The sequence below is a fragment of the Kogia breviceps genome, chromosome X (assembly GCF_026419965.1).
Source record: "Kogia breviceps isolate mKogBre1 chromosome X, mKogBre1 haplotype 1, whole genome shotgun sequence".
Taxonomy (NCBI): Eukaryota; Metazoa; Chordata; class Mammalia; order Artiodactyla; family Physeteridae; genus Kogia; species Kogia breviceps.
Window position 1 is genome coordinate 19,405,897 of NC_081330.1, and position 132,641 is coordinate 19,538,537.

The 132,641-nt window shown below is 52.2% G+C and overlaps 2 protein-coding genes across 14 annotated transcripts; one reads left to right on the forward strand and one right to left on the reverse strand.

Annotated features, from left to right (window-relative positions):
* The first annotated feature begins 1,269 nt into the window (after nt 1-1,269).
* On the forward strand, nt 1,270-41,548 carry ELF4 (E74 like ETS transcription factor 4). Of its 3 annotated transcripts, XM_067023781.1 has the most exons (11): nt 1,313-1,589; nt 27,579-27,700; nt 27,800-27,853; nt 31,763-31,934; nt 32,349-32,441; nt 33,793-33,969; nt 34,733-34,816; nt 34,901-35,093; nt 35,709-36,086; nt 36,950-37,508; nt 38,126-41,548. In XM_067023781.1, exons 3-11 carry the CDS (start codon nt 27,836-27,838, stop codon nt 38,573-38,575), a joined length of 2,124 nt encoding a protein of 707 aa, XP_066879882.1. In that variant the 5' UTR covers nt 1,313-1,589; nt 27,579-27,700; nt 27,800-27,835; the 3' UTR covers nt 38,576-41,548. The 3 variants fall into 3 exon arrangements, with proteins under 3 accessions (XP_058906934.1, XP_066879882.1, XP_066879883.1); XM_059050951.2 differs by having other exon boundaries at nt 1,270-1,589; nt 27,579-27,853; nt 36,950-41,548; XM_067023782.1 differs by lacking the exons at nt 1,313-1,589; nt 27,579-27,700; nt 27,800-27,853 and having other exon boundaries at nt 31,851-32,035; nt 36,950-41,548.
* A 3,649-nt stretch (nt 41,549-45,197) lies between these two features.
* On the reverse strand, nt 45,198-108,461 carry BCORL1 (BCL6 corepressor like 1). 11 transcript variants are annotated; one of them, XM_059050916.2, is made up of 15 exons: nt 108,181-108,461; nt 106,807-106,886; nt 88,104-88,233; nt 83,406-83,493; nt 79,855-83,127; nt 74,743-74,908; nt 73,430-73,510; nt 70,930-71,319; nt 67,330-67,553; nt 62,969-63,190; nt 60,679-60,845; nt 59,723-59,868; nt 52,486-52,563; nt 50,702-50,855; nt 45,198-47,390 (listed from the first exon to the last, which is right to left on the reverse strand). In XM_059050916.2, the coding sequence occupies exons 3-15, from the start codon at nt 88,187-88,189 to the stop codon at nt 47,108-47,110; spliced, it is 5,358 nt and encodes a 1,785-aa protein (XP_058906899.1). In that variant the 5' UTR covers nt 88,190-88,233; nt 106,807-106,886; nt 108,181-108,461; the 3' UTR covers nt 45,198-47,107. The 11 variants fall into 11 exon arrangements, with proteins under 11 accessions (XP_058906899.1, XP_066879337.1, XP_066879338.1 ...); XM_067023236.1 differs by having other exon boundaries at nt 106,775-106,886; XM_067023237.1 differs by having other exon boundaries at nt 106,771-106,886.
* Between the last annotated feature and the right edge of the window lie 24,180 nt (nt 108,462-132,641).

Here is a 132,641-nt window from a genome sequence, read left to right on the forward strand (position 1 = left end):
CTTAACTTTAGGTGGCCAAGAGGTCTCAAGGTGCCCCCATGCCCCAGTCCAGCCCCTAGGTCTTCCCCCAGAAACCTGTAATCTGCAGCTGTCTTCGCCACCATCATCCACCACCAGTCCTGCTCCCCAGTCCTGTGCCAGGGATTCTCCTTTCCCGAGGCTGGGGAAGCAGACAGATGCTGGTGGCTGAGCAGGTCCCTGAACCTCAGGCCCTTGGCCCACCCCCACCCCCCAGAGAGCCCTCCTCCCCTGGGGCCCTTTCCGCTTTGCTGCTTTCTGCCGGGGAGGTAGATGCCGGGCTGAGGCCTGGCTGGGCCCCTCCTCCAGACCATACAGAGCCATAAGGGAGAATTCCCAGCCAACTCCCTCCTAGAACCTCCTAGCTGTGGGACGGAGGAGGGTGTGGGCTGGTATGGATGCTGGGGCAGGTCAGAGTAGAGGGTAAGGAGGAGACAGAATGGGAGACTGGGGTTCAAGTAGATGCCTCAAGCAGAGCAGCCTGGCTCTGGACAGAAAGGGGCATGAGCTTTTTCCCAGCACCCCAACTCTGGCTACCTTTGCACCTGCTGCACCAGCCCCTCTCCCCCCAATCCTTCCCCGGATTCATATCCTCCTGGCCTCCCCCACCCGGAGCCCTAAGCTCGACTTCCCTAAGAAATCCCCAAAACTCTCCAGTCGCGCCAAGTGCACGAGCATTTGGCCAGGGATTCCGCGGCATCTGGCATATCATTCCCGAATTGTATCCTCTGGGCATCTCCTGGCCTCACCCACCCGCTCGGCCCGCCCTCACGCCAGGTCCTCCACACAGCAGGCGCTCAGTAATAATCTGGAGCGCAGGGCTGGGGCCAAAGGCGTCAAGCGAGTGGAGCGCGCAGGCCAAGGGGGCCGGACATAGCCATCCAGAGTCCCCGGGGAATGGAGCGGCTTTCTCTACGAGGCATTGTGTAGGGGCTTCCCGGCCGGAGCTGCGGGCCCCGGAACGCGCCAGGTGGGGGGTGGGGCGCTGGGAGCGCGAAGTGGGCTTCGCGGGAGTCCAGCTCTCGCGGTTCCCCGGGGGCGAGCGAGCCGGGAGGGGAAGGAGAGGCCGCGCGGGCCCCTGGCACGGCTCCCCCTGCCGTGCTGGCGACCGCGGCGGGCCGGGGGTGGAGGGGCGCTGTTTCCACCAAGACGCCTCGTCCCTCCCTCGCGCCCTCCCCCACCCCGCCCGCCCGTGGTCCCTCCCGTCGGTCCCTCCCTCCGGCTCTTCCCTCCCTCCCGCCCTGCCTCCTTCGCGCCCGCCCCAGCCGCCGCCTGCGGGGACGTGTGTGCCTCTAGTGCAATTTCCCCTTTCGCTCGGTTGTCTGAGTGCAGGTCTCCGCTGGCTCGCGCCCCCTCCCCGGGCGCCCCCGCCGCCCCCTCCCTCAGCCTGACCCTTCCTGGCGTCCACCCGGCTCCCCCCGCACTCCACCCCACCCCCCGGAGTCGTTTTATCAGGGGCGCCGCCGTCTCACCTGGTATTTGCATCTCGCCCTCCAACTTGCCATTGGCGGCGCGACGTGTGGGAGAGCCCTGCGCCTCGCCCGCCCGGACCAGCCTGCCCCGGCGCCGAGGTGAGTCACGGGCGCGGGGCCGCGGGGGCAGGCGGGCAGGGAGGAGAGGAGGGAGGGAGGGGGACGGTGGCCCCGGCGGGCGCGGGGACCGACCGGGCGCCGCGCTCAACTTCCACTTCTCCTTTCGCCGGCGCCGAGGTATCGGCGCCACTCGCCCGGCCCGGCTTCCGAGGGGAGAAAGCAGGCTGGCCGGGCTGGGGACCCGCGTCTTGGCCCTCAGAGCGGGGAGGGGACCGCGGCGATCGACCCCGGCCCCGCTACCGAGCCCCTTCGGCGGCAGGTACGTCGATGGCGCCGGTTTTCTGAGCCTTCGGGGACCTCGGAAAGTTTGCCTGAGGGCGTGATAGGGGACGCCTGGGCCCCGGAGCGTAGGGGTTGGGGGCCCAGGAAAGGGTGGGAGAGCGGCGGCGTGTTGCGTCCCGCCCTTGCCTCGCCCCACCGCGTGTGCGTTGTGGAACCCGGACTACGTATCCTGGGTTAGAAGCTGAGTCGATTTCCCGAGTCGGGGTGGGGGCCGGTTTGCCCTCTCCCCAGGCAGCCCGGGGTCCGTGACTGGGCCTATCGTGACAGCCCGCCCCAAAAGCTCGGTGCCCGAGGGCAGGAGGTTGGGCCTCACTGGCGGGGCTGCTAGATTGATCTGGCGGCCTCTAGGGCTTCTGGGACCAGGCGCCTTAGGGTAACACACTCACACACACACACTCTCTCTTTCTCTCCCTCTCTCCACACACGCACACGCACACGCGCGCGCGCACACATACACCTATGAACCTATGACTTGGATAATTGGGTCGCCAAAATCGAGACCTCTCTCGTCAGGGGCCGGAGTTTCCGTGTGAGCCGGCCGCCAGCCTTCCCGCTCCCGCGTTCCCGCTCTCCCGGGCTCTCCCGCCTCTCTGTTCCCTCCTCTGCTGCCGGCACGGGGACTCAGCAGCCGCGCAGCGCGGGGTCCCCTGCCGACAGCGCCTTGCTTTTGGAGACTGCTGAGGCGGCGGCTTTATGGATTCCCGGTCCCTCCGTCGCAGCCGAAGTCTGCCGCCCTTCCCTCACTACAGGGCCTTCCTGACCAGAGTCACCTCCTGACCCCACTGGCTCCGCGCCTCGGCCAGGTTCGCCCCGGCTGCCCACCCCCCACACACCAGCCATGGGATGTGATGGCCGTTTCATTCCTGCCCCTCATCCTTCTGCCAGAGATAGAGGCCTGTCTGGTCCTGCAGCTTCTTCTGGTTAATGTTTGGCGGTTCATTGTGGCTAATCATTTTAATTAGCCCTTAAAGTGGGGAGGATCAGTTAACCTTGAACTTCTCGATTTTGGCCTGGTGGGGCCTCATATGGGAGGAGTGCTGGGGAGGTAGGAGCGGAAGTGAGGTCACCACCCCAGGGCCGGAGCCACCACTGCTTGGCCCCAACAGCTGGTGGGCACACCCATCAGGGACTCACCCACTGCGAGCTGACCCCTGGCCTGAGTGCCAGGTTGGAGGGGGGAGGTGAAGGGATCAGATCTAACTCTCTCCTCTGGGGAGACAGGACACTTTGGCACTGAAAATGCTCAGGGTCACGTTTGCACGGCAAGAATGCAGATTCCTCCTCGCAGTGAGTTATGTAGGGTTTTACCGGTTATAAGGCACTTTCTCAACCATTAATTCAGTAGACCCACAGCACTAACAGATAACGGGGAGCTATCTTGAGTTAAGTGGAGGAATTAACTATCCTGGAGGACTTCCTATCCTGGCCAGTGTGGGGAAGAGGCTGCCTTGCAAGTGGTTGGTTGTCTCTGGGTTCAAAGCCTGGAAGGTGTGAGTTGCAGGGGTGGGGGTCGTTGAGCAGGCTCCACGTTGCCACCCTCACCCAGCCTCTAGCTGTGAGCCGAAGGAGTGGCTTGTTTGCAACTATGTCTGGCATTCCTCCCACTGCTGCACTGTTTGCTCGGTGGTTGCTCAGGAACTGGCGCCCACCCCTGGACAAACTGGAGGCCTGAAAGCAGCCCTCCCCCTGCCTTGAGCTAAGTGGTGGGACAGCAGCTTCTGTCTCCTCTGTCCTATATGGGAATCTAAAAATGAGGGTGCTGTGGTCTGTCATTCAGGGGCCTGATTAATAGGATGTCGAAAATATCCCTAGCCTGCAAAATTCAGGGCCTCCCTGAGAGGCCCAGCCAGACACAGGCTGAGGGGATTGCTTTCCCAGGGAAAGCCCTGCGCTGAAGTTTGGCCTTGGTCCTTGCGAGCCTCACCCCTCACCTCTCAACTTTTTCATTTTCCCTCCCATCCCTGGAGCCAGACTGTCTGGGTCTGTATCCCAGCTCTGTTATTTACTAACTGTGTGATCCCAGTCAATTGTGTGCCTCAGTTTCCTCATTTGTCAAATCAGACCTACCTCATAAAGTTTTGCCACGGATCAAATACATCAGTACACATAAGCTGCTTATTAGAACAGTGCACGGCACATGGTAAGCGCAAGGGAGTCTTATGGTATTGTCTTACACGGTGTCTAAAATTCAGATTCAACTCAGCGAACATTTGCTGAGAACCAGTCCCAGTACTAGGCATCAGCGAAGGGGCAGTGAGAGAAATACAGAGGTGAAGAAGACGCTGCCAGTCTTCCGGGACTGTGTGTACCTTCTGGCATGGGCCAGAGTCAGAGTGGGGAATGTGGGAGGGGGCCAGAGAGGGTGGCTAGGTCATCTATATAAATAACCATAATTCGAAGCCGGGCTCGAATCCCTACTTCAAAGCCAGTGTGGGGAGCCAGGTACCCCAGACTTGGAGGCTTCTCCTTGTCTGGGGACACTGGCTGGGCTCTGGTCAGGACGCCACCCCTGGACAGAGGCCTGCCCTGGGATTTGGGTGAATGAGAGGGAGGGGGAGACCCAATTCCTGTGTGGGCTGCAGGTGGCAAGCATTCAGTGGTGTGATTGGTTGGTTTGCAGGACAGGACGGTGTTACTTAGGGCCACCCCCAGACGCCCCAGACGCCCCTCTGCCTGCCATCCCCCCAGCACCTCCCGGAGGTCCCCCACCAAGCTTGGAAGGGCCTTGGGCAGCCTTCTCCCCTCAGGCTTGGGCCTGACCCCAATGCAGGCTTGGTTCTCTCTCCAGGATTTCTAAGCTGCAAAGAGGTTTCTGGCTTCACTGCCAATTTATTCCCTTTGTGGTTCTCAGACTGAAAACTAGTTCTGCAGGGGAGAGAGGAAACTCATCCGAGGTACCCAGAATCCCATGGGCGCTTTCCTAGGGGTCAGGGGCTTTTCTCATCAACACCAACCTGCCTGCAAATCTCTGGCCGCTGAGTCTTGCGTGGCCTGTAATAGCGGCCGCACCGCTAATGCCCTATAGCTCGGACCCCAGCGCTGGTTGCCAAGGAACTGCCGGTCGGGGTGCTTATGACAGTTCTGACCTCACAGGGGCCGCTGAGTTTCAATTGAATGGGCATTTATTAACACCTACTGTGTGCCCAACCTGTGCTAGGTGGTGTAGGGGAGATGAGCGAAGGGGGTGGGGTGGGAGAGGTGACTGAGACACTGAGACAAGCAGACGCGAGGACAAGCAGCCAGGCCAGCGGCCGCCCAGGTGCTAATTGTGCTCCTTGGAGCAGGGGCCAGAGGCGGCCGGGGCTCTGAGGTCAGCAGCAGTCGGCGGAGGGAGGGAAGGCTTTGTGAGGGCCTCGGCTCTGAGCTAGACCTTGAAGGGGGCAGGGTGGCGCGGGGGAGATTGGGCTAGGCAGAAAAGGGAGAGAAGACGCCTTTCTCTCTCTTCCCTGGCCACAGGCTGACCTTCAAAGCCTCGATAATTGTTTGGCGAATGCATGTCACATAAAAGACCGGGTCAGCCCGTGTGGGTGGCTCGGTGCAAACCCCAGTCTCCATCCCGGGAGATGCAAAGTGGATGGCCCAGGTGGGGAGCCCAGCGCCCCCAGGACGGATTGATAAGACACAAAGGTTGGCCAGGCTTTTCCCGCCCCACAAGCTGAGGGGATTTCATGTTGATCTCCCGCCTCCCCCGTCCCCTCCACTGCCCATGCAGAGGCCCTGGAGGGGAGAGAGGGGGAAAGAGAGGCAGCGGGCACCGAAGGGACAGGAAAACTGCCCCGCCACGGGTGTTCACTGCAGGGACGGGCTGCTTGAGTCCCATCTTTCCCCAGGGTCCTGGGGTTGCTCTGGAAGCCCAGAGGTTCAGATAGAGGATAGAGATTTTCATTTTCTCAGCCAGCCGAGAACTAAAATGTCCCACATGTTTCTGTCCAGACCCCCTGGGGAAGGGCGAGGACTAGCCATGTATTTGTTCTGCGACTTTTGCATCTCCCATGCCTGGATGTGGAGGGGTACTTGGTCCTTGTTGGATTTAATTGGATAAAAACACCTGGACACACACATACCGCCCCCGCCATGCATCAGTTTTCCTCTCTCACTGCCCTCTTGCCCTACACCCTCCCCAGCACATTGCAAAACCACAGAGACACACCAGAGTGCCCTGACTTCTCGGCCCGGGAAATTGTGTCCTAACGTGAGTTCCTTGGCAAAGAGACCCCTCCCAGCCTTCTCCTGAGGTGATGAGGAGGCTCAGGCAGAGCAGGGAGGGGTGTTTCATGCGGGAGGATCTGCGAGGGAAAGTGCCAGAACATTTCTCAGCGAAACCAACAAGAAGCAAGAGGTTAAACAGCTTGCCCACATTGAGGAAACTTTGCCCTAGGTTCCCATCTTATCGAGGGACCATTTTCTTGTCCCAGTGCTGCCACTTCCCACTTCGCATTCCACCTGCCCTTCCCGAAGCTCCCTTCCTCTTCCAGTCTAACCCAGTATTCTTCTCGAGACGGGTACTGTCCAGAGGAGGAAGAGCACAGGCTCTCTGCATTCATATCCCTGACCTATCACTTACTGGCTGTGTGACTATGGACTAGTCACATAACCACTCTGAGTCTCAGAACCCACTTCCCAGGGTTTGAGTGAGGATTGAATGAGATAATGCCTGTAAAGCAGTCAGCATGGTGCCTGGCACATGGTAACCACCCAGTAAGTGTTAGCTGCTATTATTCTGTGGCTCTTACTATTATTGTTGTTGTTGTTCTTATCATTTCCTCCTCCCACACCCTTGACTTTGCCAGGCTCCAGGGATCAACTGCTTCTCTGGCAGGGCTGGCAGGGCACGCGATGCCCATTCATAAAACCAACAGGGAGATTTTCCACATCTTTCTGCTAACTTTTTGTTAACTCTGCTGTCACACAGGATAAGGAAGAGATGTGGAAGAAGATTGTGTGTGTGTGTGTGTGTGTGTGTGTGTGTGTGTTAAAATCTTTCTGAGTGGCAGGCAGTGCTGTAGTGAAGAGTAAAAATCAAGTCTTTAACATTTTTATTAACATTGCCATCTTTATCTCTTCACCACTTCATCTCAAGGTTCATTCTCTGTAGGAATACGAGTGAGTTAGTTCCTTTGAGAGAAGGCTTCATGTTCCATCCCTGGCAAGTATTTAGCAATCATCAGTTTGTTGTTATTACCCTACTGAGTGTAGAATTCTGGGAGCCGACCAGCCAACCACTGCTCACTTTCTGCCTCCTTTCACTCATGCCCAGAGGCCTTGGGTTGGGGCTAGGACACCACTGCCTTTGCCCAGAAGAGTTCCTGGGGGGCTGGGGGCCACTCCCATTCCAAAGGCCTCCCAGAAAGTAACTTGGAGGTTCCATCTGCTAGCAAGTGGATTTTGTTTGCTTGAGAAGCCTGTGACCACCCACAAGGGCAGGAGGCCCTGGACCACCCTTGGACCACCCCTGAGCCACTTCACTCAGTCCCTTGGTCCCCACCCATAGGCCTTGGGGGATGGGATGGGATGGGGGATGGGAGAGTGGGCAATTAGTCTTAACCTCCCCAAATTCCTGATGACCTGATAACAAGGAGATACTTAAGACATAGATTTAGGAGATAATCTGTCTTTTTCCCATAATGCCCCCAGAGGATAAGAGAGGCTAGTTCAGCTCTGCTGATTCTGTGAGAATCCATGCACAGAAAACACCTGTCTCATTAGGTGACCACTTTCTTGGCGCCACCCTGATCCTAAAAAAAAAAAAAAAAAAAAAAACACAGCAGGCCCAGGCCCCTGCTCTGAAGAATCTGAACCCAATTCTGGAGCTCTAGTAATACACATGCACTTAGCCTCACAGCGGGCGGGAGCTGAAGTGCCAACCAGCCTGTGGCACTTAAGGTTTGTAGATTAGGTGATGGTGGGTTCGAGGAGGGCTTACCTAGAGGAAGATCATTCTTCTCCCTCATTAACTCAATTGGGGAAGGTCTCCTGGAAGTGAGAGGGCGGATGGCCTTTCAAAAGAGGAAAGAGAGCACATTGGCTGTGCTCTAGGGGCCTTCCAGGCTCTGTGGGACAATAACATCGGCAGGAGCATGAGCAAAAGATAAAACAACAAAACACATTCGAGTCAGCACACTCAGTAAGTTCCGGGCTTCAGAATTTGTCTCCACTGGTGGCATCAAGGAATGTGTTTTCTAGGAGAGCATGCATGTTCTTGCCTCTTTTGTCTTCACTGCTCTCGTATAGTGATACTATTGCATAGTTAAATTACGCAGTAATATTACTTGCTAAAATTACATAGTAGATGCTGCTGCTGTTATTTTACCCAACCTGGGGAGCTTTTTCTTTCTTCTTATTTGAAAGTTTTATTGAGGCAATATTGACATACAACGAACTGCACATATTTAAAGTGTTCAATTTGATAATATTTGACATATGTATATACTCGTGAAACTAGTCACCCCCGAAAGTTTCCTTGTGCCCCTTGGCGATCCCTCCTTCTCATCCTGAGCAACCACTTATCTGCTTTCTGTGACTGTCAGTTAGTATTCATTTTTTTATTGAAATGTACAAATCTTCATTGACTTATGATGAGGTTACATCCTGATAAACCCATCGGAAGTTGAAACTATCTTAAGTTGAAAATACATCAATTACACCTAACCTACTGAGCACCATAGCTTAGCCTAGCCTACCTTAAACATGCTCAGAACACTTACATTAGCATACAGTTGGACAAAATCATCTAACACAAAGTCTATTTTATGATAAAGTGTTGCATATCTCATGTAATTTATTGAATAATGTACTGAAAGTGAAAAACAGAATGGTTGTCTGCATACAGAATGGTTGTAAGTCTATCGGTTGTTTACCCTCGTGATTGCATGGCTGACTGGGCGATGTGGTGGCTGCCACTGCCCAGCATCACGTATCGCTAGCCCGGGAAAAGATCAAAGTTCAAAATTTGAAGTACAGTTTCTACTGAATGTGTATCGTTTTCACACCGTCGTAAAGTTGGAAACTCATAAGTTGAACCATCATTAAGTTGGGGACCACCTGTATTTGACATATAACATTGTGTAAAGTTAAGGTGTGCACCATGGTAATTTGATATGTTTATATATTGTAATGTGGTTGCCATTGTAGTGATAATTAGCACCTCTATCATGTTGCATAATTATCCTTTCTATTTAGTGATTGGAATAATTAAGTTCTAGTCTCTTAGCAAGTTTGATGGTTGTTAATACAATATTGTTGTCTACATTCCCTACACTGTGCATTAGAGTTCTAGGGCTTATTCACTACTCATTGTAATAGTTTGCATTTTCTAGAGTTTTATATACGTGGAATCATATAGGATGTACTCTCTCCTTGTATGGCTTCTTTCATTCAGCATATTTATTTTAAGATCCATCCATGTTGTTTTATATATCAGTATTTCACTCCTTTTTATTGCTAAGTAGAATTCCGTTGAATGGATATATCATATATTGTTGATCTATTCATCGCTTGGGGGACATCTGGTGGTTTTGATTTTTTCTACTTTTTGGCTATTACAAAAAAAGCTGCAGTGAGCATCTTTGTACAAATCTTTCTATAACTATATGTGTCTTTTTCTATTGGTCAAATACCTAGGAGTGGAATGGCTGGATCATTCAGTAGTTGTAGGTTCAACTTTTTAAGAAACTGTCAATCTGTTTTCCAAAGTCATTGTACCATTTTACATTCCCACCAGCTGTATGTTAGAGTTTCAGTTGCTCCACATCCTTGTCAACACTTGGTGTGGGCAGTCTTAAAATTTTAGCCATTCTAATGGGTGTGCAGTGGTATCTCACTGTGGTTTTAATTTGTATTGCCCTAATGACTGATGAATTGAACATCTTTTCATGTACTTATTTGTCACCAATATATCTACTTTGGTGAGGTGTCTGTTCAAATCTTTGGCCCATTTTTAAAATGACTTGTTTGTTTTCTTGTAGTTGAGTTTTGAGAATTCTTTATATATTCTAGATGTAAGACCTTTATCAGATACATGCTTTGCAAAGATTTTGTCTGAGTATGTGCGTTATTGTTTTATTAGTTTAGACATGCCTTCAGAGTCATAGTGTCTTTTTTTTTAAGGATATTACTACTACATTTATTTATTTATTTGTTTGTTTACTTTTGGCTGCATTGGGTGTTCGTTGCCGCGGGCTTTCTCTAGTTGTGATGAGCGGGGGCTACTCTCCGTTGCGGTGCACGGGCTTCTCATTGTGGTAGCTTCTCTTGTTGCGGAGCACGGGCTCTAGGCGCACAGGCTTCAGTAGCTGTGGCACATTGGCTCTAGAGCACAGGCTCAGTAGTTGTGGCTCACGGGCTTAGTTGCTCCACGGCATGTGGTATCTTCCCAGACCAGGGCTCAAACCCGTGTCCCCTGCATTGGCAGGTGGATTCTTAACCACTGCGCCACCAGGGAGGTCCCATAGTGTCTTTTGAAGAGCAGAAGTTTTCAATTTCGTTGAATTCTAACCAATCAGTTTTTACTTTTATGGATCCTGCTTTTGGTGTTGTATCTTAGAATGCTTCACCTAGCCTCAGGTCACAGATATTTTGTCTAATGGTTTCTTTTAGAAGTTTTGTAGTTTTAGGTTTTACATTTTGGTCTGCAATCAATTTCAAGTTAATTTTTCTCTATGATGAGTGGTCCAAATCCAAATTCATTTTTTTCTTTTTACATATGGATATCCAGTTATTCCAGCACCACTTGTTGAAAAAGTTATCGTTAGTCTGTTACAGTTGTCCTTATATATAGGTTTTTTCCTGGACTCTATATTCTGTTCTGTTGATTGATCTATTTGTTTATCTTTATGCTAATACCAATTGTTTTGATTACTGTGGCTTTATAATCATTCTTAAAATCAGGTAGTATTAGCCCTCCAACTTTGTTCTTTCTTTCTTTTTTTTTTTTTTTTTTGCGGTACTTGGGCCTCTCACTGTTGTGGCCTCTCCCGTTGAGGAGCACAGGCTCAGCGGCCATGGCTCACGGGCTCAGCCGCTCCGCGGCATGTGGGATCCTCCCGGACCGGGGCATGAACCCGTGTCCCCTGCATTGGCAGGCGGACTCTCAACCACTGCGCCACCAGGGAAGCCCCAACTTTGTTCTTTATCAAAGTTGTTCTTGCCTATTTTAAGTCGTTTGCAATTCCATGTAAATTTTAGAATCAGACTGTCAGTATGATTTTTTAATTGACATATAGTTGATTTACAAATTTACAATGATTTACAATATCAAACTATTTACAATAGTTTCAGGTGTACAACATAGTGATTCACAATTTTTAAAGGTTATACCCTATTTAGAGTTATTATAAAATGTTGGCTATATTCCCTGTGCTGTACAATATATCCTTATGGCTTATTTATAATATCATCTTTTTTTAATACTTGCATTTATTCTATTTACATTAACTGTTATAGCAGATATGTTTGGCTGTGCTTTTGTGATCTTATTTGATAATCATGGATGACCCTAATGTTACTGTCATTTTAGAAGATGCTTAATCTCTTCATTGATATTCTTTTTAAAAAAATTTTGTGTGTGTGTGTGGTGTGTGCTGTACGCGGGCCTCTCACTCTTGCGGCCTTTCCCGTTGCGGAGCGCAGGCTCCGGACGCGCAGGCTCAGCGGCCATGGCTCACGGGCCCAACTGCTCCGCGGCATGTGGGATCTTCCCGGACCGGGGCACGAACCCGCATCCTCTGCATCGGCAGGCGGACTCTCAACCACTGCGCCACCAGGGAAGCCCCCTTTTTTAAAAATTTATTTATTTTTGGCTGTGTTGGGTCTTCATTGCTGCGCACAGGCTTTCTCTAATTGTGGCGAGCGGGGGCTACTCTTCATTGCAGTATGCAGGCTTATCATTGCAGTGACTTCTCTTGTTGTGGAGCACAGGCTCTAAGTGCACGGGCTCAGTAGTTGTGGCCCATGGGCTTAGTTGCTCCGCGGCATGTGGGATCTTCCCGGAACAAGGGTTGAACCCCTGTTCCCTGCATTGGCAGACGGATTCATTTATCTATTTATGGCTGTGTTGGGTCTTCGTTTCTGTGTGAGGGCTTTCTCTAGTTGTGGCAAGCGGGGGCCACCCTTCATCGTGGTGCACGGGCCTCTCTTGTTGCGGAGCACAGGCTCCAGACACGCAGGCTCAGTAATTGTGGCTCACGGGCCCAGTTGCTCCACAGCATGTGGGATCTTCCTGGACCAGGGCTTGAACCCATGTCCTCTGCATTGGCAGGCAGATTCTCAACCACTGCACCACCAGGGAAGCCCCTCTTTTTTTTAAACTCATTCTTTTTTAAAAATATTTATTTATTTATTTTTGGCCGTCTCGGGTCTTGGTTGCAGCATGCGGGATCTTCGTTGTGGCACGCTGGCTTCTCTGTAGCTGTGGCTCACGGGCTCAGAGCACATGGGCTGCGTAGTTTGTGGCACACTGGCTCTCTAGTTGAGGTATGTGGGTTCAGTAGTTTCGGCACGTGGACTTAGTTGCCCGGCGACATGTGGGATCTTAGTTCCCCAACCAGGAATCAAACCCATGTCCCCTGCATTGGAAGGCGGATTCTTAACCACTGGACTACCAGGGGAGTCCCTCATTGATATTCTTCAGTAAAGAGTTTCTTGACTTTACTATGTGCTTGCAAAGTAGAACTATTTATTATTTGCCCTTTGTTTATAACCCATTTTTGGTGCAGGGTTCCATGATTATCTGCTCCATACATCATTTTCTAGATGACAGTCATATCCCTTTTCAACCTTGTCTATCTAGCCAACAAAAGACCTCTTTAAAAAAAAAAGTCATCCTCACACCGCATTCTCTTGAAGCAGTTTAGCTCTTAGAACTGATCCAGCGTCATGAAGTCTTTCCCAAGGGTCCAGTGATCAGACCAGCACCCAATATTCACCAGGTAGAAACACTGTGGTTTTGTACAAAGAGAGAATGCTTTGATGATGACCCGATTGATCATCAACCGCCTTCTTGATGCTGTTTGGAATAAGTGACTCTAGCTGGTATGTGTTTCCCTTAGTAGAGGCCTGGAGCCAGAGAAGATGAGTAATGTTTGAGCCTGGAGACCTTTGCCCCCTAATTCTATCCCTATCCCCACCCCTAGACTGTAGCCCTCAGAGCTGTCAGGATTCGGGGTCTCTTTTCTAGAGATCTCACTTGGGCTGAGAATTTACGTGGACTTAGTTCATGAATGCCCAGACCTGTGTTTGTTAGAGTCAGGAGAAGATTACATAGACCTTGATCCCATGGATTTTACCACCTGTTGGGGAAATAAGACGTACACATGAAATAAAGAGCAATTCAAGTTTGCGTGGGATTAAGAGATCTTGTGGTCAAATTTAAGGGCTATGGGAGTTTAGAAGGGGGCTCCATTGGTGTGGACTCTCATTATCAGGGCACAACCAGCTCCATGGATCTGGGGAACTTGGTTGGGACCTTGCTGGATGGGCACTATTTGATTAACCAAAACGGAGCAGCAAGGGCCTGGCAGGCCTGAGAAACTCCGTGAATGAGCCTGGAATGTTCCCTCAGGGGACCATGAGGAGACCACTGGGCTTGAAGCCCAGGCTTGAGTTGGGAAATCATGGGAAACAAGGCTGAGTAGGTAGGGTGGGGTCAGACTGTGAAAGACCTTTGGAAAGCAAGCAGATGAGTTTGGAGTGTAAAGCTCTGCCGAGTACGGCTGGTGTGGCCACAGCCATAGATGTACATGTGTGCCCTGGAGTAGGAGCAGGCGCCAGCTCAGAGGCTGGGGGAGGGGCTAGGCAGAGGCAGGGCCCTGACTGGGACTTACTGTTCCTCCTGCCCAGTCAACTGGGCTTTCTGCTGCACCAGGCCTGGTTAGCTTTTCAAAGACTTTCACATCCCCTCTCTACAGCTTCCCAACGGAGACCACAGGCGTGGGGAGTAGATGGGGAAGGCCGGCGCGCGCTCCAGGACTAATGTTGTCAGCAAGAAACACTCCCTGGCTCACTGGCACCCCTATTAACCCCGGAGCCACTCCTTAGGTTAAAGCAGGGTAGCTCCGGATGGCCTTTTAAAATGAAAATGTGCTGAGGAGAGAGGTGACACATTAACCCAGTATCACCCATTAACACGTTAACACTAAATGGTTTATGATTTTTCTGAGTGGTGGGAAGTTATTCCTGGGGAGGTGGGGTGGCCTGCGGAGCCCTGACTGCTCCTAGGGTCAGTAAGCTTGTGAGAAGCTCTGAGTAGCATGAAATCTCTGATGGAGGGGGGCGGGGGAAGCCCGAGGCTGTGAGAGCCATGTGACATGGCATGCCTGTGGTTACATAGCCCATTAATGGCAAAATTGCCTGAGCAGAGTTTTTCCAAACTTTCCCACCCAAGCGCCCCAAACGATTGAATTGTATCTTGGAGACCTAGAAAGACACAGCGGCATAAAATGTCTTTGAAGTATGGCATTTTATCTGTAGTGTCAATGCCGCAATCTACTGCCTGAGCATATTTTAATTGATTTCTCAGTGAACAAAATGGAAGCCCCTGGAAGACGAGCAGGTTTGGACTGTGGCTTTGATTCCTGCTCTGGGGATTGGTCAGCTTTAGCAAGCAAGCCCTGTCCCTGTGGGACCCGCCTCGGAACAGGTCAGAACGTGAACTTTCAAGGTTTTAGCCCAAAGTGCTGGAAGGGAAACTCCATCACCTCCTGCATGTTTATTTGCCCACTGTCCGCATCCCTGTCCCTTTCCTTAGTTCAAACTCATTTGATGGAAAAATCTAAGCTGTTGTGCTCTGAGGGGACGTCATCGAACTTGCTCAGTGGTTGGCTCTGGCCTCATCCTAGCCTTTGGGTGGGTGACCGGATCCCAAGGTGCGATGGAGACAGCGTGGGACCCAGGAAGCTCTGAGGTCTGGGCTCTGAAGGCTGTGCCCACGGATTCCCCAGCCTTCCCTCTCCACCACACTCAGTCTGCAGCCCCTCATTCCACCCCACCTGTAGCGTGAAGTGTTTACAATACTCTGCAGTTAAAAAAAAAAAAAAACAACCAACTGTCTGTACACTCGGAGTCTTTCCAGCCTACTGCTGCGCCCCCAGCCCCCCCGCTCACCTCTTGGTGGCTGAGAACAGAAGAGCCGTCGAGGCTCTCCAGGCTAAAGTTAGCCTCCTCAGCAGCCCGAGCACCTCATTTCTGTCCCCAGAGCCTGCAGATAGAGACAGTGACAATGTAGAAAGAGGGCATATCCTCCCCCAGCTTGGACATGGTGGATGACGTGCTATGAATATTCAGCTCTCACTCTGGCAGGCAGCAAGCCCTCATCCACACCCCCTGCCTGCTGGGGGTGTAGGGGTGCCTGCCTGGAGTGACGAAACCACAGCAGGTAGGGCCCTGGGCAGGCTGGCTGTGCTGGGCGGGGCAGGGCAGCCGACTGGGTGAGGCCCAGATTCCCCAGGCTGATAAGGCAGCCTGTAAACACCAGCAAGGGGAGGGGGCAGAGGGCAGGCAACCAGATGGCAGGAGAAGGGGGAAACCGGAGCCCAGGCCTAGCTGCAGGAAGTGGGGCTTGATGTGGAAACATCCTGTCCAGTGGGGACTAGACTGGTGGCCATCAGCAATCATTCCCTCCACCACAGAGGCAAGCTCAGCACGCGGTGGGGCTGCCTAGGGGCCAGGCCGAGAACCTGGTTCCTGACATCTCCAAAGGACATGATCAATGGGTCTCTATTATGGGTTATTCTACCACCTAGCACTGCTGGTGGGCAGGCGTGGTGGGGGGGAGTGAAGTCAGGACCAGCTCCCCACCCCCCCCGCATAGAGAAACTCAGCAGTGGATCCTCTGAGAGCATCTGACTCTCACGGGAAAGTCCTGGTCGTCACTCTGCATGAGGAGCATCAGTTGGACCACCGAATCGTGTCCAGGCCCCTGCAGCGCTCCAAGAAGAACCCCGTGTCCGACATGCCAGTCTCTTCCATCCTGCAGGGCTTTATAATGAGAACTGCAGACGGTCAGAGCTGGTGGAGCCTTTTGCAAAGGATCCCCAGACTCATCCACTTCACTTAGCAGATGGGGCCGCTGGGTCTCAGAGATGGGCAGGGACTTGGCCATGCTCATGGAGTCTGGCCTGAGCTGTTCTACGAACTTGCCCGTGGCCTAGAGTGAGCCCTCTCTGGGCCACTTTTTTTTTTTTTTTTTTAAGTAACAGCTTTATTAGATATAATTCAATACCATGCAATTCACCCAATTAAAGTATATAATTCAATGCCTTTTTGTATACTCACAGAGTTGTATGTCCTTCACCACAACCCATTTTAGAAAATTTTTATCGCCCCATAAAGAAACTCTATACCCATTAGCAGTCACTCCCCATTTTCCCCCCAACCTCCGAGCCTCAATTTTGAAGAGACACTTGCTATAGGAGTGTTTTGAGGGGAAAAAAACCCCAGCAATGTTGTTTAGGCAGATGGGCTAACCCAGCTTACCAGGAACTTAGATACAAATAGGCCCGACCACAGAGAAGAATAGGGTGGGCCCAGCGACAGGCCCTTGGCCACAGACCTGGCACCTATGAGGTGTTCAGGGCTGACTTTCCATAAATATTTGAAAAAACATGTGAACCAACACCCTGCGATAAGAACCCAGACTTAAATTATGTGTAAGGCGAGAGCGAGTGTATATTTATGGGGCAGGGACCATGCCTAAGCCACTCCAGGTCTGGAGCCAGCAACACTCTGGAAACAGTAGTCTCCCGAGGTACCGGAATAGAGTCAGGCTCCTTCATCAACAGAGCCGGAAGCCGTGTACTCCACAATACCTTTCCTCCACAGCTGGCCACAGGGGCTCAGCTCGTCACCATTTTGGTGCGTCTTTGTCCAGAAAGTTAGGTTTCACCTATCAGATGGAGCTTGGAGGCGGCTGGGACACAGGCTTGGGAAGCTTCTGTTGAATGACGTCATAGGGGCTCCGAGCCTTCAGCGTTGGGTGTTGTGAGCAACCTCCGAGCTAGGAATCTGAGCAGATGGTCGCCAGCATGGAGCAGTGGGAAAAAGCACAGACTTTGAGGTCACACAGGCCTGGGTTTGAGTTCTGCCTCCATCCTTGACAGGCCGTGTGACCTTGGTCCTGTTACCTAATCTTTCCTAAGCCTCACTTCTCCTGTTTGTAAAATGGAACTATTAAAACAGGATTATTGCCAAAAGAGATGTAACTGAAAACAAAGTTCAAAGAGCGTACTAGTTGGAAATAAACCTGGGTTCAAACCCGGGCTCTGCCACTGACTAGCTACTTCGTCTGGGATGCTGTAAGAATGGAAGGAGATAGCCCGAAGGCAAGTGTCTGGCGCGACACCAACCCCGCAGCTTGTACCCAATAAATGTAAATCCGTGCCATCTTCCCTATGCTCCACCCTGTCACCCTCCAATTTTTACTGTTCGGTCCCCTTCCCCAGAAGCAGAGGGAGCAGGCTGCCGTGATATCAGAGGGCACAAAAGAAAATCTTGCCCGCTTTAAACGAGTACCCATGCCACTCTGTCCCTCCTGCAGCATGTCCACGGCTGAGGCCACCGTGGCTACACCCGCCATCCCGGGTCCAGCACTAGCTCAGATCGGTGCCAACCCCACAAGTGCTTGCCCTGAGCTGGCACCGGTCTCAAGCGCTTCCACCCGCTCCGCCCAGTCAGGTGTGCTTTCCAAACACGTGCCACCAGCTTTGAGTTGGGCTTGTAACCAAACCCTGGCGCTGGGTTTGCGCTGCAGATGTAGGGAGGGGCTGGCAGGAGCCCAGGTGCACATCCAGATGTTGTCTCTGAGGCTTCCTTGGCATCCTCCATACCAGCTGTGAAGCAGTATTTACTCCAACTTGCAGGGTGGGGCGGGCACGCCCCTCAGGGGTGTTGGGGCTCTATCGCAGGGGCACTGGGTCTTTGGGGCTCTGGAGGCATGGAGGGAGAGGGGAGAGGGCGAAGCCGGACTGTTCTCTTGGCAGGAGGCCTGGCTGGTCAGGGCTCTTGGCCAAAAGCACAAGAAGATGACCTCTCAGAGCCAGGAGAGGTATCAAGACCATCTTCCCATCCATTTTCGTTGGCCCATTCAGAACCATCATTTCTAGCGGTCCCCTTACCCTTAGCTTCGCTCACTGCTACTTGAACCTCATGGAACAATATTACCACAGGGGGCCAAGGTGGTTGTGTCTATCCACTATTAGGCCCCCATCCCAGGCACCAAGGCTTCTAGAACCATCATCATGTACTTCTAACCTGTCTCCAGGGGGACTGACAATTGGGCAGAGGTGCAGAGCCTCAGGCTCCTCACTGCTCCTCTGACCGATTGCCTTGGGAAGGCCTGGCAGAGCTTCCGGTCACCTGCCCAGGTGCCTCACGGGCACACAGCCCCACTGCTAGGAGCCCCACCTTGCACAGGCAACTGGGAGGTATTTACAAGTAGAAGTCACCACGCCAAATCAGCAGCGGCTGTGGAACGTGATAGCTTCCTGTTCCATCACCCAGAAAATGCCACTACCCTTGACCCGCATGTAATAGAATACTTTGCTCTCCATTGTTGCCTCTGTCCATCGGTGCTAGGGACAAAATCATGCAAAGTTTTGACGTGCCATCAGTTTCAGTGTCACCTGCTGCTCCGAATTAACCACCATGGTTGGCCTGGTTTCCCCAGGCTCTCTCGCTTCAACCCGTCTCTCCATCTGAAGCCACCCAGGGCTGGTCCTCAGCCCAGGCAGAACTGACCTCAGCGTTTACAGCCCACTCTTTCACCCAGCAGGCTCCCTGTGCTCTCCAAGGTGATCACTAGGTGAGGTGATGAGCTCACGTGTACTCATCTGCTAACAGGAGAGGGTTTGTGGAGGCAGTCTCATCTCCCTCCCAGGTCCAGGCTCCCCCAGCCCAAGCAGGCTGGCAGAGGAGCTGCTGGGGCGTCCCCTTGTGTAGACAGCTGTCTCCTCAGCCTTCCTGTGAGGGATCCTCCCCACTCACCCACAGGGCCCCTCCCCTCTCTGCACTCTCTGACCTGTGTGGGGCAGAGGCGGGGCTGGGAGGGCCCGCAGGCCCTGAAGGGGAAACTGCTGAAACCCCTGGGACAGGAAGTGGCAGAGAGGGGCTGTTTCCTCTGGCAGAGCAGGGGTGCGGGGAGGGCTGGCCCTATCTCCTGCTCCACTGCCTGTCTGCTGTGGGCCTTGGGAGGCCGAGGAGAGCCGAGAGCCCTTCTTTCCCCGCCTCCACCCCACCCCGCAAAATGGAGGCTCCTGGACCACCGGGTGAGGGGGGGCAGTGCTTCCTCAGAGGAGGCCATGTTCATTTTGCCGGAAGAGGAGTTCGGAGAGAAGAGCAGACAGCTCAGCTGAAGGGAAGGGTCGGGCAGGGCGGGTGAGTATAAGTGAGGGGCCCACGATGGTAGGGAAAGCCACAGCCGGGCAGGGGAGCCTTCTGTAAGGCCTCGTTCTGAGAGAAAATTATCAGAATGGTGCCCGCTCCAAACTGTGTGAGTGGGAAATGCAGCAGATTGCTGAGTCTCTAAATTGTAGGGCTGGAAAGGGCTTGAGGCCATCCAGGCCAACCCCCCTCGCTGTGCAGCTGAGGAAACTGAGGCCCACAGAGCAAAAGTGACTTGCTCAAGGTCACACCATGGGCAGAGCCAGGGCCAGAACTTTCTGATGAAAATTAGGAGTTTGTACTTGCTGTTCCACGCCTCCCTCCAGGCACCTGTGAGTCTCTGTGACATTCTTCTACAAAAGGAACTTGAATGTATTCACTCTGAAGGGGAGTAAAGCGTTCGGTCCAGGAGTCTGCAAACGTTTCCTGCAAAGGACCACATAGTAAGTAGTTTACCCTTTGCGGCCCGTGTGAACTCTTGTCACAGCAACTCAACTTATGATGCAGAACCACCACAGACAATACATAAACGAATGCACGTATCTGCATTCCAATAAAGCTTTCTTTGTGGACACTGAAATTTGGACTTCGTGTAATTCTCCTGTGGCATGAAATATTGTGCTTCTTTTGATTTCTTCCCCAATCCTTAAAAAAATACAAAAACCGTTCTTAGCTCACTGGCCACACAGAAAGACGGTGGGCTGGATTTGGCACATGGGCCGTAGTCTGCAGACCCCCTGCTTTAATGTAAGTCAAGCTAAGGTGTTAAGAAGAGGAGGAGGAGGAGGAGGAGGAGGAGGAGGAGATATATCAGGTGAGGAGGAAGCAGGTAAGGCTTCGTAAAGGAGGTGACATTTGCTTCAGATCTTGAACACGTGTGGGAATTGGAGCCGCAGAAATTGGGGAAGGGCATATCAGGCCTAGGGGACAGTGTGAACAAAGGCATGGAGGTGGAGAAGTCATTGCGAAAGTTAAATGTGTTCTGCACATGTGTGGCCTCATTGTTATTTGCCAGCCCTGGGTCTTTGGCTGCTGTCTGTTCTCACCAAAGGAAAGGGTTGGCTTTTTTGAGGATGCCGGAGAGACAATGAGGAGGGGAGAAAGAAAGGTCACCTACGAGTCACGGCCACTAGCTGTGTGACCTTGAGCAAGTCGCTTCTCCTTCCTTGAGAACTTGGTGTCTGCAGCTGGATGACAGGAAGGATGGATGCCATGATCTTTCAAGTCCCTTTTAACTTTGACATCCTGAGACTGAGTCAAGGAGAGGGTTTCAGCCATGTGGGGGAGGGCGAGGGAGGAGCCGCCGCGAGCTCACGGTGGCATCGGGGCTGAAGGTGCCCTCCCTGTCTGCCCACCCCGGCCCGTAGGCTCTTTCCACCTCATCCTTTCTCAAGTCCGCCCCTCTGTGCACGGGACGCTGGGCTGCCCCTTGCTTTTCCGTGCCTGGAAAGTAGCCAGTAGGGAAAGCGGGTATTTGGAAGGGGCACCAAGAGCCAAGCAGGTCTCAAACCCCACGCCGCCCCTCCCACCTGGGGGAGCTCCAGATCCCAGCAGGGAGTCTCTGCATTTGTTTCTAGGACACGTGCTGGCAGGGGCCTCGACAAAGAACACTGTCCGTTCAATAAAAGTTATCTGACTTAATATCCTGTTGGTGCCCAGCCACAGATTGCCCCAGCTTCTAAAAAACCCACTAATAAATTTAATTAGTCTCTGGTCGGTGTGTCTGTCCCCCGCCCATCCCCCCCAACCCCCTGTGGAAGCAGGCAGGCCTTACTGGGGGCAGGGGTGGGGGTGGAGTGTGTGCCATTCGAAGCATTTTCATTCAGCACATGCAGCTTTCTGCTACAGTGTCCAGAATGCCAGCCTCGCCAGGCCAGGCCTGCTCCTCTGGCCACTGAAGGCCTGTTGAGGCCCCCCCTGCCAGGGTGTGTGTGTGTGCATGTGTGTGTGCGCGTGCGTGTGCGTGCATGCATACGTGCGTGTGTGTGTGTGTGTGTGTGTATGTGTGTGTGTGTGTGTGTGTTTAGCAAAATGACTGTCTGGGCCCTCTTTTTTCCACCATTAATGCTGGATTTTTCAAGATAATCCCAACTTCAAAATGTCCAAACTGAGCTCATGTTCTTGCCATATTTCCTGCCCCGGTCACTCTCTATCTTTTACAATCCTCACAGCAAGAACAGGCTGCAATCTTGGGGTCTCTGCAATTACTGTATGGCCCTGTACTCTGTCATTTTATTCCTTCAGGGTGGCCCTGGGATTCACCTCCTTGGCTCCAGGTGCCCCACCTGGTCCCCTTCCATCTCCTCCACTCATGCACTCAGACCAAACTGGTCTTCCTTGAGAACTGCTTGCTTTATGGCCCTCCCTTGCTCAAGAATCAACAGTAGCTCCCAGTTGCTTTCCATATCAAGTTCAAATTCCACCACCTGGTGAATCGAGGCCTATGCACTTACCCCCCGATTTCCCTGCCCCCCCCCCCGGCCAGTCCCACCTCCTCCCCGTAGTCAAACTGGTTTCCGCTCTCTGCCATGTTTGATAATTGTCGGTTATGTCCCCCCTCAGCCTCCATTTCATCCCACCACTCCATTTTCCTTTCCTCCTGTCCATCTAGGTAAAGATATCCTGGATGCTTAATGCATGACCTCAGCCAAAGAGACACGGATCTGACCAGGAAATCTAAAAACACACTTAGGAGGTAACAGAGGGCTCTCACCTACATTGACCTGCTGGCCTTCCACAACAATCCCGTGAGCTAGGGAGGATGGCCTCGTTTCCCAGAGGAAGAGGGTGACCTGCCTAAGCCCCAAGGCAAAGCTGGGTCCCCTCGCTGGGAAGCCCATGGCCTTAGAGTCTGCAGGGACTTCTGGGGTCTTCTAGGCTGTGGCTGGCAGCGCACCCCGCTGGGGTTCAGTAGCTCGCCTGGATTTGGCTTTACCCGCTCTCTTGCAGCATGCTCTCCCCATCACTGACTTGTTCTTCGCGTCTCAGGAGCGCTTGGTGCCCCTCTGCCTCCTCCTGGTCCCTGGAGCTCCGGAGATGAGGGTGTGGTGGCTGCAGGCACCCCCAGGGGGCGCTCTTTTGGCTTTCTCAGGCCAGGCCCCTGGGAGTCAGGGCAGCTGGGGAAATAGGTTCCCTTTGTCATAGTCCCCCCCCCCCACTGGGGCTTCTGTAGTGCTCTTCTTGCCACATAACCACAACCCAGAGGGCTGAGGCTGGGTGGAGGTGGTGAGGACAGGGGGCTGGGAGCACTCCTTCAACCACAGCAGCCTGTCCCTCCCTACAGGGCCCCCATCCCAGGAGAGGAGCCAGCCCCTTCCAAGCCAACAACTGGAAGCCTGCAGCCCACCCTGTCTATGTTCTGGAGCCATGGGGGGGGCATCTAGGAGCTTAATGGGGTCCCCAGCCCCCCTTGCTCGCTGGGAGGTCACCTGGAACTCATCATCTGAATGAGTGTGTTTTAATTTTCAAAGGACTTTCCCACCACCATCTTCATTCACCCGAGACTCCCTGGTGAGCAGCTGCGAGGCCTGGATTCCCCTCAGCCCTCACCCATCTTAAGGATGACAGAAACCACAGCCCAGAAAGATGGCTGACTTTTCCGGGGTCACACCTCTTGTTGGGATGCAGCCAGGAGAGGGCCGTTGGGTCTCCTGGAGAAAGGAGCAGACGTCTCTGTGCCTGCGACCTGCAGCCCTAACCCCTCCTCCACTGCGCCAGCTCCGGCGGGAAAGTAGGGGCAGGCCTGGAGCTGAGAAAGGGCAGGGGCAGTTGGAGAAGAGCTCTGGGCCTGCCTTACCATCAGAGCTGTGACAAACCGTACACGGGAATCAGGCAGTGACCGAGGGCCAGGGAAGGAAACTGGGTTTCTTGTAAATAATCGCAGAGAAACCCCAACCAACAGAGCTTGCAAAACCTTTATTTTTTCCCTCCCTCTTCCTGATTTCATCTCAACTGGAGGGAGTGGTAAGAAGGCAGGAATAGAGGAGAAGAAGCTGACAAAATAGCTGTGGCCAGGGCCCCTTCGCTGGGCATCTGTTCAAGGAGGGGGGTTTAGCTGGCTGCTTGGAGTCCAGCTCTAGTTGGACCAAGGTTGTGCAGGAGTCCCGCACTTGGCTTACTTCTGCTACGTCCATGGCTACGGACTGGACCCCCGAGTCTGGCCCTCTGCCTCTTAAGTACACGCCACTGGTCATGTGGTGCAGTGTGCAAATGTGCTGCTTGATGACTGTTAGTCGGAGGAGGGGCTGCTTTTAAGTCGAGGGTACAGCTGTTCCTGGGGTAGTTTCCATTTTGTTTGTGGTTGTGGGGGAGGGGTGTTGAGGGAGTGGGAAATGGCATGAAGGAAATTGTCACTTCCTTTCCAGAGAATTCCAGAAAGGTTTCAGGGAGGACGGGGTATTTCAGGAGTGAGAGCTGGCTGCGAGAGGGCGAGGAACTGGAGAACTCTGCTCTGTGGGCCCAGCTGACCATCTGGCCCCCATGTTTGCCGGCGTGTGTGAAAATGCCACGGGTGTTATTAGTGATTTTGTGAGAGCCATTGGCTCAGCCGAACGGGTGTAGATTTAAACTTGCTCCACGGAGACTGTGGATGTGGCTTTCACATAGGGGCTGTTTCCTGTAGGGGAGGCCCAGATGGGTGGGTGCTGGACACCGCTTGACATGTTCCAGTGACAGCCCCAGAAAGGGTCTGTACGTCTGAAGGGGGCCCAGCTGTGATGACGCAGGAACAGCCCAAACCACTTCTATTTTGCTATTTTGGTTTTGAAATGCAATCACAACCACAGAGAACCAGAGGTGTGCGTTTGCAGGCTGGGGGTGTGGGCGCCCTCGCTTTCTTGCTCCCTCCTGTGGCGCACGCGCACATGCACGTGCACACACACAGGCCGGGGCCATATGCTCTCACAAAGGCTTTGCTTTCAGCCCAAGTAGGACAGGCCCTGGGAGCCAGGGATACTGCAGTGGCCTCAGAGGGAGTGGAGCTCTTGCCACCCTGGGAGTGGACTTTGACTGGAGCCAGCTGTGAGCTTTGCAATGATGGGGTGGGGTGGGAGGAACTCAGCACCGGTTACTAAGGGTAACCAGGTGCCCGATTCCTTGAGCCAAGTGTCCTTGTGGACCTTCCTAGCCCCCCCACTCACCCATGAGGCGGTGTCCAGGGCTCTAGGCCAGTGAATGTGTGTCCCAGGGCGTCTGTAAGGCCGCCAGGGAGGGGAGCCCCTGTGCGGGCCTCCCCGGCCTCCAGCAGGGCGGGCCTTCTTGTGCTGGTGGCTTCTTTGGTTTCAGGTTCCTGGGAGAGGGAGGTTATTTTGAGGGACTTGGGGGAGAGTGAGTGAACATGCAAATGAGCCTCTCCCCACCTCTCACTTTCAAATCCTCAAACATCTGAAGGGGGAAGGGTGAAACCTTCTGGACTGGAAGGTTCCATGGGGGTGAGGGGAGACTTTTCTTAGCTCCCCACCCCCACCCCACACACCTCTTCACCTTAACTTCAGGCTCGAGCTCGGGCAGAACAAGACACCAGGAGCAGCCTTGGGTGCTGGGTGCAGCCTCACAATAGTCAATTCTGGGCCCTCGGGACCTGCACCAACCAAGGCCTGAATTTGGATATTTAGACACGCTGATACCTAAAGAAGGCAATTGGATTCGTCTCTATCTTGTATTTCAAATGTGTCCTTTTTGTCTTGATGGCCAAGGGTTCCATCCAATCCAGTGCGGAGCTGCCTTCCCTCTCCCACCAACCCCCTAGGAGAGCGGGCCCGGCAGGGGCTCACTCCAAGGACCTGTGGGCCACGTACACATTCTGCTACTGGCATTCTCCTTCTGGGAAGCAAGAGGACTTTGAGTTTTCCGTGTGTCGGGCTGGGTGGCCGTGGCGGCCCTCTCGCCAGCAGAACCCTGGGCCCCGCCCCAGCCCACTTCACCACAGCCAGCTTCTGCCAGCCGGCATCAGCTTGGTGTGCAGCCAGTATTAGCTCAGGCTTGTCCTTCTCACAAAGGCAGGCCTGGCGGAGGAGGAACCGACGACTGAGCTTGTGGCTGTGCTGGCCCAGACAGGACCAGAGCCCTTTGACACACAGAGGCTCTCACGCACATATCCCCACACCCTGCACATAGGTATATCTACAGTGTGTTCGCACACCCACAGCAAACCCCCTCCCGAGCTCCCCTCACTGTAAATTACAGTGCAGAAACACACAGATGTGACACACACAGAGTGCACACATTTCTCTCCTGTAAGCTAGAGCACGTGACACCCACCCCACACCCAGTGTACGCATGGGTATACTTATTGCCCAGCAAGCACACCTCACTGGTGCTAGCTGACCAGTACCATTCATTCATTGTGTTCGTTTCACAGACATACATTGAGCGCCTGTTACATGCCCAGCACGGTGCAAAGTGCTGAAGTTTCGTCCATGCCCTCAGTGGAGCCACGTGCTAATGGGGGAGGTAAGGGAGGTGAACAGAACTGTGAAGAGAAGCCAAACCGATGAGCAAACCTGGAGGGAAAGGCCACGGCGGAATGACCTCGGAGGAGAGAGGGGCAGACACAGGAGTTTCATGTTTAGACAAAGTGGGATTAGGTGAAAGTGATCGCCTTTCATTTGATTAGTATGAGAATGCTTCCTGGGGGCAGACGGCCGGCCTGTGGGAGGGCGGGAGCTGCGGAATGCGGGCCTTGGGGCACTTTGGCTGGGGGAGACAGACCTTCCAAGCATAAATGGCCCTGGGAGGCTTCTCCAGGAAGCCACAGGCGCCCGGGTCACGTGCAGGTGGGGGGGGGCAGTGGGGGCGGTGGTGGAAAGCCGTGCTAGCGGGGCTCAGCCTCTCATTCACCCAAAGGGAAACTAAGACCTGCCACTTTGACTTGAGCGACTTCTCGAAGGTTTTGCTTGGGGGCGGGTGGAAAGGTGTGGGGGGGGCGGGGCCAGCGCTGTGGGCTAACGGAAAGGAAGTGGGAGAGGCCTGGGTGTCTCCTGTGGGGGAGAGCGGTCATCAGGGAGGTCACCCGTGATCCCCTCCCTTTCCTCCCCTGTGTCCCTCTCTGAAGTTCCTCCTTTCTTTATGGGCCAGGAGAAGGTTTTGCCACCCTGACACAGCCAAAGGAGTGTCGAGGAGCTGGGGGTCAAGTGTGTCGCTCCTCCTATGGTGCGTGGAGCCAGTTCTTCAGACGCTTATGGTTGAACCAGGCTGTTCGTAGACCTGCCACACCTACACACACGCGGGTACCACGCAGAGCAGAACCCTCAGGGCCAAAGCCGTGCTACTTGAGTGTTTGGGCTGGAGATGCTGACCGCGGAGGAGGGAGGGTCGTGGGAGGGGAGCCAGGGCTTTGGGAGGCAGGCCTGGGTGCTGCGCAGACTACTCGAGAAGGGCAGCGAGCACAGGAAACAATCAGAGGCCCGGGTGCCACGTGAGCACCTGAGGTACAGGCTGTGAGTGCCCCAGAGGACAGACGTGTGGACTGCAGCAGACAGATCTCCTGGAAGAGGGGGGTCCTGAGCTGGCCCTGGACGATGGGGAAGGTTCCCTGCACCCTTCCCCCAGCTGCGGCTCTCCTCGCCGGTTCCCAGGGTGACAGTTCAGTCTTGAAACTGAAAGCAAAGCTAAGGCAAGAGCACAAGCCACATATGGCACAGGGGCCATCGTGTCTGGGTGGTGACGAGAGCGCAGGAGATGCGGCCCGCCTGTCCCTCTGTCTCCAGGGTCTCTGGAGGCGCGGCTGAGTCTGAGAGTCCCATTCCCTCAAGCAGGCTCAGGCTGTCACTGGCCCTGACAACACAGCCCCTGCAGTGAGACATTACCTCCACTGTGGACTCTGCCTTCAGAACAAAGTGGCCCCTACTCCCAAGGCAAACTGAGCCAGGCAGAGCCTAGAAGACCATCCTGTGTACCCAAATGTCCCCACCCCGAGTCTCGCACAAAGGTTCTTTCCCCAGCCAAGGGTACTGTAGGGATTCTTCATGCTCCATCCATGAGGCCAGATGGGCTGCCCCGGGCTGCCCCTGTGGCCACACCCTGGGGATTAATCTTCAGAGTGGAGAGAGCCCAACTTCCCGCTATCATCTCTCACCTTCTCCAGAGGGCGTGGGAAGGGAGGGAGGCCAGCTCAGGTGCAGATGCTGGTGACCCAGGCTGGCATCGAGGCTCAGCCTCTTCCCCCTCAAGGCGACTCAGTTAACTTTCTCTTCTTCCTTCTTTCCTTACCTGCCTCCTTTCCTTTGCCCCCCCCCTTCTGCTTGCACTATCCCCCTCTTCTGGCAGAGCTCAAGGAAGGTGACTTACTCACTGCCCCCATCTCTCCCTTCTCTGTAGGTCGCTCCTGCACTTGGCCCAGCCCAGCATGCAGCCTTGAACGTGGCTTAGGCCACCACCTACTCCAGCTCTCTACAGCCCCTATTTTACCGTGGCTCGTGGTGTAGGCTCTAGGCTCCAAGGTACAGCATCTCTTCATTTAGGAAACCCCACGCCTCCAGAGGGCCCTGCGGATCCCGCAGTTGGCTCTCTGAGAAGACAGCATGGCTATTACTCTGCAGCCCAGTGACCTGATCTTTGAGTTTGCAAGCAACGGAATGGATGACATCAACCAGGTATGGCCCCAGAGAACAGAGCCTGGTCAGCCAGCACAGATGATCAGATACACTCAGAGAGGCAGCCGGCCAGCCAGTGAGCTGGCCGACCAGCCAGCTAGCAAATATGGTTGTTGTTGTTGTTTTAATGTATATTTTATTTATTCATTTATGTATGTCTATTTTTGGCTGCATCGGGTCTTAGTTGCGGCACTCGGGATATTCATTGCGGCACGCAGGATCTTTTGTTGGGGTGCGCGGGTTCTTCGTTGCAGCGCTTGGACTTCTCTCTAGTTGTGGCATGCGGGTTTTCTCTCTCTAGATGAGGCATGCGGGCTCAGTAGTTGTGGCACGTGCGGGGCTTAGTTGCCCCGCAGCATGTGGGATCTTAGTTCCCTGACCAGGGATTGAAGCCGCATCCCCTGCATTGGAAGGCAGATTCTTTACAACTGGACCACCAGGGAAGTCCCAGTCAGCAAGTATTGATCAAGCACCTACTAGGTTCAGGACATAGGGGCTGCTTGCCAGCCAGACTGTGCACCAACGAGTCCCATGCGGCCAGGCAGCAGTCATCGGGTGGTCATTTAGTGAGCTGGTTTTGCCCACGTGCAATTACAGGGCACATATAGTTCCCAAGCCAGCCAAGCCGCTGCTAAGTACACTAGCTGAGCTGTCAGTCAGCAACAGGGGCTGAATGCACAAGTGTACGCTGACCTCCATGTGCATTTTTGGCCACTTTGCTTCACCTCCAGTGTCACAGTGAGAAAGGTGCTGGGACAACCACATAGCGGTTCTGAGAACTGCCAGCTGGCGCCACAGGGTACAGTCCAACCCCCAGCACCTTCACACTCATGTCTCTAGCCTGGTGGATGAGCCCTTCCATAACCGTCTTTTCAGCCTCGATCTAAGGATTCAGGATAAACTGGAGATAGGTTCCTCTAGTGGGAGGAAATTGGAAAATAGGACAGAATTCTGGCACTCAGGCCCCCACTGCTCCATACCTTGCCCTGGCACTAGGGTACTTACATGTACCCGTTGGGTGGTGTCCTGGCACACTCATCCCTACCCTCCACTACCCTCCTCCCACACACTGGAGAAGAAGAGGCAGCTAGGTCCGGTAGAAGGACTGGAAGATTAGAAGTCCAAAGCCCTGGGTTCTGAGCCCAGTGTGGCCCCCGTGTCACCTGGGCAAGTCCTGTCTCCGACCCTATCTGGCTGCCATCTCCCCGTCTTCACCAAGAGGAGGTCCATCTGGATTATCTCCAAGGGCACCCCAGCCTAATTCTGATGCTGTCTGTCCCAGATCCCTGTGAGGATGGGAAACTTTGTCCAATCTCTAGTGACCTACCAAAGGGTGCCCCCTAGTGGGCTTGGAGTACATGGTACTTTCTGTCCAGCTAGGTCTTAACCTAAAGTTGCTCAGTTTTATCCAGCATCTCTGGCGTGCCTAGCCTCCTGGACGAAGGGAAGAAAAATCTAACTTTACCTGGGTTCTCAACTCCGCTAGTCACTTTTTGACTTGTTTCTAGTCCACTCAGCAATTATTTCTGTTCTTCATAAAGGCTGCTCTTCACCGAAGCTGTTCTTCCCTCCCGACCCCACGCCTGCCCCTCCACCCTCAGCAGACAGCCTCTCCTCCAATCCACAGAGAATCTCAAACCCAAGGACGCCCTCACTTTCCCTCCCTTCTCCCTCTTAGCAATAACATCACCTGTTCCTATTGCCTTTCCGCCGGCCTGGGACAAAGAAGTGTCCCTCTTCCTTCCAAGGGTAACACCTACCCCCGTGCTTAATCTCTTCTCTCCTGCTGCCTTCAAGACCTCACACCATCCATCACCTCCTCTCTCTCTTGTACCTTTCAGACCTCCAGCACCTTTCTCCTCAACCTAGAACATTTTCATGTCTCCCCAACCCTAGAAGAAACCTTTTCCTCCCTTCTGCCCGCCTCCTCCAACATACCACCTTCTTAGCTCTGTTCTTCTCCCCAGCGTAGCCTCCACCCTCTGGGTTTACTTTTTCACCTCCCTTCTCTCACTCTTTTTAGGAAACAATTTTTGTTGCAAAATATACTGTGAATACAAAAGAGGTAACGTATAATGGAAAAGAATCTGAAAAACAACATATATATGTGTGTGTATGTATGTATAATGGCATCACTTTGCTGTACACTTGAAACTAACACAACATTGTAAATTAACTATACTTCAATTTAAAAAATGAATACAAAAGAGTGCATAAATTATATATATATATATTTTTTTAAAGAATAACTATAAAGTGAACACTCATTAACTCACCACCCAGGTTAAGAAATAAAACGTTACTAGTCTCCTAGAAGCCCCTGATGCCTAAAGCACCTAATGAGAACCTACTCTATGCCAGACCCTGTCCTAAGTGCTTTATCTACATTGATCTGTTTAAAAAACCCTATGGGGTCAATAATATGATCACCCCAGTTTTATAAAGGAGGAAACGGACGCACACAAAGTTAGGTAACTTGCCCAAGATCACATTGCTCATAAATAGCAGAGTTTGGTTTCAAACCCAGGTAGTCTGGCTCTAGATCAGCACAGTCCAATAGAATTTTCTGAGATACTATAGAAATGCTCTAGATTTGCGCTGTCCAGTGTGGGGCCATGTGACTATGGAGCACTTGAACTATGGCTGGTGCAACTGAAGAACTGAAATGTTAATGTTGAAAAAATTTACACAGTCACCAGTGGCTAGTGGCTACGGTACTGGACAGGTAGCTCTAGACCCTGTGGCTTTCATCACTGCGCCCCCTGCCCGCCTCCCTCCCTCCGTCCTCTCTGAGATCTGTTGTAATGTTTTGGGACCCCAGCACTCCCCTGAAACTGCTCTAGCCAGGTGACTACCCAGCGGCCAAACCCAAACCCAAAGTTTCATCGATTTTATTCTTCTGGATCCTTCAGGAACATTAGGCAGAACTGAGCATTCTCATTCTTTTTTTTCATGAAGAAAGAATTAAGAGACTCATGAAAGAAAATTTGGAAAATACAGACAAGTAGAAAAGAAAAAAAAAAAATCACCCAAAGTCCCACAACCAAAATATAATTATTGTGAACATCCTGGTATATTTCCTTCTGTTCCTCATTTTAAAAAAACACAGTTGTGATCACACTCATTTTTTAAATTTAGCTTTGTTTGATTTTAGAACAACTATGTCCTCTGGGGGTCAAATTCTCATCCCAATAATTTTATCCGCTCCCAGGGATGAGCTCTAGGATACACCTGAGGTATCTCCATTTTAAATATCTCAGTGGTACCTCCAACTCACCATATTCAGACACTTTCTCCCTTATCTATCTCCAAAAGCCTGCTCCTCGTCCTTCTGGGATCCTCCTTAACAAGAACAGTATCCCCATGCACCCACTGAATCAAGCTGGAAATCACAACCCTCTCCCCCATCCAGGCAGGGACTAGGCCCTTACCTTCCTACCTCTATAATGCCTCTGTTCTTCTGTCTTCATTCCTCTTCTCATCACCACAGACTGAGCCCTAAGATGTTCACAATCTGAGCCTCTAACCCTGGTACCCAACCCTGAGTGTAGGCTGAGTCCCTCGCCCTTGCCATGGACGAATCCTTTCCCACTGGCTTCAGAATGAGCCTTATCCTTCTCATAGACTGAGCACTAACCCCGTTCACCGATTAACCCATACCTACGACCAGTTAGAACTGTCTGCCCTTGGTTGAGTGTAGCTGGTACAGAGTTAACCCATCTCTATTAATTAAGAACCCACTCCAAGCATCACCTAGTGAGGTTGGACCCAGAGCAATGTCATGCCCTACAAAGGACAGCCCCTGAGGGATCCAAGAATTAGGAATTGCAAGGAGGGTCAGATTCTGGTACGGAGGGCTTCCTGGGAGAGGCGGGTGAGCCCTGAACCAGATCCCTCTCTTTTCCGTAGCTGGAAGACCCCTCAGTGTTCCCAGCTGTGATCGTGGAGCAGGTCCCCTACCCCGAATTACTGCATCTGTACTCAGGCTTGGAGCTGGACGACGTTCACAATGGCATCATAACAGACGGGACCTTGTGCATGGCTCAGGATCAGATCCTGGAGGGTAGTTTTTTGCTGGCAGGTCTGTTTCCTTCCTGGGCAGAGAAGTTGTGGAGGAGAAAGGGGTTCTGTCTTCAGGGAACAGTAGTCCACGATGGCTTCTAGTGACCCCACGCAGCCAAGGTCAAGGCCCCCAACAGCTGGAAATTAGATGGGGTGATTAGGATAAGCAGGAGGTAGTACCACTTCAGAGAGGAGGAAACCACCTAAATGGATTCATGATCTCCTGAGATGGAGCGGGACAGCGGGGGGAGACCAGCTGGGATGGGTGTAGAGAAAGGTGGAGAATCAGGGTGGGAGGCGAGCTGGTCCTCTCCCGGCTGCCCCTGGGCTCCTTAGTTCCATTCTCTGAGCTGGTCCTGGTTATAGCTGCATCCACTGCCCTATGCCCTGAGGGAACTTTTCTTCTCCCCCACATCATGGAACCTGGCACCAGATGACAATGAAGCAACCTCGCAAACCATGTCAACCACTGAAGTCTTGCTCAACGTCGAGTCTCCCAATGACATCCTGGATGAGAAGCAGATCTGTAAGTTTGAACCCTGGCGCCTTAAGTTGAAGCAACACAAAATTCCATTTAAAAATATCACATCCGTGCATCAGATTCTCAGGGACATGTGTGCGCACCTACACCCACCCATGTACACATGCACGTGCTCTTTGGCTCCGGCTGGAATGGGAAGGGCAGGACGGCACTGGAGACAAGCAAAGATGGCCAGGGTGACGGTTTGGGGTTTGTTTTTCTAGTTTTTCAATTGTGGGAAAATACACGTAACATGAAATGGACCACCTGAACCATTTTTCAGTGTGCAGGTCCGTGGCATTAAGTACATTTGTTATGTTGTGCAGCCACCACCATCCTCTCCAGAACTCTTGCCATCCTGCAAAACTGAAAGTCTGTCCCCATGAAACGCTAACTCCCCATTTCCCCTTCCCCTCAGCCCCTGGCCACCACCATTCTACTTTCTGTGTCAATGAATTCGACTCCTCTAGGGACCTCAGATAAGTAGCTTACAGTACTTGTTTTGGAGGGACTGGCTTATTGCACTTATGTAATGTCCTCAAGGTCCATCCATGTACAGCATGTGTCAGAACTTCCTTCCTTTCTAAGGCTGAATACTATTGGCCAGGGTAACTTCAGGCCCCTCTGCTGTCTGGCTGAGCTCCCAGGAAGACTGTGCACGGTGTGGCCTCCTCATCCCTTCACTGTTCTGGGAGGTTGGCCCCTACCTCCTCTGATGGCCCCCGAGGCAGGCTTCTCCCTCAGCACCCCCCACGCATTTGCCGTGACTCCACAGAAGGATTCCTGGCCCCGACTGCCCCTTCCCGAGGAGGCGCTGGGATACAGTGGGGGAAAGCAAGCCCTGAAGCTGCAAATGCTGAATCCTAGCATTCCTGATCCGGACTCTGTCACTAATATTCACTCAGGATTCAGCAGCTGTTTTCTGAGTGCCTGCCTGCACCAGGCCTGTGTGACCAGCTTGCTGTGTGACCTTGGGCGCGTGCTCTGCCATCTCTGGGTCTCAGTTTCCTCCCCGGAGAAGCAGAGGAGTTGGGCTGAATGATGTCTAAGGCCCCTTCCGGTTGTGAAATGAGTAGATGACTAAATCAAGGTGGCCCTTTTCCTTGGGTGTCATCTGGAACTTCCCCACCACCAGCAGCGGGCTATAAACGTGGCCGCCGTGATTGGGGCCAGGCCGTGCCCGCAGCTCTGCAGATGTTTCCTCTCCTAGTGTTGTGCGACACGGGAGGCGCTCTCAGGCGTACCCTGTGTCTGGGGCCGTGGCGCCTCGGCCCCGCGCCCCAGGAGCCCAGTGTTCTCGTGAGCACTGGGAGACCATGCCCTGGGCCCCGGCCACCTCAGGCCTTTCTTCTTGCAGTCAGCCCCTCCGAAGTGCTTCCAGACCCGGACCCTGCTCCAGCCGCCACTCTGCCCGACTACGTGTTTCCTGTGTCTGAGCCCGACGCCCTGAACGGGGCTGGTGACGCCGGTGAGCAGAAGGAAAAGGCCCCCAGAGAAGAAAGTGCCAAGAAGACCGGAAGATCGAAGAAGAGAAGTAGGAGTGGGCGGGGAGTGTTCCTTCAGGGGGCTGGGCAGTAGGAGGGGCGCTGGGAGACCCTAAGCAGGGGTGAGTGGCGAGGCTGAGGCTCACAGGCACATTAAGAGCACAGCTCTCTGGCGTGGCGCCATGGACAGAGAGGCCTCCCTTCTGGAAAGACGGGCCTCATCAGGTGGCCCGCCCAAAGCCTGACATTTCCCAGGCACCCCCACCTGCCCAGCAGATATGCAAGCTCTTCAAAACCCAGTGGTCCCCGTGGGTTGAATCCTGTGCTGGGTGTTCAGACACCAGGCTTGGCCCCCTGGCCAGTCCCTGGCCCTCGGGGGGCCTCTGCCTCAACCCATGCTCTTATCTTCCCTCTCGGGGCTTGAGGAGCCGAGACTGTGTACGGGAGAGGACTCTGGGCTTTCCCAAGCCCCGGTGTTAATGGATTTACCGAGGCGATGGCTGGTCGATGCTGCCGTGTCCGTGCGGCGACCAAACCCTGGTGCCACACTTATCCGCACCACAGTCACGCCTTTAGGCTGCCTTTTTGTTTCAAAACTGGGCCGAGGCAATTCTGATCCGCTGAAGGCGGCTCAGCAGTAAGCACTGCATTGCCCCACGCTGGGGCCTGGAAGGGAGGGCGGGCCATGGGGCAGGCGTGGGCACCTGAAGGCTGTGCCTGTGGAGCGTGACCCCGACCTGCCTCTTCCTTGTGCGCCTCATCACCCCGGCTGGGCTCGGCCTCATCCTGCTCCCACCATCCCTCCCCCCACAGTCCGGAAGACCAAGGGCAACCGCAGTACCTCACCCGTCACTGACCCCAGCATCCCCATTCGGAAGAAATCGAAGGATGGCAAAGGTACAGCGGGAGGCAGGTGAGGCGGGTGGGGAGCCCCGGGGCTGGGGGGGCTGGGCGCCCCCCTCACGGCCTGCCGCTCTGCAGGCAGCACCATCTACCTGTGGGAGTTCCTCCTCGCACTTCTGCAAGACCGGAACACCTGCCCCAAGTACATCAAGTGGACCCAGCGAGAGAAAGGCATCTTCAAGCTGGTGGATTCCAAAGCGGTGTCCAAGCTGTGGGGGAAGCAGAAGAACAAGCCTGACATGAACTATGAAACGATGGGACGGGCGCTAAGGTAGGAGCCCCTGCCCTGAGCAGCCCCCGGGCTCCTCCTTCTGTGCAAGGAGTCCCGACGCCAAGGGGCCTCCGATGTGCCCTGAGAACACCGGGCTCAGGGTGATGTGCAAGCTTGCCCCCCAGCCCATTTCCCAGGTCCCGCCTGGGAGGGACGGTGCCCTTCCTCTTGCATGTCTGTCCCAGCCCTTTTTCTTTTTAGAGCAGAAAGAGAACTTTAGGGGCCCCCCCATCCCCAAGAAGGGCTGCCTTCATATTCTGCAGGCTAGGGGCCCAGGAGGATGGGCCTGACTTACCCACGGCCGGTCTCTCAGGTTGGGGGACTGCTGAACCCCCATCATCCACCCCCTCCCATCCTTCACCCGCCCCTCTCCTCTGCGCCAAAGCAGGATGGGGGTCAGCCTTTGAAATCCCTTCCTGTGGACCCTTCGAGTCATCAGGGGGGAGATAGCAGAAATTTCATCAAAGCCTTCCAAGTCCGAGAGTTGGCCCTAGCCCTTCCGTCACCTTTGGGCTCCCGTCGGGCTCCCCGACCAGCCTCCACCTCGTGAGCGCCCAGCCCGGGAGGGTGGTGTGTCCCTGGCTCACCCCCCACTCTCTGCCCCATGTCCCACAGATATTACTACCAAAGAGGCATCCTTGCCAAGGTGGAAGGGCAGAGGCTGGTGTACCAGTTTAAGGAGATGCCCAAGGACCTGGTGGTGATCGAAGACGAGGATGAGAGAAGTGAAGTCCCAGCCACGTCTCCTCAGGCCTCCACTCCCTCCACGTCGTCCAGCAGCACCACCCGGCGAGCCAGCTCCAGGGTATCATCCAGAGCCGCGCCGCATGGCAAGGGCGCCACTTCCTGGGAGAAGCCCAAGGTTCAGCACGTTGGTCTACAGCCATCTGCGAGTCTGGAATCAGGACTGTCTCTAGACGAGGAGATTCCCACTACCTCCGCGGTGCTTGTCTCTCCACCAGAGAGCCAGGTCAAACGCACCAAAGCTGTGAGGTAAGTGCGCCCAGGTCGCTCCAAGTCTTCCCATAGCACCTCGTGATGGGGGGCGTTTTCAGCTTCTTGCAAAGCTCTGCTCTCTCTCTCTCTCGGGTCTCCTGGGACCCTTGTGGCATCCCTGGAAAGCCAGTGGGACACTTGCTGGTTAAAAGAGGAAAAGTGACTTGCCTGAGGTCACATGCCAATGTAACGTCCAAGCCAGCTGTTGACCTGGGGTGCTTCCCTTGCCACCTGGGTCTCTTTCTGTTACCCCAGAGTGCTTTCCAAGCAGCCACCGGGAGCCTCCACTCCTGGGCCCATTCCCCCCAAGCCTCCTCCACTCCAGAAAAGAGGCAGCAGAGAATGTTACATCCTGCCTTCCTCGGGCCCTCCAAGCCCACCAGGAAAGCTCTTGCTACTTCTCGTCCACACTGAGGTGCCTCCAATTTTCCGTGAAAACTTTGGGCTTTGTCTGGCTTATATGTACGTACCTGTTACTACGCTGGTGTGGGCCACAGGGATGCACTTCTGAAGACGGACGGCAGTAGAGTGGGGCGGTGACAAACACGAGCGCTGGAGTCAGAGAGCCTTGATGTGTCCCTGTTACTAGCTGTGTGGCCTAGGGCAAGTTACATAACCTCTCTGTTCCTGTTTCCTCATACAGTAAAATCCGATTGATAATCTTATTCAACTCACGGGCTGATGGGAAGATGGGGTGAAATCCTGCATGCCAGCCAGTTAGAATGATCCCTGACCTTTACTAAGTGCTCGACAAACGGTAGCCAAAGTGACGACAAAGAAAACGCCTTCAGCTCCGTTCCTCCTGTGCCCTCCTTCTGAGCCTCCCACCTGAACCAAATCTGTTTTCTGTTTCTCCTCAGTACTTCTTCAGTGCCCAGCAACATCCACCTAGGAGTGGCCCCTGTCGGGTCAGGCTCGGCCTTGACCCTGCAGACCATCCCGCTGACCACCGTGCTGACCAACGGGCCTCCTGCCAGTACTACTGCTTCGGCCCAGCTCGTTCTCCAGAGTGTTCCTCCTGCTTCGACCTTCAAGGACACCTTCACTTTGCAGGCCTCCTTCCCCCTGAACACCAGTTTCCAAGAGAACCAGGCGGCAGCGCCAGGGGCTCCGCTGATTCTCAGTAGCCTCCCCCAAATTCTGGCTGGGGGCAACTGTCCGACCAATCCAGCACCACCCTCGGTCACAGGGGCTGGCCCAGTAGGGCCCAGCTCTCAGCCCCCCGGGACTGTGATTGCGGCCTTCATCAGGACTTCCGGTGCCACAGCAGCCCCTGGGGTCAAGGAGGGGCCGCTGAGGCCCTCCTCCTATGTACAGGGCATGATGACTGGGGCCCCCATGGAGGGGCTGCTGGTTCCTGAAGAGACCCTGAGGGAGCTCCTGAGGGATCAGGCTCACCTTCAGCCACTTCCAGCCCAGGTAGTTTCAAGGGGTTCCCACAATCCGAGCCTTCTGGGAAACCAGACTTTCTCTCCTCCCAGCCGCCCCACTGTTGGGCTGACCCCGGTGGCTGAACTTGAGCTCTCCTCGGGCTCAGGGTCCCTGTTTACGGCTGAGCCTAGTGTGACCACATCTGGGAGCCTGCTGACCAGATCCCCAACCCCAGCCCCCTTCTCCCCATTCAACCCCACTTCCCTCATTAAGATGGAGCCCCATGACATATAAACGGAGGGCTTGGGGGGAAGTGTGACCCACCAGGCAAAGTTGAGCAGCATTTGTATATGAACTTCCTCTAAGAGAGACTGACTGAAGTAGTGCACCTGCCCTTATATTTCAGTGGGGTGTCAGTACACCACACCCCCGTGCCCCACCCCTGCCTGGCGTCACCACGGCCAAGACAGGCCCAGTCGGAGCACCCCTGGTGTCAGACCACGGCTTGCAAGAGCACTAGGGGATATGTTCTTGTCGGGGGTAATAGGCTGACTTGGTGACGGAGGGCAGTACCTCCGGAGACATTTGTAGCCAGGGCTGGGGTAGGGGCTTCGTGAGGAGTCTTTTCGCCTGGCTGTATTTCACCATCTTCTTTCCCTCCACAGAGTATTTACTATCCCGTATGTGAATATCTCTGTACGTATTTGTGTGTACTCGTGGGTCTGTATCTCCATTTCTTCGGTGAGGACGGGGGTGTAGCTGTGAGGTCTTCAAGGGTGTGTGTCTCTCTGTGGGTCAGCCACAGAGATGGGGAATTTTCTGTTTTGAGGGAAAGCCTTCTCCGGTTCCCTTTGTACAAACCAAGATTCGGTTGTTCTGAGCCTATGGGGTACAGGTTGGAGACCCCAAATCTGCAGAGATGTCACGGAGCTGGAGCAGGTCCAGGGGAGGAGACCTTCGATGGGCATGTGCGTTGGGGGAGACGCTTTCTTCCTGGGGTCAGCCTCTTTGCCCAGCAGGCCGGAAACGTCAGCTCCCCAGAGCGCTTTGCCGAAGCGCCCCTCCAGGGGCAGACCCAGCCACAAAGTCCCCAGGGGGAGGGGGGGCTAAATTAGCTAGATATTTGCGCCAAGGGTTCGGGCTCGGGCTGTAATACCAGCCTTCACGGGCGCCCTGCCCTGCACCCGGAATCCTGGCTTCCCTCTTGATTAATTTTGCCCCTGTCGCTTCCCTGCTGGCAGGCGGGGCCGGAGACGGTCGGATAATCCAGTAGCGATGTGCTTTGGGCCCGCCTCCGTCCCCGCTCGTGCCTACTTGCTGCTCAGCCTACTTTCTACTCCCCTCACAGGTCGGTCCACCCAGCCACTCCCGCGACGGCTGCAGCAGACCACCTCCAGTGGGCCGCGGCCCCCTGATCTCCAGCTTTCTCACCTCACCCTGATTCCTCCTCCACGAAGACGGGAGCCAGCAGCTGTGAGCTCCCTGTCCCTCCTGTCTCTCCACGTGCCTTCCTTCCATCTTTCCTCTTTCTGAGAAGGGGTCAGCCAATTTTCTCTTGAAGTCAACCCCTCGGCCTGGGGCCTCCATCCTGTCCCCTCTCTCTCCTGTGAATTCGCTTTCCTCTCTCCGCCAAGTTTCAGAGCCAGGCTAAGAGCTCTAGTGTGTCCGCCTTGGAAACAGTGGTATTATCTGGTGAATTTGGTTAATGTGAATCAGTGCCTCGGGACCTTTGCTATGCCCTTGGCACAAAACCAGCCACGTGACCTAACTACCTCCCCTGGTTGCCCTTCTCTCCTCTTCTGGTCACTGCCAAGCCCATTGTCGCCCTCTTGTTCTCCCTCTTCTCCCCACAGGAGGGAAGCATATATGGTTGTGCAGGTGTATTTCCTACACGTCTCCAGCGCTTGGCGTTAACGTGACTTTTTCTAATAAAATCAGTTTATTATGACCATTTCCTGGTGGCGGAAAGTAAAGCATCTTGCAGAGGGTCACCTTTAAAAGTAATTTTGGCACAAAGGTGCCACATGGGTTAAGAGTGGCCCTGCCCCCCTCACCCCGACCCCAGAGAACTCATCACACGAAGGTCTTCCTCACAGTTCTTGGCCCCTGTGAGGCCTCACGGCACATGACACTACTTCCCACCCCCTCCGGCACTAGCAGGGCTCATCTGAGTCCTCCGTCACCCTCTCTGTGCCCATGCTGGCTCCGCACCTACCGCTTTACATGTGGGTGCCCCCAGGGGCCTCATCCACCCTCCTGGCTCCAGGAGGGCTCCAGCCCTCACCCCTCCCCTCAGCTTCTGGCTCACATGCCTGGCGGTCTGCCGGATAGACAGTTCGACCTGGATGCCTGTCGGTCCCTTAGAGTGCCCCTCTATCGAAAATGGATTTTTGAAAGTCCTCCACTCCACCACACACACAAAACCCTTCAAGACAAAAAGGCCGTCGTGACTTGCCTGTTTCTGTTAATGGCGCCACCACTTTCCTGACCTTCTAAGCTTGACGTTTCAGAGCCAGCTGATGGCTGCGTCCACTTGACCCCGCCCCCTCCTCACTTCCCGAACTCCGGCGCAGTTCGCCGTTGTCTCTCAAATCTGGCCATTCTTCCACATTCTCAGCCTAGCTCAAACTCACTCAGAGCTTAACCCCCCTCCCCAGATGTATCGACAGCCCCCCCCACCCCGGGGTGATCCGACTCAGCCCCTCCAATCTGCCAGGGCACCACCTCTGTTCTGCCTCTGCCAGGATGCCTCCAGGTCGGGGTGACACTCAAAATACTTAACCTCCAATCTGTTCCGAGCAGCTGGGCATTAACCCTTTATCTTCTGGATTGTGAGGCAGTCTAGGGCTCCTGGAGGAGGTGTGGGGGAGCCCTGGAGGGCTCAGGGCAGCTGTTCCAGAAGTATTTTGCGCTTGGCATCAGCTCTGTCTTCAGACAGGTTCCCAAGTCCTTGACCTTCTGGCGAGGTCCTTCACCATCAGGGCCTGACTTCCCCAGTCAGCTCAACACTGCTTCCCTGACCTGCGTACCTGCTCCAGTCAAAGGGATGGATTGGCTGGCCTTTGAATGTGCCTCTGTTGGAGTTTCCCGCGTCCGTGCTTTTGCTTTACTTCTGCGCAACCGGAATGGCCTTCCCACCCCGCTAGTCCCAATTAATTTGTATCCGTCCTTCAAGTCTTGGTTCATGGAAGCTGCCCCCCCCCCAGACCAGCCTATCCTTAAGTGAGTTCATTTAAACTTGTTGCAGTTGCCACTCTTTTGGCAACTGACTGTGAGCAGCCTGTGACATCTCCTCTATAATAATCACAAACTGTTACTTAAATCTTCAATGACCTGAACCTATTTAGTCTCCCCAGTTAGTGTGTTACCTTCTGAGGGGCAGGGGACTGAATCACCCAAAGAGCAGGGCACACTACGAAGCAACTAGTGAGCATCAGCGGACGGTTACTGATTGAGCTGGTGAGAGATGGGGGACCGAAGTTTGAGGTAGGTGACCTCCGACCTCCCCTCTGCACAGGCACTCACCCCAGGTGCTCCACTGCCCAGGGCCTGCCCTCCCTGGCTCAGTGCCCTCATGGTACCCCCACCCCACCCCCACCCCCCAGCCTTAGCACCCAAGAGTTGTTACTACTTTGAACATCCCCTGCCCCTAAAGAAACTTCCCTGTCCAGTTTCTTTCCTACTCGAAGTGTTAAATTAGCTAATCTGATAAACTAACCTGTGCTGATATAGTTATGGGAGAGGGCTAGAGGAGAGCCTCAGGAGACAGGTTCATTTCAACCAGGGTCACATGGCAACAACATCCTTGCCTTCGCAATGGTTTAATAGAGTCGAGAGACTTGCTCCTCACCCCCAGCAGCTGATGCATTACTCCCTCCTCTGAGCTCCCACAGCACTTTGTATATACCTCTTATTGTAGCACTTAGCACATGGTAGCTCCTTAGCTATGTGTTTTTATGTATGTTTCCCCTCCGATAGACTGTGAGCTCCTCAAGGACAGGGACTGTGTGTTAGTCACTGATGTATCCCCAGCGCCTAGCACAGTGCCTGGCACACAGTAGGTGCTCAATAAATGTTTATTGAAAGAATGAGTGAGTCCTGTTTCTAATCATGGGGATTTCAGCCCTATACTAAGGCACGCAAGAGGGGCGAGAAAAGGACAACCCATACTCGGGGGCTACCACGGCTTTTTTCCCCCTCATATAGCACTGCAGGCAGCTGCCTCCCCTTGCCCACGTCTGCGGCCACCCCAGGACAGCAGGGTCCACAAGGAGACCAAGGCTGCTTCCAGCAGTGCCTTGCTGCCACCAGGTGCCCCGAAGACTCCGAACTCCTGCCCTTTTCTGCTGCCCCCTTCCTGGGACAGACTCATCACTATTTCCTCATCCCTGGGTGGGACTGAGTGGTAGCGGTGTCAGGCCCTGTGGGAGGGGCGGAACAAGAAGTTATTCTCACGATCGCAGTCTTTCTGACCCCAGCATGTATTTTTAAAGGGGCGGTTGCCTCCGGCTCCCAAAGCCGCTGGATCCGAGGTGAGTGAGCTCATTCCCCGCCGGCCGCTCCCAGGCCTGGAAGGCCAAGGCGGTCACAGCCTGTGAGAGCCTCTGCCTTGGCACGCCAGGCGTGTGGCCGGTGTCCAGCAGGTGGCGCTATGGAGCCGGCGCAGGCGGGCGGGTGACCCAGCGGAGCCCGGGAAGGGAGAGGCGGGCAGGGCGGGGCGTGCCGCTCTTGGCGGAGGCGGCCGCGGCCGGCATCTTCCTCTGCCTCTGTCCTGACCCTGCGCCCCAAACTGTCCCTGGGCGGCTCCGGCCCCCACCGAGGCCTTCCATCGCTCCGTAGCTTGGAACTTTCCCCCCTGACCCCCTCCCCTTCCCCTTTCCAGGGGGAATTCAGCAGTCGAATGAATGCCCTCTCCCCATTGGCCGGTCGCGCCCTGGCCCCGCCCCGTCGCCCCCCACCCCGCCCCGTCGCCCCCCACCCCCAGCCTCCGGGACTAGCAGGTGAGCACGCGGCGGGCCTGCCCTCCTGCGCCGGCCGCCACTCCCGCACGGGCGGCGGGAGTGAGACCGGGCCGCCGCCCCCAGCCGCGGGGCGCCCGGCCTGGCCACCTCCCCACTACGGCCTGCCTTTAGCTACACCTGCACGCACCGCCGCTTTCAACCTTGAAATCGGAGAGTGATCGAGGCACCCGCGACAGCCGTCTGCGCGCGGAGGGCCCCGACCGCCCGCGGCGTGAGCCCGGGCTCCTGGGAGGCGTCCGAGTCCGTTTGCCAAACGCTGCAGCTTAGCAGACCGCCTCGCCATGGAAACCCGTGGTCTCGGGGAACACGTGGAGCCTGGCCCGCCCCGTTGCGGGGTCCAGAAGGCTCCAGCACTTGGCCCCTCCCCCTGGGAGCTAAGCAGGCCGCCCTTGGGGCGGACCTCATCCTCCGCAAACCACACACGCACTTGTCTTAGCAGGGACGGGACACAGTAAAGCACCCAACAAGCTTCCCCGTCATAGGGTAAAATATGGAAGGGGTAGGAGCTTACCGCCCAATTCCCCCCACCCGACCCAAATAGATCGCGGGTCGTCCTTCTCGGAGTACGGAGACTTGAACAGGGCCTCCTTCTCAACCCTGCACCCCAAAAATGAACATTCTGGTAAGACCATCATTAACTGTAGTAAGCTCGTGACCTCAGCACGTAGGAGGAACTAACTTCAGCTAAACAGCCATGTTTACTCAGTACGATTCTCTTCCGTCGGCAGTAAATTGAGCCCCCTTTGGCAGATGGAGCAATGAAGGCTCGAAAGATTAGGTTCTCTATCACCCAAAGTCAGCCTAGATGGTAAGTGGTGGGCTGGCTCTTTCCCCTAGGCCGCACTGAAAGGATTAGATCACTTAATAAGAGGCCATCGTCCTCAGCCCAGTCCGGCGCAGGAATGCAGATTTACCTTCTGCTTTTCCCCAGTCCGTACCTCCTGCTTTCATCTTCCCACTCTGGCAGAAGGGCAGTGAGAGGACTCCAGAAAAGGTGTGGGGAAGGGAACCCAAAAGCAAGAAAATAAACTGCTGTTTGGTCCCGCTTTTAACTCATCCCCTTTCTCCAGAGAAATAAAGGGGTGTGCACACCCACACACCCCAAACGCCCATGGCTGTCTGTCCACGGGTCCCCGAAGGACCATCACCTATTCCTCTGGGGTCACTCGGACTTTGCCCACAGCATCCCCCTCCTGCCCTAACTGGAAATCCTCATAGCATCCCCCCGACTCTCCCTTCATCCTTTCCTCTGAATCTCAAGGAATCACCTTCCCCCCCCCCCCACCGCCTGTCCTCCTCCAGCACATTTTTACCAAATGCATTAAAAGAAAAACAAAAAAATACTCTTGTCATACCTGGTTTAAAGAGTTCCCATAATTCCCCATCACCTCAGGCAAAAGTCAAAGCCATACTCCCTGGCATGGCTGGCAGGGCTCCTACACCCTCCTCCCCCACCGGTACCTTCTAGCTCCAGTGACACTGAAGTGCGTTGTAGTTTCTTGCACATACTACCCTTCTTTGTCTCCAAGCCTGTGTTCAGATGTCTCCTTAGTTCAAAGATCCGTCCCTGCCACCCCTAATTCCCATTTTCCTACTTGTCAACTAGGCATCACTTCTGAGCAACCCTGTGCCCCTGCCCCTCCCTCTGAGCACCCATAGCAGCCTTGGCCTAGCTGGATCCTTGCACTCGCCACATGGCCTCAGGTGTTGTTTGGGAACCCGAGGCCTCAGGATCAGAAAGTGGGTAAGTGAAGGCCTCCATCTGAGCAGCTCACACAGATCCCTCCTGGGGCTGGCTGGACTCCCGTCTGCCAGACACACAGACCCCTGGCCTGTACGCTGATACGGCTCTCCAGAGACTGCAGCCACAGGGAGAGGTCCTAAGAACATAGCTTAAAAGGGCCTCATCCCAGGCCTGCAGGCATCCCATTCCCCTCAAACAATAAGGGCTCATTCAGCAGCCAGCAGTCAGAAGGAATCATAGCTTCTACCACTGGTTTTCAGAAGTAGGGAGAAAAGTTGTAGAATCCAGGATGGGCATCTTGCCTCCATAGTAGCTGGGTCTTAGGAAAGCAGAACCACAGAAAGACTGCACTGGGTAGGGGGGCAGGGGCACACTGGCATGACAGAGAGGGCAATGACAAGACCATGAAGTCAGCTGCTGACACAGGTGGCCCAGGGGCAGGAAAGAGAGCTGGCAGGCAGGTGATTTCCTTGAGTTAAAGAGGGTCACATCCCTCACAGCCGCCTCAAAAAGGGTCCCTCCCTGTGCAGAATGAGGAATGTGTGCACACGCGCAGGCGGACCCCACCACCCCCGCCCCCCCGCGCCAAACCAGCGCAGGTGCTCAATTCTCCCCACTGGCCCACCCCCTGGATTTGCCCCTGCCTTTCCTTTCCTTTCCAGATCTTGCCCGTGACCCAAATGCTCACTGGCCACTCCACCTTGTCCTCATTTGCTGTGCCCATAAGGACCCCAAACTGCAAAGCAGGATCAGGGCTTTCCCCACTGACTTCATGGGGATGCCCACCTTCTGTAACCACGGAAGAGCCAATACGGAGAGGAGAGAAGACAGGAGACAGAAGCCCTGACACACGTTTTTCAGTATGCAAGTGTTTTTGACTCCACAGCCAGTTGCTTAAAATTAAACATAAAGGGCAGCCAGAATACACACCCAAATGCAAAAAAGTAAAGGCAAACATAAAATAAACCACACAATACCATGAACCCCAACAAAACCAAAAAATTAAAACCCCCAAAAACCCCTCAACTTTATATATATATATATATATATATATATATATATATATACACACATACATACACATATATATATATATATATATATATTTTTTTTTTTTAGAAAGGGAGAACAACTGTTCAAAACCAACTGGGCAGTATGGTGGGGGCGGGGAGCAGTCCTACAGAAGGGGGCCTAGAACTTCCCCCTGGGAACAAAGAACAAACACAATACAAAGAAAATAACCACCAATGCTCCTGCAAGGGTCAGGAGTCTCCAGAGAACAGATTGTCCCATCCTCAAACTGGCTTTTTTTTTTTTTTGCCTTTTTTTTTGTCCTTTTTTTTCCATTTTCTTCTTTTGTTGTTGTTGTTTTAGCACCTGTACAATAAAACTGTACCATCTCCAACCAGAGCTGGCCATAGGGAGGCCCTCCCGCCTTTGGATGGCACATACTCTCTACAAGGATTGTTCGGAAAAATAGCAATTGGTAGAAAAATAAGAACAAGAGTGGGAAAGACAACGCCACAGAGTGGGCCGGGACAGGGAAGCAGCCCAAGCCCCTCCCTCTCTCTACACGAACAAACCCAGCGCTGCAAGGGAAGCCTGGTAGGGCCGCACGCTCAGCCCCAGGTCCCCAGGCAGGAGTGGAGGCCGGCCGGAGGCCAGCCTCCTGCCCTCCACCTAGGAAATAGCTGAGGCCTGGGTTTGGCATTGGGCAGGCAATCCCAGAGCCCTCTGCAGATGCCAAAGGAGAACAGGGGTGGGGTCAGAGGGAGAACGAGGGAGGAGAGAGAAGAGAGAGGAAAAGGGCTGCTCTGAGTCAGGCCAGCGGGAGAGATGGGGGCTAGGGTGGGGAGCTGAGAGGCTCAGTATCCAGGGAGGCCGGGGGTGCAGGGGTGGGGGGGGAAGCTGCAGGAACAAACCCATATTGTGCACTCTGAGGAGGACCATGAGGACAGCAAGGAGGGGGCTACCTTATCCTTCAGACCCATTCTCAACTCTCCTCCATAAGAGTAACTCATTAACCCCTTACTCCCATAATCCTCCCCTCCCCAGTAAACACTAATCTCGAGACAGCAGGGCTGCTGCAAAGGACAGGAGGGTGAAACGGGGGGGGGGGGAAACTGGGGGAGGGGTGAGCACCAAAGACTCAGGATTCACCCCCCCACCCCCCAGACCTGGGCCAGCACCAGCCACCATCATTAGTCACAGGCCAATGGCCCCCCCCACCCATCCCCAGGCCCTCCCCAGTGGTGGAAAGAAACCTGGGAGTAACTTTTTCAGAGGGAGGGAACAGCTTCAGAGCTTAATCGAGAAAGACAAAGAAAGGAGGTGAAGAAAGTCCCTCAATACAACAAGTTGTCTCAAATCGTCACAGTGATACAGACTTATCAGAAACCAATGAAACAATACAAATTAAATACTAATAAAATAAATACTATGGAAGACAAAAGAACACAGGGGAACAGAGGGGGCGCTCAGAGATTTGGGCCTTTCTCATTTCTCCTCCAGACAGGCCGTGGCCACCCAGGGCCCAGGTTTGGTCTTGGTCACACACAAGGAGGCCAGTCCAAGGGACCCTGGCGCCACCTCCCACCACCCCTGGGACCTCTTGTCCTCAGACGTGGAGTTCAACTTTCCACCTCCGTCACCAACCACAACAACAATGACGATGACAGGGAGATGAGAACTAACTGTAACCAAAAACAAAAAACAAAAAAACAATCCAGTCACTAATGCTGGCATTGATAAGGCGGCTTCTTGTTGGTCCGTATTATTGCCTCTTTCTGCAGTCTGGTGCTCGGTGGGGGAAAGACATGGGAGATGGGGGAAGGGTGAACTTGGGAGGAGAAAGAAGAAAAGGGAGGGGCTGTTTTCCCCGGTCAACTGTTCCAAGGCTGGAACTCTACCTCGGACCCTAGGAGCCGAAGCAGCTCCGCCTCGTACCGCACCAGCTCCACAGTCTCAGAGGAGCCCGGGGCGGAGGTGGCATCCATGCCTCTAGGCCACTCGGCGGGGGTCAGCAGCTGACTGGAGGCCACCTGCCGGTAGAACTCGGCCTTGGGCAAGGTGGCGATTTCAAAGTGCGGGAACCGAGCCTGAAAGATCCTCGAGGAAAGCTTCAGCCTCTTCAGGACGTCGGTAAAGAGAAACCAGTTGCAGGGCCTAGAAAAGGCAAGAATGGGAGTTAGGGGAGGGGGCCAAAGGGACGGGGCGGCGGGGGTGGGGTGCTGGGAGCAGGTGAGAGGGCTTCCAGTCTGGCCATCCTCCACTAAGCCACAGACCCCATGGGTGTAGCGGAGGTGAATATTTTCTCCTGTCCCCTACATTGGCAGGCCCAGCTTTCAGCTAAATGGCGAGCACTCAACCCATGAGCGACCTCTTCCAAAAACTGGGAGCAGGCTTCCCCAGGCCTTACCCGCACCATGACCTGGAATTTGCCATCTGCTGGGACCAGTTCTGCCCCGAGCGATCCCTGCCAGCCTGTCTGGTTTCCCTTTCCTGTTCTCACTCCTGCTTCCCCTGCCCTCCTTGTTCTCCAAGATCTTCCCCGGCAGAGGGGGAGCCGTGGAGAAAGGCCTAAACTGCGGGTAATCCAAAAGGCATTTCTCTTTGGCTCTGGAATGCATTAGACAAGTTTTTTCTCCAGCGGAGCACCATCATTTCTGCAGGGCCACAGCTCACGTTACAGCTACAGCCAGTCTGACTTTGCTGAGCACACCCGACTGGGCGACAGCCTGGGGGCAGCTGGGAGGGGGGCTGCTAGGCTGGCCCGGGCCAAACGCTTGCTTTGACTAAACCACGAGGAAATGCTGCATCCCCATGTCAGTGGTCCCTGTTTCCAGGGCTGTCCCTCCTCGCCATTCGCCATTCCACTGTCCCACTTCCAGGCTTTACCACTTTTAGCCTGGACTATATTGCATCAGCCTCCTAACTGGTTTCCCTCTGCCAAGAGCCACCCCCCACCCACCCTCACTGGGTCCTCTGTTATTCTTCGTTTTCTAAAAAGAATATCGGACCTTTTCACTCGCTCCCTAAACCACTTTCAATGGATCCCCAGTATCTCCAGCAAAAAACCCTTCAAACTCTTTAGCATGATTATCATGCAAGACCTCATTCAAACACGACCCCATTCAACCCCTTCAGCCCTGTCTCTACTCAATCTCCCTCTCTCTCTCTCTCTCTCTCTCTCTCTCTCTCTCTCTCCCTCTCTCTCTCTCTCTCTCTCACACGTATCCCCATCCCACCAAGTGCCAGCCATTTGATGAAGGACTAGCCCTGTTTTCTGAACTTGAATGCCTCAGTGCCTTTGCTTGTGCCACACCCTCCATCCTCCTCTCCTCACTGGCCCAGCACAGACCCCCTGTCACCCATGAACCCCCCCCCCGCCACGTAACCGGTTGCTCATCCCCATCTTCCACAGTCTCACGGCACTTGGCTTGTACCCCTATTATAATACCTGTAACAGAGCCCATTTCAGAAAGAATATAAAAGAAATGTAAACTGTGGTTCTCTCTGTGGCACAGGAATGGGGACTTGGGGTGGACTGGAACTGTTATTTTTCACTTGACACCCTTCTGAACTGTTTGAGTTTTTTAACAATAATAAATCTGCTTAGGAACTTGGTCTTTTATTAGAGTTAATGGTATACTTGTCTGTGTCCTCTATCAGACTGGAGATTCTTTGAAGGCCAGAGCTATATCCTAGCCCTCAGGGTTTGACCTGGCACAACGGCTTCAGACACGTCTCTGGAATTGAATGTTGTGCGCGGCGCCGAAAACTGCTACCCAGACCCACAGTCCTCAACCCTAAAAGGCAGCATTTCTTCCAAATGACAAATGACCTCTGTCACCTCACACAATCAGGGAACAGGGTGTTCTGCGTTAAGGGGAAGGGACTACAGATGCCAGACACTTGGACATCGCTTTCCAAGAATGGAGGAAAAAACCCCTCAGAACATTAGCATTGGTGATCACAATTCAGTCTTGCTTTGATGAGTCAGAAGGCACTTCTGAAAGCCACAGGGCCTCGGAGTCATCATTCTACACTCACTCACACACACACACTCTCACACACACACACACACACACACACACACACACACACACTTCTCTAAGAACATAAATGTTCACATCGTGCTGCAGCCGTGTGGAAGGGCAGATTCAGAAGTGGCGCTGGAGGATGTAACATCAGGAGAACCAGCTCGGCTGGTACCGAGCTCGCAACGGAAAACCTGCCTGCCTGCCGCCCAGCTTGTTGAGTGGTGCGCGGCCCTCGGTTGCCCCGTGGGTTCTGTCGGCACCTAAAGCACACTACCCCGGTCCTTTTACTGCCTGGGGCCCAAGATCCTGTTTCAGAGAAGGAGGTGCTGAATACTTTGGAGGAATTAATTAACTGTGCAATACTATATCCCAGAGGCCCAGCCCCGCCCTCAGGGATCAGCTTATGCCCAGAAGAATAAGGACCCAAAGCCCGTGAAACCTGATCCCTACTAGTGTCATCATAGAGGCTATTTTTATTCTTATCAGGCCAGGGGGGGAGGGATGCAAAGAAACTGTGGTCTAGTGGTTAGAGTCGTCAACTGAGGGGCTCCCTCACAGGGTTCCTAATCCATTGCCCCCTCCCTCCCCGTCTCTCTATCATGTGCACTTCATGTGCTTTCATTAAAAAAAAAACAACAGGGTCTGATATTTTAAAAATAGATATCAAAGAAAAAGTATCCTTAAAAGTGTCTGCAAAGGTATTTGAAATATGTGAAGACACCAAGAAGAGGACACTTAATGATGGAGGCCAAGAACAAAAGGACAGTGTATCCTGCATCCTCCTCCGTGGCCTTACAGCCACGGCCCTGTAGGCTGCTGAACTCCCTTCTGAATCATCAAATAAAGGTTAAATTGGGTTCAGTCTAATGCTAAGTATCAAGTACATCCTAGTCTCCGAAAATGGGTGATCCTCATTATAATATGCACGGTAATCTGAGAGGACAGCAGCCACGCCATCATCTCGCCAACATTAAGGCAATGAGAAACCAGCCTGTGGATTACTTAAGGACCCCGGTGGCCCCACAGCTATGGCAACCATATGTCCCGGCTTTTCCAAGAATCTCAATTTCAAATATTCTGTCTGGCTGTCCCCAGAAACCACAAAAATGTTCCAGGGATTCTAATAGTTCACCAGCTCAAATATCTCCCAGATCATCTCTTACACCCAGGAACAGGGCAAAAATCCTTCAGAGAGTGAATCTAGATTTTGGTTTTGGAAAACACACATAGTCAATGTACCTAGAGCTATTCTGAACCTATCTAATCTGGGCTGGAAAGTCAGGCTGGACTTGGTCATATATTATCTTTCCTATGCTCTAGTACTTGTTCTCCAGGTCTCAGCTACCTTCTGGAGAACTCCAGCATTCTCAGGGAGGCAGGCCAGGGTTGCCAGGCTCCTAGTGCTTGGTCCTCATAGATCTCTCAAACACTCACCCGCGGGACACTGACACCTGGAGGTTGTAGCAAGGGAGAAGAGGCTTGTCTGAGAGCTCGAACATAAAATCATCCTTTTCCGCATCATCTCCTTCTTGATCGGAGCTCCCAGGAGGATTATGTAGGAGGTCACAGGCAAACCCGTCTTTTTCCTCTGTAAAGACATCATACAGGGAATTAGGACTTAGCTACATGCATAAAACCAAAGAAAAGAAATGCTCCAGGGCTTCCCTGGTGGCGCAGCGGTTGAGAATCCGCCTGCCGATGCAGGGGACACGGGTTCGTGCCCCGGTCCGGGAGGATCCCACATGCCGCCGCGGAGAGGCTGCTGGGCCCGTGAGTCATGGCCGCTGAGCCTGCGCGTCCGGAGCCTGTGCTCCGCAACGGGAGAGGCCACAACAGTGAGAGGCCCGCGTACCGCAAAAAAAAGAAACCAACTAGAACTGGGAGAAAATATTTCCTTGACAATAGCATGCATATAAACAGGAATAAACTCAATATGAGAAGTATAGAAACCATGTTTAAAAAAACTGGAGGGCTTCCCTGGTGGCGCAGTGGTTGGGAATCCACCTGCCGATGCAGGGGACACGGGTTCGTGCCCCCGTCCGGGAAGATCCCACGTGCCGCGGAGCGGCTGGGCCCGTGAGCCATGGCCGCTGAGCCCGCGCGTCGGGAGCCTGTGCTCCGCAACGGGAGAGGCCACAGCAGTGAGAGGCCCGCATACCACAAAAAAAAAAAAAAATAATAAAAACAATGAATAAATAAAAAGAAATGCTCCAACAAGATAAAGAGGTGTGGCGGTGGGTGATCAGGAGACGAACAACCAGATCCCCGTTCAGGGCCAAATGTCTCTGATCTCATGGCTCACATCCTTGGGAGGGCATGTGAAAGTTCTAGCCCCAAGAGGTAGTACTTTGTGGCCAGAGATTCCTTATACTCCTCCACCTTTCAACTGGAAAAAAGCAAGGTGGTGTGAAGGATACGCTGCCCAACTGTTGGGAGACAGAAGCCTGAAGATGTCATCAGCAGTCGAAGGCAAGGGAAAACACCTGCCCTTCAAACTGCAGCTTTCCCAAGCCACCAGACTGCCTGCTGACGTCCCCAAAAGCCCGGAGGGGGCTCAGCCTGATCCATTCCCCAGCCGTGTACTCGGTGTGGCCTGCTTCTCCTGCTCCAGCTTCCCCCAAGCTTAGTAGTGGGCGCCTCCCTCGATCTGCAGCCCCTGGTCCAATGGGTGAATGCCGGATGACGGCCACAGATAAAGGCTCACCGCTCTTCCAACAAAGGAAAGCTCGGGCCAGAAGGCTAAGGGCTCGGGAGACAGCAGCTATCTCAGAAACTTTGTGTGCATCTTGGGGGCGGGGCAGGGAGGGAATGGCAGCTGCCAGATGAGGAGCTGGGTCCCTCTGGAGTGTGAGCGACACCAGAAGAGGTGGCAACGCACATAGGCGCTTCTGGCAGGGTTAGGACAAAGCAACGGAGGAGAACGGGACTTGGAAAAGAGAGAAGTTTTCAAGTGCCCAGGGTAGGGAGTGGTAGAGGGCTTAACGACGGATGGCTTTCTCCAAATCAATGGCATCTCCTGGTTTTGGCCAACAAGTTCTGAGTCTGGGGGAGGCATGGGCTAGAGTGTGGGCTGAAAGGGTCTGTAAGCTACTAACGGGTGAAGAAGGGCTACCTCCATTAGGTCACTCCTGGCTTTGAGAAGAATCAGTGAAACCCAAGGCAGACCTCAAACCTCTGAGTCATAGACAAGGGTGAGAGGAATCCCACTGAAAGCTTACCCAACACAGAACTGCTGTAAAAGTCCCAGGAAACGCCAGGATCACCCTCTGCCCGGCCCTGAAGATCCGAGAGGTGATCTGATGAAAGAAAAGAGGGAAGTGAGAAAAGGAGGTAGGCTAGAGAAGGAATCTAGAAGCAAAGTATATCCATATGGGGTTAGGAGAATGGGAGATGGAAAGGAAGGACCATAAGAGGGGCTGGGAGCGACCCAAGAGAAATCCACTTCCTGCTATCCATCAGAGGTTACAAACCAGCAGCCGACAGCCAAATCTAGCCCGCTTACTGTCTAGGTTTTGGCCCAGTGTTTCAAACCCCTATAATTTAATTAACTTCTAACATTTTAAAATTGGGAAATTTCACTTAAAAATTCGGATTTCCAACTTGTCTTGAAAAAAAAAAAATCAGGATATCTGGCAACACTGCATCCACATTCCTACATGTCAACAGTTGGCTGGAGGGAGAGGCGACATGTGCATTCTCCAATTCAGCAGGCCCCACCCAGCCTGCTCTGCTCTCTAACACGATCAGCCTGAAGGCATTTAGGCCTGCGACCCCTGCTTCAAATGATGTAGGGAATTACTCTGCAAGCAGAATCCTAGACCTATCCCAGGATTTCAATCCCCTGTTGGTCACAACGTTCATATATCCAATCGCAATCTTGCCAATTCAAAGTAAGATAAGGAAGCATAATTCCTTCTGTTTCGTCTCTGAAAACACGGTGGGGAGGGGAATGGCCAAGTTTATCCTCATGAAAACCTACTGCTTCCACTCCTAAGTATATACCCAAAAGAATTAAAAACAGGTATTCAAATAAAAACTCATACATGAATGTTCCACAGCAGCTCTATTCACAATCTCCAAAAAGTGGAAACAACCCAAATGTCATTCAGCTGATGAAGGGATAAAAAAAATGTGGATAAACACTATGGAATATTATCCAACCCTCCATTAGGAGGAATGAAGTACTGTTACACACTATAACATGGGTGAAACTAGGAAAAAAGGAGGCTAAGGGGTTAGGACTCAGTGCGGGTTTTTTTTGTTTTTTTTGTGTGTTTTTTTGGCTGCACCACATGGCTTGCAGGATCTTAGTTCCCAACCAGGGATTGAACTCAGGTCCTGGCAATGAAAGCACCAAGTCCTAACCACTGGACCACCAAATTCTCCCCAAAAAGCCCCATTTTAAACCCTTTGCTTACTTGATCTGAGAACAGACATCAGGTCACCCCTTAGCCTCCTTGTTCCCTAGCTAAGCATCATCTAGGTGAATTTTTTCACCTCTCAGCCCCACGTGGACAAAAAGCAGGTTTCCATATGACAAATTCAACTGTCATCTGTGGGCACATGGCCCAGTGGTTGCCAATATGCCACGTAGTACAGTTGGCAAGCTGATTTAGTTGTGACACCTGGGCAACAGGACAGGGGGGAGTCCAGAGGGCACAGGTGAGGTGAGGGTGCCCCCTGAAAACCAAATCCCAGGAGGAAGTTGGCAGCTACTCTTAAAGGAGCAGAGCTAAGCTTCCCGGATGGAAGGCACCGCCAGGGTCCAATATAACTTCCCTTTGGGTCACACATTCTATCAGCAAAAATGCCCATCAGCTGTTGTAAGCTACTGAAAGAAATCGTCTTCTAGCAACCTTCTAGGACATGAAGGGTTTCTTCCGAGAGGAAAAGGCAGTCAGAGAGAAGCATTCAAGTAATGGCTGAGCAGCCAGAGTGGAAAACCTTTCGTCATGTACATTACATCTTTTGTGCATTCTATGAAAAAACTCTGAGGTCACGGCTGCCAGCTTATTTCCTCTTCTGTACCCTGTGCCATTTGGGAGTTGGAAGTAATTCCTTCCAAAGGCATCTGTCAGGTAGGTGTCTATCGTGTGCCCTAGCCCTGTGCTAGGTGTCCCGGAAGATAAAGGAATGAGATCATAAGTTCCCTAAAGGCAGGACCCACGTCTGTCCTGCTCATCACCGTCTCCCTGGTACCGAAGCCCAGGTGTCTGGCACACAGCGAGAGCATAATAAACACACGGGGAAAAAAGTGGGCGGCGTGGCAGAAATTACTATAAGGCGAGACTATAAAGTCATGTGCTTACTCAGCCTGGGTCCGGAACATATGCATTCAAGTGACTGTTGTTCCCCGCATAGGTCACACGAGGACTCCATCAGAGCAGCCCTTGCTCACCACATTCCTGGGGTTCCTCTCTTGGAGCTGCCTTCAGAGCCCCTGGCACATTCCTCTAATTTTCTTCGCTGGCGACAGATCTTTGTCATTTGCAGGTGAATCTGCCTTTTTGAGACAGCCCAGAGTGAACTGGCACAGGCAAAGGTGCCGAAGTCGGAACAGGCCCACGAGTGGCATACAAGAGGAACGACCGAGGTTTGCTTGATGGGGCAGCTTTGAGGCACGTTTCCTCACGTGTCTTCTCATACAACCAGGATGAGGAGTGACTCCTTTTCCTTGATTCTCCCTTGCCTTCCCCTTAACCTTCAGTTCTTTTCTCTTACCTTGCCTTCAAAAAGAACCCTCAGCCCAGCAATCCCGCTCCTAGGTATATACCCCAAATAATTGAAAACAAACAAATATTGAATCAAACAAATATTTGTTCACGCGTGTTCACGGCAGCACTAGGCACAATTGCCAAAAGGTGGACACAACCCAAATGTTCGTCAGCTGATGAATGGATAAGAGAAAATGTGATCTATCCATACGAGTGGATATTATTCAGCCTTAAAAACATGCCACTACGTGGACAGACCTTGAGAACGTGATGCTACGTGAAAGAAGTAAGACTCAAAAGGCCCCATGCTGCATGATCCCATTTATAAGAAACGTCCAGAATGGGCAAATACATAGAGACAAAGTAGACAGGTGGTTGCCAGGGGGGCTGGGGGGGGGCGTGGTAGTAGAGAGCAACTGCTTAGTGGGTATGGAGTTTCATTTTGGGGGGATGAACATGTTTTGGAGCTCGATAGAGGCAGTGGTTGTATAACACTGTGAACACACTAAACGCCACTGAATTGTTCACTTTTAAATGGTTAATCTTGGGCTTCCCTGGTGGCGCAGTGGTTGAGAGTCCGCCTGCCGATGCAGGGGACACGGGTTCGGGCCCTGGTCTGGGAGGATCCCACATGCCGCGGAGCAACTGGGCCCGTGAGCCATGGCCGCTGAGCCTGCGCTCTAGACACCGTGAGCCACAATTACTGGGCCTGCGCGTCTGGAGCCTGTGCTCTACAGCAAGAGAGGCCGCAATAGTGTGGGGCCCACGCACCGCGATGAGGAGTGGCCCCCACTTGCCGCAACTAGAGAAAGCCCTCGCACAGAAACAAAGACCCAACACAGCCATAAAATAAATAAATTTAAATGGTTAATCTTATGTTATGTGAATTTTGCCTTGATAAAAATTTTTTTTTAAAGTACTCAATGTGAGCCAGGACCCGGGCAATCAGAGTATGTCTATGTCCCAGGGTCCCATCATACCCCTCCCCATCTCCTCCAACCAAGTCACCAGCTGAGGGACATGAAAGGAGAGAAAAACAAAAAACAAGCCGTCTTCGACATGGGGTCACATGGCTGAGGTCTCTGGCAGGAAAAACAAAAACCTGTGATTCAGTGACCTCAAGTGGTAAATTGCTAACCCTTTCATCAGTGGAAGGAAAAGCAGTCCTGATACTTCCTCCAATGCCCCAACCCAAACTGCAACAATTCCCCCCAGCTCCCACATTCTTTCTGACAGAGGACGAAAAACGAATCTGTTTTCCCTTGGGTAGGTTGGATATTATTCTTTTCTTCAAAGGGTCAAAGGGAAATCAGTCACATGCCTGCCTGTAATCTGGCCCAAGGAGGAGGTCTTCCAAAGGCCTCTCGGAAGGTTTGGATGGCTTGGTGTTCCGAGCCCAAGGACGAGAGAGAAGAGGTTCACTGTCTGCCCTCCCGTACCCAGAACTGTACCTGAAACCTAACAGGTGCTCTATAAAGTCACGAATGAACGAACGCACGAAGGAGCACCGCTATACCCTTCAGGATCTCAGGAGGAATGGGCCTCGCGTTAAGCCAAGCCAATGTCGGAAAATCCACATTTTCAACCCACACGAATTACCAGCATCTTCTGCTTTACAAAAGAATTCACACAGGATACCATCCCTTTATATTTAAAAGAGGATTTGATTCCCAGACTTTTCCAGAACAGGGGACTTGCACAAAACAAGGGATGCTCGACATGAGGCACAACCCTGATAATCTCTCTGGCTCGCCGTCTCCGCCCTTTACACCCTACAGGGACTCGCCTTCATGTGCTGCCCAGTGGGATCTCCACTAGGGGAGGAAGAAGACAATTAATCTATGGAGAATTTGGTCAGGCAAATGCTTGGGGATGAAGAGCAAAAAGCTTCTTAACTACCTCGGCCAGACAGGCAAGGTAAAAAGAAATCCAGAAGTCCACACGGAGGCATCTAGGTGTAGGGGCCTCCCCAACCCTCAACCTCGTGATGCTTCCTGCAGCCACTCTACCCAGTGGTTCCTTGAGATTTGGGGCAGGGGAGAGCTGTGGAGATGAAAAAAGAGAAATACCCGGTTCAAGGAATCGAAAAAGCTCCTGGTGATGGTTGCACAACATCGTGAATGTACAAAATGCCACTGAACTGTTCACTTCAAAATGGTCCTGTTAGGCGAGTTTCTCAATTTAAAAAAAAAAAAAAAGGCGGTGGCGGGGTCGGGGGACTTCCCTGGTGGCGCAGTGGTTAAGAATCCGCCTGCCAATGCAGGGGGCACGAGTTCGAGCCCTGGTCCGGGAAGATCCCACGTGCCGCGGAGCGGCTAAGCCTGTGCGGCCTAGAGCCCGTGCTCTGCAACAAGAGAAGCCACCGCAATGAGAAGCCCGCGCACCGCAAGGAAGAGTAGCCCCGGCTCGCCGCAACTAGAGAAAGCCCGCGGGCAGCAACGAAGACCCAATGCAGCCAAAAATAAATAAATAAATAATTTTTTTAAAAAAAAAAAGGCCCTGAGTAACACTTCTCATCCCCCCAAAACAGCCTTTGGGCTCAAGTCCCTCCTCCCGGTGCCTGCCTCCCCTGGCTGCCAAGGTCCTAGCCAGATTGAGCACTTTCCCTAACAGCCAGTCAGGGCTCTGTCTTCAATTGGCACTCAGTATTTGCATGGAAAAGAGGTGGCCCAGTTTTAACACTCCTTTCAGCTCCTGGCTCCCACTATGAAGTTATAGCTCCATGCCCATAAAGTTGAAAAACAACGTCAAGATGTGAATGAAGGTGTTCATCCTGGACAGGTTAGGAAGTGCCAGAATTAAGAAAAGTCTTCTCTTGCGTCTGCAACACAGACTAGCATTCAAGTTAGTTTAAGGGGGTATCAAAAGGCTTTCTAGTAGCTGGGATTAGTTAACAGACATGAGAAGAGAAAAAAAGTGTTTATTTCTAATTTTTTAACTACTTAAAATGGTTTCAACACTCAAACTCCTTGGGGATTTTGGAGAAGGGGTCGGAGAAGAAAAGACTCTGCGACTTTGCTTACAACTGGTCAGAGACAGCTTTATCTGGACCCAGAGGGCCCCAAGCCCTCAGGAGGGCAGTCTCTAGCCCAAAGAGACCCCTAGATGAGACCTGCTGATCAAAGGAGAGCTTCGTGCAGTGCTTGTATCATGTTGAGATGCTCTGGACGTTCCTGTGTGCCAGCTTTTCCTGGGAATTGTGTGGAGTGCAGACAACACGTGTGCGCGTGGAGGAGAGTGCGTGCGGTGCATGGGATGCAGGAAGAGGCCACAGAGGATGGCTTGCCCCGAGCCTCGCGCCCGGTGACGGTCCAGCTAAAGTGAACAAGAGTCCTCACTGGCCCCAAACAAATGCCTGAAGGAGCATCCCCAAGCGGCTCCACCCCTCACAGACAGGGGCCTGGGACCCCAGAGCCGGCAGAGGGAAGAGGCAGTCCTCCTGCCCCAGCCAGAGAGGCTGGCTCCTGCTGTGGGCGGGAGGCCTGCACGGGGCGGCCGGCCGGCAGGGCTGAGTTGGTCTGGCTGAGGACTGGATGGGGGCTGGCCGAGCAGGAGTCAGGGCTCCCTCAGCGGCCTCCGATCGCTCCCCCTCCAGCTTTCATTAGTACCTAGAAGGCAATTCCCACCTAGCCCTCCTTCCATGGGGACCTTTAGCTCAGGTTCCTTTGTTTCTTCCTCCATCATCAGCTACCTAGTTAACCTTTGTTCAATAAACAAATGAGCCCCTGGTTGGGAGCCCAGGACTGTACTGGGGGAGGTGGTGGGGGTGGGTGGAGTTCGGGACTGAGGCCACAGCCCAGGAGAGAGGGAGCAGCCTCGGGCAAATCCTTGGCCCTGTGGGCTTCCAGGCGAGAGGGGCTGTACCACCAACACTGAAGCCTCCGAGGAGGATCAGCGACACAGCTCCCAGCTGCTCCATCTGACCAAGTGCCGCTCAGGCAGCCTGAAGAAGTCACTGCTAGTGCAAGGGCCAAGCTGTGATGTCATGAAGGAGGCGGGGTTCCTTCATCCGGAGGTCAAGTCTGAGGAGATTCCCACTGAGCATGCCCAAGCTAGACTTCCCTCCTTCCCTCCTCCCTGCTGCCCAAATCGGCAGAGCTATCTAACTGCAGACAAACAGCTGTCATCCGCTAATAAGAAAATAAATGCAAGTTGGCTTGTGGCCCTTGCCAAGGGCCTTAACACTACTTTTCCAGAGGGGCCAGGTGAGGGAGGAAGAGAAAGGAACAGGAGGATGCAGAGGGAACATCACAGTTACCACAGAGTGTGAGGAATAAAGTATCAGAGGGGTCCCAAGGGTTGGACTTTGATCACCAACAGGGAGAAAGTACAAAGTGCAAAAACAAAAGCAAAATGTTAAGTGTCACTTCATTGCAACCAACGTACCATTCAAAGCACAAGTCCACACATGTTGCCCCCAACTAAAGCTACTAGTGGGGCTGCTGTCCCACAGGGAGGCCTCCCAACATACCGAGCAGGGAAATGGGTCCCCCACAGGCTACCAGGGCCCTGAAGAGGATGTGCGTGATGTGGACACTCAAAGCACAGGGACAAGAGGAAGCGACCTCCTGACTTTTTAAAGTTCACAGAGATTTCTGAGCCACCAGAAGGAAAGCCCGTGAAGAGGGCTGACGCCCCTCATGGGAGGTGCTTGAGATGGAGGGAGATGAAGGGCGTCTCAGGAGCTCAGGGATCAGAGACCAGCCCCAGGAACGAGGTTTTGAGTCTGGGCCGTACTCACCGCTCAGAAAGCGCTTCATGGTGTCACTGCTGGCCAGCTTCATGGCCGTCTGTCCCGAGTAGGTGGCCAGCGTGGGGTCAGCCCCGTAGGACAGCAAGAGCCAGATGGTTTCCAGGTTGTCGTTGACCACCGCATCATGAACTGGCCTGCGAGGTGATACAGCGTGAGAACAGCAGGGCCCAAGTGGGAACCTGGGTGTCTAGGCCTCAGGCCACCTCATCAGGGAAAGCAAACTGAGATGACCCCAGTGTAACATGGGTAAGACTTAGGGCAGGGGAACCACTTGCTGGCCTGCACTGTCCTCTACGCCTACCTTTCTCCTCCCTCCCATTTCTCTCTCTTATCTTTCCCCCACCATGACGGGACGGGTCCCTGTGGCACAATGGAGCTCTGCTGTTAGCTCTGGAGCTCAGGACACAACGGGTCTCTGACTGAGGATAAGCGTAGAGCAGATGCTGGGGGATATGAATGGAAAAACCCAGATGATTGCCCCAGAGCAGGGATGAGCAGAGCTGCTCAACACACCAGGCCGCTGGCCAAGCAGAGCCTACATCCTTTGACCAAGTCCCCCCACTCGGTATGCAACTTGTCCCAGTTTCACCCAGGAAGTAGGCCCTCGAATAGAGCACAGGAGAATGGGTGCAATTTCTTTAAGACAATGGCAGGTGTCTTTTTTTTTGTTTGTTTTAAGTATACAGAGATCAATTCAAGAATCAAATCTGAGACGTTACCCTAAGGTCAACCTCTCAATTCCTAAAGCCCGAGATTCTGCCTGAGACAGGCGCACAGGATGATCCCTAGACAACACCAGCCTCCCCTCAGTGACCAATGTGGACTGGCCAGCAGGAACTCATCCAGCCTTGCCCTAAACCGGTCCGAACTGGCGCAGGTTCTCTTGAGGGAGGGGCTGGGCGGGGAGGGGGGACGGCGGGGGGTAAGGGGAACAGCCTTCTTGCCTCGTGCCGTCCTGCGCGCTGCAGTTTACGTTGGCACCGTGCTCCAGCAGGATGTTCAGGATGTCAGTCCAGCCCCGGGAGCAGGCCTCGTGCAGGGCCGTGTAGCCAGCGTTGTCACGGTGATTCACATCTTCACTGTCTTTCTGGAGGCAGTAGAGAACAACGTCCTGTGGGAACAGGGGTGCACCGTGAGCAAACAGAGGCCGAACTCTGGAAATCACCCTAGTTAGGTCTGAAGCTCTCCAAATGTCCAAAGAGTCTCAGAACCTGCTCTTTAGTCCAGAGACTGACAGGCCAATCTCAAAATCTTTTGCCAACAACATCAGTCCTGAGGTGCCATCGCCAGGGGCTCAACTTTGGGCCGTGTCCTCAGCCATGGGGAGACAATTCTAATGACCGAGAATACCCATCTGGGTGTGGTTTGCTGGCGTGAGAGGCCCTCAGAGAGGCTCACCTGCCCACCCAGAGCTTAAATCCTCAGGCCTCAAGTGTCTGAGCACTCTTTCTGTAGTCTGGGGCTTTTCAAGACAGCCCCAGACCAGAGAAATGAGACACGTGCTGGCAAGCACAGCCCCTGGCAGTAATTCGAGAACAAGGAAGAAAGAACTGGTTTAAGTACTATCCCTGGATGCTGGTTTTAATTGTTTTAAGTACTATCGCTGGATGTTTATCCCTGGGCAGTCAATTCCAGCCCTCCCCTCAAATCAAGACTGTTCCAAGGATAAGCCAGTATGGTCACTCATCCATAGCAATGATTAGCTTCCCTGGGCTGAGATGACAGGGCCAGAAGCAGGACTCCAGGCCTAGAAGCAGCCTAGCTAGTCTAGGATGAGGCTGGTGAATGAATACGCTGGTGGCGAGGGGAGGGGCAGCCCCCTCTTCTCAGGGAAAGAGGCGGACAGCGGCTACCAGGGGCCTCTCATCAGCTCCCCCAGGCCCTGCTGAGATGGGACTCAGCCGTCCTGACTGACAGCTAGCTCACTGGCTGGCTGGCCAGAGCTGGCGAGCGCGCGAGCCTGTGTGTGCCCGCTGCCTCTACCCAGGGGCCCACAAGGCCCCCTACCCTCCTCATCAGTGCAGATGTTGCCTCTTCCTCCAGGCCTCAGACTACTCCTCCCTCCCTCCCTCCCTCCCGTGACAGGCTGCCCGACTTGCTCTTGCCCTGTCCCGATTGGTTGGCCTGTGGTTTCCTGTTAGCCGGTTTGGCCCCAGGTAAAAGAAGTTCACTTAAAGGGCAAGCGCTGGTCATCATTTTTTTCTTTCGATCTCCCTTGGCAGCCACCCAGGCCCCCACACGAGGTGCTCGAGACAGATACGTGGCTTGCCAGTGAGACACTGTCAAAGCGGCTCTCCCATGCCAACCAGGCTGGCTGGGAGTGCAGCTGTCTTTAAATGAGTCAGTTATGGGTGTCGGAAGCCTTAAAAAAAAGAGGGCCTACTCTAAAGCCCGGCAGCTCCACCCTTCAGAGCAAATCCTGGGGAAATAATTGGTGTGGCGGGCAAAAGCACATGGTCGAGGAGCTCACATCAACAAAAATGTCCAACAAGGTAACTGAATGATGGCAAATGAGTCAGGCTTCTGCCCCTACCCTGGCATTTGGGAATCAAAAAGACTTTGGTGTGAATTCAGACTCACATGTACACGTAGTAGCTGAGTGACTGTGGATGTATCACTTAACAGTGCTAAACCCCTGATCTTCCCACCTATAAAATGGGGTTAGTAAAACCTACTGCCATAGGCTTACAGTGAAGCTGAAAGGACACGATGTAATGAGAACTCAACACGACAAAATAAACACCAGCTTCCTTTCCTAATTTCTTTTCGATCCATAGGCAAGTCGCATAAGGTGGGGTCAGCTCATCTCTGCCCCTCCAATGTACTCCTGACCGCCCCACTACCAGAAGCCAAAACGAGGGGAAGCTGGAGAGGGATGTAAAGAGTGAGCGATGATCACCCCCATCCCTCTCTGAGTGGGGGAGCCACGGCACAGGGAAATTCAAGACGACATAAAAACCCCCAAATCCCATTTCTGGCCTAGGAATGTACCGGATGATATTGTGTTACCATTTCAGGTCTATTCATCCTAAATTGCCTTTCAAAAGGGTTTACACTCCCACACAACACGCCAGGGTCAAGGCAGCCCCAGAGGCCGTCTGCGCAGTAGGAGGAGGCCAGCCTGGGCTCAAGCCCCAAACCAAGCCCTGCCCAGGCCACAGAAGAGCCAATGGGGAGAAGCTTCTCCACAGATGTTCGGGCAGTGGCATCCTGTGGCTGGGGGGGGCTCCTTACCTTATAGCCAAGACGGGCCGCCCGCTGCAGGAGGGTCTCGCCAGCATTTTTGTTCACTATGAGCCGACGAGCCTCTGGGGGGATCTGCCGGGCTGCAGGTGACTCGGAGGCCTCCTCTGGGCCACCACTTCGGGACTTAGAGGGCGTGCATGGCTCTGTGGGTTTCGCTGGGGTGGCAGATTTGGGAGATCGTGTCTTCTGCTGGCTCCAACGCCCTTTGCCCTGGAAAGCAGAGACGCAGTCCTAGATCAGAACAGGTCCCCAGTCATTTCTACCTGGTGAGCAGACGCTAAGGGGCTCAAGTCCTCAACCCCAGAAACCAAGGAATAACGATGGGATTGGAAAGCACAGGTTGAGGAGACATCCCAGCCTCTCTCAAGCACTCTGCATGCCTTCTTTACCTGCCTCGGTCCCCGTTTACTGTGGTTTTTACAAGTCATCTCGATAAATAAGCGGGAACAGACTCTCAGAGTAAAGAGAAGTGGAGACGGCTAGCTTTCACTGAAGAGGCACGCCTGCGGAAGCTTTCACTCTTGTTGCAAAAACCTTTCCCCCACATCCAACCCTCACCGGGCTTTTCCCACCTCTCACCACACTGTGTCCCCGATCACACTCATGCCCACCTGGGCTGGTGGAAAGCGATCAAGCTCACGAAGCAGACAGACCGGGTTTCGAACCCTGCCTCTGCCAGCCACTAGCTATAAGACCTGGGGCAAGACCCAACCTCTCGGAGCCTCATTTTTTCCCTTGCGGGGTCTTTGAGATAATGAACTAGAGCGGCTCCAGAACAACGCACAAGGTGGGTGCTCACAAAACGTTAGTGTCCTTTCCTCATGAATGACCCCTGCATGTCTCCTTTATCCTCCCATCTTGAACTGGAATGTCTAGAGCAGGTTTCCATGCCTGGCCCAGCACAGTTTAGTGAGTCTATAGGGGCAGGTAACTTGTCTCTTTCAGACGAAGGGAGGGGACTTCAGATGGGGAGGAACTGTGTTCGAGGAGCTGTACTCGAGGAACCAGACCCAAGGTGCCTCATCTGCACTTGGACCTAAGTTTGATGATGAGATTCGAAACCTGGAGCTGATACCATAAGTGGACAAGACTTTGGGAGGGCCTTGGGAGAGGAGCGTATGACTTGCATGGGGAAGGGTATGAATCATTGGGGGGCCCGAGGACAAGAATGTGCCCTCATCAGACTTTAAGATGGCCCCTGATGATCCCCACCTCCTGATATTCATGCTCTTGTGTAGCCCCCTTCTGCACTGGAGAGGACTGATCTGTGTAGCCAACAGGAGAAGGCAGAGATGACGCCGTGTGACTGACTTCCAAGGCTAGGTCCTAAAAGACAATGTTGCTTCTCCTTCGGTCTCTTTTGGATCACTCGTTCTGGAGGAAGCCAGCTGCCATGTCATGAGGACACTCAAGCATCCATTTTAGAGGGGCCCATGGGGCAAGCAAAGGAGGCCTCCTGCCAACAACAAGCATCGACTTGCCACCATGTGAGGGAGCCACTCTCGAAGCAGATCCTCCCAGCCCCAGTCAAGCCTTCAGATGAATGGAGCTCTGGCTGACACCATGACTGCAACTTCATGCACGGGAGACCCCAAGCCAGACACAGCGAAGCTGCTCCTGAATTCCCGACCCCCAGAAAGTGTACGAGATAATACATGTTTATTGTTGGGTTAAGCTGCTAAACCTTAGGGTAGCTTATTGCACTGCAATAGACAACTAATACATCCCACTTACCCAAGTCCCTTAGAGCAACAAGGTCTCACTTAAATCCTGAGTCTTCTACAACATTCTACAACACTCTGGTCCCCGCTGCCCTCTTTCTCTGCAACACCCAGAACACCTAGTCTGAATCACATAATCCAATGCCTTATGTCTGACTGTCAATTTCCTCCAGTTGTTTCACGGACAAGTCTGGCCTCCCCTGCTACGTTTGAAGCTCCCCGGGGTCAGGGTTCGCATTTTCATCTTCTCTTTTGTTCCTTACAGCACTTAACTCGGGGTTGGGCACATCACTGCAACAAGCGTTTGTTGACCTGACCCAAGGCAGCTATATGTAGAGCCCTGGGCAGCCAGAAGAGTTGCCTAGAAAGACAAGAAGTCAGGAAAGGAATGGAAGCAGGGAAAAGACAAGGTCCCAGGGCATTTGTTTCCTCTGGTAAATCCCAAGACAAGAGCTGCTACATGTCCACATCCCAAAAGGCCAGAGAGGTACGACAGCTAGCAGGAAGGCGCCGGCTATGAGTTTAGAATGCTGCTTTACTGCTGGGAGGATAGAGGTGCATTATGGTGATACTGGAGGATGCTGGGTAAAGTACCCAGGTTTTTGCTAAGCCAAGCCAGGAGCCAAAGGGTGACTCTCCTTCTAGGGGCCAGAGTTGCCAGAGACAAGGGAGGCTGCCTGAGGGAGGAGCAAGAGCAAATGGGGACCACCTCCACCTCCCCCCTTCCTCCCTGGCTCGGAGCCCCTGTGGGAAGAAGCCTTTGGCCGATGCCCCGGCTTTAGTGTTGCAGGTGCGTTCCCCGCCCTCCCGCCACCTTGCTTCCCACTACAAAGCACCATGCCATGGGGGCAACTGCAGCAGGCGGTGGTGACTAGGAGAGAAAGAAAGGCGGGAGGGAGAAAGGGAGGCCCTGTGAAGGGAGAAAACCCCTGTGGGAGAACATTTCAGCGGACACAGCGCCAGGCAGAATAACCACACAGAAGCGCCAGCGTGTGCTGCTGAACGTCAGGCAGCTGGCTACCTTTGTGTGGGACGGGGCCATCTGAGTGGGTGGGGAAGAGCAGGGGAGGGGGACACCCACCTTCCACCAGAGCTGCTCAGGGTTGCAGTGTCTCCCTGCCCGGCTGCCCCCTCCGCCAGTGTCTCCCGGATAGACAGAAGCCACCCACTCACAGGGTGGAGACACAGGGAAAGAGTGGGGGGCGTGCACCAGGGGCAGCCAGGCCGGCCTCACACCCCAAGTCTCTCACCTGGGCCACCGAGTAACCTCGAACAGGTCCCCTAACCTCCCCAAGCCTCAGTTTCCTCACCACAGAATGAGGACAGCTACTGTGGGAGTTAAGAGCGATCATGCAAGCAGAGCACCCGGCACAGAGCAGACTTCCCTACTCCTGCCTAGGTCCCCTCTGGGGGTCCCAGGGAACTGGCACTGCTACCTTGCCTCTCCGAGCCTCTGTCCTCTCATTCTTACCTCGGCCCGAAGCTCGAGGATGTACACCAGCCTCAGAGAGAGCACTTCACTGTTCTCAAAGCCCTTCACATCCGTTGCCTCCTTTCTTCCCCCAAGCACCCTCTTGAGATGGAAAGGACATGAAGTATCATCTCCATTTTTAAAGATGAAGAAATAGACTTGAGTACTTTGTTTGAGCTGGAACCAGATTCCAGAACGAGGAAGGGGAAAGGAGGGGGGACTCAAGCACTTGGGTCTCCTACCTTTTGCCAGTGCCACACAGGGATCCGATCCCTGCTCCGGAACTGGAAAGAACCGTGAGGATCACAACCACCAAAACGAGCCCAATAGGACCTTTTTTTTCGTTGTCAAGACAAACACACAGTACAGGTAAACATTTGAACCTGAACCTCACTTCTCTCAAAGGTACAGCTCACCCAGGATAAGGACGGTGTAATTTTTTTTTGAATTGTGCAATGCGGAACTCAACACCAGTGCCATGAACGTCAGATCCAAAAGACGTCAATTTTGAACAGGGGTTCTAGAACGCTTGCCTGGCTATTGATTGGTGAGCGCCCACTTACCTGCTCCTCTGCTTTCATGAGAAGCAAAGGAACTGAGGAGTGGGGTTGGGGAAGTACAGCTATGACCAGCCCAAGCAGGAAGAATTCCTTCAGCCCCACCCTTAGGCAACCTTTGTCTGGACATCAACATCCTTGCTTCTGTAAGTTGTTTTCTACCTTGATTCACTCAGAAAGCTCCCTGATTGGTTTCCAGTGAGTTAAGCCCATACAAAAGCTTCTTGATTGGATGTTAACAAGCTATTCAGGGTAACATGCTGCCATATTCTTTAGCTCTTCCCTAACTCAAAGGAGATTCAAGGATTGTCAAGGAAAAGCCATCATGGGCCAAACCCCATAGTTTGCAGATGCTTCTCGTTAGCTCTAACTTTAGTTCCCATTCTTCAAATCCACACCCCAACCCTTCTAGAACTAGTTTAAAATATTTTAATAAATATGGGTTAATTTGATCCCCCCCCCCCCGCCACCGCCGCCGCCGTGTACTCACTCACTCAGAAGACTGTTGACTGAGGAGCCTGCCTGGAAAAGGTGCCACGCTAGCCCAGCCCTGGCCGCCACAATGCCCCTTCTCTACATCTCCCCTGGCTGGTAATGTACCTTTGCCTCTTCTGAGACCGTCGTCATGTGCTTGGTCTTGCACTTTCGTTTTCCTGATGGCTTTTCTGAATTTTCAAGGCAGGCTGGCTCCTCTAGGTTATTTGGGAGGAAACCATTTGGCGAATCCGAAATCCCCTGGGCTTTGTTGGGCAAGAGAAGGTTCCTGTTCCTGAGGCGGTGCTCCGAACTTTGGGAGGAAGTCTTCTGCTTACGGGCCTTTAAATCTGAAGGCAAGAAACAGGAAAGAATGGATGTCAGGGAAATGGAACACAGAAAAGCAACGCCTTCCTCTAAGCTGAATCAGAGGACTTTGGGGATTAGAACCTCAGTACAAAGCTGTGTAACCATTTGCTACCCATATCTGGCACGGTGCTGACTATTCCACTAAATGCTTCTCGAATGGACGCGGTGCTTCCGCATCAAAGTCCCTCTTCTACACGCAGGAGACAACTCCCAGCTCTGCTAGCAGCGGGTGGCCCATCTGGCTGTCCCTAAGATGAGGGTACTTTTAAAAGGATTCCCCCATAGCCCAGAGCAAATCAGAACTTTCTTTTCAGCTTTTCCCCACTTTGTCTTTTTTCCCACTCTAATATGAAAACAAATTTAGCAGCTCTGCTGAAGTGAAATGTGAAGTATACTGGGGTGGGGAGTAAATGGTAGAAGGCTTCCTTCATAGCCTTAGCTCTACCCGCCTGACTGCCCTGTTGGTCTCTCTCCAAGCATACAAAGATCAAAGCCACAGAAACTCCCCGAAACCAGAAGCTGCCATGGGCCGACTTAACTGGTGGGCAATCACAGAAACCTGCTGCCCTCCGGGACTGGAAATCAAGTCACTGGGACACACTGGGCAACATCTCTAATTCTAGCCATAGCTCACTGAACAGAGCACATTCCAGTTTCAAAAAGGCCTGCTGGGAACTCCATTACCAAGAGCCTCATCCCACAGGGTCAGTCCTAAACTCCAGAGGTAGGGGGACAGATTGAGTTTATCCTTATCTCTCAGCATTAGTGTTACATGACCTGGCCACTAGCAGTGTGACTGCTGAGGGCAGGTCATAATCTCCCTGAGCCTCAGTTGCCACGTCTGTAAAATGGGGAGCATGAAACCCACATAACCCCTTGTAAAGTGTTATAAAGAGTAAGGTATCATTATCGTATTATTTAAGTGTAAGCTCTTTAGGTAGGGCCATGCCCATGTGTTCTTTATCTCCCCCACAGGACTAGCCACCGTGCCCAGTACACGGCAAAAGATCAGTATGTCTGTGAAGTGAGTGACTGCAGCCTCAGTTTCTCCAGGTTCTGAAACGAGGGGGTTGAGCAACATCCAAGAGTTCTCAACTCGCCTCCCCTGACCTTTGCATGCGCTCTTACGTGTGAAATCACCAAGGGCAGATCCGGATGTAGGAACCATCATTACAGCATGAGGAATTGTCTGCAGGTTATGCACAGCTCTTAGAAGGCCAGCTGCCATACCACCCCTTCCTCCCAACTAGCTCCAACCCACTAGTGGGTCCCCACATCTGTCTAAGAACTGCTGTGCTGGATGGCTTCTAATGGCACTTCCAGCCAGCACGTTCTCAACCAGGCCTTTTGATGCAACAAGTTTGGGCTGAGGCAAAAGAGGAAGGAACAGAACCGTGCCTTGTGAGGACCGCAGGAAACACAGGGACGCCATATTACAGCATTCAGTGCCACAGGAAAAGCAGCAGCCCCTTCCCTGTGTACTCAGGGCAGGGCAGGCTGTGGAGTTTATCAACTGTGGTGGAGCAGCCTCACAGTAGCACAGAAAGGAACAGAGAGTGAAGGTAGCAGGTGTATGAGTGGCAATGGCTCTTCCTATCCCCTCTGCAAATCAAGAAGAGAGAGACACAAGCCAAGGACGAAAGGAAAGATCATGAGGCCCAGACAGGAGTAAAGTGGCCTGTCTCGTTTGGTCTCTGCCTGACTCTCTGATGTCAACCTGAAAGAGGGTAGCAATAGGAGGGATTAGAGCTTTCGGAGAAAAGAGATGTTTGCCAGGCAATTCCTTCATGAAGAGTCACCATCAGATCTAGAGGAAGGTGACCAGACCACAGGCCAAAGCCAACAAACTCAACTCAAAACCCGTAGACATACACACGGAGGGAGAGTGATCTACTTTCCGACAGCTGGAGCTGCCTTCACAACAAGCAGGATGCCTTGCTGAGTGGCGTTCCCATGCTCCTGGAGGTGGTTAAGTTGAGGCTACCTGTCAAGAGTGCTGTGGAGATCTCCGCACTGGGTGGAAAACTGGGCCAGGTAATCTCGAAGGTCCTTCTGGTTCCAAAAGCCGATAAGTTCCATAAGAAGCTTCCAAGCTTCTAGGAAACCAGATCTCATTAGAGAAGACTGGGTGATACAAAAGCTCCTCTTCATCCTAACACAAGTGGCTGAGGCCAACTGCTTGACAACTCATTCCTGACCAATCCATATGGCTATGGCAGAAAACTGGGAAAATCATCTCCACTCTCTCACACGGTTGATGAAAATTGGCTCGATCACTCTCTTTTAAGTGTAGGAACGGGTATTGTATATACCTCTACTTCAACAGAGCCGGAAGTGAGGTTTAGCCTTCTTTGCATTATAGCAAACCCAGAATCTACTACCCACTCAGATGTGGTTATTCAGTTTTCACTAATATGGAGACTGCAGATATTTACCAGCAGCTCAGGACGAATACATTATAGGAGCCAATCAATTGCTGTTGCAAGGGCAGAGGTCAGAGAAAGAGAGTGAGAGACAGAGGTGTGTTCTCACTGAACCCAGAGATGTGCTTTTTGCTCATCTAGAAATCCACTATAGGAATGGGCCCGAAGAGCACTTAGCAGAACAAACTGATATTAGCCTTGGTGACAGTCTGTGCCTCCTTGATTACATATTATAGCGTCTAACGTGGCCAAACAGAGCCTGGTGTTCTCTCCTTGGGCTGCCTGCTCTTCCAACAAAAATGATGCCTGCAGGTCCAACAAAAATGATGTCATCTGAAAGCTTCACTCTGCCTCTTAATAACCTTTGTGGCTTTAAACCAAGAAAGCCAAGCTGTGCCCGCTTCTACTTGAAGTTCTTCTGTTGGGTTGAGGAAACCATTGTGCTTCTTTTTAGTTTAGGGGCTGGAGGCATCCCAGGAAAGGCAGCCAATACCCTCTTTCTTCTTGAAGCCAGGATTCTAGGAGAGAAAACCCAACCTCCCAAAAGACCCGACTCCCCCAAGCCAACCAGAGAACTCCCTGGTATTGAGTTGTCCCACACCAAGGACGTCACTGTGGCCTTGCCCACAGGTTCAGACTTCTATAAAAAATTGGAGGGCTCGGGGCTGCATGTCCTCAGCTCACCTGTAGGTCAGTCCAATGTCATTCAATCTCAACCCCAAGCCAAGACCTCGGGACTGGAGTTGAGTGACCCCCTCTGGCAGCTGGAGCTCATAGCACCATGTTTCTCTGGGTGCAGAGGCCTTTGGCTGGCGTAGAGGAGGCAGAGGTGGGAACACCCACGATGCCCGAGGGTCCCCAGAAGCCAGAGTCACTGTGGTTTGGGGGCGGGGAACAGCAGCTCCCCGGGGCAGCAGCCCCTGGCCGGCCTTACCTGCTCTCCCTTTCCGCCGCTGCTCTTCTTCTTGTTCAGTCAGGTACTCCCCAGTCTGATATTTTCGGCTCTTCTGCCGTCTCCGTTTCTTCCTCTTCACCAGGCCCTCCTCCTCGTCTTCCTCCTCCTCCTCGTTGGTGTCCCACATTTGCCGGGCAGCCTCTGTCCTCCAGGGCATCTCTCGGGCTCGCCACAGGTGCCTGCGGCCCTGGCTCAGCAGGGTCTTGTCCTGGGCATGGTGGCTGCGATACTGGGTGTCCCGTTGGGTCTTTCTCACCTTTCGACGCTTGGCCGGAGTGGGGGTCACCTCCTCTTCCTCCTCGGTGGGGAAGACTTCCTGGCTTCCCATGTCACTGTCTGCCATGCCAGCAAAGGAGCTACAGATGCTTCCTGTGGACGGGATGTACAGAGGACGGTCAGGTACCTCTTCAAAGGACCAAGAGTATGGTGTCGAAGCAAGTGCCCTGGATTAGGAGTTTGAAGGTCTGGGTTCGAGTTCAGGCTCTGCCAGTTATTGGCTGTATGCTCTCAGAAAGTTCCTTCACTTCTGTCTCCTCGTCTATAAAATGAGAATACTGTTCTCTGCCTTACTGACCTCACAGGACTGTTCTGAGGCTCAAATGAGATAATTCACCCTTAAGCGCTTTACAGAGTCCAATATATTACACAGCTATCAAGTATCCAAACCACACACCCTTCCTCATCCACGCCGCTCTGCCACTTTCATTCATTCCACAAACTCTTACTTAGTGCTTATAAGGTGCCAAGACTTGTCTGAGGGGCAGGGAAGGGCCACAGGGTTTAGCGGAGGGTGAGGGAGGGCAGACTGACACGGTGCCCCCGCCCACGCTCACTATGTGATCCCCCCAACCTTGCTGACAGAGCCACCCTGGGCAAGCAGAGCTGTCACCAAAGAGCCTCAGGAAAAGTGAAGCAAGGAGGAGCCCCTTTCCTGTGACACAGCCTGCGTTAGTCCCATCCAAACGCTCCTCAGCCAGGCCCTCTTCCCTTCATTGACCCCACCTCCTATTGAGCAGCCAAGAGTCCAGGGGTGGAGCTTTCTCCCCGGCTCCACCCCCCGCCCCGCTGCAGCTGTTCCTCACCGGTGGGGCAGGCACTTCCCCCTCCTCTCCCCACCACCCCAGGATGATGGGACCTTTCCTACCCTCCTCTGCCACCCAGCCAAGAGGCCATTTTCCTCCCCACGCCTGCCTTCAATTCTGCTAACAACAAGCACAGTCCTAAATTGGCCCGGTTTAGTGATCCAAGAGATCTGACATGTTTCTCAGAAGCAGCTCCGAGATACCACCATCTTTCTCTCGAGGCGCGGCTATTAACGCGACAATCCCCAAACCCAAGCGAGGTCAGCAGAAGAAAGAAATGGTTTGAGGGAATTCCCTGGTGGTCCAGTGGTTAGGACTCTGCGCTTTCACCACCAAGGGCCCAGGTTCAACCCCTGGTTGGGGAAACTAAGATTCCACAAGCCACGTGGTGCAGCCAAAAAACAAAGAAAGGTTCGAGGCCAACAGAGTGGCAGTGGCTCTTGACCAAAGCTTCAAGTCAGTCAGTCAGACCGCTTAAAGACAGCAAATATCCAGCAAACTTTCCATCATACAGACCAGGCAGGGAACGAAGTGTTCTAGTTAATCTAATATTCTGGTTAACACGAATCACCATAGAGATCACACAGGGATCACCAATTTCCAAAGAATCAAATACACTACAATGTGTTTAACACTAAAATGGGAACGGCTGTAATGTAATCGCTCTTTGATGATTCAGAGGACACTTCAGGATTTTTCGAGGCCTTCAGGCCGTCATTACGAGCCCCAATTACCACCGCGCTCTCCATGTGCTGAGGCGCCCGTTAACAGAATGTCAGGTAACTGAGTTTACACGGTGCCCTGCTTCCCCATTCCATCCACTTTGCATGGAAATCTGGGTGAACCGGGGCAACCATTTCTAGCACTAAGTACCAACTTGGAGGCTAGCAGGCCACAGTAGTAGCTAGAAAGGGCTATCCTTTTTTAGACACTGGGGGTTGACCAATACAAGTTCAGGGGACCAGAGGTGATTCTGCTGGCCCTGACGACTCAGTGACCATTTCCAATTTGCATGATGCCTGGCACACAGGGAAAGGGGACAGAGGCCCAAAGGTTAAATGTCTGTGCCAGAGACTGGCCCCCAAAATCACGAGGTGCCAAAGCCTGGAGTAGAACCAGTTTTCCTGAGTGGCACAGGCCTTTCCTCTTTCCACCACTGGCTGCCAACAAGAGATGTCAAATCCCTGTTATGAAAAGCTAAGTAAATCATCCTAAAATCGTGGGCAACGACCCAGCTCCTACCCTGGGCTCTCTCGTCTCTGCAAGGAGCTGGGCATCTTGGCACGGTGAATCAAATTCCCAACTCTCCACCTGGGCCAATGGCAAAATCGCTCGACCAGACTTCTACCTCTCTGCAGAGAAGTGCAAAGATGGGCCTCGGCCTCAGACTCACTCACCAGACTGACTGCGTGTCCGGGTGCTCAGGACCACGGGGATGAAATCACGGAAACTGCTCTTTGCCTTCTTCTCCAAGGAACCTGGAGTGGTGTGTGGTTTCAGGGCAGAAGGCAGAAATATCACAATCAGAGTCTCAGGACAGGAAAGCCTCCCCCACCCTCCCAACCCAAGAGGCTCAAATGGAGAACTCAAGGGAGGGTTTGCGTTCTCCTCCCTGTATTACATTTATTAATTCCCCTTATGCCGCTATCACCTATGTATCTCTTTTAGAGAAGGAGCTTTTCCCGGTGGTTTTTGAAAACTGGGAGTTGGGTCATTTTTGCTGACACCAAAAAAGGCAGTGCACGGCATCGATTCGCCGGCACGCCACAAAGTGGAAGGCCTGGTTGTCCGGACGACTGTGAGGCTGCTGCGCCTCCACAACGTTATAACTGAGCTGGAGCAGGTCCCAGAGAAGGGCAACCTCCAGGAATCGCAGAGGATTGAGCAAGGCAGGAAGATGGGAGCAGGGATAGCTATGTAAGAACAGACTAGAAAGAGGCAGGTCTCGTCAGACAGGCAAGGCTATGAACCCCGGCTACTACGGGCAGGGATACGCGGGCTTCTCTCTGCTGAGGGCACCAAGGAACTATTAGTGGCAGAGCATACGCGTTACATACACACCTCCCCAACCCAAACATCCTGTGTGTCCCTAAATAATAAGGGTTTAGGACTCCTCCAACCCTTCTAGCTAGCTAGCTATTAATTTTTAACTTTTATAATGGAAGTTTCCAAATATACCAAAGGTAGAGAAAACAGTGTAAATAACCCCCATTTGGGGGTTATTTCTTCTCTGAGCCTAGACCCGCTGCAGGGTAATAGGTTGGCTACTCTGCTGTAGGACTGACTCTTGTCTGTCTGAAAAGCACCACTTCAGAGTGTGCCTCACTCTAGCAACCAGGGGGAGCAGCATAAGCCCCCACGCCCGTCTCCCTCCTCCCTCCGCTTAGATTTCAGAGGTGTCAATTGTATCTTCCTCCTGGGACTTCCCTGCTGGTGCAGTGGCTAAGACTCCGTGCTTCTAACGCAGGGGGCCCGGGTTCAATCCCTGGTCAGGGAACTAGATCCCGCAAGCCGCAACAAAGACCCTGTGTGCCGCAACTAAGACCCAGCACAGCCAAACAAATAAATAAATATATTTTTTCAAATGATATCTTTCTCCCACAGTGAGGAAGTCTCACTTTCCCGGTCAGTTTCAGAGCCCCTCCCCACCACACCCGCCACAGGGATCCCTCCGCAGCCCATCAAGAGGGCCAGGACCCGCGGGGCCTACCTTCCTCGTGGCCGTCGGCTCGTTTTCCTGGAGACTGGGACTCCGGCTTTGTTGGCTTCCGGTGCTTGTGCTTTACCCTGACTCCATTGTGCTCTTTTCCTGAATCTGAAGCCCCCCTGGGGCTTTTCTTGGTGGGTTCCTGGGGGTCACTAGGTGGCTTCCGGCACTATGGAGAGGTGGAGAGAGTCAGGTCTGAGGACAGTTTCACTTCTTAAGAAAGCTCTCTTAACATCGAGCCCTGTGCCCTGACACTGACACGCGGACACGAGCTGCCCAGGTGGAGGCTGGGGCGGGGGGGGGGGGGGAAGGGGCCGCGCACTGCCTTCCACAGTGGGCTACAGAGGCTTTGGGGACTGAATCCAGTGCCCTAGCTAATCCCCATAGACATCCATACCCCATCATTTGAAACACGTCCACAGAGTCTGCATTCACAAGCCGAATAAACACCCAAAGTCATTTGAAAAGGTGCAAAGTCAGGCCCCATACTCTCTATATCCGAACAGCAATCGAGAGATGGACAGAAAACAAAAATGCCTCTTCTGCAAGTTGGATGGCTACATTGTTCGAATAACTTCACTGTGAATAGTACTGACACCAACAACTGACACTAATTCTCATATGGGCCAACTCAAGAAAAATTATCTATTTTCACGTGTACATTAATACCAGAAGACAGATTCAACTAAGGCAAGAAGAAAAGTCTACCACGGCGGCAATTCCAATCTCCCCGTACTTAGGAAAGACACCGAAAAGGCCCAGGCATTTTCAATGACGACGCTTTACACTCTGAGGCCCTTTCACCTTTCCCAAACACTCTCTCTAACACTCGATTTGTTCTTGCCAACAACCCAGAGAGGAAAAGCTAATATCACACCCTTGAACAGACGAGGAAACTGAGCCTCCAAGATAAGAGGTTAAATGATTTGTCCGGGGCAACACAGCCCAAGGCGTCCACTTGCTCAGGGGCCGTCAGGGACCAGACAAACCTGCAAGTTAGCGGCTCTGTGCCTGCAGCGAGAAAACGGCTGAGCTAGGACTAAGACCCGGGGCTCCTGGTGCCCAGCCCGGGCCTCTTCACCTCAGCTCTCGCTCCTCTTCTTCCTTCCTCGTGTCCTCCACTGGTTTTGGTCGTCCCTACTCACACCTACCGCCCGGCGCACGGGGTAGGCACAATGGTTGTACTTACACACCGCAAGGACACTCTGAGCCTAGCGGTCACACATTCTCACAAGCGTTGAGATCGCTCCATGCCACCCAACACGAAATAGGGCAAGGTAGGGATTTCTAGTATTGCGGTATCCAGGGAGTGCAGAGTAAGCAAGCCATTTTAACAATGACAGCGGGCCCTGGGAAGAAAGGAAGAGTTGTTTTCTCCCTAAGCAGAGCCGCACGCCACATCCTAAAAAGTTATCACAGTCCAGCTCCAGCTGAGGGGATGGCAGATGTCTTACGGATGCAACACTTTTCCGGCGTGGGGGCGAGGGGAATACGTCTCCATAGAGTCACCGTTCCCCATCAGATTCCAGGGGCTCCTGCTATCCCATGAACTCCTCCTGCTTCTTATTCAGCAGAGGGCTGAGCTGAAAGTTCAGTTTCTCCCTTTACTTGCTGCCAGTTCCTATAAACCAAAGTGTTAGGAGAAAGAAAGAAATGGGAAGGAAAGAGGAAGATGGTAACTGCTGCTTCAAGTGTGACCTTCAGGTATGGCCACAGAACAACTACCTCAAGTCAGGCGGAATAAAGTTCAGTGCATGTCAATTTGAACATGTCGTATTTATTTCTGAATATCATTTTTAGCTGGCTCTTTCAAGTACAGATCATTAACTTTTACTTCCTAAGAGAGACAAAAACAAGTAAAACAGAACATCTAGAAGGGATCTGTGTCTGTATGTTCTGCAAGGGCAACACTCAGAGTAAAAATATATCGCACACTCCAACTCAGGCAAAAAGTTGCGTGGATGAAGAGACCATGTAAGATGAATGTTCTGGTTATCACAGTTTTGAAGGGTTTTCCAAAGAACTTTCCAAAAGATGAGAGGACAACCAGCACCGGATGAAGCAGAACTTTCTTTGCTGATGATTCAGAAGGTCCCTCAGGATTCCGCACGGCCTTAGGGCAGGTGGTGTAGGAGGAGACTGATTCTTTATTTAAATTTCTTTTTATTTAATTTTTTTTATTGAGGTAACATTGGTTTATAACATTATATAAGTTTCACGTACATAACATTATATTCCTACTGCTGTATACACTACAGAGACTATTCTGATTCTTGGCCATACCCTGAAACGGGCTGCTTTGAATTGACCCCTGATTTTAGTTTTGCTTATCACTGGTTTCTTTCTCAGGAAAATGGTACATAAGAAAAGAAAGATCTAAGTTATTTGCTTTCCGGAAAAATGGACGTTTACTAAATCATTACAGGCAGTTGCCAAGGGCTGCTTCAAGGCTCCTGATGCTGTGACTTTATTCTCTGCCCTCTGCATCTGTCAGTGGGCCCAGTGAACTGTTCATCTAATATAGGAAGGGGCAGTGCCTGCCTGTCAGCGAGTCACCTGCAAGACATAAGCTCCATGAGGGTCTATCCTATTTGTAACACTAATGATATCAGTAGCAGTCACTAACACTTCCTGAGCACTTACTATGTGCCAGGCACTGTTCTAAGCATTTACACATATCACTTCATTTTATCTTTTTTTTAACAATAGCTTTGTTGACATATAATTTGCTGAGATATATCATACACTTATTCACGTTTATTATTCAACTGTTTTGAATACAATCACAGAAATGTGTAAGGATCATCACTATTTAGTTCTACAACTTTTTCATCACTCCAAACAGAAACCCTGTACCCATTAAGCCATCACTCTCTGATTCCTCATCCCCGCCAGCCTTAGGCAACTACTAATCTACTTTCTGTCTCTGTCAGTTTGCCCATTCTGGACATTTCACATCATCATTTCATTTAATCTTTACACAGCCCTGTGAGTAGGTACTATCACTGTCTCATTGTCTAGATGAGGAAACTGAGGGCGAGAGAGACGAAGTAACTTGACTGGTATCACATAGCTAGGAAGAGGTAGAACCAGGATTCAAACTCAGGCACTGTGCCTGGCTCCAGAAAGCATACTCCTCACCAAAATGCTGTACTGCCCTCCTGAAGATGTATTCCCACTGCCTGGGAAGGACTGGCACATAGTAGCCGCTCAACAAACACTTGCTAAATGGTCAGTGAAACAGCTATACATAAGCAGAGTGGAAGACAGTGTGGCATAGCTCAAGATGAACATGAACTTTCTTTTTATTTTTTTCTTTTAATTTTTTTTAATTGGGGTATAGTTGTTTTAGAACGTGAACTTCAGAGCCAATGAGACTGGAGCTTGAGTTCCACTTCTGTCATTTAGTAGCTGTGTAACTTTGGGTAACTTACTCATTTTATCTTATCTGTGAATTGGGTGTAGTGTTCACCTCATAGGGCTATTTGAAGGATTAAGTTAGATAACATATGTAGAAAGCACTTGGTATATAGTAGGAATTCAACCAACGGTAACAACTATAACGACACGAACTATTATTATTACCACCAAGAGCAGATTGCAATTACCTGAGCAAATGCTAGACATATGCTCTACTGTGTAATGACCTATGTTCCTACTTGGCATGTCTCTGCCGTACTGAGGTGGTCATGGGGTCACTGAGAAAAACCCACCCAAACTCTACTCCCAGGGTTCTTAACCTGGAGTCCATGGGTGGGCTTTGGGGAGTGGGTTGGGTCCATGAGCCCCTTGAAATTATGGGCAAAATTCTGAGGTCATGTTTCAGGGGACAGGGCTCACAGCTTTCATCAGCTTCCCAAAGTGCTCTATGGTCCAAAAAAGACTAAGAGCCTCTGCCACAAACAAATTCACAGTGCTCTGGCTAGAAATCTATTCAACATCCAATTTGAAGGCTTGTTAACATAACCTCAAATTGCTCCATATTTTGAATAAGCCCTATCCTCAACTGCCTCAAGAATCTCCCTGATCGCTAGTGTCCTTCAGATCCTCTTTGGAGGAACACTGGATTCAGGCCAAGTCCTCTTAGCCCACCTTTTTGCCTAGAACCGTGCCATCACCCTTAGCCTATTAAGAACCCAGACCCAGATGCCCATCTGCCTTGGACACCAAATTCCCAGTGGGCTGAAACCCACAGCTGCCACCCCAAGCATCAGGAGGATAGGAAACTGGTGAATAAGCCCAGAAGCTGAATTGGCTCGAGCCCCACAAAACTCCAAGCAAATCCTGAGCAGGCTTACCCCGGTGGTGCAGAGAACCACCTTGCCAAAGGCCCCTTGCCTCCCTGGACCCTAAGCTCTCAAGGCCAGCAGTCATCATAGAAGAGGAAAAGGAAGAATGGCCATGCAAGGAAGGGCCTGTTATTAATCGATTTCCCTCCCCCTGTCGCATGGTATTCTTCCACTTTCCAACCTCATCTGGGACAATGGCTTTCCTAGCCTCACGGACCAAATCATTTCCCACATCTACAAAATAGAAGCCCACCCCTCCCCACGCTAAAACACCATATATGAAGAATGTTACTTGGTAAGGGTCATGATTCACTTTACACAAGCCTTCCAATCAGTTCAGTTCACAGAGCTACTCAAGAACACTGCACGAGGGCTTCCCTGATGGCACAGTGGTTAAGAATCCGCCTGCCAACACAGGGGACACGGGTTTGATCCCTGGTCCGGGAAGATCCCACATGCTGCGGAGCAACCAAGCCCGTGCGCCACAACTACCGAACCTGCACTCTAGAGCCCGCGAGCCACAACTACTGAGCCCGCGTGCCACCACTACTGAAGCCCATGCACCTAGAGCCTGTACTCCACAACAAGAGAAGCCCCGGCAATGAGAAGCCTGTGCACCGCAATGAAGAGTAGCCCCCACTTGCTGCAACTAGAAAAAGCCCGCGTGCAGCAACGGAGACCCAACGGAGCCATAAATAAATAAATAATTAGATAGATCAATAAATAAATAAGTCAAATTAAAGAACCCTGCACGAGGCTGACGTCTGCAGGACAAAGCAGACCACTGGTGTCTCAGCCCGGCCCTCAACCTCAGCCCAGCACTCACCTTGGGTCCAAGGGAACTCCGGGCCATAACCTTGGCTTGTGGCTGCTGCTCTTCACCATCCTTCTCTTTGCCACACTTCATTTTCTTGGGCGGCAGAGATTCGGTCACCCCATCGGCCACCACCGAGTCTGGCTGCCACTTGTTCTTGCAAGGAAAGACACCTACACTTTCCTGTTTTACTCGAGCCTGCCCGGCCTTACTCCGCACTTCAGCTTGGCCCCTCTGGGTAGCTGCTGGGAGGCCATCGGCCCGGAAGCAGGTGGCTAAATTGAAGACCACATCACCATCCACCTTCTCCATTTTCACCCGTCCCAGGTCCACCTGGCTTCCGAGCTGTGCAAGGTCTGCGCTGGAGGCCCTCTTGCCGCTCGGGACCACGTCCAAGATGAGTTCCTTGGGGCGGCTGTCATGAGGTAGCAAAGGCAGCTCGGGCATCTTGTGCAGGTTCTGGGGGGTGGCCAGGACCAGCTCATGAGACATGTAGGTGGCCAGCACTTGGTTCTTAGGCTTTGTGTCTCCTGCCACCTTCAGGCCACAAGCCCCCTGGGGGCCTTCCAGCTTAGGAGTGCTGTCGGGGCAGAGGTGGATCTCTGATTCCTCAGGCCCCTGATTCACTCTCAGGTCCCCACTGCTAGGCTGCACAGACAGTGCCAGGGTCCCTGTCTGAGGGCTGAGTGTCAGGAGGACAGGGTTCACTTGTTCCTCGTAAGGCTTGGCAGCAATCCGGCAAGTTTTGTTCTTTGTGCCCGTGTCCTGCTCTGGAGCAAAGGGGCCCCCGGGCCGTGGCTGCCCTTCGGGAAGTCCATGCACAGCCTCACTAGGGCCAAGGGATGGCACACCAGGAAACTCAGAAACGACGCTGGTGGGCCTGATGGGCACCCCCTGGCTGGGGGTAAGCTGCCCGGCACTGGAAATGCCGATGGAAAGCAGAGACGCCTGGTGGTATGGTGACCAGCCAACAGGCAGGACCTGGGTGCTGGTGGGTTTCCCGTTGACTGAACACCGTGGGTAAATATTTGCTGGCCCTGTGGGCTTCCAGAGGGAGAGCTCCTTGGTTTGGCAGCCCGGCAGCCCAGGGGCGATGCGGGCTGGGGTGTAACGCTTGACTGTGCTTGGCTGTCCCTCAGTCCCAGCCTGGCTGCCCTTCTTGCCACAGGGGGCACCAGTGCTCTTGGGCTCTCCTTGATCGATGATGGAGATGGGCTCCTGCTTGGGGAGATGGCGGGGGTCTCGGTTGAGGCCCAGGTTGGGGTCTTTGTTCAGCAGGAGGGATGCAGGCACTGGGTTGGCCACCCCCACGTAGGTGCCGGGAATGGTGCTGATCAGCGCAGTGGAGTTCTTCACCCAGGTGCTTGGGTCCCCGTTCCTCACGATCTCAGGAAAGATGACGAAGGGCGAGGAAGTGGAGCCCAGGCATGAGGTGACATTGCTGCCGGCAGCCTGGGTCGTGCGCTGGGACCTAGACAGGACCGTGGAGAGGAGGGCCTTGCTGCTGGTGTGCACGGGGGTCAACACGGGCATGGGAGGCGTCTTGCGTTGGTTCGGCAACGGGAGCTTCTGCCGGTTGGACTTGGAGGAGAGGTCCAGGGGCATCTCGCTGCACTCGGGCGGAGAGGCCATCTCTCGCTCCAGCTGTGGAGGTGACTTGAGGGGAGAGAAAGTGACGGAAGTCCCTTCTGTTTGTTGCTCGCTGCCACCTGGCATCTTGGCAGGATGCGGTGGGGCTGAGCTCACGCTGGGGGCTGGCAGCAGAGGCTGTGGTGGTGGAAGCACCTTGGCAGAAGCAGTGGAGAGGGAAGTATCTGCCAAAGGCCCAGGGACCCCATCGGGTGCAGGCTGGGTGCTGGTGCTGCTGGATGGGGAAGCGCAGGGGAGCCTGTTCACCTCCAGAGAGACCAGCTTGGACTCTGAAGTCAGAGGCCGGGCCACAGAAAATGCATATGGGTAAGACCGCAGCTCGGGGGAGGCCAGCACCCCAGGGAGACACCTGTCCTGCAGGTAGGACGGCAGAACAGGGAGTGTAAGGGTGGAGGAGACTCCCAGGGTGGTTGGCAGTGTGGCCACGCTGAGCGGCTGCCCACAACTTGGAGGCGGGATATAGACCAGCGGCTGGCTCGGGGTCAGCACTGTCCCTGGCTGAAAGGACAGGGGGACTTTTTGCATAGCTGGCGCCTGAGCTGCAGGGAAACACACTCGACTCAAACTAAAGGACGCCGGGATGGGTGCAGAAGTGGGAACGGCAGTGGGCGTGGCGGCCGGCATGGGCGTGGGGGCTGGAGTGAAGATTGGGGCTGGGGTGGGTGCAGGCACTGGCGTGGGAGCAAAGGCAGGGATGAGGGTGGGGGTAGAAGGCGGGCCAGAGGACGGGGTCGGCGGGGGGATCGGCACTGACGGAGGGGCGGGAGCTGCCGGAGGCGTGGACGCCGGCATCGGAGCCAGAACTGGAGTGGGGACAGGTGCGAGGACCAGGGTCGGAGCCGAAGGGGGCACGGGAGCCTGTATCAGAGCCAAGGGAGGAGCTGAAACTGGGACTGAGATGGGGGTAGGGGTCGGAGCCGACAGGGGGACGGGGCCCGACGGGGGAGCAGAAGCTGGCACGGGCACCAAGACTGAGGCTGAAACTGAAAGAGGGTTCGAATCGGAGATGAGTGTGGGCACTGATGGTGGCGCCGGAGCCAGAGCTGGGACTGGTGCTAATGGAGGGGAAGGGGCTGGAACCGAAGTGGCAACCTGGACGGGAACGAGCCCAGAATGGGGCACCGGGGCGGGGACAGAGAGGGGGACCTGGAATGGATCTGGAACAGATGGGGGGACAGAGGCTGAACTGGGAGCCGGGGGGCAGATGGGGGCTGGCAGCGGACTGAAGTTAGTGGTAACCAGAGGCAGGGTGCCCTCCACGGGGACGCCGGTTCCTAGAGTTGCCAAAATGAAAGTATTCTTCTCCCCGACACCCTGCCGAGAGTCCACAGCCTTCGCCCCAGCTGGCGAGCAGTCCACCTGTTTGCTCATTTGGGTGCTGAGGGGAGTCCAGGAGCAGTCTGCTGTGCCGTTGCCGGCCTCCGCGCCGTCGGAAGTGGGAAGCTTGAGCCCGTCTCCCGGGCTGCTCACTGGCACCAAGGGGCCCCCTGCCTCTGCCGCATTCCCAGCATAGTCCATTTTCGGCTGGGCGTCGTCAGGCCTGCCTTCTGACTTGTGCCCAAGTTTTTCTGTTGCACTGCCATCTGGGTCTGCCCCCCGGGCATTGCTGCCACTTCCAACTGCCGTGAGCTCCACCTGCAACGACAGAGCAGCGTGCCCACCTTAGCGAGCTCTCCGTAGATCGTGCAAGTGTCCCGAGGCCTGGCAGAGGTGACTGCTGTTCCTCTTTGCAACTCGACCAACCAGGCAGAAGCAAAGAGAAGCTGGCCAATTTCTGTCTCACATACAGCAACTCCTGGGAAACACCCTGTCCTTTCCTGGCCCCCTTCTTGGGATGGCAGGTTGGGCACGTTGCCTGAGCAGTTCAGCTCCACCCGTTGGCAGGTGGCATGTGGTTCTGCATGGCCCCTTACCTTGGAAAAACTGCTGACACAAAACTCCTGAGATCCAAAGTGCTGGCAGTCACCTGTCGTGGACTCCTCATCAGAAAGAGGTGCTCTTCTAGCATGGGAGACACAACCAGAAAAGGGACATGAGGCCTAGTCTTCAGGCCACCACCATCTTCCCCAGAATGCCCCCTGCCTGCCTGGTTCCCATAAAACCCTCCTGTCTCGCTTCCCTTGGTGGCTTGGGAGAATCACAAGGAACTAGGGGTGGGGGAGGTCCAGGCTGCAAACCGGAGCCTCCGTGCCCAGCTTTTCAAATTCCTGCAAAGGAGCCTGATCTGACTAGATTCCCCTCTTTGGGCTGTGTATTCTAGGGCTCTCACCAGGAGTGTGGAGGACCCCAGCACCTTTGCCTTGTCCCTAGAGCTTATCCATCAAGGTGACCATCCAGGAGGTACTGGGCATTGCCAGAAGGGGAGACGTAATTCACAGAAGATCCCAAAAGGCATGCAAACTGCTTTTCTCGTAAATGTGATCTTATTTTAAGTCTACAAGGAAAGCTGCCTGCAGGTACCATAAGGGTAACCCTTTCCTAAAACAAATAACCACCCCCACTGTGTTTCATGTTCTAAATCCAAATAATCACCTAGTCACCTGATGAGCTTGCCTAGAGCAGATACACGTTTATTAGCGCACATAATGATACTGATTTGAGGCAGGTCACTGAGCATCAAGGGGCATTTCAAGGGCACGACTTCTTTCCCTCTAGGGTATCTCTTCCCCTTTTCTAGGGTACCAGAGAGCTCAAGCCAGCACCCTCCTTCCTACCTTTCTGCTCTTGCTTGCATCCTATCCCCTGGCAGCTCCCCCACTCTCCGCTTGGCCTCCCAGCACCACTGCATTTTCTCCCATTGCAAAGGGAAGGAAGCCTTCAAGGCTACAGACCCCGAATTCAGGTTGGTATATTGCGGAGGGAAATGCCCAAGCCCAGAGAGCTGGTTCCCAAAGGAGGAAAACTCAACTGTACCCTCACCTTCTCAAAATGTCTTCTCTAAAATTTGGGCAAGAATCTTAGAAAATGGTATATCCTGACCAAAAAATAAAAAAGGTCAGACTGGGAGGGTGAAGTTGAAGAGAAGACAAACACCCACTGGAAGTTTGGTATTTTGAGTTATAGCAAGAACATGCCACTGCTGCCCTAGGGCAGACACCAGCGGGGCAGGAGCCATGGTGTGAGTGGCCAAGTGGAAAGCTGAGGTGCAAGAATAAAGCTCCAGAAGAAGTCCTGAGATGTGGTTCCTAGGGTGCAAAGCACAGGAATGCTTTTGTGCACCTCTGGGGAGCTAGACTGCCTTGGGGTTTGCCCCCCTTCTTCAGAGCCCTGTCCTGAGCTCTGCAACAGCCAGGGAAGAAGCCAGCACCTGCCTCACCAGCCATCCTAACCAAAGGGCAGTCAGGGAGCCCACAACCAACCCCCACAAGAACTAACTCCTTCCCTCCCACTGGAACAGGGCACCGTTGACAGACCCCAAAATTGTACCTGGGGCAAGAGAAGCAAAAAAGGCAAGGGGATCACCGCGGGCCTCTCCCCATCTTTTCAGGGCTCCAGAAGGGACTAACCGGGGGGAAAGGCTTGTTCCCTTTAAAAGGCATCTAGGCTGGCAGAAGTGGGAGGGTTCCACTGCTGGCAATGACTGCTGGTGACAAACAGAAATGATCATAAGGAGAGAGAAGGGCTGGAGATGCAATCGGGGGTCCCAAGGAAGGGGAGGAAGGGGAGCCTGAGGGAAAGGGAAAACATACTTCAACATCAACCCCTGAGAGCCCAGAAGAGCAAGACCAATACCCAGCCTTAGGCCAGGCCAGGGATGGTTTTGTGGGGAGGATGGTGACGAGGAAAAAGGAGCAGCAGGGAACCCCCCAGCCTTCACCAACCCCACATGAGGGACCGCAAAGGGGAGACACTATTTCCATTTCCCCCATACAAAGGGGAGTTCAGCTGCATATTCAGCCCTCCTTGCTCGGCTCCCACCCTGCATAAAGTCACCTTGAAAGTAGAAACCCTGCCTTCGAAGGCAGCCACCAGAGAATGGCAGAGCCACCGGCCCAGAGACTCTGGAGGTAACAGCGACAACAGCAGTCCTGGCTACGCCAGCCATTACCCACACCTGAGCGTCAGCCCCCAAAGCTCTGGGAAAATGTCCTGCAGCCACGTTTCAAACCCTCTGAGGAGAGAGGTGTGTAAAGCCAAGCAAACGTTAAATTGCTCCATTGAGAGAAGAGCCTGGGACAGAGACAGCTTGCAGGGCAGGGGTGCATGGGGAGAGGAGGGTCAACCGGGCAAGATTAGGAGGGTGTGAGTGGCGGGGAGAAGGGAGCAGGGGTCAAAGCAGGCTTCAGTCAGGTCTGAAAATCAATCCCACCTTTTCTTCCCAACAGAGGTGACTCTGGGCCGTTATGCTCAAGGCTTTGTTGAACCTAAACCAGAAACAGCCATAACCTTCCAGGGCTGTTTTCCTAATTATTAAAGGCTAGCACCACTGTCAAACCAGACCTTTTTCAGTTCCTGTTGGGCCCTAACTACATGGCACACATCTCGCTTAGATCCCAGTCCCTGCAGACTTCCCATAGCACCCCAAGACTGCCTTCATTCCAGCCAAGGTCTCCCCCAAACACACCATGTGAGAAATACCAGCCCTCACCTGAAACTCCTACTCATCCCCCAAGCCCTGGCGCAAAGGTCACTGCCTCAGGGAAGCCCTCCCTTATTCCCCCAGGAAGTTTTTCATTCCGGCCTCTAGGCTCCCACGGGACCTGTACACGCCACTCGACAGCACTTACCACCAATATCCCATGACTACTGGTTTGCTCTGATTGAGTTTAATAAATGTTTAGTGAATGAAGGCATGAATGGGTACAAGAAAGGAAGCAGCAAGCAAGCAAACAGAGGGATTTAGCTGGAGGCTTTTCTAGAGTCGGCCACCTGAGGCCAGCATAAAGCCCCTGTCCCCAGTTTCTACAATCCTCAGCTACATCTGATGGCGCCAGGCAGGCTTCTCAAACATAACTTTAAGAGTTAACCCCCAGATGCAGCTTTACACCCAAAATGTCGAAGTTCTACAGGTGGTCAAGGGCTAAGGAAGATGGTTTTTAAAGAAGGTGAGATCACATTTTGGAAATCAGCTATAGCATGGCCTGGGCTGTAGTGGGAAGGTGACAGCAATGGGTAGATGAGATCAGAAGTGACAACATTTTAAAAAGGTCCTCTTAACCACTTGGCATATTTGGTAATCTAACGTCCCAAGAAAGGTCCATAAGGAGGGAAAATCAGGTTCGGGCCCACTTCCTGGTCCTTTTTCAGAGGGGATTTAGAATAGACAGTAAACTAAGGTAACTTGTTCATTGATTTTTCGAAGGCTCTAGTCCAGATCTCTACATCAAAGTCTCAACTGCTTATAACTAGTTGCCAATGAATACACAAGCAAATCAATACCAGCGCTCTGCCTTCCCCAGATCATCTCTTAGTTATTATCTAAGGACATGCCTCATATGCAAAGGAAAATACCTTTCTCGTGCAGATCTGAGAAGAATTTTGTCTTATTTTCCTTGATCTTGATTTTTATATTCTAAAATTAAATTCCTTTTAAGTCCATCTCTAACTTGTTCCTCAGTATACATAGCATTAAACCATCAGGAGCTAATGGCTTTAAAAAAAAACAGAAAGGTCTATCCTCCTAACCTGAACCTCACACAAGTACATACTTCTCCAGTTAAGAACAGAATAAAGTAGATACACACAAAGATGTCCATTCCCTTTCCCTTCAATATTACCAACACTCTCCCACATGCACACACTTCCAAGATTTCCCCAAGGAAATGCCAGATCTTGAATCCCAGGAAAAGCCATACCCTTCTGTGTTCTAGGTGACTGATTTGATGTATTTGGATTTCAACAGTCGATATATTGAAACCAGCAAGCATGAGGGAGCCATACCTTCTCTAAAAACGGGAGAGGCACTGCAACCATCACACACAGCTCTTTGGCCAAGGGTTATGAAAATCAAATGTAGAATCTGAAGGCCATTTTGAGTGCTTTTCATATGGGGCATGATCAGGAAATGGAACAGCCTGGTCAACCCAGTATTTTGGTGAACAGAAAACTGAAAACACACGCATATCAGGCAAGCATCACCAACTCTCAATTTCATACGAGAACTACGTTAAGCAGTTTGATCCTCCTTTGATACTTCATAAGGATCTCACTGCGAATCATTAGCCTCATGAGGCAGGAAAGTGCTGATCACCAGAATACCCACTAACAGTTTCCAGTATAAAGCTAAATGACAAAATCGCCTTTCTCCCAGGCTTAGATCAAGGACCAAAAATATCTTACACGTATCCTTGAGCACAGAACATGGATGCAGCAAATAAAACTTGCAATTGCCTGAGCTTCCCTTTAATCCACAATCTGACAGTTCTTAATGAGTAAACAAATACTAGTTGGCAAAAGGTCATCTGTTGGCCTCCTCACTTTCATCTGAACAGGGACGGCATGGCAGAGCGGCCACTCACACAGCCCCAGCCCCAGCCCATCTCAGGAAAATTAGAAAACAACCAGCAGCCTCCTCCCCAGGGTCCCCCCTCAGGCCCTGCTGCAGCTACCTCGCTAGGGAGCAGGCACTGCTCACCGGAAGCCGGCAACGGCTACCTTCCCAGCCTCCTCACCTCTCCTCGTTGATGCCACACATGCGAATCCGGTCAGAACTGGTCCAGTTGTGCACGCCGCTGTAGAGCGGTGCTGTAGAGATCATGACAGCCACTCACCACCAGCTAGGACCTGCTGTGGCCACTCCCCCTGGGGAAAAAGAACTCCCAAAAATCAAAACTTGTAACACGGACAGCTGCTTTAACCACCTTTTATGCGGAAACATTTAAATAAATAAAGGTAATTAGAGCACCAAAATGTTAAAGCAGACTCTCTCACAAGCCAGCCTGCTATGGAAAATTAAGGTCCAAATGGGGATGAGGGAGCACCAGCTTTCCAGGAATCCATAGGTTTCAGGATGGAGAGGAGGATGCTGTTAATCACCTAGAGTGATTTTTAAATTATCTGAAAGACAGATATGCATGAGTGTTCTAGGAAATTCAATCTATTTCAGACAAGTGAGATGCCAGTATATTGTTCTACACACATTTAGCCTAACCAACGACAATTAGGGGGTCATTCCCATATATGAACAGGGCATCAAAAGACTACTGGAGAATCTTTTTCTTGTCAACTCTCCAATCCATGAGTACTGAAATATTTGAGTGACATAACCAATTTAAGCTCTCCAGAGGAAGCACATGCTTTCTTTATAAGCCCTTCAAAAATACTCACTGTAATTTCAAGTTAGGAGTTATATAAATATAATGCATATACCTAACCTGGTTTAAAGTGCCCTTCAGATCAGACGCCATACTCCTTGCGCTCTGACCACAAACAAACAGAAAACAATGCTGCATCAAGAATCGCACATGTCTGCCCTTGTCCCTTCCTATCGGTCTGTCATCCCCATGACCTACCGCCCCCTTCACCAGCCAATGTCGGGTTCTCGCTGTTGACAACCACTGCACAGCCAATTCACCTTCCAGAGAAAATGAGGCATCAAGAGAAAGACGTTTATCCGATGAGCTTATCTTGAGACCCTCATACTCAAATTAACTTATTAGCTAAAAGCCTTATTCATCAAAGCTCAACTGAACAAAATCCTACAGTGATCAGGAATTTCTGCTGTTCTCCACTTTCCAAAGAAGTAAACCACAGTAAAATACAGTCACTCGGGAATTTGTTTCATTTATCCTTTATACAATTTTCAGAGATTGCCCATATTCAACACAATATCACTTACTCATTCAACAAATATGTATTGAGCACCTACTATGTGCTGGCACTGTCCTAGGTACTGGGGATTCAACAATTAACAAAAAAGACCAGGGCTTCCCTGGTGGCGCAGTGGTTGAGAATCCGCCTGCCAATGCAGGGGACGCGGGTTCGTGCCCCGGTCCGGGAAGATCCCACGTGCCGCGGAGTGTCTGGGCCCGTGAGCCACGGCCACTGAGCCTGCGCGTCCGGAGCCTGTGCTCCGCAACGGGAGAGGCCACAACGGTGAGAGGCCCGCGTACCACAAAAAAAAAAAAAAAAAAAGACCAGAAATCTCTGCCTTCATGGAGTTTATATTTTAGTGGGATGAGGTGGACAATAAACATGTTAAATGAGTCTGTGTTACAGTATGTTAGAAGGTGGTATAACACAGGCTAAGGGGCAAGGGCGATGGTGGGGGGTGGGGAGTGGAATGGGCTACAATGTGTAAGTGGGTGATCAGAGTAGGCTTTGCTGAGAAGGAGACATTTAAACATCCTGAAGGAAGCAAAGAGGCGAGCCATGTGGACATCTGGGGAAGAGCATTCCAGGCAGAAGGAACAACTTTGCAAAGGTCCTTAAGGCATGAGGTGCCTGCTAAGATCATAAAAGAGCCAGGAGGCCAGCGTGGCTGGCACAGAGGGAGCAGACAAGGGAGACAGTCAGTGAGAGGAGAGCAGGGCCACATCCCCCTTCTCTCCTTGGTCCTCATCCTACTCCTGTCCCCGTCGCATAGGATACCGCTGCCTTTGCCCCTTCCTTTGTACTTGCCCCTTTCCTGGCTTTCCAGACCCAGTGCCTGCTGGCCTATCTGGGGCCCTTCTCTCCTGCCACCCCAGAAACCTGGCCCTCGGTCTCTCCTCACCTCTGCCACCCTCTCCTATTCCCCTTCCCCTTCCCTCCCTCTTTCTCTTCCTACCCCACCCATCTCTCTGTCTCTTTCCCTTCCCCCTCCTCTCTCAATCTCTCTCTCCCATTTCTCTCTAGTTCTCCTCATCATTCCCCTTCCCCCATTTTTCTCCCAGCTCTCTGTCTCTTCCCCTCTCCTCTACCTCTCTTCTCCTTCTCTCTCCTCCCCTGCCATGGTCCCCTCTCCTCCAACGTTCCCACCCCTCCTGCCCCTGTCCTTTCCCTCCTTTACCTCACCTTTCTTATTTCCCCTCAGTCTTTACTCTCTCCTCCCTCTCCTCCTCCTTCCCTTCCTCCCTCCCCGCTGCCCCCCTCCCCTCTATGCTTAGTCCTCAGGCCTCAGCCTTCAGTCTCCCTCTCGTCCTTCTGTCTTCCTGTCTCTCCTCTTCCTGTCTCTCTAGCTCAAGTCAGGCTCTCACTGGCTCTCCCCAATCCCTTTGCCCCCTCCCTCTGTGTGTGTGTGTGTGTGTGTGTGTGTGTGTGTGTGTGTGTGTGTGTGTCCTGCTCCTCCTTTTCGCTTAGCTCAAGAGCTCCCACAGTTTCAACTCACCCCTTGGTGCGCTGATGACTCCCAAATCTGTATCTCTAGCCCTGACCTCTCTCCTTAGACCCAGACCAGAATTTCTAGCTGCCAGCAACTTGCTGTTAATTGGATGTCCACTGAGCCCCTCAAACTCAATGTGTCTCAAACCGAACTCATTATCTGTTACCGTAAACCTGCTCCCCACCCCCACGCCCAGCGTGTTTCCTATCTTAGTTAATAGCACCACTATCCCCTAGCCTGGAAATTTCAGCATTCAACCCCTTCTCTCCCCCACCACCCACATGCAATCAGGAGTCAAGCCTTAATACTGCCATCTCCATCCTCTCCTTCTACCCCTCTCACCACTGCCCTGATGCACACCCTCATCATCTCTCGACCAGAATATTACACTAGACTCTTCACTGGTCCCCCTGCCGCCAATCTCTTAATTCTACAATCAATTCATCTTCTAAAGAACCAGTTCAATCACATCACCCCCTCCCTCCTCCAGAGCCTTCAATAGTTTTCCTCTGTCTTCAGAATCAAGCCCACATTTCTTAGCACAGCATTCAGGGCCTTCCACAACCTGGTCCCAAACCTCCTGTCTAGCCTCCTCTTCAGCCACATCCTGCTATTTCCCTGTGCCCTTGACACCCCAACTCCTGACCCTTCCCTGAAGTGGCCTCTCCTGTGTCCCCTCTTCCTTTCTGTCCTCTCTCAAAGCCTAGCTTAAATGTCATCATGTCATCACCCCAGCCCCAGCCCCTGGTTGGTTAACTCCTCCCTCTCTGGTTCTCCTCAAACATTTCATTCCCATCCCTACCATAGCACAGATTCTTAGTCCCTCTGCTGTGTGGTTAGTTGGGGATGTGGCACGTCTGTCTTGCCCCCACCCCCAGATAATCAGCTACTTACAGTAAGAAATACTGTCTTTTCTGTCTCTGGTTCTTCTGCAATATCTTATGTATAGTAAGTACTCAGTATATACGTGTTATATGGAAGTGAAACCTGGATGAGAATTGAGGTGGTGACCCTGAGAAATTACATGAAGCAAAAGAAACCTCCCTAAAAAGTATTCACCATGCTTACTATTTTAAAAAAATGTATTTCAATGAACACGCTATGCACTATCTATAGCACACCCTTCCAAGCTGCCTGATTCTAGCCCAGTTCATTGTCTTTGAGTTATTTTGCACCTTTGTAAATTGTAGGTAACTGATGGATATGCAAACTCTGTCTTGTCCCATGCAGTTTGGATTGACTTTCCTCCCCACTGTGGAAAAACCAGTTTTGCCTCCATTTGCAATTCAATTCCTTTACTCCATATAAATTTGTGCTTTTTGGACTTTTTCTTTGAACCGGCTATAACATCTGTCTGGTTCTCTTGCTGATTAACGAGTAAAATAAAATCTTTAATACGTGTTCATTTTTACATCTATAAGAGACTCATGATTTTATCTTTTTCTGAAAGTTATCTTTAACATTCCTAAAACAGTTATGTGGGCTCACACATACTTTTAGAGAGATTTCCACAAGGGGTAAGACAAATGGGTTGACTGCCTGCATCACATCAGGTCACTGGGATCCCACTCCCTAAGCATCCCAGTTGATCAAGTTTTGACTGTTTCTTAGAGTACCTTGGAATATCCCAGTTTAGGAAACAACAGCTCAGCCTATTGGCTGACCAGCCTGGGACAGAAATCAGAGGGGGGAATCCTGGCATTTGGAAACAGAATAACGCATAAAATATCATTACCTAGATAAGGGAGTTTTTAGACCCCCCAAATCCCCAAATAACAATAACAACAACAAGAAAAGCAAGTAAAAACCAAAATAATTACCATACAATGTGCATTTTATGACTACCTAGAGAGCAAACCTGATCCTAGGCAGCCCCACTTTCACAAGATCCTGAAGATAGAGCATCTGCTTAAATCTCAGCCTCCCACTCTTCCACTATGATTTTGTCAGACCAACACCTCTTCTTAAGTGAAGTCCTCTGCTGCTAATTAATAGTAGCCTTTGTGGAGGCAGGGAGGGGAGGGGAGGGGTAGAAAGCACAGTCAGGAGAGCACAGAGCTAAGTGGTCTATACAAGAAGCAAAGATCGGTTCTCCCGAGCCAGAGAGTAGGCAAAGGGAACTTCTAAAGAGGCACCGGTGGCGTCAATGCCCACATAGGACAGGAGGAGTCAAGATGGACAAAGCACACCAATATTTCCCAAGTCGGAATCACCGAGGTGCTGGTTCAAAATAAAGATTCATAGGTCCCAGCCCTGGAGATTCTGATCCAGTAGGCCCAGGGTTTTGTTTTGTTATTATCATATCCAATCAAATTAATAACCACTCAGCTGTACACTACGCCTCAGGACAGGTGAGCAGAAAGGAAAAATCCTACAGACACACCACACTTGGTAGGTTTCACTGGTGTACACACTTGGGGCCCAGCTGGCCTTTGCTCGTACTGCCTGCACTCATGTGTGGTGTACAACTCTCAATCTCTCTCTCACTCCCTCTCTGATGGGAACCATCACATCAAAGGCAAAAGGCAAAGTTCCTAAAAGGAACTTGGAAGAAACCTGGTAATCTCAAGTGACCCAGGAAGCACAGGCACAGGGATACGAAATACCGCAAAGGATTTTCCCAGATGTCACAACCATGTAATTGCTAAGAAATGAACAGCTGCACGGCCCCAGAATCAAATGCTGGTCACTGCCTGGAAGGCAGCAGGACCACTGTGAGCTGTCCCCACTTTGGGGGGAAAAACTCAAGAGACACATCCAACTCGTGGTGAGAACAAAGGAGAACACATGCTCCACCAATCCAAAGTGGTAAGTGTGGCTGAAAATATAAATAAAGACAACTTTTTGATTTAGAAGGCACATGTGCACGTAAGTAGAAGGACTGACCAAGATACAAGGGAACGAATCCAAGAAGCGGGCGGCAAAAAGCAGGTAGCCAGGCACGATCACCACACTATGAAACAGGGGAAACCAAAGAGAAATGGACTAACAGTAGAGCAATAACCTTAAAATGGTGAAAAGAGCAGCTAAGCTGAGGGTGAGCAGGTAGTAGAAGGAAAACCATGATGAGGTAGAACTCTTTCCCCAAAAAATCCAAACGGAAAAAAAAAAAGGCTCGAAGACAAGTGCAGGTGTGAAAGGCATAAAAGAGAAGCCCATAGCATATAACAACCAAAAAGGAAAAAAAATGAAATAGGGGAACCTGAAATATTTCACCATAGTGGGCCAAACTGAAACACTGGGGGGAAGCACTGAAGACAGACATTTTAGAAAAGTTTAGAGAGAATATGTTCTCAAAAGGGGAAGAACATAGAATTGTAGCCCAAGTTAGGGTTGGGAGAGTTGGTAATAAGGGACAGTCAGCACTAAAATCTCAAAGGAGATTGTACAGATTGGGTAGACTTTTTTGGTTCTGTTTTGAAAGGAAGATGCCAAAACAAGCAGATTTCACAACAACGACAAGCAAAAGCATGCTCATCCTGCATGTGAGGAAGAGGAGGACATGACAGGAGGTAACAGAGCATCTATCTGACTTTTTTTTTTTACGAAAGTAGACATTGTTAAAAACTTTTAGTTTTTACCCTTGAAAATGACCAGACAGGGGACTTCCCTGGTGGCACAGTGGTTAAGAATCCGCCTGCCACGCAGTGGTTGAGAATCCACCTGCCAGTGCAGGGGACATGGGTTCGATCCCTGCTCTGGGAAGATCCCGCATGCTGCGGAGCAGCTAAGTCCATGGGCCACAACTACTAAGCCTCCGCTCTACAGCCCATGAGCCACAACTACTGAGCCCGCGTGCTGCAACTACTGAAGGCCACGCACCTAGAGCCCGTGCTACGCAACGAGAAGCCACCACAATGAGAAGCCCGTGAACCGCAATGAAGAGTAGCCCCCACTCGTCGCAACCAGAGAAAAGCCCACGCGCAGCAACGAAGACCCAACGCAGCCAGAAACAATAAATTAATAAAATAATAAAATAAATAAATTTATTTTTTAAAAAAAGAATCCACCTGCCAATGCAGGGGACACAGGTTCGATCCCTGGCCCAGGAAGATCCCACATGCCACGGATCAACTAAGCCCGTGCACCACAACTACTGAGCCTGCACTCTAGAGTCCGTGAGCCACAACTACGAAGCCCGCGTGCCTAGAGCCCGTGCTCCGCAACAAGAGAAGCCACCTCAATGAGAAGCCCACGCACTGCAACAGAGTGGCCCCCGCTCGCCGCAGGGCTAGAGAAAGCCCAAGCGCAGGAACGAAGACCCAATGCAGCCAAAAATAAATAAATAAATAAATTTATTAAAAAAATAAAAGGAAAGAAAAGAAAATGACCAGACAGGGTGTTTGTTAGTATAGTGGACCAGTTCCCCAGAATCCCGCAGCTCCTTTTGTGGCCAAAGACCCCTTACGTGCAGAACAACTGGTGCTGGCAATGCATGGGATACAACTAGGACCCCTACACATAGCATGAAGCCTGCCCATTTACTCTTGCTTGGACTCTGCCATCCAGACAGTAAATTAGAAACTCAAGATTAAGAAGGCCTCAGTTAAACTAAATCTGGTAGTACTCCCCCAGGACTCTTTTGGTTCACACTGTCTTGTGACCTGGAAGCAATTATGACTTTAAAAAAATGAAAGAGCCGGAAAATATTCCTCTTGAAGCCTGGCCCTGAATCTGTCCTCAAGAGGATAGGCGTGGCCAGTAGACAGTTAAAGAAGGAGGGCTGGGTCAGTGATGACTAATAAGTAAAGAAAACCAACTTTGGGACCTACTGCTCCAAAAGAAATCCAGAGCCCTGGGGAAGGCTCCCGTAAGACAGAGGTATTCGCATTCTGATTTCACAGAAGCAAAGGAAAGGCCACCCTACTACCCCACTTTGGGAAAAGCAGCTCGCATTCTGATTTCACAGAAGCAAAGGAAAGGCCACCCTACTACCCCACTTTGGGAAAAGCAACATCTAAGACACCCCCAAGGAGATCCAAGTGATCACTGGCATTGAGATCCTAGGGAACATGAAAAGGCCACGGCTTCCACCCAGTCACTGGAGTGCCTTTTGAAAGATATCAAAATGTCTCAAAATCATTGTTTTCAATAGGAAAGTTTACACATACCCAACAAGGATAACTTTACCTGACTTTAAGTATAGAACCTTCACCACAGGTCTTACCCTCCTTGGCCCTCTGCCTCTTCCACGTGTAGGACTAGCATTCCTATTTCTCCTATTTAATTACATATCTGAAACCTCACCCCCGAATGAGGAAGTTCTTTCAACTTAAATTGTTCTAATTTAATGATTTCCCATATAAGGATATTCTAATATTCTCCTCCAGCTCTCCCCTCAATATCAATATCCCCTGTTCTTTCCCTACCATTAACCAAATACCATTGCTTGAAACTCAAGAGTCCCGTATACATGCCCCAATCACTTTGCTTCCCTTTATGCAAAACAGGGTCCTCTAATACCATACACCACCACACACAAACATACACACACACAAACTCAACTGAAAATAATCTGCTGGGCAATTAATTGAAAGGAGGAAGGGGCCCTTTGCACTGTTCATCCCCACCTTCTATTCTAGCACTTCCTGGTTACCCTGAGGGTTCTTTTTTTCTATCCAAATAGTTCCACGAGTTCTACTCCAAGAGATAAGTCTTATAAAGAACACTGCATCCTGTTCCCAGATGCATTCATTCCTGTATTTACCGAGAAGGCTAAGGAGTCGTCTGCACACGGCTCTAGCACAGACACCTTCACAGACTCCTTGGGTACCTCCATGTTTGAAAGCCCTGCCTTATAAACATTTATGAGACTTGGATACAAAGGAATGTTAAGTATCTGCTAAACGCATGAGAGCTTACTCATTCAAATGAATAAATGTCGTTACCTCCAAAGTAGTTACTTTGGGAAGCTAGACATTCATCTCAAAGCAGTGACCAAGGCTTGTGATCTCTTTGGAGCTCTCCCGGTGAGCATTACCACCCAAACTTTTCTCAAGCCAACTCACAGCCTTTTCAGTCTCCTCACGAGCTCTGAACCCATCCATTCAGAGTCATTTTGATGTTTTAAAACTGCCAAAACCCATTCGGAATCATCTAATCACACAACCGCAATACCCTTGAAGAACGATATACAGTTTACCAGCGGTAACGGTCGGTTTCACATCCGCAGTTGGCTGAATCCGGGGATGAGGACCTCGCGCGTGAATGAGGGCCTCGCGCGCGGATGAGTCTCTCGTGCGCGGATGAAGATCTGGCGCGCGGCTGAGGCCCTCGCGCGCGGATGACGCCCTCGCGCGCAGATGAGGCCCTCGCGCGCGGCCACGAGGGCGGATGCGGAAGGCCGACTGTGTTCCTTCTACTCCGCCATTTTTTGTCAGGGACTTGAGCGTCCACGGATTTTCATATCCATTTTGATATCCACGGGGGTTCCTGTAACCAATACCTCGCAGATACCAAGGGACTGCTGTACGCTAGGACCCAAAGCCTAAACTGTGGGGGGTAACACTTGGAGGGCATTTTCAGCCCCCACTTCTCAACCATCTGAGACATCTCACTATATGCAGTTACTATGTCACCTGCAAAAATTGAGAATAACACAAAAGCACTTGAACAAACCAAAGGTAATCGATTTCAGCAGTGAAGTAGGCAAAAACAAAAGTTTTAATCTCTCACGTATATTTTTTCATACCACCAGATCATTTTAGCTTTTCCACCCACTGCTGCCAAGATACTTTTTTCCTATTATTCAAATAGTACTCACTTCCATTTCCTGCTGCAAGGAAATTATTTTACTCCATTTAAGGAAAATACATCATAGCTTTAAACTGGACCTAGGCTCTAGGAACAAGATTTTGTACAACTTCTAGATGTCACAGATATCTAGAAAACCTAAACATGAAATTATTCAGTCCTTTTCCAAATGCAAAGCCAGTAACTAGGGTCATCCTTTGAGCACTTCTCATTTCTACTAGATCAAAAAAATGAGTTGGCTTTCCTCAATTTGGTCTTCAGCAGGACCATGTGAATATTTGGTGTGTCTTTCACACTCCAAAGTTGAATCATTGTAATCTGAGACTTCAATCCCTTTTGTGATGCTTCTGTGTCCTCCCTGCCATAAACTGTGACAGTGGCTTTCAGGTCCTCCATTTCAGTATACAGCATTAATGATATGGAATTTTTCACCTAAAGAGGATTCCTCCTCACCAAACTTTGGCCTTTTTAAAAAAAACTCTCCTGGACCTCTTACACAAATACTTGGAGAGACCATATCAGCCTATTTTTTTTTCTATTCTCTCACCCCAGAATATAGGCTTAACTCATTTTATATATTTACTCATTCAAAGGTATGCGCGTGCGCGCGCACACACACACACACACACACACACACACACAATTAGCTCACAGAATTTCAAACTCTCAATATTGGCTCAACCTGCTACCAGTCTATAGGTTTCTCAAGGCTAGACAAAATATTTTCTACTTCTTTTAATAGTTCCTCCCAATAGTGTCTAGCATGACACAAAGCACACAATATGCGCTCAATAATTACTTGCTAAACTATGGGGAAAAACTAAAATTCCCTTACCCCATACAGAAACCAAGAACAACCCCATGTAAAAAGCATTGGGTTGGGCTTCCCTGGTGGCGCAGTGGTCAAGAATCCACCTGCCAATGCAGGGGACACGGATTCAAGCCCTGGTCTGGGAGGATCCCACATGCCATGGAGCGACTAAGCCCGCGCGCCGCAACTACTGAGCCTGCACTCTAGAGCCCGCGAGCCACAACTACTGAGCACCCGCACCTAGAGCCTATGCTCTGCAACAAGAGAAGCTACCACAATGAGAAGCCCACGCACTGCAACGAAGAGTAGCCCCCGCTCACTGCAACTAGAGAAAGCCCGTGTGCAGCAACGAAGACCCAACGCAACCAAAAATAAATAAATGAATTAATTGTTTTAAAGGCATTGGCTCTTTGAATTTCTTTTACTTCCCGTGCTCTCTCATAAACTTTCTCTTCTTTCTTCTCCTTACTTCCATGATAAAGAAACCACAGAAATAAAATAAAATTGGGCTGGGGCAAAACAATAAAGTCAACTTCCAATTATCTGTAGCTTAGCCACAGCTAATTTTTAAAACCACAGACTTATATACTGCCTTCTGCCACTTACAGTAGATGTGTGCTCAGGGAACAACTCATTTTAACATTGCCTAAGCATAATATAAATAGGAAGGTAGATCTGCTGGGGAGGGGGACAGGTAGAGAATAATAATGCATTTCTGAAGTCAAACAGAAATTATTAATCTGGGGCTTCCCTGGTGGCGCAGTGGTTGAGAGTCCGCCTGCCGATGCAGGGGACACGGGTTCATGCCCCAGTCTAGGAAGATCTCACATGCCGTGGAGCGGCTGGGCCCGTGAGCCATGGCCGCTGAGCCTGCGCGTCCAGAGCCTGTGCTCCGCGACGGGAGAGGCCACAACAGTGAGAGGCCCACGTACTGCAAACAAACAAACAAAAACAACAACAAAGAAATTATTAATCTTTTCACTGATCTAGTTTTAAATTGGCCTGGTATCACACTCTCCCTATATTGGCATAGCTGATTGTTGGCATCAAAGTTCACTTTGGCTGCAGAGAGGGACTATATTTTACAGCCCATCGTTTTTCTCTGCCCAAAAGTTTGGTTTGGGGATACCCGAGCTATTTGAGACGTTAATCTCTCCCATCCAATCACTGATGAACATCCTTGTCACAGAGCCATACCAGACCTGGGCTCTATCTACCAGCTCTTGTAGAACTTCCAGATGTCAGAGACAGCTGGAAAGCCCAACCAGTCATAATTAAACACAGCAGCCCTTTTCAGAAGGCAATGGCTTTTTAAAATGTCACCCTGGTAAACTACGTTTGGGTCATTTCTAAAGGATGGACCAAAATGTGCGCTGAAGTTTCAACTGGATATACACCCTTCAGTTCCTGCTCTGAAATACTAAGCAGGGTTACAGCACAGCTGTTAAAGAAGCTGCCACCTCCTCCTCAAAGGTGGATGCAATAATGCAGTGATGAGCTAAGCTCTTTCTTCCCACCACGTCGTAAATGCTAAATATGTACTAATACAACAGGAATATGGAGAAAGAGCACAGAGAATCAAGATATAAGGGGAGCACTCAGGAGCTATTGATAGTTTTCTTTCTGCCACCATGTTTACCGTAGTGTAATATAAAAAGATAATGTCATAGGACACAAATGAATAAGAAAAACTAGATTATACTATAATAATAGATGCTATTTATAGGGCACCTGCTATGGACCTGGCACTATAGATGCATCATCTTGTGTAATCCTCACAGCCCTCTGAGACTGGGATTATCATCTCCGTTTTATAGATGAGAAAACTGAGGCTCAAGAAAGTTCCACACGACTAGGAAGTAGAAGAATGAGGACTGTAACTGAGGGCTGTATGTCTCCAAAGGCCTCCAGGTAATTCTGATGCAGGCTAAAGTCTGAGAACCACTGGACCACACTAACCCGTGCGTGGTACCACCAAGTCACGCTGAGTAAAGCCTCATCATAGTAAGACAGCTGATCACCTCTCACGTCCAGGTATAGAGTGCATCCACTCACTCCGGGGCTCAGAGCCACATGTAGTACACTTCTCGATAGAACTTTGAAAAATGAAAACCTGCTTGCTCTCCTTGTCCCCGGACACCAGCATTATAACAAAACTTGACTGTACCCTTAAATGGCACTAACACTAAGATTTCTAGGCATACCTTAGCAATGAGGTAACCAAATTTTGTTTCTTAGCAGACAGTCAAAGAAGCCTAAAACACAAAACTTTGCCTGCCCCTCAGTACTCTCGATTCTTCATGGATACTTAGCTTAAGGTCTTCTTAAAATCCAAATGAAGATGTATCCTGCGTCACATACTCTCATGAATAAGCTAAAAATTACCCCATTTTACAGATAATAAATCGTCTCTCTTCAAATTCATCACAATCCATTGGGCAGGGAGAATATGACCTTGACATGCAGCCTGCAGCCACTTTTTAAACAATGATTCACTTTTTAATGTTTTATGGGGAAAGGGTGGCTTCTGCTTAAAAAAAAAAAAAAAAAAAAAAGAGGGAACCAGAACAGCATATTGGAATGATGGGGATAGAAACAGAGTTAAATTTTACTCTTGACCAGAATTCAACTTTAGTTCACCAAAGAAAGTTTTCATCATAAAAGAGTGCTTTTAAGTTATGAACAGTAGGAAAGCGTATGATTTAGAAGGAGAACATTTTCTACGTTATTTTAAGGATGACCATTCAAAAACTGGTGTTAATAAAGCCTAGTTTGTATGTGAGATTATATAAAATACTGTATAGCATCCTAGTGGCTGAAAGGTAGATTACTTCTTATTACCTCCCTCTTTGGCCGGTCAGACGCTAAACCTTCTGGCAAGCGGACTCACACCCAACTGGAACTCCAGCATTAAGAAATGTCCTTTCTTTTGGAAAACTCAAAGGTCTAGGGCCTTCCTTCCCCCCTCATGGAATCATCAGTGGCTTCTCCTTTTCCCTGTCTATTTTATCCCAACAATTTCCACTTTCCCCAGCGCCCTCTCCGTTCCACTCTAGTGTTCGCTTTCCCACCCAACTCAACCATGAACTCCTCCTCTCTCAATTCCAGATGCTGGTTGACACTGGAAAACAGCTCTCTACCCTCTGAGGCCGTTCTAGTCCATCTCAAACTTAGCTCAGCCTAGAAGCAATGAACCACTCCAGCTGTCCAACCCCTGATTAGCGCCTCTCCTCCATGCCCCCACCCCACCCTCCAATTCTGGCCCAAGGCTCTCAGGCCACTGTTCTTTATCCTGTTTCATTCTGGAATTCCCATCATCCATCTCCATATATCTAGGATTCCTCCCACTTGCAGACTGGAAAAACTGGTGTATTCCCACTTTCTCCTTCTTTCAAGGCCATTCTATTTAGGACGGTTAATTCCTTCCCCCATTCAATATCCTTACTTTAGTCTAGATTTTCTAATTAATGCTTAGACTTATAAGCCCTGGATCCCAGCTAACCTCTGCTTCCTGGGCCCTCCCAGGGCAGCGGCTATCAAAGGCAAGTTTTTACCTTCCCCACACCAGCTCCCAATGACATCTGAATAAACACCTTCCTCCTTTGGCTTGTTATCCCACCCTCTTTCTCTATTCTGCATTTTTCAGCCTGTATAATATCTCTAAACTCCCTATTTCCTTATGTGTGAATATATTTCTATTTCTTCCTTCATATCAGTTTCTCTGTAGCCCTATTTTTACCCAAGATCATCCTTCTCTCCTGCCCAAACCTTACTGATTCTAGGATGGAAGTGTAAAGAGGCTTAAAGATTCTTCAAACTTTACTGCAGAAAACATTATCCTGGAGATTTCAAGGCTTCCACTTTTTCCTACTTAGCCCTAACATGGAACCTGTGTGATCACCTTTCTTTCCTCTTCACTGTCCAACCAACCCACTTCTGACTTCTCTTTCTGCCTTCCTTCTCTCTAGTATTCAAATCCTTTTTCCCATAATTCTGTTCCCCTAAAAGAATACCCTCTCTAAAACTCATAATCCAGACTCATCATGTTGAGATCCTCGGCCCACTGTACTAACCTTTTTTTCCTATGTAGTGAACTGTAGCATGAGTAAAGCAAAGAGACCGCTGGAGGAACCCCCTCTGCTTCCCAAGAAAGTTTACATCACTGAGAAAGAAAGGAATCCTCATTCCCTCCCTATCCTCTCCTGGTAAATCAAAACAACCAGCTCTACCAATGCCCTTGGTACAGCCACCATTTCTTGTGGAAATCCCCTCCACTCTGCCCAATCCAGACTCCAACTGCAGAGTTTCCCAGGGACTTAGCTTTCCTCTGCCCTGTCCCAACAATTTGCCGTCTCTTCCTTGTGGCCTCAAGAACTAGTCCTCCTTAACAGAGACATCAGAGTCCTCTCCCCTTCCTTCATCAGCAACTTCTCAGGGCCATAACAGAAAGAAACCGACCTACCTTTGCTGCAAAGCTAGCAACGGGGTCAACCCTCTTAACATCAATTTGAGTAAGGCTCTGTGCCCCATGGCCTGTGCCTCTTGTCCCCTACATCCACCCCAAGGGCAGCTGCCTCAGTTGCCATATCAAAAGATGAGACTGCCTAGCAATATCCACATAGCTTAGTCAGATGGCCATGTCCCTCCTCAACTCCATCAGCCTTCAGATTCTCTTAACTTGCATCACCAAGCCTCCTGCTCCTCCTAGCTCCCCCAGCCTTTCCTACTAACTTTGCTTCTCCATCAAAATTTTACAGGTTCCTCCCCCTGCATTTTGCTTCTATTTGGAGCCTCCAGATGATTCTTAGGATTAGGTTACCCCATTTAATCCCCCGGTGGAATCCTCCAAATTTCTTTCCTACATACTGTCCTCTTCAGTACTACATGGTGACATCACCATCCAATTTAAGTACCCCTAAACTCTGCTCCATTGTGCTGCCTACCATCTCTCCCCAAATAAAGCTTCCTCTCTCCCAACATTCAAGGACAGGACAGGTAAACAGAAAATTAGATGACCTTTAGAGTCCCTTCCAACCTTGTAATTTTATTATCAATCTAATCTACTCCCAACCCCGAATACATAACCCCATTCACTTCCCCCGAAAAACGTTTCAGCAGTGTGGCTTTGAGAAATAGCCTTCTAAGTTGAAAGAACCATGGGCTAACCAGGGTAATGCAAACCTACAGTTGCACCCCCAGAAGTCTCACCAAACATTTCTGCAATTGTACTCCACCTCTGTGCCACGGGGACTGCCTCCAAACTGCCTTGAGAGTGTTCCGCTGCCGCAGAAGTTACAGGGCCCCCTTCTCACACTCGCACGAAGAGCCCCTAAACCTGGGCTAGACACGTCCTCACCAAGGTATGCCTGTCCTTACTGTCTACTCTAGGAGACACCAAGAATAAATACCACCGCATCGACAGCTTCGTACAGCCAACATTGAAATTTTTCAAAACAATAAAACAAAACCAGAGTGCTTCCACTGGGGGGGGGGCGCGGAATAGAAGGGCACCCCCACCGGCCTCCCAGGTTTGCAGTGTGGTTCCCTCCCGCCTTTCCCCTCGACCACGTCTTTCCCTACAACAATCTCCCGCACCTCCATAACTCGAAATCCCCAGCTGAGGTGCGGCCGGCTCCTCCCAGCCTTGCCCCGGACGTCCCTCTGGCCCAGCCTTCCTCTCGGCGGGACCCCAGCAAGGAGGGCCCCCTCCACCGTCCAGCTCACCTACGGGTCCCTTCCCGGGCCTCTGGGCACCCCCGCAGGGCTCTGTCCCGAAGCAGAACCTCGAGGAGCCAAGCCCACGAGGCCCGTCGCGGGACCCACCCCCCGCTTCCTTCTCCCAGAACCTCGTCCTCCACGCACCCGGCCCCCGGGGCTCTTCGTCGTCGTCGTCCCGGCTCGTACCGCCCCCCGTCGGGGGCTCCACCCCCCGCCTGCACCCGCCCCCAGGACGGCCCCCTCCCCACCGCGCGCCGCCGGCGCCCTCTGCCCCGGCACGGGACTCCCTTTGGCCTCCGTTCCCCGCCCAGAAGCGGCGGCGGCGGCGACGGCAACGGCTGCGGCGGCCCCAGCAGGAGCAGCAGCGGCGGCGGCGGCAGCGGCAGCAGCGCCGCCCCGGCCCCGCCCCGCCGCCCGCCGGAGCCCCACGCCCCGCCCGCCCGCCCCGCCGCGGGACTGCTCCCCCCAAAGCCCACCACTAAGCCCCCCCCAACCCCAGTCCCCAGCCGCGATCCGTTCGAATCCAGCTCCGCCAGGCCTGCTGTCCGTTCCTCACGCCCCTTAGGACCCGGGGTGGGGGAGCCCTGGGGTTCGCGGCCATCCCTCTCCCTCCTTCTCCAAGGGCTGGGGGATTGCCCCCGATCCCGAAACCCGGCCCAGTAACCGGAGCCTCCCTCCTTGCAGCCCTCGGCTTCGCTCTCAGACCCCTTGCCTCCAGGCCTGGCGCGAAGCGGGTGGAGAGCTTGCACGCCGGATCTCCCCCCTGGCTTGCCGGGGCTAGTATGAATTGCCCCCGATCTCATCCTCCTTCAATTTAAGCCCCCTCCCCGCCGCGCCCGGCCCGGCGCCCCCGCCCCTAGAGCGAGGGCAGCGGAGCCAGGGCGCTCCGAAGTCATCCCCCGCCTTTTTTCCAGGGACTCGGATAATTGCCCCTGCCCCCATCACAGCACTCCCACTCCCGAACCCAGGCCCCGCCGCCACCTAGGGGTACCCCTTACCCTACGGTTCCTGCACCCCGACACTAGGGAGAAAGCAGCCCTTAAGAGCACCCGTCGCACCTCCCCTCTGAGGTTGGAGGGTATTTTCTCCCGGTCTCTTCAGGACTTCATCACGGACAGCCCCCCCCCCAAAAAAACAAGCCCTTTCTCGCCCTGCCCTGCTGGCCAGCCTCCCTTCGGATCGTCGGATCCTTGGATCAGGGGGTTGGGGCCAGGTAGTTAACAAGACCGAAGCCTCCACCTCCCTTTCCGAGGAGTGGGGTAATTCCAATGGTTCCCCCCCCCAGGATCAACCCGACCCCCGTTTCCATGGAGACCCCCGCCCAGCCGGGATGAAGACTCTCGGATCGTGGCGAACAAGTCTCACCTGGCTAAGGGAGAAGGGGTGAGGAGGGGGTAGGGTAGGGCAAGAATGGGGTACGAAGGTGGGAAGTGGAGGGGAGCTGTCCCGAAGGGAGGGGCGAGGACAGCGCGAGCTCCAGGGAGCGCTACGTCCGGGGACACGAAGAGGACGGCGCCCCCGGGGGGCAAGCAGAGCGGCGGCGGGGCGAAGAAGGGACAGGGTTGGGGAAAGGCTTGAGGTAGAAAGGAGCGGGTGGAGGATACGAGAAAGCCGGGGAGTCAAAAGGGGTGGAGGGGTTGGAGGAGAGAAAAAAAAGACGCACCTGTTCCCGAGTCGGCTCCGCGGGGAGGCTCAGGCCGCCACCCGGACTCCCTCTTACCCCCTCTGAGCCACCATCCGCCTAATACTGCCCCGATCTGATGCCCCCTCCGCCCCTTATTGCCACCGACCTCCTTCTCCTCTCTCTCGGCGGCGGCGGCGGTCGGACTCTAGGAACTGAGAGGAAGAAGGGAGGGCTCAGCAAAGCGGAGGAGAGACAGAGCCACACACTGGCAGCAGCCGCGGCGAGCGAAAGAGTGAGGGGGAGAGCGGTGTGTGTGTGTGTGTGTGTCTGTGTGTGCGAGCGAAGCCTGGTGGAGTGGGTGCCGGTCGCAGGGCTCGACGGGAAGTGGAGTCCGGTCGGGTTCGCGGGCGGCGCCAGCCACCGCTCCGCGGGACTACAACTCCCAGAATGCCGCCTGCCCGGGGGGAGGAATGGGGAGGAGGAGGCGAAGGGAGGGAGAGAGCAAGAGAGGGAGGGACGAAAGCAGGGAGCAAGCGGCGGCGAAGGGGGCAGAGCCAAGCAGCCCCGGTGACACTGGGAGGGGAGGGGAGGAGGAGGGGATCGCTGCGAGGACCGAGCGGATTCCGGAGAGGGAGGCAGCGGTAGCTGCAGCAAGCCGGGCAAAAAGCTAGACTCCCAGGAGAGGCGGAGGTGCTCAATTCGAGAGGCTGCAGGAGCTCCACGCCCCCCCCCGTACGCCCCACGAAGGGGGAGGTTGAGGAAGGGAAATGATCAGTGCACCACGGCCAGGGGTTTCTCTCTTTCTTCCAACGCTCTCCACCTTATGCCCCGACCTGACTTTCTCAGGCCACTGGTGCTGGATCCAGTGTGCAAATCCGGAGACCCCAGATCTCCCCTGCCCGGCAGCACAGAGCAGACACATTCAGTCCCCTTCTCCCAGGGGCCTGAGGGAGGCTCCCCTTGCTGGCAGGGCGTGACTACCCCCTTCATCCCGCCCCCCCTCATCGCCACCCCCCATCTCCCTCCCCGGAACCCCTCCCTTGAAGCCGGGGCTCGCGTCTCCCTCCCAGCCAAGAAAGGGAGTCCCTCGGGGGCGACTACCCAGCCCCCTCCCTTATACTGGGCCCTTACCCACCAGTATCCCCTTCTTAGCGTTGCCCCCCTCACCGAAGTAATAGTGGGGGCGACCCGAGTTGGACTGGTGGCTACTTTCCCTCCGAGACTAGCCGTCCTTGGCCACGCCGACCCTGTGTAGAGATAGAGCAGCACATTAATTTTCCCGTTGCCCCCCCTCAAGTTCGGATCCCCGTGGAAATGGCTCACAAGGAAAGAGGGGTTGGTAGTGGAAGTGAGCTGGGGGTGAATCCCAATCCTCAAACCTCATCCCAGGCGTGGAAATCCAGGGATTCGTCCCCTTCCTTAAAAGCCATCAAATCGCTTGGGAGGGGGCGTTAGTTGGGGGTAGATTATCTAAACCCCAATGTCCATGCTACTCGAAGCAACGCTACATGTAGGAATAAGATAGGAACTAGGCTGCCGCCGCGAGAGGAAAAGTATTACCCCCCCCCGCCGTCGTCCACCCCCAAACACACAACCCTAGGAGAGTCAGATGGCCGAGTAAGGGGCGGGGGGAGGCGGTGGGAGTGCTGGAGAGTGAAAGGGTTGCGGCGGGGAGGGTCCGCGGCCCCCTGAGAGCAGAATCCAGATGCTAAAGAGGTGGGTGGGGGGGTGCGGCATAATTGCAGACAGTGTCTCTCCTAGCTTTTCCCGGAATCGCCACCGAACACCGTCTAACACTCGTAGTTGCTTACCAGTCAATCCCCTAGCCCCATTTGTGCGCTTGAGGCTGCCGGAGCCCGGGAAGCCCGGGCACAAACTCCGCGGAAGCTGGCCTTCGCCGCCGCCGCGCTGCCGCGGGCCTCCCTCCCTCCGCTGGCGGCCCCGCCGATCTACCTTCGCCCCCGGCCGAGGCCAGACCCCGCTCGCAACTCCACGCCCCTACTCCACCCCCGGCTCCCCCTCCCCTCGCCCTCTCCCCGCTGGTCCGGCCCAGCCTCTAGCGCCGCCCCGCCCTACTGCTCGGTCCCGAGCCCAGCAAGTGCCCCGAACTCGCCCCCCGCCCCCACGCCCAGGCCAGTCCGGCCGGGCCTGGTTTCCCCCTCCCGCCGCGCCCCGCCCCCGAATCCACGTCCTACTTCGCCACCCAACTCGGCCCGATCCGGGTTCGGCCCGCGCCCAGGCCACCGGAGTCCCCGGTTCGGTCCGGTGTACGGCCACCCACCCCGCCCTTGCCTGGGTGCCGGCCTGGCCCGCTGCCTGCGCCCGCCGAGCCGACTCAGGCGCGCGGTCCTGGTCCCGGTCCCGGTGCCGGCCTCGGTCCCGGCGGCGTTGCCGCGTCTCGCCACGAGGGCTGGGTCCACGCAAGATCCGAACCCGCGCGGGGTGGGGGCCGAGGAAAGCAAGTTTCTTTATCTTCTCTCCGCCCCCGCCGCAGGGCCGCGCCGTCCCCCCCCTTCCCCGCTCCCACGGAGCCCCCTTCACCTGGGCAGAGCCCCTCGGCCGCTGTCGCAACTTTGCTCTTCTCCACGCTGCCGGGGAAGCGGGCGAAGCGGGAGGAGGAGGGAGGTGGAGGGGGGTGCTGGGATCAGGCCGCTGGGCTCCGGGAGGACACGTGGGGGAGGAGGGGAAGGAGGAGGAGGAAGGGGGGGCAGGCCTGCAGTTCTCGGGGCTCCCCCTGCCAGCCCCGGGGAAGCCGGAACCTCGCCGGGCAGCCGCAGACCCCGCACTGGCCACGGGGGAAGAACGGAGCCACCTTCCCCGGCCAGCCCCTGGCTCCAGGAAGGAGGGGGGGCGAGCAACGCCGCTTGGGGTCGGAGAGCAAGCGTTTTCGCTCGAGCTTTATGTGTGGCTCTCTCTTTCTCCGTTTAGCCTCTGTGTATGGGGGGGTAGGGTCTTGCCTGCGGGGGGGCGCCCCCACCGGACGCCCCGCCCCTCCCCCGGCCCCCCACTTCCCTAACCCGGGCGACCTCGGTGCGTGGCTCCGGCACGGGCACCGAGGCCGCCCGCGGGTGCAGCCCCAGCCCCGGCGCCGAAGTGGGACAGGTGCTGGGGAAGGGAAAATGCCGGGGCTCGCTGCCTCGCCTCGCGTCTCCGGGGCGGCCCACCCTTCGTGGCAACGTCCGGGGCTGCAGCCCCCCTGGGCAGAACTCAAAGGGCAGCCCCCGGCCTGGGCGTGGAGGCATCTGGGTGGGGGGGGGGCGAGTAGGAGTGAGAGGCCCGAGGGAGGAAGGAGGAGGGGGACGAAAGGTCTGTAAAGGGGGGAGCCTGCACGACGCGGGCCGAAAACCTGGCTCTCTTTCCCCGGGCTCCTCAGTCACCAAACTGAACCCCTTGACCCTTACCCTTTACCCTGACGACTCCTCTCCTGGCCAAAGGAATAAATCCTCGTATGTGTTTACATCCCAGGCTATCCCCGGCACTGAAGGGCTGAGAAGCCTGCGGTCCACATTGGAACTCTGATGACTTTACATTAACTCTGAGGAGAGCAGCTTGTGATGGAGCTGAAGCTGCCGGGCGGACTTACTTTCAGTCTTAGGGTGTTTCTTAGCAGCTCCAACCCTGAGTCGGTGGTGTGGACTTCAAAGGCATCTCCTCAACCTACAGGGTATTAGGGGAGGTGCCCTGCAGTTCCTGGAGGGTTCAGGGCTTTGTAAACGGAATGTGAAATGAATAGCAGGAATTTGAAAAAAAATCTTTAATGTGCAGATATATTGATATTATTTATTATATATTTATCTATACTAAGGAAGCCAGAGGGTGATGTGGACTGGAAGGAAGCCCTGCAGGATTAATGTCTTCCTCCTCCCCCTCCTCCCCACCCCTCTCCTTTGTCCTAAGCCCAGAGGTTCCATCTCTAAGCTGTGGGGTGTCTTCTCTCCTTCTCTCCTTTGGAAGGACTTTAGAGATGGCAGTTGAGACTTGCCTGGTATGTCTCCCTCACCTGGTTTGAAAGATGTGTGTGAGTATTGCGGAGGAGGGCAAGCCACTAAGGCTGCAGTGGCTTTGCTGCTGGATGAGGCCTGGTGTTCTATGACCCCCCTTGCTTGTCCTCACCAACATCAAAATCTATTGCCAGCAGTGTGGACATACGGCTTGCCATTTCACTTTGCTTTGGGAACCTCTTCACTAGCTGTTTTACTTGACCACTCCTGCCCTGCCATGTACCCCACACACACCTTAAAAAGTGTTTGTCCTAAAAAAAAAAAAAAATTAAAAAGTGTTTGGCCTAAGTTGCACCAAGAGAAAGTGAAGGTTGGGAAATGATTTGTTTAAGCTAATCAACATATGAACTCGAAATGCATTATTAAGGGGGGAAATCGCCTCTATCGGGCCTGATAATGCAGGCCCCACCACTTCTGCTTTGATTTAAATTGGCTGTCTTCACTGATTTTAATTAATCTGGTAATTACTAAATCTCCACGTCTCTTAAGGCCCTTAGGGCCTTAGGGCTACTTTGCTCCTTGGTTTGAGGCTGAAACAGATTCTGGACACCTCCGTTCCTACTAGGCTGTGTCTCACCATTTGGCTGCATCATTTATCTGGCGAAATAAAGGTTGGGGCAAGATGGTTATTTCCTGGCTGAAGCCCTAGCATTTCTGAGCCTTTTCCTGTTGGGGGGCCACACTTCCTGCCCTACAGGAGATGATGGGAAACCAAGGAGCGGGGTGGGGAGAGCTGTGGGAAACCTTGTAAAGAATGTAGAGTTTAATGATTCTTTTATTTGAGGCTAGAACCACAACATCATCATAATAATACCTTACCTTTGTACAACATCAGAGTGTTTACAAAGCCCTTTCACTTGTGTTATTTCATTTGTTTCTCACTACAACTCTTGATGTTGTAATTGAGGAAACTGAGTCCATGATAGCTATGAGTGGCTTGCTCAAGGTCATATGGCTAGTGAGTGCCTAAGCCAGGATTCAACCCCAGTAGTCCTGTTTCCACATCCGGAGCTCTTTTTAATATGGATTAGCACCTCCATTTCATGTCAAAATATTCCTTTTCAGGCGGCATTGTTTTTCTAATTGTTTCTCCCATCGATAACAGCTGGACTCAGAGAGGCAGCTTGGTGTAACGGAAAGAGGATTGTTTGGAGAGTTCTAAGAATCAGATCCCAGTCCTGTCTTGTCAATAGCTAGCAGTGTGACCTCAAGCAAGCCCTAACATTTAAGTAGTGCCAGCCTGATGCCCGGTACTGTATTTTGGGTCTTCCCCCTGCTCTAAAATATGGAAATCAATGCACCTGTCATACCTCCCTTACAGGGACACCCCTGAGCATCAGATGAGATAATGGATGGGAAAGAATTTTGTACACTGTAAACCACTGGTCTCATGCAAGAGTTATTATTATCAGTGTTGGCACCACCAGCCTCCCTAGGTGTCGTTCAGAGACCTAGGGGTGACACTGGCCTGGGCCCTACCTTCCTGAAGCTTACCAGACAAAACAGAGCATTGGGGGGGGGGGTGTCCCAGGGTAATTTAAGCTCCAAACCAACCTCTGGCTAAATTCATAGGATAATTGCTTCAATTCTCTGCTTTGTTCTGCAATCACAGGCCTTGTCTCTCTGGTAAAACAGCCCAGCCCTATGACAACAATAACAATAAAATCCCAGTGGTTTAGATCTTTAGAGTGTCAGAATGAAGCACATTTGCAGCTTCTGGTCATCGCTTCATCCCCTGCACACCAGTCCGTTGAAGGTTAAGTCACGTTTGGAACCCAGGATCTCAAGACTGCTGAAGGGCTCATTCTAAGTCACCCCAGTTGAAAGCAGACCACGGGAGATCGGGGTACAGAAAGAGCCTTGAAAATGTGGGAAAAGAGTGGGGCTGGTACTAGGTCAGTAAGACTGACCACAAGTTACAAACACTACGTGCTCTCAAGTGTTTCACTTTATGCTCTAGGAGGGGCCGCAGGGGAAAATTCATTGCCCCCTATTCACGTAAATCTCAAATGCACAAACTATTGCAGCAGGTTGCTGCTGGAGAAGCATTCCAGTGGCTCACTGCAGCTAAGGAAGGCCTGGTCTCTGCCCTCTCAGAGCCCCGGGTCTAGATGGGGAGACAGTATGTCTGGTTAAACTTAACTCTGTAAACAACCAACAACCTTTCTGGATTTTATAGCCAAAGGGGGGGAAATGAGGCAGGGGACTAAAATCACCCCAGAGGTCTCTCCGGGTCAAGCCTCCCCCCCTTCCCTAAGACTCCTAGGCACTTAACAAGGTTCTTAATCAAACAGACAGTGTTAGAGGTGGAAGGAACTCTAAGAAATCATCTGCCCTCCTGAAAAACTGGCTGTGGCTGCACGCTGCCAACAAAATCAAGTCCATGAGCCTTCACCTAGCTTTCAGGGCCTTCCCCGATCCAATTCCAGCCTCCCTTCCTCCCGTGTTGCTCACAGGGCCTCTGTTCTCACCAAACTGGCCCTCTTGCCATTCCTTGGACAAGAGGAGCACTTCCTTGACTGCTCCCTCAGCTTTTTCTATGCCCTTCTCAGCATGTTGAAATGCCACTCAACCATTACTTAAGCCAGCTCTTTCCTGCCACCTTCCCTGACTCCCCACTCCCTGACCCCCACTACCTCCCCACTCCCTGACCCCCACTACCTCCCCACTCCCTCCTTAGTGGTACCCCACAGTACTAGGCGTGTCCCTTTAGTTAGCACTTCTATGCTCTGCCTATTTAGCTCTCCAACCAGATTTTCCCTTTCTTGGATGAAGGAACCCAGTATTTCTCATCCGTGTGTCACAGCCTCTGTCCTCTCCTCCAAACATCCCCCACCCTGGCACGGAGTAGGCCCTCTATGAGTGTTTGTTAAGTGGATGAATGAATGGATTATCTAATCCAACCCTCTTATTTTATAGTGGGGAAACTGAGGCCCAGACCTGGCTTCCCTTCTACACAGTTATTAAAGACTCAGGGTTTTTTTTTAAAAATTATTATTATTATTATTTTAAATTTATTTTTGGCTGCGTTGGGCCTTCGTTGCTGCACGCGCACTTTCTCTAGTTGCGGCTTGCAGCGAACAGGGGCAGTGTGCGGGCTTCTCACTGCAGTGGCTTCTCTTGTTGCGGAGCATGGGCTCCAGGCGCACGGGCTTCAGTAGTTGTGGCATGCGGGCTCAGTAGTTGTGGCTTGTGGGCTCTAGAGCGCAGGCTCAGTAGTTGTGGCGTGTGGGCTTAGCTGCTCCGTGGCATGTGGGATCTTCCCGGACCAGGGCTCGAACCTGTGTCCCTTGCATTGGCAGGCGGATTCTTAACTGCTGTGCCACCAGGGAATTCCCAAAGACTCAGTTTTAAATCTTGGTCCTTTTTAGTCTTTCTCTTCCCATTTAATTCACACAGTCTCTGAAGTTAGACAGACATGATTTGAATCCGGGCTCCGCCACTTCCTAGCAATATTACCTTGGACACTCGACTTCCTTCTGAGCCCCAGTTTCCTCATTTATAAAATGAGGCCTAATAAATACCTCCTGAAAATGTTCCAATGTTCCAAGAATCAGATGAGTTCTTATATGTTAAGCGCTTAGGAAAGGGCCTGGCCCCTAGTAGAGACCCCATAGTAGTTTGTTTTTTTTTAACGTGAGGAGTTTTTTGTTTTTGTTTTTGTTTTTTTACGTGAGGAGTTTTCAAAGAGTTCAGAACTTGGGAGCACCTGCTTAATTCAAGCCTGGGAATAAAAGCTACAACCTGAACATAAAGAAAAAGAGAGGTGTATTTTTGAAGAGGAGAATGGAATAAAATCTAGCAAGACCTTTGAGTCAGTCGAACTATTACCTCTTCCTCCAAAGAGGCTAAAGAAGATTGAGAATAGCACTCAGTCCAGTGGCCCACATTCAGTGGGAGATCACCAAATTCCAGTTCCTGGAGCGGTGCACTCCTCTGGCTGTGGTGGTGATTCTGTGTAGGCTTCAGGGTGCTGGCACAGGATTGACGTGCCCTGCTGAAGCTACACATACTATTCTCACCCCTATCTGTGTGCCTACACTTGAGCGCCCCTTCACCCGGCCAGATCCTTCAAGCCCCGCTGCCATGAAGCTTTCTCTGAAAGCTTCTGCCTCTGAACTCTTGGCCCCATGGCAAGTACTACTTAGTACTTAGTTCTTTTCTGTGTTCTGTGCCTTAGTTCTACCTCCCCATCTGAGGGACTTGTCATGGTCATAGAAGTTGCATCGCCCACAGTTTCTGGGAGCATTCAAGGAGGAATACTTTGGGATTGTTTGACAGTAGGTGTTCAGTGGGGGCACGGGACCCTTCAAGTCCGGGCCACACAATTGTCTCCCAACCCCCCCGACACCGCCCCCCACGTACCACACTCCTCAAATCAACCACTCCCGGGACAACCCACCCAGCCTTTTCAGTAGCCATCTGCTCTCTTAGAATTTGCAAGTATCCGGAGGGCAAGGGCCATGTTTTACTGTGTCCTCCACACAGTCCAGCATAGTACTTCCAACATTAACAGCCTGGAGTAAGCACATGGTTTTGCTGCTGTAGATAACTTGGTAAAGATACCATGCTTATTTCGGGCCTGTGTGTTTATATGTGTTCTTGTGTGTCTGTTCTTGCTCATTAAACTTCAAGGGGCTCCAGAGGAAGAATTGTCCATTTGGGGAAGACAGTCGTCACAAGATGATTAAAAATCAAGTTGAGACCTGGGATTTAGATTTTTTTTTAAATCCAGGAAGCCAGCATTCTGCCTTCAGTACATACTCACTTTAAATGCTCACACCAAAATTTCTCAAATTTAATATACACAATAATCACTTGGGGGGAGCTTGTCAGAATTCAGATTCCAAGGCACCCTCCCACCCAGGGTCTTATTGAATAGGTCTGGGGTGGTGCCTCATACTCTGAATTTCTAACAAGCGCTACCGGGAAGTTGTAACCAGAGGATTTTTAGATGACCCTTTGAAAGACATTGAGCACTTTTTCTATTTTCATCTTCACCAGGGACCCCCAAACTTTTCACTACCAAAGATTTTATTATTTTTCCCCTCATAGACCCCATTTTAAACACACAGTTATATGTCACTTAGTGTGTGCTAAACACTGTTTTAGGATTTTACAGGGACTTCCCTGGTGGTCCAGTGGTTAAGAATCCACCTTCCAATGCAGGGGATGCGGGTTTGATCCCTGGTCGGGGAACTAAGATCCCACATGCCGTGAGACAGCTAAGCCTGTGTGCCACAACCTCTGAGCCTGTGAGCCACAGCTAGAAAGAAGCCCATGCGCTGCAACAGAAGATCCTGCGAGCCGCAACCAAAGCCAAATAAAAACAAATAAATAAATAAATATTTTTTAAAAGGATTTTACAAATAGTTACTCTTTAAATACTCCTAACAACTCCATAAGGTAAATACTATTATTTTCCCCTTTTACAGATGAAGAAATTGAAGCCCAGAAAGGTTCGGTGACTTGCCCAAAGTTGCCCAGCTAGTAGGTTTTTTTAACTGAGGTCAAATTCACATAAAATAAAGTAATAGTTTTATTTTATTTTACTTTTTGGCCGCACCACACAGCATGTGGGATCTTAGCTCTCCAACCAGGGATGGAACCCGCGCCCCCTGCAGTGGAAGCACGGAGTCTTAACCACTGGACCACCAGGGAAGTCCCTAAATTAACAATTTTAAAGTGTGCAATTTGGGGTGGGGAGAGAGATAAGTTAAGAGTTTGGGATTAACACATACACACTACTATATGTAAAATAGGTAAACGGCAAGGACCTACTGTATAGCACAGGGAACTATATACTCAATATCTTGTAATAACCTACAATGGAAAAGAATCTGAAAAAGAATATATATATGTGTGTATAGCGGATACACTTGCTGTACACTTGAAACTGTCAAAACATTGTAAATTAACTATACTTCAGTAAAAAAGAAAACAAATATTCTATAAAACTATTATGTACAAACTATTATGTATAAAATAAGCTACAAGGATATATTGTACAATACAGAGAATATAGCCAATATTTTATTATAAGTATAAATGTAGTATAACCTTTAAAAATTGTGAATCACTATATTGTACACCTGTAACTTATATAATATTCTACATCAACTATATTTCAATTAAAAATTTTTTAAAGTGTTTTTTTGGTTTTGTTTTTTTTTTTTTTTTTTTGCGATACGCGGGCCTCTCACTGTTGTGGCCTCTCCCGTTGCAGAGCACAGGCTCCGGACGCGCAGGCTCAGTGGCCATGGCTCACGGGCCCAGCCGCTCCGCGGCACGTGGGATCTTTCCGGACCGGGGCACGAGCCCGTGTCCCCAGCATCGGCAGGCGGACTCCCAACCACTGCGCCACCAGGGAAGCCCTAAAGTGTTTTGAACTAACAAAATGTTCTATAAAAACATTCCGTTTCAAAAATTAGAAATCTAATTTCTAATGGGACCCTTCAAGTCGGGGCCACACTATTGTCTCCCAACCCCCCGCCACCCCCCGCCACGTACCACACTCCTCAAATCAACCACTCCCGGGACAACCCACCCAGCCTTTTCAGTAGCCATCTTCTCTCTTAGAATTTGCAAGTATCCGGAGGGCAAGGGCCATGTTTTACTGTGTCCTCCACACAGCACAGCGTCTGCACAAGTGCACGTTCAGTGATAAGACCCACAGATAGAAACCTACTTGGCCAAGTAACACAAAGAGTCATCAATGTTTTCACTAAAAATAAATTCAACACTGAAAAAAAAATAAAGTGTGCAATTCACTGGCATTTAGTACATTCACAACATTGTGCAACCACCACCTCTAACTAGTTCCAAAATGTTTTCATCACCCCAAAATGAAACTCCGTACCTGTTAAACAGTTGCTTCCCTTTCACTCTCCAGACTCTGGCAACCTCCTTTCTGCTTTCTGTTTCTAAAGATTTAACTATTCTGAATATTTCATTTAAGTGAAACCATATAATATGTGGCTTTTAGTTTCTGGCCAGTATCAGGTTTTCAAGGTTCCTCTGCATTGTAGCATGTATCTTCATTCCTTTTTTTTTTTTTCTTTGGCAGTACGCGGGCCTCTCACTGTTGTGGCCTCTCCCGTTGCGGAGCACAGGCTCCCGACGCGCAGGCTCAGCGGCCATGGCTCACGGGCCCAGCCGCTCCGCGGCATGTGGGATCTTCCCGGACCGGGGCACGAACCCGTGTCCCCTGCATCGGCAGGCGGACTCTCAACCACTGCGCCACCAGGGAAGCCCTCTTCATTCCTTTTTTATGGCCGAATAATATTCCGTTGTATGGATGTGCCGTAATTTGTTTATCCATTCCCAGCTACTAAGTTTTGGTTTGGTTTTGGTTTTTTTGGGGGGGTCTGCATTGGGTCTTCGTTGCTGTGCACGAGCTTTCTCTAGTTGTGGCGAGCAGGGGCTACTTTTCTTTGTGGTGTGCGGGCTTCTCATTGCAGTGGCTTCTCTTGTTGCAGAGCACAGGCTCTAGGCACATGGGCTTCAGTAGTTGCAGCACGTGGGCTCTAGAACGCAGGCTCAGTAGTTGTGGCTCAGGGGCTTAGTTGCTCCGCGGCATGTGGGATCTTCCCAGACCAGGGCTCGAACCCACGTCCCCTGCATTGGCAGGCGGATTCCCAACCACTCCACCACCAAGGAAGTCCCCCAGCTACTAAGTTTTGAAGTCGGGATCTGAATCCAGGCAGTCTGGTTCCAGAGTCTGTGTTCTTAACCCTCTGTATTCAAAATATTTATCTACTTAAACAGGATATATTTTAAAGTAATAATTTTCCATTGAATAATGTATCAGATACATACAAAATTGGGCCAGAACTTCAGATCAGCCAAGGGTAGTCACACTGAGGTCGTTTATTTCCAGCCAAAGCCAAAAACACTTGCCCTTGTAGTTAACCTCTGCAACCTCATGCTGGTACATTTCACTAGACTTCATGAAATACCAGCGCAATTCACTGATTCTCTCCCAGGCTTTTATGGGTTCAGGGACCCCAGTTTGGGATCCACTGGTTGCAAATCCCCGCAAGGCACCTGGTCAACAGAGAGGTTCTATTGAGTTGCTCATTAAAGTCTTCTGACAATGTAGAAAGTGGTCTCATGCATATGAGAAAGGTTTTCCACACCAAGAAGCTAAACAAGAAAGGAGGTGGAAGTTAACCTTTACTAAATTGGAAAATTCCAAAATCCAGGAAGGCATTCTGTTTGAATGATCCAGTTAACTAATTAGAGTTTCCCCACCAAGGATGCACAAGGCCATGTACTGAGGACCAATAAGACAGCCCTTTAACTGCCCCCCTCAAAAGGTGACAGCCTAAGCTGGACTTCCCAGAGAGGCTTTCCAGACCTAGAGAATCTCCTCTGACAAAACCCAAGGTGAGAATGTTATTCCAACACAATGCTAATCGCATGATTTTTCTCCTGATTCTTCAAGGGTGTGGACAAAAAGAAAGAAAAAAGAGTCAGGCTTGCATCTCCTCTGGAGGTTTGTGATACTTGCGTCCCATGTCTGAGAGCCCCATTTGATGTTCTGAGCACTGCCCTCTCCAAAGGGGCCCCTTATTGCCCAATCAGAGACCAAACAACCAGGGCTGGATTCAAAACCATTAGCCCTGGCTTCACTCAGCAGAATAAAATGAACATCAGGAGAGCCTTGAAGGGGAAAAGATGCTACAAAACATGTCGCTTGAGAGGCGAGAGGTGAATGGTGAGCAATGAAGGCTTCTTCATTTTTGTAGCCCCAGGGTCTAGCAGAAGGCCTGGAACTGATGGGAAAGCACTCAAAACATGTTTGTTGATTGAATGACTGACTGAAAGAGAGCCTTCTTCTTGGTCTGGAGGTCGTTATGGAGGCATTGTAGAGCTGCTCTGTGGGGACAGAGAATGGAGGGAAGTTGGCATGGGTCTGGAGCGCCCTGCCAGGACCTACACAGACCATGTTTTTCTCTGACTGAAAATTTCTCCCAGGCAAAGTTCTCAGAGCCTGCAAGTCTCAAAAGTAGATTCCTCGGAGCTCACTGTGTGCTTTATTCTACTGAACTCAAGTCACAGAGACTTAACAGTGGCATAGTGTTGTGGGGAGAATCTGATGAGAGCACCTATATAGAAGCATATTGAAAATGATAGAAGGCCAGGGAATTTGAATTCTTGTTAACTTACCAGTATGGCTCTGCATGGTCTAAATGACTCTTTGTGTTACTTGGCCAAGTAGGTTTCTATCTGTGGGTCTTATCACTGAACGTATACTTGTGCAGATACCCCCCCAACACACACACACACACACACACACACACACACACACACACACACACACATTTTATAATGTGGTAAACTCCTGTTTGCCGAAATCCAAATAACTACAACCCTCAAAGAGTCGGAATGCTCTTTTTGAGATACAATGCAATAATCCCTTACATTTGTATGGGGCTTTGCTGGTCACAAAGTGCTTCCCCATCCATGACCCCATTTGTTTCTCGATTGATGTTCAGAATGGTCCCAAGGCTTTGCAAGAGACTCGAGGGTCTTGTGAAGCTTCAAAGAGCAGTGACGTGTGGTGCAAGTGGCCTTGGCTGTGTGCAGGGCCTCCGAACACCAGGCACCTAGTTGTGGCAGAGACATCAGGGGTACAGTGACTGTCACAGATTTGCAGGGACATATCAGCCCTCGGGGGGCTGGGCTGGTGGACATGACTCCTACAGGTGAAAGGAGCTGAGACTCATCTGCACACAGTCAGCACTAGGGCAGCAGAGGAGACAGAAGGGTGGGCACACCCATCACTCTTTCCTTCCAGCAGCCTTTCCATCAGTCATTCAACAGGCAGACATTGAACACTTGAGCTCAGAAGGAGGTGGTTCTGGGTGTTGAGGGTGCAGAGACGAACAAGACTTGTCTCCTAGTTCTCCCTGGCCATGTAATCTGTGAGGTCTTCTCCCCTTCAAATGGCTCCTTGTTCATTATAACCCTATCTTTCCAGGGGCAAATGTTGAGGGAAGGGGTTCCACCCAGTCGCTCCCTCCCTCTGTGTCTCTGGATCTCCTTCTCTCTCACACACTCACATACACACACACACACACACACACACACACACACACACACACACACACACACACTGCTTCACTCAGGGCCTCAAAAGCCTCAAGGCTAACCTGGCTGTGTCATACTCCTCTATTAAGGAGAGTATTGAATAAACCAGATCCATGGGAGCAAAATGAAGATTCATAAGGCATAGCAATAATAATAGTAATCCCTCACATCTGTATAGAACTTACTAGTTTACAAAACACCTCCATCCTTATTTCTTTATTTGATCCTGTGTCCTGTCATCATCTTTCATATTCAGAGACAATCTTCTGATTGTGATCTCCATCTATGAGTGAAGCAAGACTAAGGCAGGGCTAAGAGTCCCTCCTGCTCCACCACTCCGCTCCCCAGGTAAAGAACCTGCCCCCCTCGTTTGTCTTTTTGCACCTTTTTCTTTTTTTTCTTCCCTCTTTCTCTTGCTGTGCTGTCTGTGGAGCCTGGAGTTGCCTATGACTCAGCTTCTCAGTCTCTTGGGAGCCTGGAAGCCCATGGGAAAAGGCTGCTGATCAGTAGCCCCTCAAACGGTGCCACAAAGCCTTTGTCTCCTGCCAGGATGTGTGGGGTGGGCAGGAGAGACCCTCCTCTTTGGGTAGCCCCCAAATGAGCCCTCAACCGCCTCAGCGGACTGGGCAGGCCTGGCCTGGGAGAAGAGAAGCACTTTCAATTGACCAAGGAAAAGAGGGTGTGATGAAGCTTTTAGTAGGATGTGAAATGGGGCTTTGAAGCTGGGGAGGCAACCGCTGAGTGCGGGCTTTGCAGGGTGCAGACATATTGAAGGAGCCTGGGTCTTGCAGGAAAAGATGTTAGTGAAGGGCAAAGAGGAGCCCCCATTGCATCCACCGGGTTTTTAGGCCTTTTTTTTTTTTAACCCTAACTAGTTCACTCATCCCCATTCCCTCCCATACTCCCGTACCCCCTTCATTTCTCCAGTCTCTTCACTGAGCCCTCTTCTCCCGCCATTCCTCTAATGCAGCCCCAATTTACTGAGCTAAAAATGCTCTCAGTGAAAGTCCACCCCAGATTGTTCTGAAGCCATCCCAGCCAAACATTCTCAAACTCCCCCATCCCTCTCTCTACGTGGTATTTAGCACATGGCTCGGGCCATACCAGCCACACCCTCCACCTGGCCCAGAGCTGGCCCCAGATGGGAATGCCCAAGGAACTAAGGAGGAGTAGGGGGTATAAAGCCACTGTGCTCTGGTGATTTGCAGCAGTAGAGGATCAAAGCTTGTCCTCCCCTGGTAGGAGGGGTCAGGGCCGTCAGTCCTGGCAGTCGCAAGCAGGGGGCCCAAACAGCAGGGAAAAGCTGCTTTTAGCTAGTGGCTAGGTTTAAAAGGGACGATTGTGCCTAGTGGCTGCCATGCTGGGATGGGGACGGAGACCCACGATCTCCTCCCTTCATCCCTGGATGTGACCAGTAGCCAACTGAGGCTTCCAGCGTTGCCCAGCCTTGGAAACTCCCTTCCTTCAGGAAAGGAGCTTCGTTCCAGCGCAGGAGCCCCCGGCCGAGCCCTCTTTCCAGCTCCTACCCTGACGTTTGGGGCCGGCCGAGTTAGCACTGTCGCTCCAGCAGTGGCAGCCAGTGCGGGGCGGGAGTGTGTAATTGCAACCACTTCCTGCCCCAGCTTGCCCTAGGGCTGGCCCCGCCCCTGAGGACAGTCGGGGCGGGGCCCAGGTACAGTGAGGGAGTCCGATTGGTGAGGGGCGGGGCTGCCGAGGAGGGCGGCCCTCAAGGGAAATCAGCTGAGACTCATAAAAAGGCGGTGTGTGGCGGGGGGCGGGGGGGGGGACGCACTCGGTTTGAGCCAGCCGCAAGAAAGGGCTGGGGCCTGGGGCATTCTATTGGCACAATCTGTCCCTGCGAAGAAGGATCCAGACAACAGTCCCTCTCGAACTAGTAGACGACTAGTTCCAATATTAGCTTTATTCATGAGCTCTGAACACTCCGAAGCCCCAGTAGAGAGGGGGAGGGGAGACCCTAGAGATGCTCCCCTCTCTGGCCTTGGCACTGCTCTCCCTGAGCAAGTTAGAACTGAGAAGAGAGACAAGCGGGGGTGGGGGGCCGCTGAAAAGACTCTGGTGGTACACAACACCCTTGGTCTGCAAGTGCCTCTCCCTTTCTGGAGCCCTCTGGTTGGTGGCATCATCGGTCTGTTGTCTACCCAAGCCTCGGAATGCCCATTGTGTGCAGAGCCAGGTACATCAGGTACCCTGGAGGTACAAAAGAAGCAGAAAGGCGTCTCCCTCACTTTGGGGAGCTGGACATCAACTGGGCATTAGGGTGGCAGAGTGGGCAAAACATGCCCTTGATAGTCAAAAATGGAGGTTGTGGCCCTGCCCCATCCTCACGTATTAGCTGTGTGACTTTGGGCAGCTTGCTTATCTTCTCAGCTTCAGTCTCCTGGTGTGTCGGATGAAGCTACTAATACTTGCCTTACAGGGTTGTGGTAAAGGTAAAATAAAACACGCTTTGAAAGCTGTAAAGCACCCTACAAAGGCAAGGAAGGGATGCTCGCGTTAAGTGGGGTAGAGGTGGGAGAGAGGACCCTGATGGCGGGAAGTGAGTGAGCACCAATGATGAGGGTGCAAACTATCCACGGGAGTGTTAAAAGAGGGCTAGCGGGGCAGGCGGGGGTCGGGGGGGTTAAGTCCGCCTGGACTTCCACTTGGAGGTGGGTCTGAGAGAGGAGATTCCCCTAGGAAAAGGTGGGCAGGCGAGGTGGAGAAAAAGCCGTAATTTCTCTCCTTTTGAGAAGGGCTTGCAATGGTCCTGGTTGCCTTAATCATGCCCATGTGAAGAGAGGCCAGCGGTGGGTGAGTTTTGTCTGGGGGAAGGGGGTTGCCTGTCAGCCCTCGAAGGCAGCAGCTGGAAGCCCGCCGCTTGCTCACATACCACGCCTGCAGCGTGCACACACACGGCTCGCTGGAATGAGCCCGGAATGTCTCCTCTCCTCGCCCTCTGCAGACCGAGGAGAGCCGAGGGGAGCTGGGGGAGCCAAGCACGTTAATGGCAGCTGCAAACCTGTAGGCTTCTCGGTCTCCTTCGAACTCTGGCAAGGGCTGCCCAGGCCCTGCTGACCCCTGCCCTCCCTTCCTTGCTCAGCAGCCACACGGGGGTGGGGGCGTCCTTGTTTGCTAGGTGGGTGTTGGGGGGAGGGTGTACCCAGGTGTAGTGGTGGCACATGTTTCAGGGATGCACCCACGTCTGTGCATGTCAGAAGCCATGTCTGCATATAAACGTGTCATACATGTGCACGCTCCAAGTGGCACGAATGTGGGATTGACATTTCTGCTCCTGTCTGACTTTGGACCTTCTCCTCTGTAAAATGAAGAGACTTATACCAGAGCATCTCAGAGGGCCCTTTCAGCTCAAATGTTCACTGTTTCCACATGTAGCGCTATGGCTACTTAAAAAGTCAGAGCAGTGAAAAAAACAAAATATCAGCCAGGGCTTCCCTGGTGGCGCAGTGGTTAAGAATCCTCCTGCCAATGCAGGGGACACGGGTTTGAGCCCTGGTCCAGGAAGATCCCACATGCCGCGGAGCAACTAAGCCCGTGAGCCACAACTACGGAGCCCGCACGCCACAACGACTGAAGCCTGCACCCCTAGAGCCCGTGCTCCACAACAAGAGAAGCCACCGCAATGAGAAGCCCACACACCGTAACGAAGAGTAGCTCCCACTTGTTGCAACTAGAGAAAGCCCACGTACAGCAACGAAGACCCAACGCAGCCAAAAATAAATAAATAAAATAAAGTTTTTTATTAAAAAATCAGCTAAACCAGTTGTGACGTTGGTTGTCGACACTTCAGATGTTTAGGTTTGAACATTCAGCTTTCAAAAGGCCAGTTACTTGGCATCATGTAACGTCTGTTAGCTTTCCACCCGGACTGTGGCATGATGGTGTTTGTCTATTTGCTGTGTGTTTACATGTATGTGAGTGCAACTATGGGTGCGTGTTTAAATTGCATCACAGAATACTAGAGCTGAATGAGATCCTGGAGGTCATCTAATTGAATCCCTTCCATTTCTGATTCATTTATTCAACAACCCTTTTGTGAGCCCGGATCTTCGCGGGGAGCTGCAGAGATAAATAAGACATAGTTTCTGCCCTCCAGGAACTCACCTCTAGCAGGGGGGAGAAACATGTAAACAAATAATTACAATACAATGTGATAATAGAGGTCTAAATCCTATGCTATGGGAATCCAGAGGAAAGGCCAATTAATTCCGCCTGGAGGTGTCTGGGACAGAAACTACAGTGACAGTCTCACAATCATTCTACAGCCAATGAGATTTCACCTTCACTTTCCTACTTCCAAAATATTCATCCTTGTTCCCCTAACCAGCCTTCTTTTCAGGAAATCTAGGAAGATGCACACTAGGTCTAGGTAACCAGGAGAACCTAGAAACTCCTAGTGAGCTGGGAGTGAGAAGTTCCTGGCTGGGAGTATAAGGCTATGAGAAGAGAACCAGCACCTCCACACAAAGGGCCTGTCTGCACAACCGTAAAAGGATTGGCCAAGTGGCATGCTAGGATCAGCACCACCCACTGGGATCCACCTTGACCCCTACCCCTCTCAGCTCTAGGCCAAGGAGAGCCATAGTTGCAGATAGTTGAGTAAGGTTGCCTGGTGTTGGAGGGATGGAGACTGAGAGGGAGGCCAAGGGAACTGAGACTCCAGTCCTTCTTGCCTGGCCAAAGGGGTGTGTGTGTGGATGCAGAGCACCTTCAACAGGGCGTGCCCTTTGAGTTTTATGCCCGAGGAACGTGGCTGCGTTAGGCATCCCGTCTCCCTTGCCCCGGCGGCCCTGGATAACAGCAGTGCATGTTAGTGCGATGGTTCCTGATGGGGTAGCCATAGTCGGTGCGGAGGGCAGATTAGAGGGAAGCTAACTGGCGGAGAGGAGGGGAGACAGTAACTCCGGACTCAACACCAGGTTCCAACCTCTGTCCTACCTGCCCAAGAGATAGCTGTGGGAGGCTAACCTCCAGCCCTCAACCTCCACCCCACCTAGCGTCCTTCTCCCTCTCTGCGAGCAGAAGACAAACCACCCTCGGGGCCTACCACCACCCACCTACCCGCAGGGCGGGAGCACTCCCTCCCCCTCCCACCCCTCGATCCCTAAAGCCCGGAGATGCTACGGCGAAGGGAACCCTGGGAGTGCGCCTTGAATGACCCCCAAACACATCTGGATTTTTGGAGTTCGGGCCAGCCCCCAAAACGGACCCCAGGGAAGTCCGCCAGAGGGAGGGGGCGGGGGAAGGGAGCGGCAGAGCCGAGCTAAGGGCCTGCCGTTTAGGACTCCCGGCCCCACGACTAGGACCGTCCCAAACTTCCTGTTTCTTCCGGCCGCTCTGACCCTGGGGCTGCAGCTCCGAGATAGCTCTGGGCCTGGAAGTGCATGCTGGGTAAGCGCAGACGGACGGAGTAGGCGAGCTGCTCGCTGTCGCTGTCGCCGCGGCGCAGGGCCGGTGTGGGCGCGCGCTCGCCTTCCTTCCCCGGCGGTCACGCTTTGCATGTGGGATGGGCAGCGGGCAGGTGGCAGGGAGGCCCCCGCGCCCAGGGCTCTGGGAGGAGCTTAAGCCGGGGCGGGGGCGGAGGGGGAAGGGGAGGAGGTGGCCGGAGGGGCGGGGGTGTGGGCTGGGAGTTTCTGCATTTTAAAGGGAAGCCGAGTTGCCTGCTTCGGAGGCCGAAGTTCGAGCCGACCTCGCCGCGCCGAGTGCAGGAAATCCTGGAGGGGCAGCGCAGCCGGCTCGGCCCCGGCCCGGCCCCCGGCCCTCGCGCCCCCCTGAGGGGTCGTTTAGGACGAGTAAAAAGGAAGTCCTTCTTTACTCTGCGAGGAGGAAACTTAACGGAATGGGTGACACCCCCCCCCACTCCCCAAAGGTGGGCCAGATTTAGGATTAAAATAAAACAAAGTGTGGGCAAATACCCGACTCCAGAGAGAAACTAAGGTGATCCCAATCGCGGAGGGGTGAAGGTAGGAAAGAACAACCCTTCCCTCAGTGCTTCCGTCCTCAAGATAGACGGCATGGAGAGGGGGGCCTGAAGCAGACGACGCTCGACTGCTATCCTGAGGTGCCTTCTCCCCAGCAGCCCCACTTTCCTCCCCGACTCCCCGATGTTGCTACTTAGTTCCCGCTTCAAGACGCCGGGGGTGAGAAGTCGCAGGGGAAAGATAGTTAACTGCGTAACGAGGAGATTAACACCCCCCCCCCGACCCGCACCTTCCTTTGGGGCCACACCCCCTGAACGCCACCGCATCTCCCACTCCCATCACCTCTCAATAGTCCCCACTCTCCGGCTTCACCATATGTTTGCGTGGCAACTCGATGAAACTGGTAGTTATGCTCTCGACCTGGGGTCGAGGTTGGATATAGGACTAAGCAGGGTGGGAGGTAGGGCACACAGGGGCCCACTTCACAGATTATTGCTCCCATTTTGAAGATGAAGAAACTGAGGCAGCCCAGAGAGCTTGGACGTTTGCTGAGCTCACACAGGGAATTAGTAATAGAGGTTAAAACACACCTTGGAGATCGGGGGCAGGGGTTGATGTTTAAGACTCAGATTAAGCAATTCCATCCTCCACCAAGTCTCTCCAGACTCCATGCCTCCCACTAGCTGGGTGCTACCTTAGCAATCCTCTCTTATCCTCTCTCTGATGGCACAACGCACTTAGGGTTTTTTTTAAAAAATCACGTTTCTGTCACCCATGTGCTGCTGGACTGTGAGTGCCTCAGTGATGGAGACAGGGTCTTGATATTTATTATGTGATCTCAGTGCCTAATAAAATGCCTGGCACATAGAAGTCACTCAATAAATGTTTCTTTTTTGAACAATGGAAGTCAGGAGTCCAGACTCCCAGCCCCTTTCAAGTCAAAATGCTCTTATCCCATAACTAAGACCCGGCACAACCAAATAAATAAATAAATATTTTTCTTTTAAATGCTCTCTTATCTACCCATCCACCTATACAGCCGGCTTAGAAGTACCCCTTTAGGCACAAGATCTTTCTGTTGCCACATATTCCTGGTGCTGGACTCTGCAGTTAGAGGGGCTTTCAATAGTAGACACGCTGGGGGGGGGAGGGGCCGTCTTGGGCTGGCTGGCTAGCTCACCTAGCCAGGGGCAGGCTCAAGCTGCCCAGTTACAAATCTGTTATGTATGTTCTGTACTCTGGTGCCCTTCTCCCGAACCAAAATATAGCAGGCAGTGCAAACATTTATGCAAATGAGCCAAGAGCCCTGCTGCTTTCAAAAATAAATGATGGAGCCCGTATCAGTAGTTGCAGTGTGTCTTGGCAGGGTTTGGAAGGGGCCCTGCCCGCCCCTTGCTAGTTCTCTCGGGAAGCCAGGCACAGTGAGAAGCAGTGTCCCCTACCCCCGTAGTTCCCCCCTCCCTTCCAAAACTACAAACAGCCACAAACCACATGGCCCACAAGCAACCGAGATTTGTGGCCTTTGGAACCTCCCAGGGCAGGGGTCAGTAGGGAGGTCAAAGGGGGTGTAGGCATCACACAGTCCAGAGTCATTACTCTAATGCCCTCTGGGAGAGTTTCAAATCAATGGGCCTATTTGTCCTCCCTCCAGGGAGGACTGGGGGTAGGGCAGTGGGGGTCCACTATCATGCCCACCCCCACCCCCCATAACACTGCCTCCAAGAAGCTCACTGAAGGCCTGGTAGCCTGCAAATCTCCCCACTAACAGAAAAGCAGAAACCGGAAGTGGGATGATTTCTGTGGGGATGGGCAGACAGGATGCGTTCTTTGGATTCTAGGTTCGGAATCTAGGAGTCTGGACTTTCATTTGGGAGTCTGCGGCATTTACAATGCCAGTGGGGTAACCAGGGTTACCCCAGGGCCGCTGTTGACCCTCCACATTTTGGTAGCCAGCCAATTTCCAGCAAGATTGTGCCCTGGCCCAAGATTGTCCCTATTCCTTCTGGGAGAGTTTTAGAATCACTCGCTGTGGGAAAGAGGCGAGATAGTATAGTGAGTGGTTGAGGGCCTGGACTTGGGCGTTGGCCAGACCTGGATTCCAAACCCAGCTCTGCCACTAACCAGCTGTGTGACCTCTTCAAGTTACCTTCTCTGAGCCATAGTTTCCTTATCTGTTAAACCGGGATAATAATAGTACCTACCACATGAGACTGTTATTGGATTAAATATGATGTGTACTATGTGCTTGGCACTTTCTTACGTGCTCAATAAGTTGTAGCTGTGGTGACCATTCTTAATAAGTTTTATTTTTTTGCATCTTTATTGGAGTATAATTGCTTCACAATTGCAAGTTAAGTATTGTGTTACCTGTTACCTATCAAACCTGGGGCATTTCTCAGCTCAAGTCCCTCCCTAAGATCCTGGAGAGATGGAATTCCTTCCGGCACCCCTCCCCTCCCAGCATTTGGGTAATTGTTATCAGGATTGGCTCGGGATATGCCTAAGGTGCGGCAAGGGTGGCTTTGGCCACAGGCAGTATCCCTTGAGGGAATTTAGCTTTATTGACTAAAATGGTTTTAAGTTGTGGTCAGCGCGGGGGTGGGGGGGGGGGCGGGGGCGGGGCTCAGAGAAACTGTCCCTCCCTAAGCTGTAAAACACATGCCCATGGTATCTAGGGCCAGGCTAGTACCATGGCTCTAGGCACCAGCTAAGTGTGCATTTACAGTGAGGCAGCTTTGAAAATGGTTTGCCTGATTTACTTGATAACTTCCATCTCTAAATGGCCTTTGTTTAAAAATTTACCCTGGTATGGAATGAGAGAGAGTTCACTTTTAATTCCAAATTTTGGAGGCGGGGGTTGGTAGGCCGGGGAGCGGCAGTTCGCCAAGTGCTGGCCAAGATGGGCAGGGAAACACAATCTGGTTCTGCCAGAAGTTCACGAATATGTAGGTCCAGCTCTGCTTTTGCAGGGCACTTTCGGATTCATCCTTTTTTTCATTGAGTTTGTACTGCAATAGAGAGGGAGACTGAGTGTCTCTCATCAGACTCTGGCTCCCTGAGGTTGGAGACATTGTCACCACCCCCACAGGACCAGGAGCCTTCCGACGGCAGTGTCCTCGTCTCCCCAGTTAGGCTGGCGGTTCCCCAGCCTGGGAACCGAGAGCGTTGCCTCGGTCCTCGGAGCGTCTCCCCCCACCGGCGCCCGGTGCATTCCTTGATGTTCGAGGCACCCGGAGGCTCAGCACCCGCGGCAGAGCGATTGGCGCGAACGGGGAAAGGATGATGCCTCGGGGGCCCTAACTCCCCAGACCTCTGGCTGGGGAGGGGACGGGGGAGCTGCACGCCGCCCGCCGCCCGCGGAGGGAGGGGCCACGTGGTGGGGAGCTGCAGAGGGGTGCCCCCGGAGTCCGTCCGAGCCCTTTTGTCTGTCCCCCGCGCAGAAGCCCCCTCCCCAAAGAGGGCTGGCATCGGGGAAGGAGGGAGGCCCGGGCGAGGGGTGGGGGGGAGAGGGGAGGGGAGAGGAGAGGGAGCGAGCACTGTGGGGGCTGGGAGAGGCTGGAGGGGTGGAGGGGCCGGAGGCCGAGCCGAGAGGAGCGGCCGGAGCTGCCCGAGAAGGCGAGGAGGAAAAAACGGAGGAAGGAAACCCATCCTGCCCCCAACACCCGAGTGTCTCCTGTTACCAACCGAAAGGTGCTGCCTCAGGAAGAGGTGATCGGAGCCGTTGAGAGCAGTCGGTCACGTGAACCGAGGGGGGGCGGAGAGAGAGCGAGAGCGAGAGCGAGAGCAGGAGAGCCAGTGCGAGAGAGAGCCGACAGACAGACCGACCGACAGACAAAGAGCCCAAGAGGGAGACCGGCGGGATCCGCGAGAGAAGGAGGAGCCGGAGGGAGGGCAGCGCGGCCCCGGGCCTCCCCCTCCCTTTCCCTCTCCTCCCCAGCCTCAACTCTCAGGTCTCCCACTTGGGGAGACCAGTGATCCAATGAGGGCCGGAGACCCGGTCCTCCCGCGGAAGGAGCCCTTTATTCCCCTCGCTGCCTCACTTTGCCCATGCAGCTAGGCTTGACGCTTCCCCATTCCTGGAACGACAAAATCAGCTGTAATTGGGCCTGGTAAATACTCCTTTCTAGCTTGCAGAATAAGGGCAACTCCCTGTTATCCGCAGGGGGGCTTCCCCAGGGCCCTGGGAATCCAGAATCTTCCAGACCTTAGAGCTACCCCCGTCCCTGCAAGTCCACTGAGAATTGGGACCCCGCGGGGTAGACACTGTTGTCCATTGGGCAACAAGAAACGAAGTTTGGGTGAGGAGTCCAATGTGCCAGGCACTGTGCTGGGGCCGGGGGCTGCTGAGATGGACAGCACAGCTGAAAGGCTGTGACCTCCCTTCTGGGAGCTTCTGCTCTAGGGGAGGCGGTCACAGTCGGACAGTCAGAGTTGACTGTGAAAGGGCTCTACCCAGCACTAGAAAAGAGGTAGAGGGAGTATGGAAGAAGGAGAAATGACGAGGAACTGCAAGACTTCTTGGAGGAACATGGCCTTGAAGGCTGAGGAGAGCTCTGCAGTCTGGGGGATGTAGGTGCAGGTGGAGGGATTAATCTGAGCAGAAAGGCTGGAGCACAGGCTAGCTCCTTCTAGCAGGAACCTGCACTGGTTCATAATTATAAAGGTAAATCTGCTGTTTTAAAACAAATTGGATTGTAAACATTGCTATTTTTCTTGATCTAATTGCAGGCCCTACTGCTGGCCCCTTGTTCATGCTGATTACTGGGAATTGGCTATAATTTTACAAAGTGCTACCAGTTCAATGAAAACTTTCCTCAGCCCGCTTTTTCCACTTTTTCCATTGGGGAAGCACGGGCTAGGAGGAAATGAAGTCAGTATCCTGTCCCCTGTCCCCCTGCCCCACAGGGCTAGGAGGTGACCACCGACTGATGAGTCTGGGCCAGGGGCACAGAGAGGTTTGCCTTGGTCCTGCCCTCCCCTCTCACTGCCTGCTTGGCCTCACCATTGGGGTCACTGGGCAGGGATTCCGAATCCAGATTCCAGGTCCCTGCGAGCAGGTCAGGTGTTCCTTGGCTATCCCAGGCCTTTCATATTGGCATATTAATCGTGTGAATTCCTTTATCTTTCATCTTTTTTTAGTTTGCAAAATACAGTCAACTCCCTGTTATCCTCAGGGCCTTCCAGGATGCTCTGAAATTCCAGCATCTCCCTGACCTTAGTTAGACACCCTCCCAGCTCCAGCCCGCCAGGAGCTGGGGCCTGACTAACACAGGGGTATTTTAGTGGAAGGAAGGACATGGTAGCTACAAGCCTTGGGTGGCAGGCCCAGTACATGGAGTCCCCAAGATTAGGAATATCACTTGAGATATGACTAGCTGGGTTGCTCAGGGCAAGGGGGCCCAAGTCTCATAGGAAGTTGTATAGCCCTAAAGGTACCCTTCTCAACATTCTGGTGAAAGGGCTGTCTCTTCCCCAAACACCTTGTAGACACACGGTATTAACATCACCACAATGAACTTTTTATGACAGTTACTCATTTATTCCTTCATTCAGTCCTTTATTCCACAAACATCTATTCAACATCACTGCGTGCCCCTCTGTGTTCAGGACTGGGGACTGAGTCCCTCCCCACGAGGAACTACTGCTCTACTGAGAAAGAGATCACAAATTCTGAGGAATGGGAGAGAATGCTTCCCTTTGTTCCTAATCCAAGAAGGATTAATTAGTTGAAGAAAGGGACAGTTGGGAAAAGGTAGAAAGCACATGTTCATTTGTCAAAAATTTGGAAAACAGAAAAAAGCAGAAACATCATTTTTAATCAATAAGCTTTAATGATGCCACTTCTGAGCTGTGTGGATTTTAGCTAGTTAGCCTCTGGGAGCCTCAATTTTCTCACCTGTAAAGTGGGAGTAATTGCCTCACAGGGCTGTTGTGCAGACACATGTGATAATTTATCTAAGTAAAAGGCCAAGCACAGACCTGATACTCAATAGGTCTTTGATAGTTTGCCTGTACCGAGTATTGTTAAATAACTACCGTCCAAAGACAATCAACTGTGGTTAATATTTTGGTGCATTTCCTTCCAGTCTTTTCAAAAATGCATAGTTCTTCCATACAGTTTGTGATTCAACTCAATATACCATTTTATAGCTCGCCTTTTTTTATTTTTACTTAAAATTATAATAAGAATTTCCTCATGTTGTTAAAAAGATCCTCGTAAACATCATTTTAGTGGCCATGTAATAGCCCCTTGTGTCGATTCTTGTTGCTTTTTAAAAGCTCCCAGGTTATATGTCAATTATTTCTCAGTAAAGCTGGGAAATAGAAAATAAACAAATAAAATAAATGAAAGCTCCCAGTCCTAGTGTCTCCTTTATCCCTTACCCGTGACCAGCCCGGCAATACCATGTCTTTGCTGAAGACAATTATGGAACCACCTGTTTCCCACCACGTTCAGATCTAGTTATTTTCTGTGACATGGATTGGTTCTTTCACTTGGGCATTTCCACAAGTGTCTGCCCTTGCATACGCTCATTGGCAGCCAGACATTCTCAGGCCTTGTGGTACCATGTTGTAACTCAACACAGTCCCTGCCTCAGAGGACCCTCTCCTCCTCCCCCTCAGCACCTTTGCCTCTCCCCACTCCCTAGCCTGCCCCTTAAGCTTGGGCTGCGAGTTCCTTAAGGACCCTCTGGACGCCAACTCCATTTCCAGCCAGAGACGGCACCTCCACTGCTCTACAACCTCAGTTTCAGTTTTTTTTGGTTTTCGTTTATGTATTTTTGTGGCCACACCTCGCGGCTTGCGGGACCTCAGTTGCCTGACCAGGGATCAAACCCGGGCCACAGCAGTGAAAGCCCAGAATCCCAACCACTAGGCCACCAGGGAACTCCCAACAACCTCAGTTTTGATGTCACCAAGAAAATAGACCAGGAGGCAAGCACTGTAGCCTCTGGCAGGTCTCGGG

Excerpts from the sequence above, each read along its gene's own strand:
- ELF4 (XM_067023781.1), top strand. Across the intron at positions 32,442-33,792 it reads CCTGGATGAGAAGCAGATCT|TCAGCCCCTCCGAAGTGCTT; the intron begins GTAAGTTTGAAC and ends TTCTTCTTGCAG. Across the intron at positions 33,970-34,732 it reads CGGAAGATCGAAGAAGAGAA|TCCGGAAGACCAAGGGCAAC; the intron begins GTAGGAGTGGGC and ends CTCCCCCCACAG.
- BCORL1 (XM_067023240.1), bottom strand. The coding sequence starts at position 88,189 with ATGATCTCTACAGCACCGCTCTACAGCGGCGTGCACAACTGGACCAGT. Across the intron at positions 74,909-79,854 it reads GGAGTTCCCTTGGACCCAAG|TGCCGGAAGCCACCTAGTGA; the intron begins GTGAGTGCTGGG and ends ACCTCTCCATAG. Across the intron at positions 63,191-67,329 it reads CGGTCTCAGAAGAGGCAAAG|GGCAAAGGGCGTTGGAGCCA; the intron begins GTACATTACCAG and ends TCTGCTTTCCAG.